Raw genomic sequence first — 144,179 nt, 5'->3', positions numbered from 1 at the left:
AGATGAAAAGTGAGAGTAAAACCAAGAAAACGGTACAAAAAAAGGAAAAACTAGGACTAGGAAAGAGAAAAAAGAAAAGAAGTAAAATGTGTGAGAGAGTAACATAAACATGTCAATCCTAATTTTAAGTAAAACTTCATGTCTACATTCGTGTCCATGTCCAAATTCAAGTCTAAGGCTTGTTCGCGGACGGAAATTTGGACACCCCTAAACACACACAGCTTCGGAAATACATTAACAATGAGTGAAATATTTTGCAGAGTGGTAGACGTATGTCTGTTCTTTCTGAAAATATAACACTTGTTTATATTAAAAGCAATGGCGTCGAAAGAAGAGCAGGAGCGAAAAGCAATTGTGTGCGGTCGCAATCAAAATCCGGATCTCTCGTTAAGAAAACTTTCCAAAAAGCTTGGATTTCCTCCAAGCACTGTTCACAGTGTTGCAAAATCGTTCGATTCTCACTTAACAACAGCTAGGAAGAAGCGAAGTGGAACAAAAACGGATCTGAGGAACCACCACAAGGATGCGAAGATAAAACAAATGTTACGGAGGAGACCAGATCTTTCTGTACGTACCATTGCTCGTAAAATAAAAATGTCGCCAACATTCGTGCACACTTCTAAGCAACGACTAAGCATGAAGTCTTTCAAGGTGAGGACATGTGCTCGTAAGCTTTATCTCGAATATTTAACGAAATTTCCATGCGTTATAATGGACGATGAAACGTATGTTCTAGAAGACTTTAAACAGCTTCCTGGTATGTCTTTTTACCATGATGTCTTTTGCCATGAAACGGAATGGCGTTGCAGAGCATTTTAGGACAAAGAAGAAAGCCAAGTTCCCCAAAAAATATTTAGTATAGCAAGCCATATGCAGCTGTGGTCGAGCAACCAAAAGTTACATCATTACGGGAACGATTCACAAGGAAATATACCGTGAAGAATGCCTGCAGAAACGATTGTTACCGTTCCTACACAGCCATGATGTATTCTCGCTGTTTTGGCCTGATTTGGCATCCTGTCACTACGCCAAAGATGTTTTGGAATGGTATGATGCTAATGGAGTCCATATTGTACCGAAGGAGGCGAATCCACCTAACTGTCCAGAGTTACGCCCCATCGAACGGTATTGGGCTTTGGTGAAGAGAGAGAACTGTCCCAGCACAAACAACAAACAACAACTATAGATAAATTTCGAAAATCTTGGACAAACGCAGCTAAATTGGTAGCCAACAAGTCTGCACTGACCCTCATGGCAAGGGTAAAGTCCAAAGTTCGCCAATTTTTCATGCAGACCAAATAAGTAATGTTAATTTGTTTGATAATTATTAACGATACACACATAAATGATTTAAAATTGTTTCATGGATTAAACTTCTAGCAAATTTGTTTTATTACAAAATTGAGGTGTCCAGATTTTGTCGCGAACAAGCCTTATGAGGCAGTAGAGTCCAATGAGCGTAAGTGAGTGTAACTGAGCACAGCAACCCTGAATAAGAAAAATAGCAAACAGCTGTCAGATAAAAAGACAAACGAAAGAGAAAAGGAGGGAACACGAAACAAAAAAGGGTAGACGGAAGAGAAAACAAGAAAACCAAAAAGAAAAGAAGACTAGCGAAAGAGGACAAACGAAAACGTTAGAGGAAACGAAGAAAACGGCAAATAAGGTCAAACGCAATATTAAACGAGAAAGGCGGGACAAAATGTGAATGGACGTTGAGAATGGGATTGCAAAATGGGACAGAAAAAGAAATGGGAGAAAAAGAAATAGAGTACAAACGGACCAACGGAATAGAGAGTGAAAAAAAGACGAAAAAACGGGACATAAAAAAGTCAACCAGAGTGCAAATGGAAAGATGGGAGCTAAAAACAATTTAAACGCGACAGGAAAAAAGAGCATCTAAAAGTTGAAAAACGAAAAGGAATGGAGATAATATGAGCTAGAAAAAGGCGACAACTGGAAACGAAAAAAGAAAAACACGCGAATAAAAAAGGCGGAAAGAAAATTACCAAAAATGAGTGAAACAAATCGCGAAAACCGTACTGGAAATAAGAAAATGTGATAGTAAACGATGATACGCAACAGTGAAACAGAAAACATAGACAGAAAAAAGAAATACGAGAGAAAAAGAAGAAAAATGTAAGGAAAAACTACAAGGTAAACAGCCCTAAGGGTTCTATGAAAGGGTGACGTAGGACTATATCAGGTCATTAGATCAAAGACTAATGTAAACTGCATTTCAGGCATATGTATGTTTATGAGAATCTGTGAGTGCCATTAAGAGCAAAAGTGAAATATTCAGATTCAATTCTTCATTGAATGCAATGGTGGCTTTGACAATACGTGGACGGGGGTTCATAAGTATAACGCTTGCAACCATTGAGATATAGAAATTTCTTTTAAAAATCACTTGTTTACATCATAAAGGTTGAACCTCCTCCTAAACAGAGGAGGGGTCATAATTCATCATAGAAAAAATTCTTGCCTTCTGAAACCTCCACATGCTAAATTTGGTTCCATTTGCTCAATAAGTTCTAGACCAGACCAAACTCGTTTTTGACATTTTTGAGACTGATCAAGCCGAAGGAAAAAAATCCGAGCATTAAGTTCTAGAGTTATGAGGAAATTTGTATTTCATTTGTATGGGAGCCCCCCTCCCCTCTTAGAAGGGGAAGCGGTCTCAGTACGCCATAGAAAAAAATCCTGTCTTCGGAAACCTCCACATGCCAAATTTGGTTCCATTTGCTTGATTAGTTCTCGAGTTTTGAGGAAATTTTTGTTTCATTTGTATAAGAGACCCCCTTCTTACGCCCTCCTTAAAATTGCTCTCTTAAAATTGATCCCCCATAAAATTTCTGGTCATTTTATCTATCCAACGACATATAAATTGTTCAGTTTCATACAGTAGTTCAGAAGTTATTACAATTAGAAATCTTTCATACAAACGTTACACTTCTATTTTCGTTTTCACATAGTCCCAGTATAGTAAACTTTTTCACTTAGTCCCAGTATAGTAAACAAAAACGTAGTCCTACGTCAAAAAAAGGAAAGAGAGACCAAAACCCAAGAAAACGGTACATAAAAAGGAGAAAAAGGCGTAAGACGTAAGACGGAGCAAGTCAGGCATAATTTCAAGTAAAACTTCGTGTCTAATTTCGTCTTCATGTCAAAATTCAAGTTAAATTTAATGTCAATGTAACTTGATATTTTAAGTCCAATTCCATGATCGAATTTCATTCTAATTTCCAGTCTAATTTAATTCCAATTTTACGTTCATTTTAAGCTCTGAAACAAGTCCAATTTTTAGTACACTTTGAATTGGAATTTTAAGTCTTATTTTAAATGTAATTTAATATCTAATCTAGTTCAAGAATCAAGTCCAATTTAAATCCAATTTACGCCCAATTTCAACTAATATTTTAAATTCATTTGCTTAATTTAAAATCCAATTTCAAGTCCTAGTCAAATACAATTCCAATTGCAAGCAAAAATTTAAATAATAAATAAATTTTTTATAAAAACTTTAAATTCGGACTTAAAAGTATAAATATTAATAGTAGAATTTAAATACTAAAAAGTTTTCTTCTTTTCTTCAATTTAAGGCTTAAAAGTACAATTTCATGTCTAATACCAAGTAAAACTTCCAGTCCTCTTTATTCCAAATCCAAATTAGGCCAAATTCAAATATAATTAAATCTCCTATATTAAATACAATTTCATGTCTAATTCCAAGTTTAATTTTTAGTCTAGTTCCAAGTCTAAATTGGACTATTTCCACTTTGATTTTTAATTCGATTGCACCGAAAGTCCGAATTTTTCAATCAAAAAAACTTGTTCTATTGAAATTAGGATTTATTTTGACGATTTCGAATGCGAGAATACCTACACGATTGTCTGAATTTTAGCCGCGTCGATCATAATTTCGAAGTCATAAAACATAGTCTGTCATAGCATCCAGACCTCTCTGGATGCGACCCGCGTACGAGATTATTGCCACCTCTCGAGAGGGGCAAAATGCTTAATGATATAGGTAGTAGGGCGGGACATAAGTGCGACGTTTAAAGTAGCCATCAATTTTCATGAGATATGGAGAAGCACAACAATAAAATATATGCTATATTGATGCAATAACTCAATATCTTCACATTCAACTATAAATCATCTGGAGTAACAGTGTTATGCAAAACGAATTCTTCATTTTTCTGATTAAGTGCCGAATCGCACTTTTACCCCACTAGCGGGGCAAAAGTGTGAATACCTTGGGGCAAAAGTGCGAAGCTCGAATCCATGAAATTAGCACAGCAGTAGCTAACAAAACCATTATATGTTCAATCTGCGATATGTTTCGGAAAGAAATATTCTCAATTTGCACCTTTCCTGTCCAAAGTGGAACTTTTTTCCTAGTGTCTTTTGTTTTTATTTTATTATTTATGGTTTTCAGCACTTTTGTTCGTATGAATTTCCCCCTTAATCTAAAACTGTCAAAAGTTAGTTATCGCTTACTATAATGAAAATAAAAAAATAACTTTTTTGTGTTAGGAAATATAGACATAGTTTTTTCGGCAAAGTTGTAAATATAGTAAAAAGAAACAACTTTGATGAAGAAATAAAATTTCTATCTTTATTAAGTGTTGAACTATAGGGCATATTCTTTAAAACTATTCTTGAAAATTGGTTTTTCATACTTATCTTTTCTTAGTTGCATTTTACAAGAACACAATGTTCTAGGCAATTATCGAAGCTACACGTTTTTGCAGAAGAGCGCAACTCTCTTGGACCTTTACTTGCTGAGTCATCGCATATTCAAGCTTCAAATTTCCATAGCTTCATGAGCCCATGGGGTAAAATGGAGCAAGCGGATTTATGAAATTAGCGCTTCATCTTAAAGCTTAAGTCAAGTACTATAAACTACTATGTGTTTCGCTTGTCCCTAACCACCCAAATGAGAATACGGCAAGCATACGTTTTGTGTGTTTCGCGTTCGCTAAAGGCTCGATGCACGTCCATTTTTTTGTGTTCGTAGATAGACACATAGTTTCTTCGGCAAAGTTATAGGAAATACAAAAGTAAACAATTCTGATGAAGAAACGACTTTTCGATCTCTACCGAGTGCACAGCTATAGAGCATTTTCTTTGGAAATTATTTAAAAAGAGGTTTTTCATTTTTAACGTATGTTGGTTGCATTCTACAAGAATATATGTTTCTAGGCGATTATTGAAAGACTCAAAACACATGTTTTTGCAGAAGGTAGCAAATCTCTAGGACCTTTCCCTACAAAGTTATTGCTAATGTAAGCTTTCTTTTTCCTCAACTTCAGAAGCCAAAAGCGATAACTTTGTAAGGAAAGGTCTTAGAGATTTACAATCTTCTGTAAAAACGTGTATTTTGAGTCCTTGAATAATCACCTATCACCAGGAGCGTAGCCAGAAATTATTCTTAGGGGATATTTTACAAAAAAAATTTACATAGCTTAACCTTAAAGGGTTTATTCAGGAAATGGGGAATTTTTTTCAATCATCATAAGCTTTTTTGGTTAATACTCCGGGTTCTTCATTTGACTTAAAAGAAAACAAATTGAAATAAAAGAAGGTAAATGTTGAAATTGCATCTCCCAGTTGACTTGGAGGTACGTTGTATATTCAAATCTTGGCTGGGAGAGACTATTAGAGTCAATAGGATCGAGTCCCTCCAAGCGCAGCAAAAGTCGAGACAAGCTGACAGCTTAACCTGCATGCTGTTCAACATCGTCCTTGAGAAGATGATCCGGCGAGCAAAATCGACACGAGAGACTCAATTTTCAGTGAAAGTAGCAAACTTCTTGGCTACGCAGGTGACTTTGATATTGTAGGCCGAAACTTCGCAACGGCGGAGGCCATCTGCGGTAGACTGAAAGCGGAGGCTAGTAGGATTGGGCTAAAAGTAAATGCGTCGCAGACCAAATACATGATTGGTAGAGGCTCAAAAAGACGAACGTGCACTTTTCGTGGACGGTAATCGTTGGGATCACTGGTGGCCGCGTTTAACACAAATGAGGAGATCTCGCGACGCATTTAAGCAGAAAATCGAGTCTACTTTGCCCTTCGCCAAACGCTTCCATCCGCCAGCAAACGATAGCCACCGTACGATGCCGATAAAGTACTTAGCCCTTATTAGACCGGTAGTTTTTATGGATTTGACGATACTCAGGAAGGACAGCCCGCACTTGCGGACGATATTTCACGGAGCAAAAGCTGGAAGCGAAGAGCGGCGGAGGTACACTAGTATCTCTTTTTACGTCCATTTATTGTACGTGATTTCCTTTTGCGTCAAGATTTTTACATACGGAATTTGAACTAATGTCGTCTTATTTTACATCTAAAATTTGAATAAATGTCCACCCTGTTTTCGACCGATTGTTCTTACGTCCCATAATAGCGGACGTAACACAAAATTTGCGTGTATATAAATCACGAGCAGCAGACACAACTTGGGGAGATTACCATCGGACATCTGGTGAAGCAAACGGTAAACTACGGTGAACCGGACAGTCATAAGGAAAACGTTTCTATTTAACAACCTCACGGGCACCCAGAATAGAGGGACCCTACGTGCGAGATGGCTCAACTTGGTCTTGCGATTTGCGCCTTCTGAAACGCGTGAAAAATCGGCGACGAGTCACCCAAGATTTAGTTGCATGCAGTCGACTAGTTGAAACAGCACGAGGTCCTATGCTACTGACGACGACAACGAGAATCGTGCAACTAGTCCTGTAAATTTTCCTGTGCTTTAAGCAATTGGTAGCAGAAATTTCAAGCTTCAAAATGTAGAACAAATTTTCGTCTGAGGGGGGGGGGGGGGGGTTTGAACCCCCAAAATCCCCCCCGTCGCTACGCCCATGCCTTGCACCATATATTCCTGTAAAATGCAACCAACATAAGCTAGGTATAAAAACTAATTTTTAAAGAATTTCCAAGGAAAATGCTCTACAGCTCTGCACTCGATAGAAGTAGAAATGTCATTTCTTCAGCAAAGTTGTTTACCTTTATATTTTCCATAACGTAAGCTTGCCATACTCTCATTTGGATGGTTGGGGACAAGCGGAACCCATACAAATTTATTGTACTCGACTTAAGCTTTAAGATGAAGCATTACCCCATAGGCTCCTTTCCTACGGAAATTTAAAGTTTGAATATATGAAACCTCTGCAAAAACGTGTGTTTCGATAGCTTCGATAATTGTCTAGAACATTGTACTCTTGTAAAATGCAACTAACAAAAGCTAAGAAAGTAAAACTTATTTTTTAAGAAATTCCAAAGAATATACCTTACAGTTTAGCGCTCTATAAAGATGGAAATTTTATTTTTTCAGCAAAGTTGCTTGTTTTTACAATATTAACAACTTTGCCGAAGAAAATATGTCTATATTTCCTAATACAAAAAAGTCATTTTTTTATTTTCACTATAGTAAGCGATGACTAACTTTTGACAGTTTGAGAATAAGGGGGATATTTATACGAAGAAAATTGCTGAAGACCATAAATGATAAAATGAAAGCAAAAGACACTAGGAAAAAAGGTCCGCTTTTCGCCCTTTTGGACCACTGTGCGGTGGGGTACTGCAGCCAGTCCGTCAGATCGAAGCTTTACCACGCACTTTTCTTTGTTTCACCAGCGGAAAGACACAGTTTTCCTTCGGCCAGCATCCGTATAGAGCACACAGTTTTCAGCTGAGCTTTCACTTCTAGTATCTGTAATACAGTGCTTAAAACTGTATAAAATCACCTATGCATATCTGCCTCGTCCATGAATCGCACTCTTGCCCCGTCCGTGAATCGCACTTTTGCCCCTCTAGGCGCTTGTCGGGGTTTGATATCATATTATCATATTATGTATATTTACATCATCTGACACGAAGGTCTACATGAACAAAACTAAAACTTAACATCAGTCAAAATTGGTAAAAACTATACACACGATTTCTAAAACAATCACAAGTTATAAAAAAATCAAACAAATGGTAAACATTATTAAATATAACACACATTGCTCGAATCGGTTCATTTTGGCCATAGGACGTCCGATGGAAGGCTGGGCGTAAAAAGCTGCTTGATCGTAGAGACCTCGAAGCGGCGTTTATGTTCACTTGCGCCAAAATGTTGGGTGCGTCTATTTCGCCATAGAGCAATTTTGCGATAAATACTGCACGCATACAATTTCTTCTTTTCTCCAAGGAATCCATGCCTAATAATCTGCAGCGACTTTCATATGGTGGGAGCTCGACCGGATTAGCCCACGGAAGGAACCGCAATGCTGATCTAATAAATCTTCTTTGAACAGCTTCAATCCTTGTAGACCACGATGTCGAATATGGACTCCAAACTACTGCTGCTGTTTCAAGGATAGACCGAACTAGCGAGCAGTAGAGAGATTTCAAACAGTAAGGGTCACGAAAATCCCTTCCAGTTCTCATGATGAATCCTAAGTTTTTGTTTGCTTTTGCAACGATGTGGCTATAGTGGCATTGGAAGGTCAATTCGGTGTCCAACAAAACTCCAAGATCCTTCACTACTGTTTCACGTTGAATAGGCTGGCAATTAATGGTGTAGCAGTAGTCTAGAGGCGATTTTTTTCTGCTAAACGAAATTGCTATGCACTTTGCTACACTGATAGTAAGTCGGTTGCACGAGCACCATTTAAAAAACAAATCGGCTAACTGTTGAAGCCGCCAGCAGTCCTCCTTCGACCGTACGACGCGAAAGATTTTTAAATCATCAGCATACATTATCCGACAACCAGGTGGCAGTGCTAAGGAGACGTCGTTGAAGAAAAGCGAAAATAACAGCGGTCCCAAATTACTACCTTGCGGCACGCCTGACTTAATCTGAAACTCTTGGGACTTGTAGTCTCCCAATTTTACTGATAGGAAGCGGTTGGATAGAAACGATGTTAGCCAAAGCACGAATGAATCAGAAGCTCCTAGGCGCTTCAATTTCGCTAAAAGCAGACGATGGTTGACACGCTCGAACGCAGCTTTAATATCGGTATAGATTGTGTCCACCTGGGCTCCATTCTCGATATGCTGGATACAAAATGAAGTAAATTCAACCAGGTTTGTGTTAACTGAGTAAATATTTCAAATACTTTAGATCCCGCACAAAGTGAAGTGATACCTCGGTAGTTTGAAACATCGCTTTTATTTCCTTTTTTATATACGGGGAAAACAAAAGACGACTTCCAAATTGATGGAAACTTTTCCTCGCGAAGAGATCGGTTGATTATCTTGCAAAATGGATGTACGAGAGGGACTGCACATCTTTTCAATATGAGAGCAGGAATACCATCCGGCCCAGGATTTGCAGACGATTTCAACTTATTAAAAGCATTCATAACTTCGTTCTCGGAGAAACTAACAATCCTGATATGGCAGAGGTTCTCTGGATCGAGCTTAATTGCATCCTCGATATCTTCAGTAGTTACATCACAATCGCCGAAAACACTCGAAAATTGATGAGCAAATAAGACGCAGGTATCTTCGAGCCTGCTAGATGATTGCTCACCAAGAAACGTTTTAGCTGGAAGACCGCACTCCTTGCGTTTTTCGTTTACAAACGACCAGAACTTTTTGGGGTTTCGTCTCAAGTCGTATTGCTTCCGCTTAACGTAAATTAAATACAATTCGCGGTTGTAGTTTCTGTACCGCGAACTTGCACTAGTAAAATCTAGTTTAGTGCTTACATTGCGAGACCGAGAGTACCTTTTTAATGCAGTAGCTCTTTTGCGCTTGAGGACACGGAGACGGTGGTTTGACCACGGAGGTTTATATTTCACTTTAGGTTTGGGAACATATGTACAAAACAGCGAGGTCAAAGTTTGGTTGAACAAATGTACTGCTACATCTACGTCATCAACATCCAGGATTGACCAGTCAATTTTTTGCAGAGCCAGATTCAGCCCAGGAAAATCAGCACGATAAAAATCGAGAGCTCTTCCATCTACCAGATCGTTGAATTTGACAAGCGAAGGACACCGCAGATTAGCAAGTAACGGAGGATGATGTTTGTCGGCATTTGTTAGCGGTTCAGCTGCTTCAGTTATAACGCAGTATCCGATTGCGTTGCCGTTGGCAAAAACGAGATCCAGTGTTCGACCGTAGACATTGGAGACGGGGTTTATTTGTTCCATATTCAACACCGTCATTCCATCCACCAGTGCTGAACCGGCCGTAGTGCTCGTTGAGTATACAGGATCGACATACAATTTTCCACTGGGTGAACATTTCCACGATAGGCCCGGTTGATTGAAGTCACCAAAAATGAGGTGAAAATCGGGAGGTTGTAGGTTTTTAGACACAGCTAATGCAGAATCGATATGCTTTTCGATAGCACTAATGGAGCTCGAGACATCAGGAGGAAGATATACGGTGCCAAGGCAAATGGTTCGACAGCCGCCATCAATATTAACCCACAATTGTTCTACCTCACACTGCACTTCGACAGATATTCTTGAAGAGCTTAGACGGTTAGAGACGGCAATCAGTACACCACCACCTCTCTTTTTTCCAGTGCTTTCCAGATCACGATCGTTGCGATAGACGGTGTAGTTGGTTCCAAACAGCTGCGGTGAGCAAATCTGGTCGTTCAGCCAAGTTTCGGTTAGGATAATAATGTCAAATTCCGTGTCACAAACCGAAACATAAAAGTCATCGATTTTCGTGCGAAGACCTCTGGTGTTTTGATAGACAATACTAATTTCAGCGGTGTCAGTGTTCTGCAATACGGGGCTATATGAGTGTGGTGCAGCATCAGATGCTTCGGTAGAACATATACTAAAGTTTTTACCTGACAGAGCAGGGTACGCATCTGCTTCAATGATCCTACAGGTCGCTGAATGATCTCCGATTGGACCGCTGGAGAACGTCGATGTTGATTACTATGTAGAGTAGTCAATCCTTTGCCGGGCACGTTTCAAATGCTGCATGTTGAGCGGGCAATCAGGACTCCAAGCAGCGTGGCAGATGTCCACTTGGTTTTCGTCAAGTGCATTCCGTCGTATGTTATATTGGTCGTAGTTAAAGCATTTCACAAAATCAGCCGAACATTCCTTTGCCTCGTGGGGTCCAGCACACCTGGGACAGCATGGTGGTTTGGTACAAGTGGATGCTTTATGACCGTATTCGGAGCATTTAAAATATCGAAAGGCTGTTATTGCTTCGACAACCTTGCAAAACTCCCAGTCAATGAGAACACGCTTCATATCCATAAGCATGTTAAAAGTACGCGGATCGGTTTCTAAAATTATGGACACAGGACCAGAAGAATTGCGCGAGTTTTTTGAGAATCGTACAAGTTTCAAATTTGCAGAGTCAGGAATCTTGTTCTGTTTTCGCAGTTTGTCGAGAAGTTCAGTTTCATTTAAACTATCACCGAAACCAGAAATCTTCACACGCGGCTTAAGTGCTTTTTGCATTTCAATTCCGTATTTGTCTGCAAGTTTTTCGTTGGCAATACTTCGCATTTTTTCTGCATCTTCGAATGTGTCACATCTAATAACTACCTCCCCATTATCACGGCACCGTACATCTTTAACGGCAAACAGAGCAGGGTCTAGTGTCTGGCGAATATCTTGCTTGGTGATCACGGCAGTTTGTGCTACTTTCGGTTTGAAGAACACGGTTTGCTCAATCCGTTTTGCGGTGTTAGATTTTGGTCTTGGAGATTTATTTAAGTTGATCGACTGCACGTCATCGTTTGACATTTCTCCCCTAGGTGAGATTTTCCTGCGTTTACCTGACCTTAGAAGACCACCTTCATTCATGTCTACTGGTATATTCACATTTTGGCTAGCAGGGTTTTTACGCTTACCACTTGACGCAGCAACACTAGCGTAAGTAACATTCGTCGTTTTCGATTGAGAAGTATCGGTAGAAGGTATAGCAGCTAAAACCACGTCGTTGATCGCTTTTATGATCACTGGCACTGGTTTGATCAAATTATGGAAAAGAGAATTACCATGCTGCATCAAAATCCGGACGGTACCAATATCCGGACTCCTTAACTAATTTATCCTTATTAAGTAATAATATATGCAATTTATGAGGTGTAGCTATGTGGATTACTTTGCAAATATATTTAAGATCGTTAAAACATAATCGGTGATTAAGTAGGCTGCGCGATATAACCTAAATAAATCCAAACGTAACGTTGTTGTCGAACAGTGTCTTTTTTCTGTGATTTTTCTCAGATTACTAAACAGTTGTGTTTTTGCGATTTAAGGTTTTGGGAGCTCATTATTACAAAGAAACCAACTTTTTTGGATTAGTATCAACAAAGAAGGCTAGTTTTAATTAATTGAGACGGTGTCATTCATTAATTTGTTGAAATAAAGTGTATTTTTATAACTAATTACGCTGTCCGGATTTAATACCATGTTTTTAAATCCGGACATGTTTGACTATTGATGGTAACTACCTAACGTTTTTCTTAGTAAATGCGAAGGGACACGTTGAACCAGGCAGAAGGTGTGGTAAGAGAAAGAGTCTCGATCCATGGAACCGTCAAAATATACGGAAATCCAAAATACTTTAAGACATTTAATGTAGAAGCACTTAATCACTTTCGCTTTCTGGTTAGGTAAGTGAGTCTGTGTAGCACTTGACTAAAATCGTACCGTTAATTACACCAAAGCGGCATTAAAAGTTAAAAGAATGTATAGAGAGATGATTATTTAATACTACATTTTAGAGGTGATAAGCTGTATGCTTATAGGCATACATTTCCTAGACAAAATACGAGAAAGTTTTGCCTGTCCGGAAAACGATTCAAAAGTGTCCGGATATTGATTCACAGAGATGTGAGGTGTCCGGATTTATGAACAAGACAAGCCTGCTTATTTCTTTTATTTTAATGTATTTTATTGAGTTTTCATTGTAAAATTGATGCGTTATTGTAAATTTAAGCTTCATATGTGATTATAGTACAAAGCAATTACTAGAATGTTGCGAAATTATTGTTTACGAAGCATATTAAACATATGACCTGCTTAAGTGTCCGGATATTGATGCAGCATGGTATATTTTGTAAATTCTTCTCACCGCCTTTTCAAAAGAGATAGGTCAGTGATGTAAAACGCTGCTACAATTTTTCAACAAGTAATATCCTCCTGTTGATATCGTATTTGCCGTAATAAAATATTGCATCAAAACCACTCTAAAATAACATTTACACATTTACAACTCAGCAGCCATGCTTCGTAAACAATAAATGTTTACGGTAGATACAAGCTGTCAAAGTAGTTACCCATCCATGCCAATGTAGTCAAATTACTCGAAATCTGTACTTATAAATCATTGAATCGTACTTTTACCCCCATCGCACTTTTGCCCCTGCTTACTATATATGTCATACAGAATGAGTCCCAGAGTACTGCCTTAGGGCACACCTGCCGGAATATTGACAGTTTCCAACAGACATTGTTCAGTGTTGGCATAGGATATAGACATCTATATCAAATCTTTATCAGTTACATCGGAAAATTGTATCAATGAAGCTTGAAGACTGTGGCCCTCGTGCCACACACTGTTAAAAGCCGAAAGCCTTTTCAATATCCGAGAGTGCCATTGCACAAAAATCTTCGGGACAACGGTGATTGATAATCACGATCGTCAGGAAGACTTCTAGAATAGTGGAGATCCTGTTCAGACGGTCCGGTGCCAAGATGTAGTATTGGTCCACCTCGCAGTTCTCGACTCGACCTCGGTCAGTCATTCCGTGGTTTTTTGCTACATTGCAGTCCCGAATTAAAGATTGTTCTAAGCGTTCAATTTAACTTTTAGGCTGCTTTATTGATAGTAGAAGGCCAGTAGACGTTACGAAAGTCAACGCGTAATCATTTCACCGCAAAAACTCTACACAGTGTCTTCAAAAAGTCATAAAGCAGTTGACATTCGATACAAAAGACAACTTTATTGCATAATTCCTTCCGAGGCAACACCGTGGAAAGGACAAACCGTTGCACTTTAAATTTTCCGTTCCTGTTTCGTAAGCCACCGACCGGAACCTCCACAATGAGCTGTCAACTGTCAACATTGCTGTTATTGTACTACATTATGACTATAACTACTGCTGCTGCTGTTGTTGCCCATTTCGCAGTGTGTCATTATGGTAAAATTAACGATCCTCGCACTCATTTCGGGCATTAAGCCCACAGAAGTAGGTATGCATCTATTTAGATACACAGAAGCAGACGCCGCGCAACAAGAGGGAAGACGCAGACGCAGATAGTGTGCACACTTCACGGCGATCGCTCGCATTCGTGACTTATGCTGGAGTGCTCGCGTGCTCGCTTGCACCGCCTGCATAGACGTTGCGTTGGCGTACTCTTGAGGGGGCGCTCGCCGTGCCACCCGCACGTTGATACTACGCACGAAACTTTAAATTTGACTTAAATTAGCAAAACTGTAAATAAGTCAAGCAGTGCTGCGCAGCAGCTTATGTCGATGCTCTACTAAAACGTAACATTTACTGACAGCAAAAGTCAGTGAAACAAACTGCAAACGCTGCTGCATGGTATGTACAGTTCACCGGCTCGTTTTTTTTGTTTTGTCTGTTGATGTGTTTTGTTTATGCTGGTTGTAATTGAAATTCCGCTGTGTTTTGCATCAGTTCTTTAATGAGTAAATAATGTACGTTTGAGTGGTGGAGAAGAGAAAAAAAACACAAAACAATGGATAAGTGAGAGACGACAGGGTAGTCGCGTGAAAACAAAATTGGAAAACTCGTACGGAAAAGTATGTTTTGCGGGGTGATCTTATTACAGTGGTCGGTGAAATCGATGTTTGGGTTTCTCTTGGGATTGAACCGAACTCTTGGTGACATGAAGGACTTAAATTTTTAACATGTTTGACACAGCAAGCTACGACCTTAATAGATGTGTTCAATCGCAGTCGCTGATATATAAGAAGCCTCCATTAAATCTAAAGATAATGGAAGCGCGTGGTTGATTTTCACCTTGTAGAAGCTTCAGTAAAGCAAACTCAACCACAGAAAAGTACCTAATAAACGTTGAAAATGTATGAAACGTTGAAAATTGGGGGAACCCTTGTTGACCAGTGTTATTCGGGCTTGCGTCTCTTCGTGTTTATTGTGCGAAAGCGAAACAAGTAATTATTTTGAAATCGGGATTAAAGATTGATGAATCGACACGCAAGTTGTGTAGCTTTCAGTTTATGGTTCACAGCTTAATAGGTTGTTTCTTTGATAAACGAGGCACATTACTGTATTAATCGAGTAATAGGCAGGGCTGTAACGCTGCACACGATTTAATGGAGAAATATTGAGCGATTGTCATCTGGCTGGGTTTGAAATGCAGACATAATTTTCTGATAATAGTTTTCACTTTCAACTACTTTCAATGCTTACGAAACTTACATTATGATTAATTTTCTTTAGATTCGTTTTTCGTTATAAATATAGTCTTTCGAGTACGTCATGATGAATCAATTGTACCAGTTACTATCTGACTGTTTTCCCCAGTTTAATATGTTTGTATTTTTTTCCATTCAGGCCTGTTTATGCGACCGGACGAGGCCAACCTGTACACCACCTTGGAGCAGACGATGAGCAGCAATCCGAACGTGTACTTCCAGCGAGGTGGCGGCGTCCACCCGGGCATGATGTACTGAGGCACGTGACCGAAGAACGGAGTCCAGCGGAAGGTTTAAAGATTCCTACAACAGGCAGACGAAGAAGAAATGAATAGAAAAAAATTAAGCGAACACTACTAGCAAACTACTAGCGATTTCATAAATCCAAGTTCCGGGTTCCCAACGTTTCGCGCAGTTCGAGCTCGCAGCAGTTGCCTGCTCCTCCGGAACCGCGGAACCGGTTCGAATGAAAATATAATTTAGTTTTGAATCGCTGCCTGCTTGGATTCGGAGAGACCATTACCAACTGCGTAGAAACAGATTGAAACAAGTGATTTTAGATGGTAAGATTAGAGCACGGTAGCTGCTAGCAAAGCGGCTGCGTTTCGTAACGTAGGTAGATTAATTACGTAAGAAAGGATGAGATGCAGCGAAAAAAAAACACACGAGAATGAGCGAACGAGAGTTTCATGATTTATTCACGTTGAAAAAAAAAGGATCACGCATAAGATAAAAATCATCGGACGACTCCCCTAGGACTAGTTTTCTCACTTCATTAGATAGTAACTAGTAAGTAACGATCCCAAACTGTTTGGAAGAAGTTCTTGGATGGTCAGTATGTTTAATGTATGTTTCATTTTTAATTTTAGAGCAATCGAGAAAAAGTGATCTCTCAACGCAGTACATTAGCAAGAAGTAGAAGACAAACAACACACGAAAACGTTTTGGTGTTAACCAATTTAGCTAATAATGGTGAGACCTACCACGAGGCACATTCATCATCCAGCATTCATCGTCCCCTCCGAACAGTGCGGAAGTAAAAACGTAAGCTAAGGAAGGTTTTTTTTTAAATTGCAAAACAAATTGTCAGCACAAGCCGGGCCACAATCTTTAGCTAATAGGTTGCTAGAAACTTCACGATTCATATTACGCGAAAGAGTTTTTCCTTGAATGGTAGTTCTGAGGTGATTCGTTATTTGACTCGAAATTTATTATAATTCCAACGTGTTTTTTATAAACAACATAAACGTTTGTTTTCGTTTCGGTGGTCTTACAATCGTAAGTATGGTTCTGAAGATGTGAAAAAGCAACAGCAACAATATCATTACCCAATTACGAATATTACCACCGCACCATAAACTTAAAAGCATAATACTTGACACAGCTCGAAATCAACTTTCAAAAGAACTCAAGTTGACATCCTTCACGAAATTCATTCCGGCCTTCAAGACTATAAACAACACCGAAACGAGTGTATGTGTAATTACAGTTTTATAATTCCAATTATAATTACTGCTCATCTTTAATTTAATTTTTGTGAAATTCAACACTGAACAAGTTTTAGTCGTTGATCTTGAGCGGCCGTTCGTCCAATGCTTTTCTTGTCGTCGTTACTTTTCTTATATGCTGGATTATTTTGAACCAAGAAACCAATCAGCAACAATCAAAAATACGTAATTCTTAGCTATGAACAAAAAAGAATAACTGAAAATAGTGCAAATTTCTACTCAAAAACTGAGTTTGTACACTACAGGAGATTTCTAAGCAGTTTTAACCATGTTTAGGGAGGATAAAACCAATTTTTAGATGAAAATATTTAAAGGTCTGTAGCGGGACCTACCTCGGAGTCTGCCATTTTTCCTGGTTCCTGGTTGATAGATGTATGAATTCCTCGGCTATTGCAAATACTGGCTCGAGATTTGCTTTCTGAATCGTTTGAGTTTTCTGCCAGTTACCATGTACTCACGAAAGCTTCACCGCCGCTTGATGGCAGTGTTGAAATCAGTTTTATCAGTTTCGTCGGAAAATCATGCGGAAACATCATCTATCACAGCTCATTTCGCTTGACCGTATCGTACGCCGCCTTAAAATCTACCAATAAATTACACGTCTGAGTCATACTTTCGATACAAGACTCCACCGAGGATCTCAAAATAAAGAACATGAGAGCATGACATGGGTGCAATGGTAGTTTCTATAATCGAGTCGGAATCAAGAGCAATTCGCTTAAAATATTCTATTCACACTTATCGTGATAATTTCGTTCATTATGTGCCACCCTGTACTGGCGAGGTGCCGATCGTATCAAACTTTTACTTACATAAACCCGTTGTGTGTTGCCATCTATACCTCCCGATGCCTCTCTTTTCTAGACATTGACATATGAGGCCATGCAATCCTTCGTTCGGTATTTGTTCATGCGCCTAGATCTTATGAACGACCCGGTAGATCGTCCGGTACAGCCGCATGTTCCCCACTTTCAGTAGTTCGGCAGAGAAATTTTTTAACCTTAACTGTCACTCGCAGTTCGCATCATGTTTCAGTTACTCTCTGCAATCTCTTTCCATTCCATAACGTCTGGAAGTGCTCCTCCCATTTGTCCTGCCGTTCCTATCATCACACTTCACCAGCATGAGAAAATTCCTACTTCTGAACTAAGGCTTTTGAGCTTTTGCTAAAATAGGGTGACCACATGTTGTGATTTGCCAAGATATGTCCTGTTTCTGTATGGCTTGTCTTCGTGTCCTGGTTTACAGTGACAAATGCTGATTTTCAAAACTAGTAGTCCTGCACTAGTAGATCTTTTCTCCATTACCGAATGCACGCACCTTGCCCTCTCTAATACTTTTACCCACAGCTTTTTCTCCAACAATTTAGTTGTTGAAGTTAGTTTTACAGAGTATGGACTTTATGATGGACTATAATTTTTCCATCGGCCGAAGTTTGGTACAAAAATAACATTATTTGCTTTGTTCCAATCTCACATTGGCCGCGGGTTTTGCTAGCATGCCAAATTCGATCAAAACAGCGTCTCGCCGCCGTGAGACTACAAAACAGGCAGCAGATAAACATCTGCTAGATCTGGTTGGCGGTACGCAGTGTGATCCAACCGCACCAAAAACTTTTTTACGAATTTGTCTACTTCCTCTTACTTACCTCACCGACGAACGGTCAATGTTCAACGTAAAACTTCTGCTCCGGCAACTACTATATGTCCGTCTTGATGTAAGTCTCGGAGACCATCACGACGCACGTCAGTTTCGTGAACCACTCGTGGCACAATTTCTTGGCCCGCGTCAAGCCACCGTGTTTTGTTTGTCGTTTCGGTTCGGTGCCTTCCGGGCCTTGACGATGTAGAAGCCGCCACTGCCGTTTAATCGTTTTTCGCACAGACTAGAGGCTTCTTCACCACATCGCGAATCAAATTTTTCGGCCGACGCGACGCTTGAATAAGACTCAATACATTTCTGGTCTTGTGCAGCAGGTCTGCTGTCCTCGGTTTTCAGCCGCTGCCTGACCGCCGCTGCAGGGTCGTTTGGGTCTCCTTGAATGACTCTACAATCCAAGATGCTGTCTAATGATGAATTCTCAGGAGCTTCCGATCCACGATGACCCTTTGATTATCTAAAGGGTTGGACAGCTATTTCATCATGATCTTCGTATTTGCCTAGAGTAGTATGGCTAGTATCTTCTGTTAGGCCAAACAGAGGGGACCGGTGGTGGTGGGGGGAGGTAGGATGGTTAATTTGTCTAAATGTTTAATTGCACATTCGGAAAGTGTCCTGATTCATTCGACGATGAAGTCTTTTTTCTTCAGTTCTAGCCTCCCAACCCCACAAATCGTTTCGTTTAAGGGTACCGTACTTTGCCTTGAAGTCCATAAACAGATGATGACTGTACAGCTTGTACTCCCAGATTTTTTGGGATCTACTATATTACTGTAATTACCGGGGCATTACACGGATTAACGCCGTCTCTAAAGTGCTTTCCCAGATCTTATTACGTCGTCTATCCCCAATAGAAAGAGATTTCGTAAGGCGGGCTTTATGAGGGTTCGTGCAAATTTTTACACTCCGACAGATCCTGCAGAAATCTTTTTTTGGGGAGTGAGGAAGTGTCTGGTGCGAAGAATGATAAACTGGATGAACATAGAAAATTTCCATATAAAGGCCAAAAAAAGACTTGCCGTATCGACGTCGGGCAGCAGAGACGGGCCTGTTTCTATCGCACCGACCGAGTAGACAACAGTCTATCTTCTCGGCGGTAGAAACATAGCGCAATCATACAAAAAAACAATTATCGTTGAGACGATCGTTGTGTGGTGCGTGGAATGATAAAACTAGTAGAATAAAACGAAATTGGATATTGGACTGGCTACCTAATATATGGGTGCGGCAGTAGTTTATTTAGTGAAACATTTGGATACCAACTGAAAGAGCGTGGGTGCGAGGCAGTCCATCCAGTCTGTCGTTCTTCGCACCAGACCAGACATCTCACTTCAAAAAAGAGTTTACGTCAAGACCGCGTATAGAATCATATACAAGTACAATAGAAAAAAGTCCTCCAGAAATGTTTAGAACAAACCTTTCCCACACATTACATGCTCATGGATTTCAAAACAACATACGGTACAGTCGAGCGCTATCATCTAAAGCAAAAGGATAACATTTCATATTGGTTGGATGCTACTTAGAATTATCGATTTGTCATTGCGCAGGTCGCCGTCCTTTCGCCGCCGTTTTTTCGCCGTTGTTGCGCCATTCCTACTGAGCTGCCGTCCGGCATACTCACGACGTTTCCAGCCCACCTCATCCGACCCATTCTTACAGTACGCTGATTCTCCCAGCAGCTGGTACCATTTAAGATTTGAAGAACGCTGTGGTTCTCCGCGAACAGAGCCCTTCTCTTGTAATCGTTGAGGACTACCAGTCTTACCAGTGTTTTGTTGTAGGACAATTTTATGGTGCAGCAAAGTTTACCGGACCGTTTTGTCTTCCGGAGTCCAAAGTAGACCCGATTTGCTGCCACGATGCTGCGTCTTTGTACTTCTTCTGTCGGCTTAGGCAGTCACCAATGAGCCCAAATATACGAACTCGTCTATCACTTCGGATTTGTCACCGTTGAACCGAAATTTTTGGTAGAAGGCTAATTTTTGTTTTCTTCAACTTGAAATTGATGATACTTTTTCGAATTTCGGCAACTTCTGGAAAATCGTCTCGTCTTTCGTGTCTCCGCGCTGTTCTGATCATACCTTCAAGTGCGTTAGTAAACAACAGGCACGAAGCCCCGTTACCTTGTCGTAACCCCTATCGAGATTCGAGGAGACTCGAGAGTGTCCCTATTTACGCCCTACGCATATCACTCGGTTTATTGTTACCTTGATCAATAGCATACCGCGAAAATCTGGTCTGTGATTTTCTGGATCAGCATAGAGAACCCAAACTGCACTAGTTTAGCACTTATTTATGAACGGAATTCGTTGTAAATACTTTGTAATAACTATGTTAGGAGGAAAATAAGCTCTCACTCAAGATTGCCAGCAGATTTTTACGAAAATCTGGCAACAAGAGAATAAAATTGTCTAGGATAAATCTGACAGTCATTTGGTCTGATGGAGAGCAGTTTTTAGGAAGCACCTCACTGATTTTGTTCATCGCAAATGTAAAATTTTACTTGGAATGAGAGTTGGTAACCGATGAGAGTTGATTCGAGGCGCAGGAACGGAAGTCTGAAGTCGGAAATCTGGGAAAATCTGAACCATTGCCAAAGATCCGGCGGAGTTTGTTTGGAAAATTAGACAAATTTGAAAGGCAATGCTGTTCCCACTCGCTCTGTTTACGTTTTCACATGCACTTTTTTGTTGATTACACTCTTATAATCTCACTTGACTTTAGTGCCGATGTATTAGCTGGATTCCACGCCTTGGGAATCACCGTAACGCCATTGTCGTTGTACCACTCTGTTTGGTCGCGCCGGAAAACGAACACAACGTTATGCTACTCCATAAAACTCCAACTCTAAAGCGTCAATTTTTAGTCCGAAGCGACAAATTGCTAGCCAAAAGAGGCGCTGTTTCGGCAATTTCTGCATAATACACAGCGAGGCATAACGACGCGATCGTATTTACGTTAGTAGTGGTCATGGAGCTTCACTGAGCGTTACTTTGCCTCCACATTTCGCTTCGTATTATGGTCCTGTGGAACTTGCACCTTCCAGCCTTCTGGACAATGAATCGTGAAGCTCTTGTCATTTTCGTCGCGTCTCACGCTGACAACTTTGGCCAACACTTTTAAATGAGTATTAGGAGTAGCTCAGCTGCCTTTGGTTCTCTGCCATTTCCGGGTTTCTTATCGATGTTTAGACGTTCTTCAAATCGTTTTAAAATACCGCACATCGTGGAAAAAGCAAAGTTAAGGAGCTGCATTTCCTATTCGAAACTTGACCTTTTCAATAACAATTTAACAGCCTCTAGCTTTTACACTGCAGAATAGCCTCAGTGCTACGATACTATTGATCATAACAACCTCTCCCAGTCGAGATGTGCACATCCCACGACTGGCTTGTTAGACCAGCGCCCTACCTCGAGGCCAATTGTGAGGCTCGCTCTTCGCACATCATTCATTGGTTTATCGTGGCATTGATCAATCGCGTTAGTTTATTCGGAAATCATTTGTCATTTGTTCCGATATAGCAGTTTTTTGGAAACGCTATGCGGGGTTTGGGGAGCAGTAAAATTTGGTTTGAACTGAGAGTTAATGGAAGGCAGGATCAGAACGATTTGGCTTAAATCTGGAAGATTTTGAGCTTTATCTGATGATCTGGCTAGGCATCAAAAAGTTTGAATGATTCGTTATGTGCACGTTTGCAAGTTCCCTTGTTGATTAAATCTCAATCTCAATCAAGTTTAGTCACGTGGGGTGAGTTGGATTCTACGCCTTGGGAACCACCGTCACGCCATTGTCATTGTACTACTCTGTTTGGTCAAATTGGAATGTCGATCCAGAACGGGCAACAATGTCTTCTGAAGGCATTCCTTCTGATAGATTTCCGGTTTTGTGGTTATACAAGTTACGAAAGCGTCACTTTTCATTTCGCAGTTAAACATTGTTTGCAGATCTTCAAGATCGTTTAGAGGAGCTAACAAACATTTTTGTTTAAGAGTAGCTTATTAGACTATTGTATGGATAACGCCTATTGAACACATGCTTGATAAGTTATTATACTACAAAAATACTATTTTTATAGATAGAACGAACAATTCTTTCCATCCTTCCACCGATAGCTTTTCCTTCTTCCAGAAAAAAATAACTTAGTGGGGAACCGTTGTCAGCGGTTCTCGGACCTGTTTTTGAAACGTTACAAAGTGGGACCTTTTTCTCGGTTTCTCTAAATGCCGCTGAATCAGATTTAATCTTGTCTAGGTCTGTGATAGATTCAATGATATCAAAAGAAAGACTTTTTGTTTGCAAGGAGTCCAAATGTGTGGTATTTATTCACGACACGCGTCTTTTTTCTAGCAGTTTTGACCAAATGAAGCGATTCTCCGGAATTATCAACATCGTAACGCCGATTTTCTATTGAAGTAGTTCAAACTTTTAGCAAAGAATCACACTCAGTATGTTGCAGGGTGAAGTTTTCTAGCTTTCTTTTGGATTTTTTAAATTTCAAAATCCATTTAACAAAACAACTAAACGGCCAACGGAATGAATGCTAACGACAGTAGGTAGTACATTTTTATTTAGTCACAGCTTCAGCGCGTCAGTTCAAGTTTGATCTATCGTTGAACAATGTTCTACAATTTAGGAAAAACAAGAATCCGCCTACTGACAGAGAGTGTGTATTATTTCAAAGCAAATAGTCTATACAACAATTTAGATAAATCATAATTTAGTGACGTTGCACTTCATCCACACATCGAAACTAACTTTTCATTATCACCTAGCAATTAGTAGATAGTAGCCAGCAGCCTGTACGAGTTACATTTAGTGTTCATCGACAAGACGGTTCGACTTGTTCATAGACAATCTACAATACAATACAACCTACATTATAGAAAACATTCCTAGATTAAGGTAAGCGTACTGCGTAGTGTTAAAGAAAAAAAACTAGCGAAGCAACTGAGAAGATAACAAAACCTGTTCAAATGATCAGCGTAATAAAATAAGCTCTCTGTGAAAGAATTTACTACAAAAAAATACCTAGACGCACTTTACGCGCAGGGTACCTTTAATTGCCAAAACGGTTCAAAGGTTTTTAACTTTAGAAGGAAGCGTTTGCGCTGTATTTTCGAATCTTATTATTCTATTTACAGAACAAAAAAAATTTGTTTATAAAACATTTCGCTGCTACCTACTACTTATAAGCTATTTTTAAACGTAGTCTTCACCGAATAACTAACCGTGCGAGAGCTGTCCTCGAGAGTTACGAAAGCCTTAGTTCGTAAATTAATCATATCTGTACTGCTAGCAATATATAGTTAAAAATGAAACACCGATTGAACGAGCGCTACATTGTAAGGGTGCATATTTTCTGTACATAATAGAACTAAATCGCTGAGATGAGTTGTCAGTTGAAGCTATCTTTAAGGTAAATAAATAGGAAAATAATAACTAATTGTGTGTCGATCGAAAGAAATGTCCCGATTGATTGCGTTTGTGAATTTGAAATATGTCCAAACTAAGTATTTTGATCAAACGGTTAATCCAAGATGTCTTATTTAATCGAACCACACTTACTTACGTTACTTACTTACGACATTAGGAGTTGTCTCCACGTTTCTCGGTCTTGGGCTATCATTCTCAGTCGTACCTAACACTCGTTGCTCTAGCATCCTCGTCACCAGCGCTCATTAAAAAAATACGGGGTCTTCCTCGAAGTCATGAGCATCTGTCGGGTTCTGTGCTAAATATTGTTTTCGCTGGACTCTCATCCAACGTCCTTGCTACGTGGCCATCCCATTGTAGCCTGCCGTATTTTAGTCGCTTCACAATATCCGCATTTTTGTATATTTGGTATAGTTTATGGTTCGTGCATCTGCACCACACTCCATCTTTACCAAGCGGTCGTCGGTCGCTCTCTTAGAGTACCACCGGGAGAACCAGCGTTTTATTGAGCGCGAGTTTTGTACGGAGTTGCAGTTAAACAATATCGTCGACCACTTCAAAAGTATCACCATCGCAGTTCCAACACCCGAAGGGCTACCACGTTCTCTACCAGTAATCATGTACCTCATTTTGAAAGAGTTTATCACAAACTCAATCCTCACAGCTTCCTTAAGATGCGTATACGCCTCTTTCATAGCTCTACGGTTGACACCACCGTCGTTGTCCACAAACTCTAGGAGCATGTGAAATTTCATGGTGATGGAATCGCTTCTCTGCACAATCGCCCTACGAATACAATTCCAATACAATGTTAAATATCAAATTCGATAACCCATCACCTTGCTTCAAACCATCTAACCTAACAAACGAGTCCGAAGTCTCGAGTCTCGACCGCTATTCAGACGCTTCATTTTGAGTCATCAAGGGTAGCACGCATCAGCCTCGTCAGTCTTGTTAAAAAGCCCTGTTCAAGCATAATTCGCTACAGCTCATTTCGTTTAACTGAATAGAATGTCGCCATGAGGTCTATAAACAAATGAGCATCCCACCCCAACTAGCGCTGTTAAACGCGTTTTTGACATCGATTGTGACTATGGCACAATACCTGTCACCTCGTCTTTTCCGTCTCGTAGGCTTCTCGGCCCTCTCTACCACGGACTTTATGGCATCTACAGTGGACTTTCCCTTACGGAAGTCAAATTGCGTGCTTGCCAGCCCGACATCACTCTCCACCACAAGCGTCAGCCTGTTTAGGATTACTCGCTCTATCAATTTGCCAAACGTGTCCAATAGGCAAATTGGCCTGTACGACGAGGGATCACCAGGTGGTTTCTCCGGCTTCGGCAGCAGTACCAATCTTTGGACTTTCGATTTGTCTGGAAATTCGCATACCTCTTGGCATAGTCCTGAAGCGTCTCTCTAATCATACCGGGATATGCTTGGATCGCCACTTTGAGTGCCTCGTTTGGATTCCCTTTAGGACCGGGCGCTTTCTTCGTTTTTAAACCCCTGGCAATTACGATGAGTTCTTCATTCGTGACCGGAATGAGGACATCATTCGATTGACTGTACGGGGTCGGACCCCGCGAACCAAACTGGATCGTGTTTCCGTGGAAGAGCCCTTCCACGATGACTTTCAGCTTTTGGAGGCAGGTTTCCTGCGGAGCGGATGCACCCATCATCTTTTTCATCACCACCTGGTATGCACCATCCCAGGGGTTCGAATCCGCATCGCGGCATTGTTCCTAAAACAGGATTTCTTGCCTAACCTCCTTATTGAGCGCCAGCCTGGCCGAGCTCTAAGTTAGACCCCCGAGCTTCAGCATCTGCATCGGTCCGGGCCCTCTGCGCTTGCCTTCTCGCTCTGTGGCATCTGGAGCGGAGCTGAGCAATGGTCTCGCTCCACCAGTATACCGAGCGACGACCGTTCGTTAGCTGCCCCGTCCTGGACATAGTGGTATCCCATGCCCGTATTAGGACATTGGTCAGCTCACGGGCACTCAGGTTCGAGCGGTTGCTCTCCGCGCTGAGTGCTTCAACGAACAGGTTTTTATCGAAGGCCTTCACTTTCCGTCTCCTCCCAGTCGACCTCAACCCGCGTGACCGTGGCAGCCGTCGTTCAATCGTGTACCGTATAGTTTGGTGGTCGCTTTGCGTGTACGCATCGGACACCCTCCAACCCATGTTGGCTAGCAACGTTGGGCTTCATAAAATGATATCGATGATCGATTTTTGTACTCCCCTACGAAAGATGCTAAAGGATCCCACGTTTGCCAGGCTTACGACCAGCTTGGACAGAGCTTCCAGTAAGCTTTGTCCCCTAGAGGTAGTGCACCTGCTACCCCATTCGACAGCCCAAGCATTGAAGTCTGCTCCAACGACAACCGGCTTGCGGCCCGTGAGCTCGTCGGTAAGCAAAGCACGTCTAGCATCCGGTCAAACTGTTTGCATATCGCCATATGCCTGCCGCAACCGGATGTCTGCGGGTGCCACATCAACATTAAGCTGATCCCGCAGAGCATCCTTCAGGTCAACTGCCGTCTTAATCTCGTCCAGGTTTTTACATTCGACAAGAACACGCTGCGACAGCGCCTTGACCTGACCCGCTCCGCCCAAGGACTGCTCAACCAATTCCCTGTAGTTCGAGCTTTGGACTGTTGGGTCCTTTTTGAGCTCGAAGGGCATATCCCCGGCCTGGGTTCGGCGGATCTTTACCACGTTGGCCCCAAGCTCCTGCAGCTTGGGGTCCACCTTAACCTTGCGAAGTACGTCAGCATACGAAAGTTTACCTGTCAGCTTCACTACCATCCGCACCATCCGGGACCGCCTCCGCGTGTTCGCTGGTAGAGGCGCGGTCCGAAGTCCGCTGCCTCTTGGCCACCAGCGTTGGTCCATGGTCAGGCGTAGCCGCTTTACGCTTGGCATAGCTGCAGAAGCTCATGCCATTCAACCTCGGCAGCTATAACGGTAGAGCGGAGACTCACCGCCAGCTTTTTAATGTCGAAATGAACATTAGACCGTGAGTTGATGAGCGAGTACAACTCGTCCACCAACCTTTTGGCTACCTCCAGCTCGCTACTGGCTGGAGGAAGCCCAACTCCCGCCTTCAGAGGGTGCACCACGTCCTCAGTTGACTTTTTCCTACCGCTGTCGCCCGCTTTTTTGGCTGAGCTAGCAGCGGTAGCCACCGGCGTTCTAACTGGGGTGTTAGACTTTGGTGGAGTCAACTTTTTCTTCGGTATCGCCCCCGTTTTTGGGGGTTCCCTGTTTGGGCTGTGCCCCCGATTTCGGCGAGCTTCCCTTCTTGGGTTGCGTCCCTGGTAACGGGGGGCTACCTGTCTTCGCCAATTTGCTGCTCTTGGCGAAGATATCTTCTTTGCCTTTAACAGCACTCGCGTTCGATTCCCCGGTCAATTTTAAAAATTTGTCCATGCATTATATGGGTCGCAACTCTAAGTCGCTATCTCCACTCGTATTGTGTAGTCGCCTTAACGATCCCATTGATCTATGCAAGCAGGGAGGCCATGGCTAGAGACACTCCTCCCTACCCTTCATGGGGGTAGGGATGTCAGCATCCGATAGGCGTTAGTCAGGAATGTATCATCTAAGCCTACGCCACCGCACTTTGACGTGAGTGACGAGCTTTGAACGTACCTAGAGAGCAGCCACGGTTTTAATGGGACGGAAGGCAGCTGTACCATTAGCCTACTCGCCGTCTCGGGAAGGTACCACCCTTCCATACCTAAGGTAGTAGAATAGCACAGCCGTCAGCCCTATAGCGTCAACTCCAAACGTTTTTTTTCGCCTGTCCTGTATACCATAATTAGGATCTTCCTGGAACCGATCCTGATGTGCCCACGGCTCTCCCGGCTCGGCTTTTTGTTTAAAGTCCTGAGCTCTAACCGGACACTACGACGCTCGTAACATTGATCTGGCTGGCGTGTCGCAAATGAAACAACTAAGTCGAAATTTAATAGTTGATTCCTTCACTTTAAGTCCATTTTTAAGTACATCGTTCAATTCTGCAACAAATGGTTCAACAAATGCATTAACGTCTCTCGGTTTGTCTGAAACAGATCCACTTTTTAACAGATCGCAGAACAAAATTAAGTGAGCCTACAGTTTCCGCAAAAAATCCCTACCACAAAAGGTGGATTTTGAGATCTTAATTCCTGGATTTCTACTAGAATTGGTCAAAAAGATTTTGAAGAACTTTTAAATGTAGGTAGACCATCAATGTTCACATTTAGTGCTAGTTCATCGGGAATGTCGTTGAATATGGCTAATATTTCATTTAAAATGTTAACTAATCCTTAGTGCTAGTATTGTCCTCCGAGGTCGGTAGTCCGATGGGTATGTGTTTTACGTGGAGTTTGGACCAATGTTCCAGCATCTTTGGGCAAGCTGTTATTATAAATGTGACTTTTCAAAACACTTAAGAGGGAATTCATGGCCGTATGTTTTATTTGATGATCAACAGCCCAAATCCTTAAATCGTCACATAATGTTTCTGGGTCAGCAGATCGTTCCAATTGATTTACATCATTATCACTCTCACTGTTGTCTTTATCTCTCGAAAGTAACCATTAGCATTTTCTTGTGATGGAACAAATACTAGGTTTTGAAATGATTCATACGGTAGCCAATTCTCGGAGAAGCTTCCGGTTAATTGCACTTGAGACGATTTTCCTTTTGAGGCAGAAATAGATGCTATGAGGCATCTTTTCTGTTTGCAAAAATGACCGTTTCTTTTTATTATGTGCCCCAATTTTCTGTCACTTTGTAGACGATAGTTCTTCGGCGCCATTTTAGAATCTGCATTTGTGATGTGTTAAATAGGTGTGCTGTCAAACGCATTTATAACATAATTGGCCCGTTTCATTTTCAAAGAAAAAATCGGTTTTATGACGTAAATGTAACATTAGATTGTATTTTTAAATTAAAACATCGACAATATCAACACAACTAAATTAACACTTTATGTTTTTAGAAAAACATGTATACAACTGAAATATAGCTTTTTCATTATTTTTTACTGTAGAAAGTGGTCTCATCTCATAATTGACGACAAAAACTACTTAACACTGCATGGCTACCCAAGCAACACTGTGAGTTTTAGTGTTATTGTATTCAATGCCATCTTAAGAGCATGATAAAACCCAAATTGTTACTTGGGAACGAATGGTAAAGGACCGAGTACTTTACGTTCCCCATCAAGATGGTACCCGAGTAACAATTTGGGTTTTATTACACTCTTATGATGGCATTTAAGGCCAAAATTGGTCATGAAAACCGCCATAAGAGTACAATAAAACTCACATTGTTGCTTGGGTAAGTATATATTCCGCACCAAGTTTCCGAAGAAGATCCTTATATAGCTGATGATCAGCGAGATGAGAATGTTCAAGCCGCTGTTATTTCGTTCGGGGTTTACGATTTAAGTTGAATTAGATATTAGAATTTGGAGTAATTTAATTTGAAATTTCACTTTAAACCGGACCGGACTCTCACACTTTTTACCACTGTTCTGTTTCACGTTTCCTCTTTTCTTTTCCCGTTTTTCCATATTTTGTGCCGTTTCCCCTGGTCTGTACCATTTTCTTGGTGGTTTTTGCTCTCACTTTCGTTTTCTATTTTTTCTGTCCCGTGTTTCCTGCTTTATTGTTCCGTTTTTCTTCGTTTCCTGTTCCACTTTTTCGTTCTTAATCCATTTTCGGACCGGATATGTTTTTCACACCTTTTTTGTTAGTTTCTTTCTCATTTTCAGTATTTTCTTCTCGGCGTCGTTTTATTGGTCAACTTTCAACATATTGAAGCAGTAGAAATTGCACAATAAGAATGTCATGCTACACTCAAGCACCATTCAATTGGTTCTTGGTGCAATCTTACTGTTTCGGCCAATCACGGATTGCAACCGCGGACGGTCTACCTGAGCTAGCTAGCTAGCTGAGCTAAACTTCCCATTTTCAGCCTTTTCTATTCACTTTTTCCCTTTTTCGTTTTCTGGTTTCGTATTTGTAGACTCTTTTCACCCCCTTCCCTATCTTTCCTCGTCTTCGTCTGTGCCGTTTTCCCTCCTTTTCTGCCCATTTATATTATTTCTTGCTCCCCTTTTTCCCTTTCCTCTCAAGTTATCCAATTTTATCTGCTAATTTTCGTCTTCTTCTCTGCAGTTTTACCTTTTTCTTTAATTTGTTATTCTTCTTCTTTTCTTTCTTTTCTCGTTTGCGGTCCCATTTTTCTCCATTTTTATTCCGTTTGAGCTTCTTGCTCCGGTTTTTTCTAACTTCCTCTATCGGTCTTCTTTTTCTCTCAAGCTATTCTTGTTTTCTCTTTTGGTTTCTCCTGTTGCTTGTTCCGTATTGCCTTTCTTGTCTCGTTTTTCGTTTTTTTCCGTGTGCTATTTCCCCTTTCTCTGCTCCTTTCTGCTCCTTTTCTGCTTTTCTAGTTCCGATATCTGAACTTCCTATGTTTCGTTTTTCATTTTTCTTCTTCGGTTTTCCCCGCTTTCAGGCTCATTTCTTTTCTCTTTTTTTCGAACCCAATTTTCATCTTTTTCGCTTTTTAGCACTTTTTATATTCCGTTTTTCGTTCGTTTGTCTTTCACTTTTTTACTTTTTGCTCCGTTCTTCCTCTTATTATGTCCTGCTAGCCTCTTTTTTGATCATGTTCTGTTTTTCTTTTCCGTTTTATCCCTTTTGTCTTCCGTTTTTTTTTCTTCCCACTTAATTTTCTTTTCTGTTTTATTTTTTCTCTTCAGTTCATCCAAAGGTTCAAGTAGATTTTCCAGGAAATTATTTTTTAACGAAAATACAGCTTATTTATAACGTAAAAACTTTTTATTTAAATTATGCGAAAATAAAGCCAAAGTTGTAGATTTGTAAAGCGATTTGAACTTTTAAAATAAGCGAAAGCGACCATTCCATTGAAATCATCCTATATCTATGCATCATGTGACATTGTTTCGAAGAGTAACCATAGTAACTGTAAAAGTTTCCACCGGGCGCTATCGCAGAGCATCAGCAACGTTTGCGAAACTGGAGCTGCACTCTGTACGGGTACGCCTTCAAGCTCAAATCTAAACAAACACCATATAACACCCATAACACCTAGTCGAGCTCTAAAGTAACACACAACTGTCAAATTCCTTCATTCGTTACATGGTTCAATAACGCACATAACGTTCCATTGAGCATTTGTTTACATTGGAAGCGCTCTCGCACAAACAAGCATCCGCTACTCGCGCGCATCTACGCTGCGAGAGAACAGAAAGAGAGAATGATTCAACTTTGTGTTTTTTTTTTGTCAAAACAGAATGTCAACTTGACGTCCCATCCTGTCGGTCGGGTCGGGAGGCAACAACACAGTAGAGTTTTAGTCGTGTCGGAGAACAGTGTCGCGAGCTGCAGTCGCTGTCGCTCGCTATAGTGCCGCTGGCTGGTGCGGGGTTGTCATCGTCAATCGACTTGCGTCCTTCGAGGTTTGAGCGATTCGCGAAAATAGTACATAATCTGCTTCGGTGAAAAAAGTCAAGGTATCCGAGCGTTGTGGTTGTGGCCCGTGTTAGTACTTGTTGTGTTTACTACTGCAACTGGCCATTGGTTGGTAGAGTAAGAGATTTACGATGAATGGATGATTAATTATTAATGACTAGTACTTTTTGTTCGCTTGTGTTGTGTTTGCGGTGCAAGTGTAAACTATGTTCTAAAATTAGCGCATTTCGGAAGAGTGTAGAATGTTTTGTTTATTCGAATGCAATTCTAGGAAGAAACTAACGAATGTAATTACGGTGAGATCGTGCGAAATTGTTAGTAGGTATTAGAAAATATAAATAAAAGTTGTACCCGGTGATAAAAACTGGCTGGCTGAGAGAGCAGCAGCGGTCAAAAATAAAATATTTTGTTGAAAGTGTTGAAGTGCGGGCAGGCGCTGGGCGTAAATCATGTGCTAACCATAGTGATGTTTCAAGTGCGGAGCAGCAGCATGCGATACGTAGGGACCACAGACGGCGCTATTTCGGAAGAAAATGTTTTCTAGCGTAATTCCGGACGGGAGTGTCGCAGCAGCAGTGGCCGAGCCGACGATGAATGGCTAGGGTTGCCAGCAAAGTGCAACTATCATTTTGTGCGTAAATGTTGCACACGCTTCAAGGATTTTATTGATGCAATCCTTTTCATGTGTGTCTTGCAAGATATATCAATTGCTAAAATGTAGAAAAGTGAAAGAACACCGTCTCAGTTTTACTTATTCTAAGTCTTAGACGGTTTGTCTATATTTTAAGGCTAGATCATTTTGTTCAGATATTTTTTTTATTTTCTCTGTGATTTATTACCCCAAACTGGGCAAGTATTTCATAACCAAAACTGTTTGCACATAAAACAATGTGCCAATGTGGTATCACTCGGTGTAACTCGTACATCAGCTGTTTCGGCAACAATTTATTTAAATAATCTAAGTTTGAGAAAGCCCTTTCTTTAACTGGCAATTTTAAAGCCTAATAATTTGGAAATCTAGAGAAGCGCTTGTCAAAGTTCTCAAAAAAGTTCGATCGATTGCATTGCAATGGCTATATCTTGGTCGTTTATTTGGGAATGACGATCATAGATGATACTTTTTGTAGGATTTTCTTCTAACTGGCCGTTTATTTTTAATAAATGGTGTTCAGAGGAAAAAATATCACTGACGCTATCCGATTGAGGAATCGAGAAAATCGGGAATTAATTAAATCCGTTGCTCATACTGCGATAAGGTTTACATTGATCAGATAAGTATAAATCTGGAAACTAGCACAAAAGAACACTTGACAGAGGTGGAAAAAGCAGCCAGGGATTTGTTAGAGTAACATCACCTAGCCGAGATTCGAACATGAGACGACTGGCTTGTTAGATCAGCGTCATACCTCGAAATTAACTAGGTGGTTGAAATAACAACGCAAAAGTCAATTTCTCCATTCAGCACCTTAGCATTAAATAGAGATTGCTGAATTTTCCTAAGACGTTCTAAGGTGTCAAGACCAATTAGTCGATACCGTTCAGGATATGAAGGCAGGTTCAAAGGATCACGCCAGTAACCCTGGACGAATGAACCTCTTCTGCACTCGTTCAATTCTCAAATTCCAGACTAGTCGGTAGGGAGTCCAACAAATCAAACACGCATTGTCCAATAATGGAAAATCTCGTCCAATTTTCGAGATAAAACCGAGCTGCCGAGTTGCTTTGGAAATGATTGTCGAGCGATTCAAATTGAAATTAAGCTTGACGTCGAGAATAAACTCCAAGATCGTTGACATGTTCAACCCTTTTGAGCACTTGATCATCCATTTTGTATTCGAATAAAATTGGGCTTACAATGCGATGAAATGTCATGATCTGACACCTTGCTGTACTAACGATCAACCAATTCTTGCGGCACCAGTTTACGAAAATATTCAACAGCTTTCGAAGATTATTTTTCGTTGCAGTCCGAGCTGCTGATACCGATTATTAGCGAGGGCTCGCACTCCCGCCCGTGAGTAGAATCGAGGGCGAAGATAAAGAAGAAAAGAAAATGTAATGCAAAATCTGTATCCCAGTTCACCACTAGCCCGTATGGGTAGCTGACTGCTCACGAGTTATATGACTCGCGATTAAGCTATGAAGGAAGACGATACGATGCTGGGAGTTGGCGAGTGTGTAGGTAGCAGAATGTCTGCACACAGCAACGGCGGCTGTATGTCCTCCGAATGTCCTCCGTGACCAGCATCACGGCTGAAGTCTATAAAGAACTACTGGTCTAATGAAGGGTTCGTACATTGTCGGTTCCGTACGGCGGTATATGCTTCTCGGGCATAACGTTTTGCGATGGGCAAAGTAGACCCGATTTCCCGCTTGAATGCGCTGCTGGATCCACTTACTAGTGTTGTGGTTCGCGGTCACCAGCGATTCCAAATACACGAAGTCATCTACTACTTCGAGTTCGTCGCTGTCAACGGTTACCGTTCGTGAGAGGCGCGCGTTTGTTTCCTTTGAGCATCTACGTTTCATGTATTTGCTCTTCGGATTTATTTTTAGTCCATTTCTCCTAGACTCTGCTTTCAGTCTGGTATAGATTTCCTCCGTCGTCGCAAAGTTACTAGCTATGATATCAAAGTTACCTGCTAAGCTTAGGATTAGGGGTTGGCTACCTTTGGTGGAAATCGTGCATCTCGTTTCGATGCCCGCTCGTCGGATCACCCCCTCGAGAGCGATGTTGAACAGCATACAGGATAAGCCGTCACCTTGTCTTAAACCTTGCCGCATCTCAAGGGGGCTCGAAAGTATTCCCTAGATGCGCAATGAAACACATCATTTGATCCAATTTTTTCCGATTTTTTTGTTGGGTACTCTTACCGTTTACCACTTACTCTTACCACTTTACTCTTACCACTTATTGAGGAAGTGATAATTGGCAGCTGGAGCGAGACAGGTGCCAACAAGCATGACTTGGTTTATGAAACTTGTTACTGTGATCGGCGACGCAAACCAAATCTCCCTAGGCTCTAGTAGGCCCTTTTTGGAATACTGCAGTCTGCGTCCTATTAGTGCTCCATAATTGCAGAGCAAGTGTTCTGAGGTTAAATATCATGTTGTACGAAACCGAGCCTCCGAAGATGGTATTTACTCGGACAATGTTCTGTCACAAGACCGGTAAGCGTGCTGAGATCTCTTATTGAGACTCAGCGACTCTTGGGTAACCTTGATACTCGGCGTTATGAATATTTTGATTGATTCAGCCCACCCTTTAGCACACAGTCAGAGATTCGACAGAGTGAATCTGGACCCGTGAATGGAGAGTAGCAGCCACATCTTCGTCGGTCGACTCGACGAGGGACAGGACTGAACTTCTGCTAGCGCATCATTCAGGTCCTGTTTCTCCCCTATTCGAATCTCCGCCTCCTTCGTTTCTTTGTTTTCCGGCAGAGAGAGGCTGTTCGGTAGGAAATGGTCCACTGCATCAGTGGCCGGCTTAATGCAGCAAAGGCAAATTACTGTGGCGGGCGCCCTGGTACTCCACAGGCTCCATTACTGCTGAGTATTTATAGAATCCCAGCTGTTAAAACCATTCTCTTTTTAGGGGCTATGAACCGTCTGCTCGGGTTCTCAGTAGCTTCAGGTTCGTTCGAACATGCCTCTATCCGTCATTTGCAGCTTTGATCAGTCGCATCAGTTTATCCGGAAAGCCATGTTCGTGCAATATCTCCCACAGCTGGTCTCGACCGATTGTATCGTACGCTGCTTCGTAATCACTAAAGATGTGAAGCGTGGGTACGTTGTTCTACCGACATTTCTGCAAGATCTGACGGATGATAAAAGGCTGGTCTGTAGTTGCGCGAGCCCCCATGAAGCTCGGCTGGTAATTTCCCTACGAAACTCAGTGCTATCGCAGACAGTCGGTGTAACAGAATCTGGACGAGTACCTTGTAGGCGGCGTTTACCAGCGTTATGCCGCGATGGTTGCAACAGTTGAGCTGATCATCCGTTTTGTGGATGGGACAAACCACTCCTTCCGTCCATTCCTCCGGTAATTTCATCTCCTCCCAAATCTTGGAAATAGCCCAGTAGAGTAGAGTCGTTGCTAGTGTTTGTTGGCCATGTTTAAGAAGACCATATTCTGCCTGTCTCTCTATACCCCTCATGACAAGTATTGTTCGCAAGATCTTACATGCCAAAAACACTTAAAGCTGACCAGTTAAAGGGGCAAAAGAACCTTATGGCATTTATGTTCCTCATGACGCGCTATATATTGTGCCCTGGGCACTCTCCATATGTCTTCTCAAGTATGTTGTCTGGAACGTAGCCGATGATCATGTTGTAGTTGCAAATTTTGCACTCAATTTTCAACGCGCATGGACGACCAACGATGGACCCCTACCCACGAACAAAATTTATTGTGTTTTCGAAGTATGAAGAATGAAACCGACGTTTCGATCACGAAGCGAATCGGTTTAGAAATTTGCGAGGCTAAACCGGACAGAAACTGCACTTTATTTTTATGTACTGGGTGTTAGGTAGCTTAATGCAAGTATTTCAGAGGGTGATTGAGGACCACATTTGATGAAAAAATCCTTCTACGCATATGATCAAATCTCAGTGATTACAGAGTTATTAAACATTTTTAGTTTACGGTTCTGTTTGCCTTAAAGTAGCTCCGATACAAAAACTATGCTTGCTAGCTCAATCCTGTTACTATCATTCAAAAGCTGAGACAATTTTGTACTGACAATTGGTCTTAAACCTCCTACTTCATGAAATTTAGTAACTTTTTAGAACCAAAAAGTTTTGAAATAAGTGTTTCTTAGAGTGCGTTTATCAAATTTCTCCTGAAAAGATGAGATCAGTAATCAGTTTATTACTTTTATCTATCAATTTGAAGCTCTGGTACCGTTCAACAATTCGTTCTTTAACGCGAAACGCCTATCTCCTTTAGTTTAGTTGCAATTGAAATTTAAACATATCATGTTGGGTGTTGAATAAGTATCTGAAAACTGCACGAATTGATACATCACGCATAGCACACTAGATTACGGCGTGCGACGAACACAGCACAGAGAGAGCACACACAGAGGAAGTTAAGGGGACTTAAACGACTAAAACTTTTCGAAATTTCGTTATTTTAGACGTAAGACTACGTCTTACTTTAATAGGGTGCCATGCTGCGAAAACAAAAATGATCGCGACACGAAAAAGTGATAGATTTTGAACGACAATAACTCAGTCAGTTCTGTATGGATTCTGCTGGTTTGTATACGAATCGATTCACAAAACGTATGCCTATTCTGTGGCTTCTACAAAAAGATAGAGTTTTAAAGCCAACTCCTAAAAGTTTTACCATAAAGTTGAACAATTTTAGAAAATTTACATGAGTTTCCACGTTTGAGCATTTTCGGGTATGAAATCAATACATCCATTGCATTTATCAGATAGATGTGAGAGTGACATCCATCGTTTATATAACCTTTTAGTCTAATTATTGCCATTTTATTGAGTAATTGATATTAAACATCTCAATTCCTCAGATTTTTCTTTTATGTTGAGTTCCTCCAGACAACCTAAAATGCAACAGAAAACACTATCAGTTTTCGTTGCTACGTGTTGCAAAAACAGTAACAGTTTCGTGGCCTGCTAGTAGTGTATCGATAAGCCACGCCCTCTAGTTACGTACATGATGGAAAGATAGAATTTGAAAAAAGGACGGACTTTGAATCCCCGTTCTACTGAAACGAGACTACTTGATCACATAATTAGTTTCTGCGAAACGTTCAAATGTATACTTATGTACGTGAATTTTGCCGGTTAGTTCCAAAAATTGATGGCAAAAGTCGCGCAAGCTGGAAAAACATGGTAAGAAGATACAATGTACATATATAAGATTCTGAAGCAGGTCCACTCTTACACTGATAATTCTTCAAACGAAATCAGTATCTTCGAACAAATTCCTGTCAAGACTTCTACTCTGACTCACTACAATAAGTGCTCTACACAGACAAGCTCGTCACCTCTAATCGTGTGTGTGGTAGCTGTTACTTTTGTACTTGGTAATTCTAAGTAAATGTTGCAAAAGTTTTATAAGTCTCTTTAAGAGCCACCAATTAATGGTTGAAGAAGTCATAGAACGAATTAACTTTTCAATGAAATATATTTATCAAGTTCTAAAGGTATCACCGAAACCAATTAAAAATGTTCATTTATGTTTGTGTTCCAAGCTTAATTTAGAAGCCAAGTTTCAAGTTTCAAGTTATTCAATTCGAGTTTCTTTAAATTTGTTAAATATTTTTTGAGACTTGATCCGTTCCGTAAAATTTTCAATACCATTATAGTGTTTTGTAAAACAAGTTCAGCAAACCCTTTTATTATAAAGAAATATTTCATCAAGTGAGAATTAGTTGAATCAACCGTTTTTTACTAAATTAATTTTGAAGGAGCTGAATTCCCTGTTGATAACCCAAAATATCTATTATTTTCTGTATTTTTCTTAATGCGTTGACTTTTTTGATCGATTGATGCAAGTATTTCTAAAGAGAAAACATATTGCCAAGACTTTCATATAACCAATGGTTAATTGATCTCTAAGGTCTTTTAGAAAATGGCTAAGCTACGAGCGTATAAAATGTATCCACTTTCCCCAGAACGTGACAGAATAAATAACAGCTCTGCGTGGTCCTACGTCAAAAGGCGGTAGTGTCTCTGATCCTACCTTCCATTTTTTTATTTCAGATTTTGATTCTGATTCTGTCTTTTCCGCTTATTTTGATACTAATTTTGAAATGATCCGACCACGGAAAGTGGCCGAAAGACGATAATACACACAAGCATTCCAGTGCGGCGTGGAACAACCTCGGCGGAATAAAACGCCGCTCCTGAAAAACCACGATTTTCAAACTTTATGTACCTTTTTCTCAGAAACTGCACAACATATTGGAACAAACTTTTTTTTGTTTTGTTGGTAGTAGCTTGACGAAGACTTTTATAACTTTTGAGCTTTGTAAACGAAATACAGTTTGAGAAAAACGGAAAAAGAAGAAAAGATGGCTGAAAAAGTAAAATTTTGTCTTCTTTTTCTTTTTTCTCTGGTTGTGTTTCGTTTACAAAGCTCAAAAGTAAGAAAAGTCTTTATCAAGCTACTACCAAAAACCACAAAAAAAAGTTTATTTCAATACGTTGTGTAGTTTCTGAGAAAAAGGTAGGTACATGAAGTTTGAAAATCGTGGTTTTTCAGGAGCGACGTTTTATTCCGTCGAGGTTGTTCCACGCCGCACTGGAATGCTTGTGTGTATGATCGTCTTTCGGCCACTTCCCGTGGTCGGATCATTTCAAAATTAATATCAAAATAAGCAGAAAAGACTGCATAATCAAAATCTGAAATAAAAAATAATCAAATTTTCAAAAGCTTAGGTCGTTTATGTCCCCTTAAAATAAATTGGCTCTAATCATTTGAAGCAAGTCCCAGTCAACGTTTCCACTGTAGTCAGTCTTACTGTCAAGTGTTCCGGACTTTTAAAGGAATACCCGGTCCGGTAAAAATGGGACTCGAAAATTTTGTTCCGATCGGACTTCGGACCGGACTTTCCGGTCCGATGTTGAACACTAACTATGGTTTTATCTTTCTTGTTTGGAAGTGGTCCAGAATGTTCACGGTGTAGACCCAACTGATTTGATTGACCTGCACCCATTACAACAAATCGGATACACCTGAAACAAGCACCGGAAATCGAAACTCGCCTGGAAAAGAATGTAGCCGGCAATAACCTTTCAATATCTCGAACAATCTAAGACACGATCTTTTGAACAGCTCGTTACTACCATGGATAACGACGGATATCAAGATCATCAGTGCTATGGCTTGAGCGGCACGCAATTTTAGTGCATATTGGAGCTATAGTTAATGTTTATTTTTAATAATGATTTCTGTACCGTGTTTTCTTAATTACTTGCTGGCGATTATCAAAACAAACCCTTCGCTGGCAACCCTACAATGGAGCCATTCAACATGCTCCAAACCAATCTCGTCCAACGACGACGATGCACGATGATCAGTTTCGCTCTTTGAAGCTCTGCGGTTAAGTGTACAGGACGTGGCCTACAACGACGCTACCGACCGTCGTCGTCGTCGCCATCGTCGTTGTCAGTGAACTTGATCGTTTCAAGGTGGTCTTGTTGTCACACAACACTAGAAGACGCTGTCACGCAAGTGGCACATCGCTGGTTCGATTGCTCGCAGTAGGTCGTGGCGTTGTGGGTCTGTGGTTTACGCTTAAATCCGCAAATTGTTCGTTCGTGTGAGAATACAATAATGTCCGATAAGAAATAAAAGTGACCTAAACCGAGATAGCGATAAGATAGAGTCGTTTGCGGATTACGGTTTTTTTGTCCCGATAATAAAATAACGCCAAATCATTTACAGTCTGCAGTTCGGCTGGGTAAAATTTGCGGTCACTTTTGTGAACTAAAGTGCGCCAAAAGCTGTACCGACGACGAATCAGTGAAAATATCAAACGGTTTTCTGCTTCCAAATAGGGTTGACCAGACCAGTTAGTTAGATAGAACGGTGTCCAACGCGTTGTGGGAAATAGTGCATCAAGATCCGTGGAGGCGGTCGCGTGGAAGACCGCTAAATATAGAACTTTCCGAGCGTCTGCAGTAGCAGCACGTCGGGAATCAACACACATACATTGCACCCTTGGCTTGGTCGCGCATTTAAAATACCAGACAGCTGCATCAGCCGCGAACGAAATTGCGACCAAGGCAAGGCGAGATGAGTCGCTGCGACAACAACTGGAATGTGAAGTAAGTATTAGTTGTATTATACCAACCTTGCTTTGTCAGTTAGATAAAAATATTTGTTTTCGAATGTTTCAAATTATGCTGGAATGATGTTCTCGTGACATCATCGACTTAGCGAGAACAACAACAACGGTCAAACCTGTTGTTCGTTGTGTATTCTAACATGTACCTAATCAGTACGATCGTTCCAAGTCATGATGACGATGACGTGATCATTGTTTGATTCCGCGTGATTAATCAACAGCACAAGCCAATCATAATATAAATATCTCGCTTCGTGTTCTGCTGGTAAACACCTGCATTCAAATAATTACATTTATTGATATTATCAGTTGAACGGAATCTAGCTCGGGGTGACTCGGCTAGTAGTAGTGGTAGGTTCCGGGTCAAGGCACCGCCTGCAAATGTGAACTACGGGATGGGAGCAGTCGGCAAAAAATGCGCATATTTAGTCATAATTCAACTGCGGTTGCACACACAAACCCGGGCGAATGACATACCTGACAAAGTACCCGAAAAAACTGCTACATTTAGCTAAATTACTACTGATAAAACTGGGAACATATGGCTTTCGTACGAGTATATCTTTACTATTATCATCGTTGCGATAATTACCGTCGCGTCGCAAGCTGTAAAATCAAAATTTACGGACGCGAGATTTGGCTAACAGGTATAGGCTCTGTTGAATTGAGGCCATATTCTGACGCTCTTAGATTACTTAGCTATAGCATATCTTTTACGCAACCAAGTCATTTGCGTCACTAGGTGCTGGTAGCAAAACACACGGAACGTTAATATGTATTGTGATGTGATCGTCAACCATCGAGAGCGGTGGGAATTCGGACGTTTAATTTATTTATGAGAGATTATCTGACAATAACTTAGCTAGTAACGCTTTACAATAAATACTTAACTGCAGCGTGGGGTGAATTTATTGTTTTCGTTAATTAAATGCGGAGTTTGGATCTCAAAAAATTAATTGCTATTGTTCCATATAAAGAACCTAAAGGGCGTAGAGGGAATTGTTGCAATACAGTAGATCTACTTTCAAATCTCATGATATTGGATAAAAATCATGTTTGGATAGCAGTTCTACCCATACTAAGTATGCAAATATTGGATCAATTATACTATACAGGGTGTTAGGTAACTCGGTGCAAATATTTCAGGGGGTGAAAGAGGATCACATTTGACGAAAAAAATCCTAGGCATATGGTCCAATCCCAATCATTGCAATTATTAAAAAAAATTAATTTTCGGTTTTGTTTTCCTTAAATTAACTCTAGTTTCTGTTGCTTTCCTTGGAAAGTTGATAAAACTTTCCACTGAAAATTGTCCTTAAACTTCCTTCCTTCAAGAAATTTAGTAACTTTTCGGAAGCAAAGAGCTTTGGCATAAGAGTTTCTTAAGGCATTTTCATCAAATTTCTCCTAAAAAAGCGTGATAAAGTTGATTGCTTTTGTCTGCCAATTTAAAGCTCTGCTACCGTTCTACAATTTGTTCTTTGACGTGAAACGGCTATCGCTTCTAGTTTCGTTACTATTTAATTTTAAACGTTTTGGGTGTAGAATTAGTATCTAAAAACTGCACAAATTCATACATCACGCATAGCACACTAGATCACCGTGTGCGATGGACACGGTCTGATGGAAAACAATAACGAAACAGATTGCCCGGGTCTCTCCAGGACATTTCTGAAAACGATTGTAGCGTCAAAATGTATTCTCCGAAAGAACTCGCGGGCATCCACATTTGCTATGGCGTCACTAATTAATTGTTGAGCAACGACAGTCCAGCAGGAGTATGGTTGTGGACTTTTCGACCGTCGACCACCCAATGCAAGTGTGTAAATCCCCAAATAATTCAGGAATTTTTACTGCATCGCACGGTCGTTGCCGCGAAGGAACGTTATTTTCAACGAGTTGAAATTTGGCCGATTATGGGAAATGATCCCAAAACAAGCATCAGTCAAGTTGTGTAACAGCCCCGTGTCACACTGGAAGATGTGGAGACCATGCTGAACCGGTTAAAAATGCATTCTTTTCACACTACAGGGTCAAGAGCTGTCACCTGCGAGTAAACCTAAGTAAGCTTGAGGTTTGCAGGATTATGCAAGCAGAAGAGGATGCTAGCACTCAATTTATGAAAAACTTTATTGTTGCTGTGGTTTTTCTGCCATACATACGAGTCAAACCGTGTCGGTCGCACGCGATAATTTAGTTTGCTATGCGTGATGCGTGAATTCGTGCAGTTTTCAGATACCATTACAACACTCATCATTCTATCAGGTGTAAAGTGTCGCTAATAAAACAGTAAGGCTGCTGGGAAGAACAGTGTACCGGATGAACTTTTAAAAGCGGAGAGCCAGCGGCTGTACGAAGCTATCCACTGGATCATTACCAGGATTACCTGGGCGGAAGAACAAATTCCGGAAGAGAGGTTGGATGGCCTATTTTTTAAAAAGGACTTCGACGCGAGTGCAAAAATTATCGAGGCACAACAATTCAATTCGGCCTGTAAGGTGCTCTCCCCTCTCCCGTATCCTGTTTTGTAGACTTAGACCTTTAGCGGAGTCTTTCGTCGGTGAGGACCAAGCTGGTTGTCGTGACCACGACGGATCAGACGTTTACCCTCCGTCAGTTACTCCGTCAGTCAGTCGCTCTAGTTGCGTTGAATGGATTGAAGCAAATGGATACACCCTCTAACCTGCTATTCAACGTTACCTTAGAAGGTGCAAATGTGGAAAGGAACGCTACTATCATCTCGAAATCTCTTATCTCACCCTTTTTGGTTTTGTGGATGACGTTTATATCATCAGAAAACAACCGTAGAGCAGTGGAAGAGGCCTTTAGGCCTTTTAAACGGGAAGCAGCGGTATTAGGACTTATCATTACCACCGCCAAAATAAAGTAGCGGGTTGCTGACAGGGAACGCGGGAGTCCAATTGGTGTTGATGCCGAAGTGGAGGTGGATGGAGAACGATTTACGATTAAATTTAGACCAATTGAATGTCTCCGCTTGAAAAGTGCGCCAGATTAACATTCTGTTGGGTAAATTTGTATTAACTTTTTCAACCAGTAGCGCGAATCTTGTTTGTAAACTAACATATACTGCCGCTACTCACATAACAGTCCCATTTGCTATTGAGTTTCCTATATAAATGGGATTGTTATGCGAGTAACGGCAGTATAGCTCTGTGTTATTTATTGAACTAGTAAAGTTCCAGCCAACCGCTGGAAGCTTCACAGATCTAAATCGTTATTTCAAGACTAGTTACTTCGGCAACTGTGTCTATGAATTTATTTAATTTATCACCTACCTATTTCTTGAAACTTCACTTTACGATCGTGCATAACAATTTTCATAATGTTTAAATACTTTCAAATGTAAGTCACACTTTCCGTCTTTGGTGTTTGTTCAATCTTGTTTAAATCCGCGTATCACCAGCTAACTGGAGTAATCACCAAGATATTATTGCACATTTATGACTACTTTCATCATAAAAACTCTTATGAGCGTATAATTAAACTCGAGTTGTTACCTAGCAGTAATTATTTTAAATTGATATGCCTCTCTATAATGCTTTTCAAACCTTTGTTGACTTTGTTTGCCTAAACTAAACGATTGTTTTACCAATGAAAATCTATGTTTGATTAACCTAGTTGATTAACAAACTTTAAATATGAGTGAAAAAAAATCCATTTAATTCTACAGGGTGCGTGACGAATTTTTGTAGTAAATGACATTTTTTAGAAAATGAACACTAGTTAGTCATATATGCGAGGAATGTTTTATGATTTATTTTCTTTCGTAACATATGGGAATTGTAAATTATTTCATTCAAAAAAGTCGCCTTTTTTCAATGATTGTTGATAGACGCTTCCGGAAACTGCCGCATGCACGTTTTACCATGTTTCGATCTACAGACGTCGCCACCTCCAATGCGTGGTGTGATGCGTCCTATTGGTATCCCGTTCGACGACGCCCCGCACAAAATAATCCAAAGAATTGATATCGGGACTGCTAGGGGGCCAAATGTCCTTCTCCCAAAACTCCGGAACATTTTCAGCAAGCAATTTGTGTTTTGTTGGCATTACGTGCAGGTGCTCGTTGGGGGAGAGTTGTAGGGAGATGAAATGACGACCAGCACCCAAGTAACACACAAAACAAGTTAGAAAATAATATTCGTGGGAAGTAGTCTCTTAAGAGTACTATAAACGTACTTTGAAAACATATGTCGTTATTATTAAGGTTTTGAGATGTTTTGGAATAACATGAATTTATTTGACAGCTCATATCAAATGTATAATGTTTGCTTTGTCAACATGCCAACACGAAGTTTTTATTATGTCTCAATTACTAAATTTAAACTACTGGAAGAACAAGTTGTAGCTAATGCTATAATAACGTTTTAAATTGGTATGAAATAACCTGATGCATACTTCTTTCAATTCTTGTTTCATTAGACTTCAATTTTTTGCGCTTTTCAGGTAGTAGAGAAGTTCTGATATATGTAATATTATACTGTTCTATAACAAGCTGTGTTGCTTGGGCAACAACCTCCTCCATCCATGAGACAACAGAACCTTCAAGTATACATCGGCTGTTACCTTTAGTCCTTGTTCTAAGACATACGGAGGCATTACATCCCCCTCGCTGGAGACTACGCCTAGAACCATCACATGAGTCGGAAAGTTTGTTGACAGGACGATAGGAACCTGACTACGATCTGGTGCAAGCTACATGTCATTCTTTCGATTCTTCTTTTGATCCTGATTAAAGATTTTTTTATCAGAGAAATGATGAGGATGCTTCAACCAACTTGAAGTTTTTTAGCTTTCTCCAATCGCCGTGATTTGGTCGCAGCATTCATAAATTGACCTCTCCGTAGCGCATTCGGCTTATAACCAAGGTTTTTGGCCACTACTCGCCGGATTGAGAAGTCCGAACACCCGATTTTCAGAGCCATGGACCTCACTGACCTTGCTGGGTTCTTTTTAATCATTTTTTCCACTTACTTGACCCTGTTCCGTTAAGCGGTAATGGATCGGCACTTGTATACCTGCCGGGTAGGAGTTTAGCATAGCTTATCAGTTTCCTAAGCCTTCTTTATATAGGGTACCGGAGGGTATTTTCTGCAGGTTTCTAAATTCAGCCTATTTGCCTCTTCTTTCGCCAATAAAAATACTTTGCCGACATACAATTTTAATATCTTATAACTATTTTCTCAAGACTAAGTAATCTACTATTTTTTATTCAAAGAACGTCAAAACCACCTGTTCTTCCACTAGAAGTAGACCATAAGCCGAAAAAATAGATGCAATCGCTTAATGAGCCGAAAATACCCTCCCGTGCCCTGGTACACTGTTCTTTCCGACACTTTTACCGACCGAACTAACTCCTTTACGCTTGCTCCGGCGCACAATAAAATGACAACGGCTGCTTGAATATTTCCTTGTTTCGACATCTTTCAGTTTACTCAACACTGTTTGTACTCAACACACCCAACGGTATAAGCTATCCAGTGCTGCCAGATATATTTGTATATTGTTTCGCAAGCCTGAAAAATTGCTCTTTGAAATTTAGACACATGCCAGCGTTACGGGAAACAATTAGTACTCATTGTTATCGTGCAAATCGCCTCCTGTTTCACCAATTTCTTGACAAACACCTTGTAAAATAATTGTTTAAGGAGTACTTTATTTTCCACTAGAATGCTAGGGATTTGATAAAACAGAAACCGATCTGCATAGTAGGGGTAGTGTCCCGTAACGCTGGAATGGGTCTTTACTGCAAAAATTCATCACGCACACTGTATTATTTCTACATAATAATAGTAGAATTCGAAGGAAAAAATTCTTTTGCTGACATGGGAACAGACGCTCAAGACTTATCCCAAGTAACAATTTGGGTTTTATTACACTCTTATGATGGCATTTAAGACTAAAATTCGTCTTGAAGACCACCATAAGAGTACAATAAAACTACATTGTTGCTTGGGATAGGAATGGTTCTTGTGCTGACACTCAGCATTCGAATGAATGCCTCCTTCCCTATTAACATACGACATTATTTGTCATCGGAGTTGGTTACTCGATCTCCATAAGATTGCATTTATTCCAACTAATACCACGAGATGGTAGGGATAGGAGTTGATGGATAAAAGGCTGAGGACCACTGTTCTCATCGTGGGTTCTATTTTATTCCCACAGATACGCGAGACGCATCTAACGACAAATCGGCTAATTGTAATTGAATTTGAGTAAGAATCGGATTTAAAATTAAAGTTGAATTTGAAATTAAGCTCGAAAATGAGTTGGACTTGAGATTAGATTTGGAATTGCCTTTGAAATAGGACTTGAAATTGGAATTAAATTAAACTTGGGTTGAGCTAATATGAACTTGGAATTTCACCAGACATTGACACGAGATATGGCATACAAGTGCCGACCCATTCCGCTGAATGGAACAGGGTCAAAAAAGTAAAAAAAATGATTAAATAGAATCCAGCGAGGTCAATGAGGCTCGGAAAATCGGGTGTTTCGATTTCTTAATACGGCGAGTAATGGCCGTAACGAAGTTTTACTTGAAATTAAACGGAAAATATCGTCACACGTTTTACCTGTTTTCTGTTCTGTTTTTTCTATTTACTAGTTCCGTGTTTCCGCTTTTTGTTCTGCTGTTTCTCCTTTTCTGTACCGTTTCTTGAATTTTGTTTACACTTTCCTCTCGTTTTTTCTTTTTCTCTCGTTTTTCGCCATCATCTGCTCCGTTTTTTCTACTTCTGATGCTCCATGTTTTCGTCTTTTCTGTCACGTTTATTATGTTTTAGCTCCCTTTTTTATTTTTTCTCTGCGGTTGGCCTTTTCTATCTCCCGTTTTTCATTTCTCTTCGTTTCTCTTACTTTTCCCCTTATTCTTTAGTCTATTTTTCCTATATTTTTTTTCTTCTTTTTCTGTTCCATTTTCCCAAGTTCAGTTTCTATTGGTTTCTGTCTCGTATTCTTTTTTTTTTTCTTTTTCCTCTCGTGTTGCCTATTTTCTGCCCGCAAGAGAAAACACTTTTTATTTATTCCTGGGTCCTCCGCTTTTCGTCTTATTTCTTTCGTTTGTCTCCGTTGTACTCTTTTCCTGTCCCATTTATTCTCATGCTTCGATTTTTTTCGTTTTTTGGCTCCGGTTTGCGTCTTTTTACGTTTTATAACTCACCGTTTATTATCCCACTTTTCGTTTTCATTCTTCCTGTTATTATGTCCTGTTTTTCCACCTTTTATATCACGTTTTGTTTTTCTTTTTCGTTTTGTTACTTTTGTCTTACGGTTTCTTCTTTTTTCTTTTTCTGTCCCGTTTTCCTCTTGTTTTGCTAGCTAATTTTCTACTTTTCTTTTCCTCCTTTTTATCCCATTCTTTCTCCGTCTACGGCAGTCTACCTAAGCTAAGGTCTACTGACCAGTTTATCTTCGTTTTTCTTTTTGTTTTTTCTTTATTGTTGTTCCTGTCATTTTTCTCCTTTTCTTCGTTCGTCATTTTTTCTGTCCAGTCTCTACATTTTCACTCATTTTATCTCCCGTTTTCTATTTTTCCACTTTTTTTTTATGTCCCGTTTTCCCTCCCGTTTTATAACATTTTATCTTCCGTATTTTTTTCATGCCAGTTCTTATACTTTTTTCCCTTGGGGTTTTCTGTTTTCTTTATTCTAACCCGTTGGCTCCGTTTTTATTACGATTTCCTTTGTGTTCTTATCTGTTTATTCTTTTGCTGTCTCATTGTTCCTTTCTTGCTTCTTTTCCTGGTGAACAGCAGGAGACCAACTACCTCTAGATCCATCGGTAGCCATCTGTGGGGATTCCTAAGAATATTTACTTAGAGTACGGGAGGGTATTTCCAGCACGCTACTAAATTCGGCATACATTACCTTTTTTGCCGCGCTTTCCCAAATAAAAACTTTGCCGCTATATTATAATACTGAAACGAATGTAGCACTCATAAGCTTTAATGTGTTATAAAAAAATGTAAGTAATTTGCTAAATTTTATTCAATGAACATCAAAACCACTGTTTTTCCACTAGCATGTAATCAGGATGAAAAAACCAGCAGCAATCGCTTACGCGTATCCGCTCTTGATGATGGTTTGGAAAACACACAGTTATGATAACGTTTACTTATTCTGGCAACTAAACACCTGTGAGTATGTCACAGAACAATTCTACTTCTTTTCATCACGGAAGAACACTAAAATTCCCCTCTGATATGAAAATATAAATCAATTTTCATTCATTAGCAATCTGCAGCATTTTGCTTTTAATTTCAGCATATGGTGCTTTATTTACACTACTATGATGCAGTTACCCCTGAAACTCTTCTATCGTGTCGACATAGCTAGTTTTTGAGTGACAACCACTTGCTTCTGGTGCTAATGTATATGTACGATTCAATGATACACTAACGCTAGCAGCAAGCTGTTGTCACTGCAAAACTAGTTAGGGGAAATGTGTATAATGTGCCCCGCCTAAGAGTAAATGGTTATATCTCCGTTATACTTCCCCAAATTAACGTTACAACTGCGTGTATATGTTGGTGTTTAAGCTGACAACCAATTGCAATTGTTTATTTCATTTAGTATTGTGGAATAAACATGCTTGGAATTATTTAATAAAAGCACCTAAATGTTGTGTTTCTCGTCTGCGCGGGGTAAAATGCCCCACCTGCGGTATAATATGCCCAATACGGTAATTTGAGTATTTCTACCAGTGACAGACCAACTCTATTTTGTAGAAAGTAAAACTATTTCCTTTGTTTTGCAAAATATCGTTATTTTATGTAAAATAAACCTAGTTTCGGCCTTCTGGTGCACTTTTTCTTTTCTGCACGGGGCACATTATACTGCAGCTGTGGCGTTTTGTACCGGGTAGTTGAATTACCTAGAATTTGGACGTTGGTAACAAATTATTCCCACCACGGTTGCTCTACAATACTAATTGAATTAAATAATGGCAATTGGCTTCAACTTAGATCTGTTTACCTATGTTTATAGCCACATTTGCATGGGGGCAAATTGCACCACCGCAAGTGGGGCATTTTGGCCTGCTTTTACTTATTTGAAAAAATATTAAATGCTAAAGCAAATCAAGCGTTTCATACCGTTATTTTTGGCAGGGATGTCTTTTTGAAGTTCACTTTACGCAATCGAATCACAACAACCGGTTATTTACAGATTTTGACAAGAAAATAGCTTATGGAAATGACGCCAAAAGTTACATCGGAAGCTGCCCAAAAACAAATTTATTTTTGTTTTGTTTTTACAGCATGTGACAACTGTCATACTTGCATAGTAGGCTAGTTCCATCAAATACTATGGTTTCTGGGTGGTTTTGCATTTTGATTTCGCTTGTTTAGCGAAAAACGAAGGGGGGGCACATTGGCCAGGGGGGCACGTTATACACAATTCCCCTATCTTCAATGAGCCGGTATCTAGACAATACCGACACGTTATCCATCGCCATCGGTCTCTCTTTTGATTTGTTTTTGAAAAGTATCTAATCCCTATGCAGGCTATTTCGGCCAGTCGGATTCAAAAAACACATACACCACTATAGAAAATGGGCCCAATTTAGCCGCAGCGACTTCATCATTTCCCACGACTTTAACTCAAATTCAGTAGCGTTTCATTAAGACCAAAATACACGCCGATATTCAGTAAATACTGTTGCAATATGTAATATTATAGGTCGTAGATCAGGAACGCTCCCCAGATACGTAGGTTATGACTATTCCCTTCAAGAGTACAATCCGTATATTTTATCTCTCTACCCGCAGTCTGAGAATTCTAGCTGAGTAAACAAGACGTGTTAATAAACTGCTATACGTAAATAAATCTCTTCTCAATACTTCCTACAACAAATATTATTCTATCAAATGGTATAAAAATCTTGTCTCGAATGAATATAGTTTCAACGTAATTCCTGAATATTGGTCAGGTACCGCTTAATGGGCTGAAAATACCCTCCCGTACCCCACATTTTTATAAGAAAATGTTTAGCTCAACGTTGTTTGGTTCATAAGAGCAAGCATTCGTAGATTTAGGTAACTATTCAAAAAAGTTGAGTTTTTTAGCTATAACTCAGGAATAACAAAAAATCATCAAATTTTTGTCAGATTTGATTTTATTATTTTAGTTTTATAAATCAACAAACTAGAAGATGGGACACGTGACTCAGTGCGGGTCTCAGCCTGGGCACGCCAGTGTTGGGAAATACTCCGTTTTCGTAAACTTTTCACGAAACAATATCGAACAAAAGATTCTCTTCACACCTGCAACGACGCTTGACCTGAAATGGCAGTGGGACAAGTTATTCTTCGTCGTAATGCAGGGATTTCTGTTGCAGATAAGGATGTAGGTCAACAGTCGTGGTGGTTGGTTACGTGCGCAAGATGTCGATTCCCGGTGGTGTGATACATCACAAACTTGATGACGTTGCTTGGAGCCGTGACGTATTGGTTTCTGACAATTGAAGGATTGTTTGATATTTATGACACATCTGCTTTATTGTGAAGACTTTGTCAGACAAAAATTACAGAAATGCTACCGTTGATTACTGTGCTGTCAGGTAATATATTTAATAATTTGACACATAACAAATTTTGATTATCTTGCAATTTGGCCGATCGTCACTCAGGTCACTTTGGCATTATAAATAAGTGATTTTGCCTCCGATACCGGAATGCCACAATAATAATAAATTCTACCATAAGCACTGGCAGTACGTGCCACCGAGACCAAAACAGGACAAAAGTTACATTATGTAACCAGTCAGATTGGTCGTAAACAACGTCCGCGTTCTGACCAGCAGATGAGTGCTGCAATCTAATGATGGTCAGCAATATGACGTCAACGGCCTTGACCTTGTGTGCTATTGCATGAGGTGATTCCGAAATTATGCTCTTATCTGTAATAAAAAATTCGAAAGTAATTGAAAACAATTGTCATGTTTAAGGTACAACTGCCCCGAAGAAATGTATGTTTGAATCAACTACGATTATTATCAGACGATTCCACTGATTGAGCATTGAACTTTGCTCGGTGTGAAAGAGTCAGAGATGGTCCAGCACAAAGGCTAACTATTTATGTACCAATATGTAACAGCATGTAAACGAAAGGTTGTGGATTGCATCACCTATTGGACGGAAGCCCCACACAACCGGCTACGTCTAGCATATGGTGCCGGCAGCCAAATCCAATCGATATTTCGACTTTCTAATAGCCCTATATTTAGCCTTTCAACCCGTACCGTTATTTGTGGCGGTACTTCTGTATTTTTATTCTATTCGAAGACGCTTGCGGATGTCAAAAACCAGACGGGATAAGTTGAGTTTTAATTACACGGCAACTTAGGATAAGTGCTTTTACACTTAACTTCTTTAATTAAAATCCAGATGTTTCCTTTTGCTTGAAACATAAATTATTTTAAATGAAAAACAATTTTCCTTTGATCCGCTAGTTCCGTGAGGAAATTTTATTGTACACCGGAATCAACAAATTGTAAAATTTCACTTGATGTGAAGCGTAAAATATCGATTAGTGCTGATGTAGTAAATATTAATTGAAGTCAAGCACAATATAGTTAACAATTAAGGCAGATAACGGCTGTATAATATAAAAGTCTAATTGTAATTACAAATCCAACAGCTTACATAACACTAAAAAGCATATGAGTACACGTAGGGCAAATCTGAGTTATTTTTTCGACACCAACCAACCATGATAAGAAGCATCGAGTTGACATTTTGCTAATTGGCAAATCGGCTAAAGAGATGGATGCACGTTGTCGGGCTGTCAGTGCGAATCAACAGGAACATGATCAATTCTCCTTTTGTTAGGTGAGGTGCGTTACGTAGAATTCGCGACTAATTATTTATGATTTCAGCAGGGCGGCATTCACGAATAGGACATCACTCAAAGAGTTGTTGAACCGAATCTAAATTTAGAAATGTTTGCGACCTGCTCTCGTACAATATTTTACGCCTGTCAGTAGCGAATGAATGTTATAATTTTTATCGTTGGCGAAAGACATTGGCCAGAAGCAATACAAAAAGCTGAGCAAGAGTTGACAATAAAATAAAAATGTTGAAGTGGTTAAGAACAGTTACTATCACTCATTTCTGAAATCAAAGTAAATGAAATCTATAGGGTGTATAAAACTGTCGTCACGGGCCAGGAAAGCAAAGAGAAAAATTACTTTTCGATCGATTCTGACTACCAAAACATGCAAATGTGCCAATAACCGATGTAGTTAACATTGTTGATTGAAACCGTAATAGACCCTCGGCATGATATTGTATTTTGGCGTTGTTTTTATGATCCGTCCACGATTGTTAATAGAACACGAATCTAATCTTAACCGACAATCATAATTTAATTCAACCAAATTGCGTTTTGTACATTTCTTACACAACTCTGTTTTCTAATCTCATTTAAGACCAGTCCCTTCCTTTTAACTCTTTGACTAATGGCTTATAATTTGCGGCTGCAAAAGCTTTCCGCAGCACACATGTAGGTAAGACGCGATGCATTCTAGCTGAACCTATTTCACCACCGCCCGCCCGGAGTCGCCCACACGACTGACCGGTGCGGTGCGGTGCGGTGGTACACTACCAGGATTGCATTACTGGCCAAGTTGAATTATTTACACATTCCGTCAAAGCCACTTTGATTACGTTGCACAGCCCAAGACGAGCGCGGCGAGTCATTATTTTGAGTTAGCTCTCCAACAATAAGCTACCGCGGCGGTGGTGGTGCCGCCAATGGATCCTTCGCGGCGCGACCGGCGGCGGCTTCGTTAGACGCAGCTTACCTCCTGCGCAATGTAACATCACAAATGAAAATCAATTGTATGTAGTCTGTATCGGTAATTAACTTGCACCTTGCACTACTAACCAGCCAAGCTACGTAGCTAGCTTTTATACGTTAGGTATATGCGTTGATAGGTGTGTCTATTCGCTCTTGCCGGTTGGTCGCGCGATTCGAAACTCTTCGCCGGGTGTCGTCATACTAGTCACTAGGTTTCACCATCTGTTTATCATTTTGTTGCCATTTTCTATTTATAGGTACTTACCTATCAAACGCCGAAAAAGAGTAACTAGGTGTTAGTACTTCCTGAGAAGCCACGATAATGGATGGCGCGCACTAGCGTGCCCAGACCTTGGTTAGAAGGTGGGGAATCAAACTTTTGCAATACGCTGCTGTAGACCCGTTTTGATAATTGATGCCCTTATTTCATGCTTTGTTATTTTTTATTCACTTAGTTTTAACATTTCAATATGAAATCGACTTATTTAAACGCTAACAGCTGGAAACGAAATTGAGTCAAACTTAGGTACAATTTATCACGTTATTGAAAACGCATTTTTCTTAGCCTAAAATGAACCATAATTTGGTCAAGATCAAGTGCAAATTGACAAAAAAAAAGTCAACATCATCGAATCAACGGAGTAATAACTAATGCAAAGCCAAATTGTTATTAACCCAAGAAACGTTTTGCGCTGAATAAACATTTTAGCAGCCAAAATTAGTCAGCCATAGCTGAATATCCAACGAATAAAATTTATATAAACAACTGCACAATACTTATTCAGCCAAAATTGGAGAACTTATACAACCTATTTTATTCGAGTCGGAAAAACACTTGTTAAGCAGTTATATCGCCTCTGTGCGCCTTGTTTTCAGCTTTGCGCAAATTGGTTATTTAAAAACGCGCAAAAGCCTCTATTGAGCTACACTACAGCTTCAAAGCAGCCATTAGCAAGCACGAAGCTTGACTTAGATGTTTAAGAGTTGAAAAAAGGTTTTTATTTCTAATACTAAACCATAGTTCAGCCACAAGTTAAATAAATTCAGCTAAAAAACGTTTGATCAGCCTGGAATTGTTACTTGGGTAGCTGCTTTCAAAGCTGCAATGGAGCTTAATAGTGGCTTTTGCGTATTTTTAAATAATCAATTTGCGCAATTCTGTCAATTCTATTTTTAGAACGAGAAATAGTTTTGCAATATTTTTTCAGTCTCTTAATCAACGTCTTATCAACCTTTATGCAGCCAAAAAATAATATATTTTTAAATTTAAAAAAGAATAGAACGCGTCATATTTATTTTGCTTTGGCGTCGTATGCTACGCTTTAAATTTTGAATAACTTGAATTCGTATGTACAAGCTAATTAAAATTGCATGTCGTCATCTTTCGAGAATTGAACCGCCATTCTTCTGATCCATAAGCACTCATCGTATGAGCCGCCCTATCTGCATCTGCAGAACAGACAGTGAAATATCTTTACACTTGAAGCAGTCGATAACTGGCATATATTTTTGCTGCCAGTCGAATTGCTAAACTCTATGATCTGACAGTATGTGTGCTGTGAACCGAATGAAAGCTTAGTATTAGTTTGTTAAGCCACTTAAACACCCTTAAGCAGCTTTAAAGTAGTTTGAAAGCTGTGAGCCTAATGAAAGCACCTACTGGTTTATAAAGCCACCTTAACACCTTCAAGCAACCGTAAAACGGTTCTATGTTTATGGCTGTTTAGCAGAAAAATGCGCTATTAAGCTTGTTTATCAGCTTTGGAGGAAAGCTGGTTTGGAAAAACTTAAAGTAGCCTAAAAATCGCCTGGTCAAACACCATTTCAGTGCTTACTTTATGCAGCTTGGATCGCCTTAAACCAATTCGTAAACAGCAATTACTCCTGCTGTTCCCGAAAGATGACGACATGCATTTTTAATTAACTTGCATATACGAATTCAAGTTATTCGAAATTTAAAATATAGCTTATGACGCCAAAGCAAAATAAATATGATGCGTTCCATTTTTGAAATTCAAAAATAGATTATTTTTTGGCTGCATAAAGGTTGATGAGACGTTGATTAAGCGACTGAAAGAGCATTGCAAAACTATTTCTCGTTCTAAAAATAGAATTGATAGCATTGCGCAAATTGGTTATTTAAAAACACGCAAAAGCCTCTATTAAGCTCCATTGCAGCTTTAAAAGCCGCTACCCAAGTAACAATTTCAGGCTGATCAAACGCTTTTATAGCTGAATTTATTCTACCTATGGTTTAGTTTTAGAAATAAAAACCTTTTTTTCAGCTCTTCAACATGTAAATTTGGTGATTTTATCAAGCATCGGACTTGCTAATAGCTGCTTTCGAAGCTGCCATGGAACTTAATAGAGGTTTTGCGCGTTTTTAAATAACCAATTTACGCAAAGCTGGAAACAAGGCGCTCCGAGGTTATATAAAGGGCAATATAATTGCTTAACAAGTGTTTTTTATACCTCAAGCGAAATCGGTTGTATAAGTTCTCAAATTTCAGCTGAATAAGTATTGTAGAATTGTTTACATAAATTTTAAAATATTTAAAATATTTAATCAGCGCATAAATGTTTCGTGGGAGGGCTGTTTATTAAGATGACAAATCGCTTATTCAGCTAGTATAGCACAATTATTGAGAATATTGACGGGTTGTGGTGAGGTTGAAGATGCGCTCGATTTGCTTGTGACACTATTATGTGAATCAGCTGATTTACAACGCATTCGTTGGCTGCTCAATCACTTATAGAATACAGAGATCTTTGCTTAAATTTATTCAGCGTCTACCACGTGTATTCAGAGTTAAATCAGCTGTAACCAAATCAGTAGCATTTTAATTCAGCTTCGGTGTTTGTTGGGAAAGGACGAGTAATACACTTTCGTGTCATTTTTGTGATATTTTTACAATATGTTTGTCATCTCTGCATTCATTTTGTGATATTTTTTGTGCCATTTTGGTATTATTTTTTATCTCTGTGTTCTCTGTGGCACTCAAAATTTATATCTTTGGAACCAAGCTATAATCGGAGTCAATTATAACCGGATTCGAATCCATATGATTATTCGTTGGCGAAAGTGCAATTTTTCTGATTTCTAATTTATTTTTAACTAGTTGTGTACCCGATCTCACTCGGGGCGACTTCGTCTCACAGCCACTTGTACATCAATTATTGTAACCGAAATGCTTATATTGGGTGCTTTACCCAAAGTTAAACGCGGTCTAAAGGAAACACCGCGCTAGAACTGTTGCCAGAATGCTGTAAACAGGCATGTTTTTCAGTTAACTGGGTCTTTAAAACTAACTAAAACTTTATGATTTCTGTGTATTTTCTTCCAGTAATATCAAAATCGACCCGGCAACTAAGAAAGAGCATTTCATTTATGAGTTGCGCAGTGGATAATTTTCAATGAAACTCACTATAATGCAAAAATATAACGCTTGTTACTCTTTTGGACGTTCCTCCCCATTTGTCAGCTCCCCCTCTTTTGTCTACCTGGCCACTTACACATTTGTTTTCTTTACGGAAATCCCTATAAAACCCTATAAAGAAAGAGAAACAAATATATTTATTCTATTTGTTATTTGTTGTTATTGTTACTTGTTATTTGTTATTTATGTTTTGTCATTGTACTTTACAGCTGCGAGCATTGCCGTTTAGTGTTTCGTGTTTTGATTTTTTCTGTTGTACGGATAAATTGTTACAGTCATGTGGGCGTTAATACCCCCTTCCTGTCAGCAACCTCTGGTCATCAGCTCCCTCTTTTGTCCCACCGTGACTTAAGGAAGAACCGTCCAAACATTTCGGAGTCTTCCCCTGTTACCCCTTCTTTTATCAACCCCTTCAGTTCTGATTCCCTTATATCAAGGAACATGTATGAGAAGTTGATAAAGAACAGTCAAGGTGTTTCGGAGTTATCGTCTCCCCCCACCCTCTATTAGTCCCATCCCACTTTGTCAACCCCCGGTGCTGAATCCCTCATGTTAAGGGACATGTGTGCCAAGTTTGATAAAGAACGGTCAAGGCGTTTCGGAGTTCTGCCTCCCCCCCTATTAGGGATCCTCCCCCCTATCAGGGAACCTCCCTCCCTCATTTTTGTTAACGCCCCAGTGCTTACGTCAAGGAACAATTGTGCCAAGTTTGATGAATAACCGTCCGGCCATCTCGGAGTTATGGCCTCCCCCCTGTTACGAACCCCTTCCCACTTTTATTTCGGGGTTATGGTCCCCCCTGTATTAGTTCCCCTCCCTCCTATGTCAACCCCCGTGCTAATTCCCTGATGTCAAGGAACATGTGTGCCAAGTTTGATAAAGAACGGTCAAGGCGTGTCGGAGTGATGCCCGCCCACCCTATTAGGGACCATACCCCCTATCAGGGAACCTGCTTTCCTCGTTTTTGTTAACTCTCGATTCTTTTTCTCCAAGTCAGAAACGGATCGATCATCCCTTCGCCAGACTGAATCGACTTATCAAGAAACATTAAAAACAACTTACGACAACTACATCTCAAGCATCCAGTCCAGAGTCAAACAAAACCCTGCACGTTTCTGGGATTATATCAGGAAGCTGAAAAAGAGCGACTGCATTCCTAATCTCGTACACTACGATGGCACCGACGCTTGCACAAGCAGGGACGCTGCTGAACTCTTCGCATCGTTCTTCGAAACCGTGTATAGCGCCAGTGCAGAATGTCAACTGTTTTGCCCATATACAAGCATACGACTTCAATCTCCCCACTTTTCAAATATCCAGAAACAATGTCATCGCCTTTGCAAAAGCTTTTGATACTGTTCCACACATCTGGTTATCGCCAAGTAGAAGCAAATGGGTCTACCGGATTGGATTACAGAATGGCTCAGGTCATATCTGACGGACCGCACGGCATACGTGGTAGTGAATTCTGCTCGCTCTCGAACGTTTCTCATTCCCTCCGGCGTACCCCAAGGAAGCGTACTTGGGCCACTACTGTTCGTCATTTTCGTAAACGACCTGGGTACATCTATGTCATCTCCTGTACTTTCGTTCGCCGATGATTTGAAAATTTTTCGAACAATACTGTCGGTTTCGGACTGCGTGGCACTGCAAGAGGACTTAAACAAACTATTAATTTGGTGCGACAGCGATGGCATGCGCGTCAACTACAAGAAATGCAAAGTAGTAACCTTTATTCGAAGCAATAATGCTCTACAACTACACCATCAATACTCCTTGGGGTTAGACATTGTAGATCGCATTTATTCAATATGCGACTTAGGCGTCACAATTGACTCGAAAGTCAGATTCAACGAGCACATCGGAATTATCACCGCGAAGGCATTCACCCCACTTGGATTCATTCGTCGTCATGCTTCCAGCTTTAGCGACATTTACGCACTCAAAACGTTGTATTGCGCGTTGGTGCGTAGCATCTTGGAGTACGCGTCTGTCGTTTGGTGCCCGCATCAGGTTACGCAAACCCTTGTAATCGAACGAGTACAGAAAAAAAATTACGTTTTGCACTGCGCAATTTGGCCTGGAACGATACGATCAATCTTCCTCATTATCAAGCTCGGTGTCAGTTGATCAAACACGATCTACTGTCGGGTAGGCGAACCAATCAACAAAGAATATTCGTTTCTGACCTAATGCAGGGAAACATTGACTGTCCAGCATTATTAGAACAGGTGCCAATCAACGTATCTCCTCGTCGGTTTCGTGATACGCAGTTACTTGCAATACCTTTCCACCGGACGCACTTTGGCCAGAACAACGCATTAAACTCATGTCTTCAAGCCTTCAAGCGGTGTTAAATAAAATTAAAATTAAAACTCCTCAGTGCTGAATCTCTTATGTCAAGGAACATGTGTGCCAAGTTTGGTAGAGATCAGTCAAGGCGTTCTGGAGTTATGGTAGAACATACAAACAAACATACTCACGCTCACTTTTATATATATAGATTTTGATTTATTTTTAATTGTTGCCCTCAATTTTACCAATTCGTCAAATAATTTCTTTTAAGTCTACCAAAAATATTCGACAAAATCAATCATGCTACTGCAGTTGCTAAATTGGAAAGACTCGGTATCACAGGTCGTAAACTGATTGTGACGGTTGAAGGTTTTCAATCGAATGCGCTTCTGGCCTCTTCTGGGATCTCACGAGGCAGCCATTTGGGACCGCTAATCTTCCCTCTGTACTTCAATCATGTCAAATACGTTTTTGAGTCCCCTCGTTTATCCTACGCCGACGATCTCGTGGGATTCGCCCCACGGTCGTTGCAATCAAACTTAAACGAGAGCTTGATACTTCATGAATTGGTGCAACTTGCACTCATGCTCCTGAATCCTGAAAAATGCTCCGATAGTCCTTTCGCACAAATTCGTCAACCTGCGATTTTTAGCCACAAGCTCCATATGGTACTGAAACTATCGTGACGACCAGTCAGCTATCATTTAGGCGGCATATTTTCAACATTGTGGACAAAACATCCATAACTTCAGGTTTAGTCTCCCGCATCGCTAAAGCCTTCGCCAACGTATATTGTCGCAAGGCATTGTACTGCTCACTCATTCGATTGACTCTCGAATACGGTTCCATTGTCTGGCATCCGAATAAATTACACGAGATCCGTTCCGATTGCTGAGTTACGAGAGTCGATGCCGATCCATCCATTTGGCTGTTAGGCTGTTAGAGACAATAAGAATCGTAGCACTAGCGCCGCCATTGTTCTGTACTTTAACAACTCGCTGCGAAGTCTGCCATACAAAAAATAGAAGATCACGTTTCGATAACGGAATGTAGCATCTAGGCTTTGCGTTGCTTTAAGTGCTGACCGGAAAGCTTGATTTTCCTGAATATTTTATTTCCTTCAAAATATCATATCTCCTTCATATCTCAGGCACCAAGCATCGCAGAGTAAATATTCATATTTCAAACATTTGACGTGGTTATCGACTGTATTCAATAATCTTTTGGACTTAGGTTTTATCCTAAGTCTAACACATATTTTAAACTTTACTAGCTGATTGCCCGATCTGCGGGACCTGATGGGATTCCAGCTGTAGTTTTGAGCCGTTGCATAGCGGTGTTGGCCAATCCTTTATGCTTCATATTCAATAAGTCATTCGCACAAGGAAGATTTCCCGAAGTTTGGAAGGAATCGTTTATGTTTCCAGTATTTAAAACCGGCGACCGTCTCAACGTAAGGAATTATCGAGGAATCACTAGCCTTTCTGCAGCTTCTAAACTGTTTGAGATAATTGTGAGTGGTGTAATACTGTCCCGCACTAAGAACTATATTTCAACGGTGCAGCACGGTTTCATGCCTGGTAGATCTGTTTGCACTAATTTGCTGGAGTTTACATCGATGTGTATCTCGCATTTGGAGGACAAGAAGCAGGTTGATGTTATCTACACTGACTTGAAAGCAGCTTTCGATCGAATTGACCATGCAATACTATTACGAAAACTGTCTCGACTTGGTGCCTCTCAACAGATGGTTGAATGGCTGAACTCATACCTCAGTGGTAGGGTACTTCGTGTGAAACTGGGTAGTAGTGTTTCATCGGTGTTTACCAATAAGTCTGGAGTCCCTCAAGGAAGTAACATGGGACCTCTACTTTTCTTGCTATTCTTCAACGATATTGCGTTGTTGCTGGGAGTTGGCTGCAAGTTAGTGTACGCCGATGACCTGAAATTGTTTGCATCGATAGGAAATATAGACGACTGCCGCCGCTTGCAAGATTTGCTTGATTTATTCACTGACTGGTGTAAACGGAACTGGCTCATTGTAAGCATAGCTAAATGTGAAGTGATGAGTTTTTACCGCATCAAAAACCCGATCACCTTTGGTTACACTATCGATGGTGTTGAGTTACGCAGAGTGGACCGAGTTAGTGACCTCGGCGTCTTGCTGGACACCAAACTGACGTTTAATCTACATCGTGAGTTGATTATCTCCAAAGCATCTCGACAGCTTGGTTTCATCTTTAAAATTGGTCGGAACTTTAAGGATCCACACTGTCTTAAATCATTGTACTGCGCCCTAGTACGTCCACTACTGGAGAATTGTAGTCTTGTTTGGTTTCCTAAACAGCTAACATGGAATCTTCGGATTGAACGTGTGCAACGGAGATTTATCCGACTAGCATTGCGACACTTGCCCTGGGAACATCCGGATATCTTACCTGCTTACGTAGATAGGTGCCGTTTACTCGACTTGGACACCCTTGAACACCGACGCAAGATGCAACAAGCAATATTCGTAGCAAAAACTATCAATGGCGAAATCGACTCTCCAAACTTGCTTTCCATGATTAATTTTCGCGCATCACAACGACCGTTGCGATCAACTGGACTAGTTCAAACGCAGTTTCATCGGACGGCGTTCGGATATAGCGAACCGATAACTGAATGTATCAGGACCTTTTCTAATGTAGAGGAACTTTTTGACTTTGGTTTACCGTCACACTTGTTTGCACAGAGATTGCGTAGAGCTTATTTAGAATAAGATTTTATTCATGTAGACAATTTTAAGGTCAGATGAATTATATATAATAAATAATAATAATAATAATCTCACTCGGGCCCCTTTGTCACTCAGTCACTTGTACATTTGTTATTGTAACGAAAACTCTCATAATGCAAGAAACAAAACCCTTTTTTTATTTGAATATGTCTACTCCGTTTGTCAGTTCCTCTCACATTATCCCCCAAACACTTGTAAATCTGTCTTCTTCTCGGTAATCCCTACAAATCGACACAAAGCCTTTTTTACGGCTTTGAACCTCCCCCTTTTTAATGACTACCCTATTCCCCTTTCAGAAATAATACAACTTGTACAACTGCTATCGTTCCAAATGCAAGAGAAACGCACTTCTTTACGGATTTGAACATTTATCTCCCCTTGTAAGAGCCCGTCTCCCTCTTTTGTCAACCCCCCGGCATAAAAGAATCATGCCAAAAAATATGTGTTATGTAAATATGACAAATGACGTTTGATGAAGAACAGTCCAGAAGTGTCGGAGCTATGGCGGAACATACATTCATACTCTCGTTCCTCGTCCACCTACATGTCAGTTCCTTCCCAGTGTCAGCTCTCCCTTTTGTCACGTAGTTAAATATGCATCGGTTTGCTCAATGAAAATCACTATAATGCAAACGAAACTTTACCAAATATTCCTCCTCGGTGGAACCCCCCTCTTTTCTCAAAGTCAGTTGCACAACTGCAATCGGTTTAAATGCAAGAGAAACGTAACCCCTTTTACTTATTTAGATTGCTCCCCCTTGTTAAGGATTCCTTCCTTTCGGTGCTTCCCAGTGCTGATTCCCTAATGTCAAGGAACATTTGTGCCAAGTTTGATGAAGAATTGTCCAGGTATTTCGGAGTTGTGGCTCCCCCTGTTACGAACCCCCCTCCTGTTATGACCTACCCCCTCTTTTGTCAATCCCCTGAGTTCTGATTCCCTTATGCCAAGGAACATGTGTGCCAAGTTTGACGAAGAACCGTCTCCCGGTTTCACAGTTATGGCCTCCCCCCTGTTATGAACCCCCATCATCCCTTCTCTTCGTGTCATCCCTTCAGTGCTGATTCTCTTATGTCAAGGAATATGTATGCCCCTGTTAAACCCCCCCCCCTCTTATTAGACCCCCCCGGATTAGATCTTTGCAACGATATATTTAGATTTCCAAAATTCCTTTTGAAACGAAAGTTATGGGTAAATTCCAAAGCGTGGCCCAACCACGACGACACTCCCCTACATTTTATTAGCTATCCTGAAAATATCTGGAAAAAGTTATATTCTAAATTTCTCATGGGGGTGCAAAATTCCAAAGAAAGTTTGGAAAAAATTCTTTGATTCTTTCGCTTTCTTTCTTAAATATTTTTTTGGATTGCTAATAAATTTCTTACAGTTGTTGACCAAAAGCCCAAATTTTTGACCAAATCAAACGCATAGACTCTCCCACTGTATACTATGTACCATCGGTATGTGCCTCATACGTTCGATCCGCACTGTATTGGCCTTGCCAGCGTTGCTGATATTGTTCAGGGTTTTGCGTGAGAAAAAAAGAAAGGGAAGTATTTTTGCTTTTGTCAACACTCACGCGTTGACAGTTCGGCACGAGATTTCCTGTAAGTGCGAGCAGCCTACGAAATCTCTTTCAACGCTGGCAAGGCCAATTTCATGATCAACCGGTGCAGCGAGTGTTTGTTTTGGCACTCGCATTCGGTATACTGCTCTAGCGTGTTGTGGACCGTAAGCAAGTCCATTGCAAGACACACGCACATGGTGGCTTTCGGCGGCTGCTTCACACATAGTACCGCAATGTTGCATTGGTTTGGATTTGGTTCATCGCAACAACCAACAACGCTTGGAACAAACACGTGATCGCGTTTCCGCACTCCGCTCCGATCGGCCGATTGCACGTTGCGAGTTTTCACAACAACACTAGCAAATAGGTTTTTATGTATAAGTTTGGCATTTTCGCTTTGCTTATTTCTTCGAAGCAGCTGATCGACTTGGTACCTGCCTGATGGTCAGTGCCATGGGTTTGCTTGCGGTCAGCCAGACAGCGACGCCTTCAGTGTCAGTTTAGCTTGAAAACGTGCAAGAGGTTTAGGTTGCTGGGATCTGCCCACAGTTCATCAATCAGCGCAGCAAAAAGTTCCCTTTGTCTGGGACCAAAAGAAAGCAAGTCGTCGATTTTCTGTAACCAAGGCCACTGCTGTTTACATCATGTTTCAGCGGAAATCATCTTCCAAGCGGAGGCGAAAATCCGTGCGCCATGACAATCAACCCAAGGCGGTTCCACCGAAATCGATAACGAAAAGGTATGGAAGCGAAGAACTGTGTGTGTCGTTCGTTGTTAAACGAAATTTCGAATACCAAGGTGTGGTACGGAAGAAGTGCTCCGTGGATCGGATTGAGGAGAAATCGAAAACACCGCGTTACTGCTGTGCCAATGTTGATTACATAGAGACAGAGTTGAAAAGTGAGATTTTGTTTTTGCAATGTAATTAAAACACTGTAGCCGACGTACACCGTGCAGGTCATTATTTGAATTTTTGCTTCCCGCCCCATTGCGATGGTTTGCTGCTTTCTTTTTGAAATGTTTCATTAGGTACTGGCGTGATGTACTTTAGTATGACTAGGCAACATTGTCGCGCCGCCCTAAAGCGGTAATTAGGAAATGTCGTGTGCAAAAAAAAACAACTGCCCTGAATCTCTAGCCTTGCATGTAAGAAAACACACGGTTGAAACGCCTGCCGGGATACCAGCAATAATAGCATGTGTAGGGTTTCATGCCGCGGCAATATGAACAACACTCTACCTGCTTAAGGTCAGATCCTCCTCGGTAAAGTGCTGCGTTAAAATAAGTAGAAACAGTTTCGCAATGGTTTTCATGTAACGCGTGCTCGCTGGCTGGAACAATCGTTTAAGTTCGTTTTTGTGTTCTTGAAGAATGTGGCATTCGCTGTGGAAACCGAGAAACGGTTGTTGCAATTGTTTTTGTTTGGTTTTTACGTTGTTTCTGTCCAGGGCAGCAGTAGCTGCAATGGCACAAATCCTCGGTCCGGAATGGGTGCAAATACTTTATGGTTAGTTAAGTCGTTTTAAAATTTATGGCGAGAGACCAACAAGTGGCGTGGATCAGTGTTTCTTGTACAGTCAATGATAAGAAATCGATGAGATAATTGCGAAAAGTGTACATAAACGATAAAGCCGCTGAAAGGAATCATGGCGTGTCCGCGAAACATGTCTATTAAGTTGCTTTGTGAATGTCAGAACTAATGTTAAAAAGTATTTTACGTATCGCATGCTATCGTTGTGCTCGTGGTGCACGTCAATATAACTTCACTGTGAAGGCTGCAGTAAAATTTGAAATGGTTATGAAAATGCACTTCACTCTTAGACCAACTTTCAAAATTATAATACCTGAAGGGCCTGAAGGGTTTCAGACTTTTATAAAGATTTGTTCACGGGCATGGAAAAATAACGTGAATCATTTAAGTCACACTTACGTTATTTAGGTACATAAATATAGGGATTATTTTGCTACGCACTTCTATCAATCCTGGCATAGAGAATCACCCACAAATTCTCGATGGGCTTGTGATCCGGATTTTTTGGAGGCCATACTAGCGGTTTGATCCGACAAGACTGGGGAAAAGACTCGGTCTTCTTGGTAGTATATTTCACATCGTTGTCCTGCTCAAATACGAACTTCAAGGCCCGTCTGGGTCAACGAAACCTCCAGATTTTCTCTCAGGATGTTGATATAGTAAAAGGTATCCCACATCAAATTGCACCATGGAAGAAACGCAATAGAAAATTACCTAATTGACCTTTTCAAACTTTTAGACAATAAACCATAACCTTTTAGTAAGCTTCTGGCATATTTATTTTCATTCAACTTCAATACCATTACCGTTTGCTTACACCATACGCTTAACTCCACTCATAAGGTTCTGCACATCCGGCTTTGGGATGCTTCCGTAGTCCCTGCTTCAGAATAGCCCAGTATTTTTCGATGGGCCTTAGTTCCGGTGCGTTGGGGGTCCTTGTCCTTAGTTACGAAACCCCGTTGGTTTCGTACCACTCCAGGACATCTTTTGAACAGTGGCACGAAGCTAGATCCGATCAGAAGATCCTAGGGCTCTCGTGTTGCCTCAACAGAGGAAGGTAGATCGACCCGTTTACAGTCCCGGTAGTCACGAACGGCGCATTCCGATTGTCATTGATTGTGTTTCTGCTTCCTTATTTCCTCTGGAACATGAAACTGACGCTGGGCGATGAAGAACAGTAGCTCTAAAAGCTGCCGGAAGTCCGCTTTGATGTTTAGTCTCATCAGCCACGATGAGACAATGAAGCTTCGTCACCATCTGGGCGTACAGTTTCTGGGCCCGTGAATTTCCCACCGTATTTTACCGTTCGTCACGATTTTGAGCCTTCTGCACTTTGTACGTATGCAGTCCCTCCCGTTCATTGACTCTCTGAACGAAAGACTTGGACAGATTCAACTTTTTGCTCACATACCTGACCAAAGGCATTGGGATTCTCCTTAAACGTTTCCACGACACGCTTATGATCCTGATCACTAATAGAACATCCATTCTGACCGCGTTTCTCCTTCCATTGGATGCACAGAGTTTCGTAGTAACTCACCGTTGACTGCCCGATTCCGATTTGTCTTCCGATGTCCCGATTAGAATTTTCCAGGTGCTTGCCCAAAATCAATTCGCCATGTTCCAATTTTCGAAAAACCGACAACCATAAAAATACAGAGTTAACAATACACTCTAAACTACTTCTGCCAAAAATTTCACGAGAAAATACCCATTGGGTACTTTTCAACAGCGTTTCTTCCGTAGTGCAATTTGTTCTTATTAATGGGAAACCATTCTGAAAGCCATGCTATCCTCGCAAGTCAACTAAGCACATGATATCTATCAGGCTTACGACGTCTGCGATTATTTCAACCTGTACGGAACGAGAAAATGTACAATTTATTTAGTTATTCACTATTTTAATGGGGCTTTCAATCGGTAGTTGGTTCGCCCCAAAGAAAATGTACAGAGCCGAAACAAAAGCACACAAAATAATAGTTATGAAATTGTACGAGAATTCCTCACATTGAAATTCACTAGACATCCTATTGGTAACCGTGTCTGAAAGTGATTTTTAGGGGAACTCCGTCTATACAACTCATCTAGCAGGTAAAGCCGTCTGTAGACGGTCTTCGCTTTTCAGGCTTCAGAGACACACACAATTTTTTTTAAATTGACCATGAAAAACCAACCATCAACTGCCAACTTTTAAAAACAAGAATTCAGGAAAATTGCGATAAAAATTATTGCGCGAATATTCCTTGATTAGAGCGTTAGATATGAAAAACCAAAAAGAGACACTAGACTTTTTCTTAGATTTTCTTCAGATAATTTTTTTGCATGAAAATCAAAACCGGAGTTTTATTTGAGTGTAGTTTACTTTATAGGAGACGGTCCGTCATCGATCCTGCGCCGAGCGAATTATGGTTCTCCAGTACTGTCGGTCCTGTGCAGCCATTCTCCAATCCCCTCGAACACCAGCTGATCGTGCCTCGTTCTCGACAGCGCACATCCATCGGGTGCGGAGTCTGCCCCAAACTCTTCGCTCTCTTCCTGATTCTCAGATGAAAATAGTTTTGGCTACTCTCGTCGGGACTTATGGCCATGTGTACAAGATTGTACGTTGGTTCATGCGTGTGCGCCACACTCCGCTTTTCATTTTGTTCATTTTCTATTCCCTGCCTGCAACCAATCTCGCTGCTTCTCGTTTAAAAGGCTTAAAGGCCTTTTCCACTACTCTACGGTTAATTCCAATGATATCGACATCATCCGCAAAACCATTTCATGATGACTGTAACGTTTCCCTCCACGTTTGCTTTTCGCATTGCCTCTTCCAAGGTATTACTGTAGGAATTCGAATTTGGCAACAAATGCGTGTCGCGTATGTTGCCAAAATCGAGACCCTTTTTCAATTTGAAAAAATTTAATGTAAAGGTTTTAGAAATTGACTACATATCATTAATCAACGATTGCAACCATTTTATGTTTAAAAAGTCCGCCAAGAGCTATCCGTCCCGTGCAAATAAGTTATTGACACCCTGCGGAAAGACGTAGTCCTACGGCAATAAAAATATTATTGTTCTAAATCACTTAATTTTTTTTCATGAACATATGGAGGGCATCATTTTTTCGTCATTTAAAGTATGTATGCAGAAACTGATTGATATTTAAGCATATTTTTGGAAGTGAAATATCTTGTGTTGCCAAAAACCAATACTTTTGTTGCCAAAATCGAGGCATGCCAAAATCGAACCATGCCAAATTCGAAATCCAACTGTATTGAATAGTAGATGTATCACCCTGCTTCAGTCCATCCGACGTCACGAAAGCGGCGGACGTCTCACTTGCTATTCTGGCGCATGAAATTTAGTCCATCCAGCGTCGCACGAATCAACGTAATTAGTTTCGACGGAAAACCATATTCCGCTACAGATCATTTTGTTCGACTGAATCGTATGCCGCCTTAAAGTCTACAAACAGATGATGAGTTTGCAAGTTGTGCTCCCGGAACTTGTCTAGTAACCGACGCAGGGTAAACATTTGAACCGTCGTGGAACAACCCTCACGCAAACCAGCTTGGTACTCGGACCGTTTTAGTCTCTTCATACCTTTCTCTGTTCTGACATGTAGCCGCAGTGAGCATTAGAGATGGTCAGGTTTCATATTTTCCAAGCCCGAACCCGACCCGGGCCCGAAAATTTTTTTTGCTGTCAAACCCGGACCCAACCCGAACCCGAATTTTGATTTTCTGTCAAACCCGAGCCCGACCCGAACCCGAAATTTTATTTTCAGTCAAACCCGAACCCGACCCGATCCCGGATTTATTTTTTTCGCTAAGCCCGATCACGACCCGAACCCGATTTTTTTTTCGGCCAAATCAAAGCCCGATCCGAACCCGAATTTTTATATTATGTTAAATTTGATCCCGCCCTGAACTTCAATTTTATATTAATTTTCATAAAACTCACACCTCGATTTAAATTTCGGCAGTTTTTTTCTCGTATTCTCTATAACGTTCGAGCTCTAAAATTCATTTGAATTTTTAGGTTTTTTTCACCCTTCTATTTCTTTTGGAACTGAATTGAAAATTCTAAAAAGTATACACTAGAATCGTTTCTTTTACTTTTCGCGGGAATATCTTTTCTATGAAACCTGTAAAAAGCGAAAAGAAAAATTTACATGAAAAATTATTTTGAAATTCTTGGATCTTGTTTCATTATGTTATACCGGTATCTAATAGCCGAAAGCTAGTTCTTAGTCTAAAGCACTAGGACCTAAGTTTAAAGGTAGCAAACATAAAAGGGATTGATTTTAACACTAAACATACCGACTTCACTCTACGAACATTTTTCGCGAGAAGACCGGAAATCCCGCGATTATCAATAGATTAGCGTTAATATTTTACTCGATAATAAAAGAAATAGTAGAGGACCAAACTTTGCATTATGTTTTAAATTTATTTTCTAATAAAAGTAGCTAAATGAAAAAATAACTTTTTTGTGTTAGGAAATATAGACATAGTTTCTTCGGCAAAGTTGTAAATATTGTAAAAACAAGCAACTTTGATGAAGAAATAAAATTTCTTTATCTTTATCGAGTGCTGAACTATAGGCCATATTCTTTGAAACTTCTTTAAAAACTGGTATCAGCTAAGTATCAAAAAGCTTTTACAAGAATGCAATTATCGAAGCTCTCGAAATACACGTTTGTGCAGAAGATCGCAAATCTCTTGGACCTTTACTTGCCGAGTTAGCGCGTGTTCAAGCTTTAAATTTTCAAAGCTTCACGAGCCCATGGGGTAAAATGGGGCAAGCGGATTTATGAAATCAGCACTTCATCTTAAAGCTTAAGTCGAGTACTATAAACTTGTACGGGTTCCGCTTGTCCCCAATCACCCAAATTAGAGTACGACAACCATACGTTTTATGTGTTTCGCGTTCGCGTAAGGCTCGATACACGTCCACTTTTTTTGTGTTCGTAGATAGACATTTCTTCGGCAATGTTATAGAAAATAGAAAGATAAACAATTTTGCAAAGAAATGACATTTCTATCTCTATCGAATGCAGAATTATAGAGCATTTTCTTGAAATTCTACATAACTTTGCCGAAGAAACCATGTGTCTACCTACGGACATAAAAAAACTGGACGTGTATCGAGCATTTAACGAACTCGAAGCACATAAAACGTATGCTTGCCGTACTCTCATATGGGTGGTTGGGGACAAACGGAGGCCATACAAGTTTATAGACTTAATCGACTTAAGCTTTAAGATGAAGCGCTAATTTCATAAATCCGCTTGCCCCATTTTACCCCATGGGCTCGTGAAGCTCTGGAAATTTGATGCTTGAATATGCGATAACTCGGCAAGTAAAGGTCTAAGAGATTTGCGGACTTTTGCAAAAACGTGTATTTACGATGAGATCCGACTCAACATGATTAGTTGCAAAATGCTATACAATTCTGTGATGAAAGTCGTATGTGAACCAGTTGTCATCATTTTGTACGATTGAATATAATCTAGGGTGCGGTTTAATAAGCTTCCATACATTAATATACGATTTATGGTTTATTGGGTAGTTCAAGAATTTGTCATTAATTCTCAAAACAATCTATGAGCCATCTATGAGTCATCTATGAGCCTCCACCGGATGACTCCTTGCTTTTGCCGCCATATTCTGCCTTTCTACCACTACTGTAATAGATGTGGTACTTGAAAGAAGTGTCTGCAATAGGGTCTACTGCGCGGAACTCGCTTTCGCCGGCATTTGGCCATCGAACTTCCTAAATAGCAGCGATCTCCACTCCGAGTCGGTGTAGCTCTCGAGCAAGCAAGCCAGTTCTTATCGGTTCATGGAGAGCTCTGGTACCAATTTTCCAATCGTTATCCATTATTCGTTTCCTTGTTCTTTGCTGTGTCCTATGCCGATTTATCCGTCGCCTATTTCCATTTTCGTTGTTCGTAGTAAATGAAGGTTTCGATATACTACCGTACCGGGTTCGCGATACCAACATCCCGCTGATGGGTCTGCCATCTCAGGTGTAACTTGCGGGATACAGCGTTTCATGTTCAACCGCTCGTCCCGAGACAGACGCTTTTTGAGCCGCCCATCGCCTAAAGGGAACCAACGCTCAGGTTCGCACCTCCTAGCTTAGCTGCTCCAGTAAGTACATGAAGCATTTTCTGGTACGGCCATCTTATCATCACCATTGACTTAGATGTTCGAGGAGGCGCTAGGTAGGGACTTGAGAGAGCCAAAGCTATAGCTGACGCTCCTTCCCGGTAACTCTCGCCATTTCATACCCTCTTTTGAGTGTATTTTCATGAAAAAATAGTCATTAGCTTGATCGCATTGTTAAAAGATTACAAACTCAACAATTAGTGATGTAAAATGTCACAAAATTTTTTTGGACTCACCAATATTCTTATGTAGATCATTGCAGGCGACAAAATAACGTCACATACGTCACACATTGATATTGCCAACTCTACCTTGTTTATTGGCAACCAGTTGCCGCGTTTGCTAATCAACTTGACTTAACGAGAATCGTCTACTAACCGGTAATATATCGATCAATGTATAATGCGTAATGTACCGTTTTAAATCTATATTAATTATTCAATCGCCGGCAGTTATATTCATTTTACCGTTGTCCGGACTGTGGCAATAAAGTTGAAATTGCTAGGCAACTTTTCTTATATTCCTCTTTTTTGAGTGAGTTTTTTTTCTATAAAAATATAATTCGAAAACCTCAATATTCTTCTATTTACAAGTATCATTTGACGCTGTTCCCTAAAAATGAAAATGGTGGGAAAGGGGGGGGGGGGGTGAAAATGCCCACGCTTGTCCACGGAAGAGAAGAGGGGGTATGTAAAATGTCCACGTGGACAAGTTTTTTTTTCATACAAAAGTAGAAATTAGAAAGAGAGATATTTAATTAATTAATTATACATATTAGTATAAACCATTGATCAGAGTTTGCTTTTGAACTCACATAAAGTCTTATCTTCGGAGGCATATGTTTACGTAAACACATGCACCGAGCATTACGGGAGCGTATAATTGGCATAATTCTTGTTGAAAAGATTAAGCCTGCATTAGTACACAGGAATGTTGATTGCCCAGCATGAATGTCGAAGTAATTCAATCTATTTTTATTATTTCCGCAACTCTTTGCATCCTTTGGTACATGACAGAGCGTCACAGAATTAAAGCGACGATTATTCACCAGTCACGTGACTTATTTATGATTACGCTTGCACCGAATGTGAATTGCATTTTGCCTCAAAATCAAATACAGCTCACCACAAAACGGACATCCATGGGCAACACATTTCCAAAAGGATTCGCCCTCAGAAAATTTCTCGAACCACTTCGGAAATGTCTTTTGTTATGTTACAGTTATAACGGCCAACAGTCTCTTGACGGAGATGAAAAGTCAAGCGGAAATCACGTTGAAACGGGTTTTTTTGTAGTCGATAGTGCTTCATAGTAAATAAGATCACTATGGACAGAAGAATTGGGCAACATGCCTAATACAACATCTTTTTACGTAAGTATTTTCCTTAATTTTTTAGTACCATGCATTTATGTTTGTTGAATTTTACGTAAGAAAAAATTATCCACGTGGACAAACAAGGTAAGGGGATGGGGGTTGACTCAATGTCCTTGGTTGTCCACGGAGGGGGATGGAGGGGTTGAAAATTGGTATTTTTCTGGCCACGTGATATCTAAAAGATCCCTAGAGTCGATAGCAAAGATCTCAAAACTTATAAATCTGTGTCAAATAAAAGTTTTGACAAGCATTAGCTCATAGTACGCTCAGTGATCACATTCATAGGTTGCTAATTTATGACTGCCTGTCTCCAGTGCCTGCTTGGAAGGCAGACAATCTACATCGCCTTGTTAGTCGACACAATTCCGTTCGGCGATTCAGTAACAAAAATCTTAGTTAAAGAACAAACGCCTATTACGATGATGCTTCTGTCAGTATATGTATCTACCAAAGAAAAGCTTGATTATGTGCTTTTATTTGTGGCAAACAGTTACAAAATTTTTCAACAGCTTTCTCTTACCGCATCTTTTCAGACTGTACATCCTAACGTGGAATGTTAGCACAAAGTTTCCGGAAAACCTGTCACTCAACAAACTGCTGGGTTTGGAAAACGCCCACCAGGACGCGGACCTGCCGGATTTTTTCGTCATTGGGTAATGCGCTTGATGTTCATTGATGTATCACTTTTGCCAACTTATAAACATTGAATTTACCTCATTTCTGCAGTCTACAAGAAGTCAATGCCCAACCGCAGAACACGCTGTACAATCTCTTCAAGGACGACTTGTGGACCCAGCGGTTCAAGGAGCTGCTGAAAGAGCGCGATTATGTTGTGATAAAGACGGAACAGATGCAGGGACTGCTGCTGTCGGTGTTTGCGCGGCGGAAACACTTGCTCCACCTGCGGCAGGTTGAAACGGAATACACGCGGACGGGGCTAGGGGGGATATGGGTGAGTTTTTGATCGCTTGCGTTTACCATGTTCCATTCAAGCAAATAGATTTCTGTAATTCATGACAGGGCAACAAAGGTGCTGTTAGTATAAGGCTGAACGTGTACGGCTGTTCGATTTGTTTGGTGAATGCACATCTGGCTGCACACGATCATATGCTGGAGGAGAGGATCAACGATTATGAAAAAATTGTCCAGGAACACAAGTTTCACGTCAAAACGAAAGAAGCCATTTTCGATCATGAGTAAGCAAAACTAACGGTGAGTTTAGAGTCAAAAATCCTGAAAATTTTGTTTTGCAGCTACGTATTCTGGTTTGGTGATCTTAATTTCCGGTTGACGGGGGAAGCCACAACATCGGCGGAAGACATTCGCGCAATGGTTGCGAAAGACGAGATCAAGAAACTGATTGAGAAGGATCAACTGCTGCTGGTTCGGCGAGAGGGTCGCGCATTCGAGAAACTTAACGAAAAATTACCACAATTCCCCCCAACCTTCAAGTTTGAACACGGCACCAATGATTATGACATGAAGTAAAACGACGGTCGTTTTTAATTTAATTTTAAATTGGTTTGATGGAAGTTTTATTTTAGACGACGACCCGCCTGGACAGATCGGATACTGTACGCTGTTAAGGAGAACCACTACCGAAACGTGAAACTTACAGTCGAACAGACGTCCTACAAAAGTCATCCCAGCTACAATATCAGTGATCACAAACCGGTAACGAGTGAATTTACCATCAAGGTATGAATCTTTATTTTCAAGTAATGACATATTCTTATCAATGGCGCCATCCTTGCGGAAGGATTATGCTATATGAACATGAAGTTAGGCTCCATCAATCCGCCCGTCAATCGTTTCGCGTAAATTGCTTCCAACCGACAACGTATGTGGCCTGATTTCATTTCCTCGCAATCATTGGCGTCTTCACCAGCCGTGTGCCATTAGATCGGAATAGGGGGCAAATCACCACTGTACTCTCTTTGTGTAATGTCATCCATTTTCACTCAGCGTGCGGTTGACGCCATCGCAATCATTGCTTTGTTGTATTGCATGCTAGTTGCTCGGGACACGCGATAACCATCAAAACATGCTCCTACAAAATTACATCACGTCATGATAACAGATTCGTAATATTCACGTAGGGAGTTTTCACTCCTGGCACCCGATAAGTTTTTATTTTTTCCGGAAAAGCTTTATTTTTATGAAACTGTCCCTCGACACCCCTAGTCCCTCGACACCCCTAGAACTGAGTACATTTTGTAGAGCTTTTAGCATAGTGATGCCCTGCTGCAAGCAATTTCATATTCCACTTTTAATGAGCTTGTTGTATAAATAAAAGCTTTTACCGGATGGAGGTTTTCCGGTTTCACTTTATGCAGGCTAACAGAGCCACACTAAGTCTGTGGTCTGTGGTTGGTTCCGGAAATAGCTTCCATTTAGCTACCAGACACACGGGGGTTACTAACCTTCATCATGCACCAACCTGTATATCTCTCACACTCACATATATTGTTCTTCTGAGGATTAAAGTTCGTACTAATCTGTGATAATTTGGGGGACTGGACTGGTTATGACTTTTTACCTATTAGTGAAGAAAATGTGCAAGAGAAAAACCTTGATTTTATATTTGTTGAATGATTTTTTTTGTATAAGGTTTGTCATTTATTATCTTCGGTTTTTAATGCCTTCCTACAAATTTATGAATGAATGAGTTTGAAAGTCTTTGATATATGTGAATTTTGGATTTGGATGTTAGATATCAACACAGTATTAATGTTAGAACTTATTGTAATGTAAAACCGATTATAATCTAATTTTGATTTCTTTCTGGGCAATAACATGAAAACATTTTTATTGATTCTTATGATGTCCAATTCAAACCATAAATTTCTAACATTTGAAATATCGTAGTTTGAACACTTACAGCACCGCGGCACCTCTAATTACGGCAAGACATCACCACCTAGTAGCATTCTTGAGAAAAGCAAACGAATAGTACAGAAGATACTAAAAAATATAAGCAAATTTTTATAGAAGATAAAGATTCTTTTGTACCAGTTTTTCGACACAAATTTAGAGATAAACAAAACGTGTAAGCAATTTCAATAAACTACCATGTGTCAAACTTTACTCTCCACTAGACTTTATTCGAATGGATGTGAGGTCGAATATGTATACCTGACTTCGAACGTGAGGCTCACTGGTATTGAACTACTGACTTATTACTTCTTGCTATCCACTAAGCACTTCTGCCAGTTATAAATCTGCCTTCGGTAATCTTCGATAATCCCTATAAACTGAAACAAAGCCTTTTTGCTTTTCTGAACCTCCCCTTGTCCCTTTGGCCACCCTAGCTACCACTTTCAGAAACCTCCTAGTGTCATCCAGCCACTTGTACGACTACTATCGGTCCAAATGCAAGAGCAACGCACCCCTTATTTCATTTTGACCTTCTTTCCACCTTGTGAGAGACCGCCCGCTCCTTTTTTCCAACCTCCCAGTGCTAATTGTTTTATGCCGGAGAACATGTTTGCCAAGTTTGATGAAGCACTATCTGGGCTTTACGGCGGAGTTACGGCGGACTACACATTCATAATCACGTTCTTTCTTCGTCCCCCATCCTTGTTGGCTCCTTCTCAGTCAGCTCCCCTTTTATCACGTAGCCAACTATACAACCGCTTGCTCTGTAAAAATCCCTATAAAGGAAGAGAAACGAAGCCTTTTTTCCATATATGTACTGGTCTTCCACCACCTCAAATCTTCTGCCGACAGAATCCACGTCATTCTCAAACTGGAAACTCTCTCATAGCACTGGATCTCATCCATCGAAGCCATGAACGGTCTAGTCAGCTTCTCCGGACAGCCGTTTTCGTCCAAGATTTTTCATAGCTCCGATCGGTATACACTATCATATGCGGCGTTGAAATCAGTGATCGAATGATGCGCGGGAACTCGGAATTCGTGGTATTTTTGGAGGATCTACCGCAGGGTGAAGATTTGGTCCATTGTAGACCGACCCTCCTTGAAGCCGGCCCAATAACTTGCCACGAATTTATTGACTATTATTGGCGACAATCGGTGACTTGAGAAGATAATTTGTAAGCTTGAGGATAGTGATCGCTCACAATCCAGTTTATCGGCTTTGTTGTAGATAAGGCGGATAATCTTTTCACTCCTTCGGTAGTTGTTCCGTATCCCACATTTTAACAATAAATTGATGCAAACATCTAGCCAGTCTGTGCAGCTCCATTTTGATTTGGAGTTCCGCACAAATGCCATCCTTTCCTTCTGTTTTGTTGATCTATGACTTCTTTAACTCCACTTATCATTAAGAGTGGCGCATTTCTATTGCTTTCTGCACCAAAGAAGTCGTCATCGAACCAATTAATGCCCCCATCGATTCGGTATCACACGGTCTAAGACGTTTTCCGCTATAGTGTTAAGGGGCCATGACGACGAATAATTTTGAAAAAATGAGAAAAACGTAATCAGTATCAGTGCCAAGTATTGACCATAAAATTTTTCGTTCAAATACACCGAATATACGCCGATCTGCTTCTCTCAACGTCAATATTAATGTTTTAACGGCAATACATAGGGGAATTGTGTTGTGTGTATAATTGTGTGTGCCCCCCCCTTCGTTTTTCCCTAAACAAGCCTAATTAAAATGCAAAACCTCCCAGAAACCATAGTATTTGATGGAACTAGCCTACTATGCAGGTATAACAGTGGTCACATGCTGTAAAAACAAAACAAAAATAAATTTTTTTTAAGCGGCTTCCGATGTAATTTTTGGCGTCGTTTCCATAAGCTAATAGTCAAAATCAGTAAATAACCGGTTGTTGCAATTCGATTGCGTGAAGTGAGCTTTAAAAAGACATCCCTGCCATAAATAACGGTAAGAAACGCTTGATTTGCTTTGGCATTTAATATTTTTTCAAATAAGTAAAAGCAGGCCAATCTGCCCCACTTGCGGTGGTGCAATTTGCCCCCTTACAAATGTGGCTATAAACATAGGTAAACAGATCTAAGTTGAAGTCAATTGCCATTATTTAATCTAATTAGTATTGTAGAGTAACCGTGGTGGGAATGATTTATTTGCAACGTCCAAATTTCATGTAACTCAACTAAGCACCACGTACCACAGTTGCAGTATAATGTGCCCCATGCAGAAAAGAAAGAGTGCACCAGAAGGCCGAAACTAGGTTTATTTTATATAAAAATACGATATTTTGAAAACAACGGAAATAGGTTTACTTTCTTCAAAATAGAGTTGGTCTGTCACTGGTAGTAATACTCAAATTACCGCATTGGACATATTATACTGCAGGTGGGGCATTTTACACCGCGCAAACGAGAAACACAACATTTAGATGCTTTTATTAATAAATTCCTAGCATATTTATTCCACAATATTAAATGAAATAAACAATTGCAATTGGTTTTCAGCTCAAATACCAACATATGCTCGTAGTTGTAACGCTAATTTGGGGAAGCATAGCGGAGATATAATCATTTATTCTAAGGGGGGCACATTATACACATTTCCCCTATTAATGTTTTGTGCATAGCTAATTTTGTACGCGTCCGCAAATTTCGTCGCTCGTACGGAGTGCGCAAAAAACCCTATTTGCAGCAGCAATACGTCCCTTCACATCTCGAGTGACATGATTGTCGCTTATGCCAGAGTTCCCAGATAAGTGAATTCCTCGACAATCTCGTACCGTACCGTACCCCATCTATTTCCACCTCAGATCCAACATCATTCAGACTTCTACGTTCTCTGCCTACGACCATGTACTTCGTTTTGGCACTGTTTATGATCAGTCCGATTCTCGCAGATTCTTTTTTGAAAGGGACAAATACCTCTACAATAACCCTATGATCAACACCAACAATGGCGATGTCATTCGCAAAGCCTAGGAGCATGTGCAATTTAGCAATGATGATTCCATTCTTTTGCATTTTTTTTGTGAATCGCCTTGTTTCAATCCGTCTAACGTCACGAATGCATCTCATATGTATTTCACCAGCTATTTTGACGGTTGATTTGGATTTGTCTAGTGTTGCATGACACAGTTTTATTTGCTTGGTCGGAAAGCCGTGTTCGAGTATTATCTGCCATAATTCATTTCTTTTCACTGAATCGTACGCTGCCTCAAACCCCACAAACAGACGGTAAGTTCGCAAGTTGTATTTCCAAAATTTGTCAAGGATTTGACGCAAGGTGAACATTTGATCCGTAGTTGAGCTTCCTTCTCGAAAACCACACTGGTAATCGCCGATAAAGAATTTTGATAACGGTCTCAATCTGTTGAACAGAATACAAGAGAGTACCATATAGGCGGAATTTAGAAGTGTTATGCCCCGATATTTACTACAATCGGGTCGGTGTCCCTTCTTGTTTATCGGGGAAATGAGACCATCAAGCCAGTCTGAAGACATTTCTTCTTCCATCCAAATTTTTTCGATCGTTGCATGGATTGCGTTGTGCAGCTGCTCACTCTCCACTTTCCGAAGTTCTGCCGGAATTTCGCTCTTCCCAGTAGCCTTTTCGTTATGAGCTGTTTTATCACCTTTTTAACTTTAACTAGCGTAGGTGACTCCACAGCTTGACGATCTTCGTCAATTCGAATTCTGTGTCTGACGCTTTCTTTATTACCTGTACTGCCCATAAATGCATAACAGTCCCATTTGACTTTTCACCACTTTTGAGATAAACCTGGGAATCATCTTTAAATTAACTCTTCTTTCAATATTTCAAACAAAAAAGTTATGTTTGTTCCCAAGATGTTGAAAAAAATATCAAACTCTGTCAGTCCCATATTACAAATAAACGCATAACAGTCACAGTAGTGAAAATACATCAATAAGCATCTATTTTTGGGAAATGCCTGGACCGATTCGCCTGCAGCAACTACCAAACGGAAGATTTTATGGCCTAGAAGAACACTATTGAGGAGAATTTGGATCGGATGTACGATTTTGAAGTTACAGTAGGAACAAGTTCCGGAATATATGGGACTTGAACATAGAAGCACCTTGAATCACAACAAACCCACCATGTGACACCTATAAATACACGGATTTGCAAATCTAGACTATTGGTAGTCGTATAAAGTGTTCAAGATGTCATTGGCCACATCTAAACATGTCCGTGAATGTTCCAGATGCTTCTACGGGGATCAGTTTCTGAATTTAACTAAAATACAACATGTGACATCTCTAAGTCGGTACTCGAAATTGCAAAACTAGTTTGAAATAGTTCATTTGTTGTCACATATAGTGTCCAAGATCACATTGGTCGTACTCGGACACGTTCTGGGAGTGTTCCGGACACACAGGAAAGCGACCAGCTTCTGAGTCAAACAAATCCCATCATGCGACTTCACTATAAACTCAAGATAACAAATTACAATAAAAAGGAGAAAAGGTCAGGAAGATATTTGAGTCAAAAAGGACATTTTGAATAATTGAATTGAATGAGCACGTGAATTATCAAAACAACCACGACACGTGGTGTTGAAAATACTGCCGACGCCGAGTCACCGACAAAGCAAGGATCAAGGCTTGCTGTGCCTGTGACTGTTATGCGTATATTCTTGCTTATTCAAGCACAAATAAACGCATATCAGTAACTTTGGCAGTTTTTCTAAGTTTTGGAACAAATTTTAGGTCACTTGTGAACAAATTGCTTGTAAAAGTATTCTGTTATGTACATTCAAGTGATTTTATGACGATTTGGACGATTTGTTTCCAAAATCGATTCAATATTAAAGAAAAATTGTCGTGGCTTCAACAGCGTTTTTCGTAGTTGCACGTTTTTGCAGGTGTGACTGTCTTCCATTTATGGGCAGACTGTACCATTTAGAAGCTCTTCAAAATGCTCTTTCCACCTGGTAGGTTTCCATCTTTGCCTTTGCACATCACTGGCATCGGCATGCTCTTATTCGCCGTACTGTTGACTATTTTATAAAAACTCCTCGCGTCGTTCCTGGCAAAACAACCTTCAGCCTTACGCTTACGACGCCGAAGGGTTCTTTTCTCTGCTGCCCGTAGCTCTTTATATCGTTCCCTGTTTTGACGTGTAGCCGCAGTGAGCATGCGACTCCTAGCCGCGTTCTTCTCATCTGTCGCTCTTTGGCACTCTTCATTAAACCAGCCATTTCTTGGTCGGCTTATTCCGGTACCCAGTACCTCAGTGGCTGTGCTTTTGAACACATCATGGACCCGCCGCCACCTCGCATCCAAATTGTCTTCACTCATTTGTTGTTCAATTCTCTCATCAAGTTCTGGGCATATTCTGTGGCCACGCCCTGCGCCGATAATCGCCGGATGTTCAGCCGCATAGTTCTCTGTCTTGTGGAACTTGTTACGTATGACAGCCTAGCGCGAATCTTACATACCACTAGGTAATGATCACAGTCGATATTGAGCCCTCTGAAGGACCTCCCAAGCAACAATTTGAGTTTTATTGCACTCTTATGATGGTTTTTATAACCAAAATTGGTCATAAAACCCGCAAGAAGAGTGCAATAAAACTCTTATTGTTACTTGGGCAAAGCTTTGACATCTATGCCGTCAGAGAAGCGTCGGTTATCACATGGTCGATTTGGGAGCACGTTTCACCATTCGGGTGTCTTCAGGTGTGCTTCCGAATATTTCGGCGCACAAAGAAGGTGCAACAAATTGGCGTACCTCTGGGTGCAGCGAAGTTTATCAACCTCAGGCCGTTATCATTGATCATCGAATGAAGGCTCTCTTTTCCAATGATTGGGCGGAAAAACTCTTCCCTTCCAGCCTGTGCATTCGTATCCACGATGATAATTTCGACGTCATGTTTTGGGCACTCTCCATATGTTTTATCAAGGGATTCATAAAGCGATTCCTACACATCATAGGGTTTGTCGTTCGTTAGAGCGTATGTTCTGATCAAGCTATAGTTGAAGAACTTGCCCTTGATCCTCAACAGGCAGATACGGTCACTTACCGGCTTCCATCGAATGACTCGTTTCTTCTGCTTGCCCAGTACCATAAACTTAATTCCTGCCTCTGCTCTTTCGCCGCCACTGCTCCTCTGCTTCTCTACGCCGTTCTTCTGGAGTACAGACGCTGTTTGAGCCACTCCTTCTGCCACCGGTGCTAAGGCGCCTCCTATGGCGCCTACTCGCCTTCAAGAAGCCGTTAGAGGAGACTTACAGAGCCCACTACGCATTTCCCGGCTGCTTGTCCGGGGGTGCATATTCAGTATATTCGCCCCTAACCGCCGTTCACTATCTGCATCCTGCGACCCGTGCGGTGCCTTGCAGCAAGGCCGTGCATTGCAAAATCTAAATTGAACAATGTGAAAATCATAATGAACCCTGTGAGAATCACTATAACATAGAATCACTACGTCACCCGCATCTGTAGTAGTACATGAAAAATTCCATCCCTGTCCGGTGATTTGAAGGGTTCAAAATTGTCAGTCGCCCATTCAACCCTGCTTCTCGTAAAAAAAATCAGAGGGGTTGTGCACAAGACACGACTGCATAGGTGACGTAGGACCACGTAAGTCTCTTTGTAGCGATAGTAGAATGTATCCATATATGTAATAATACGAATCTTCATGTATACAACCTACATACTTAACGTTTATCAAAGTAGCAACATTGTATAGGTTCAATCCTCAACCGATTTTGGAGTTATATCCATGAATTGATTGAATCTATTTTATTAAAACGAAACCAAGTCAGTAACTAAACCAAACAGTAAATAAATTTTTATGATCTGTTTATACGTTGAATAGTGCTTTTCCTCAGTTAATCGGTAGACGGTACACGAGAGTTTTCAAAAAGTTGAAAATTTTGCGCAACTTTTCTGCGGTTTACGAAAGAACACTGATAATAAAGCATTGACAAGCTGCAGACGTTTTGGAAGTCGCAGAAAATGTCGCCCGTTCAACCCTCGTTGACTATAATAGAAAAGACAAGAAAGGCAAGAAAATATAATAAACTCTTCAATCATTGTGTGGCCCTTAAAAAGACCGATTGTTTGATTATCATAACTCCTGCTTGCAATAAACTTGCACTAACGCACTTCACGTAATTCTCTGTTCGGTAAATTGGAGTACCGATAACCGTTAACCTGGCACGGCTTATTGCAACGGACCAACCGGAAAGCCTCAGCAGCTATGCGATCAACGAAGCCGTTCGTGTATGGTCTTGAATCACGATGAAATACCACTCCAAGTGGCCAGCTGCAAGTGACGTGGGATGCTTCTGGTCGTTTTGTTGTCGCGAGCAGCATATTTCCTGCCAATTCCAGAACTTCAGCAGCCAGATATTCCATCACGGTAGCGAAATGAGTGCTTCAGCTCCAACGCACGGTCAGCCGCAGTCGATGAACACGCTCGACCGGGAACTGCAAACGTGCATGAGTCGAACGTGACTTCCGTTTGCTCTGGCAAACGATGTTGGCAGTAGCTCAGCTAGCGTTTGAATAATGCTGTTCGCCGGCTTACCACGTGTTATGTACCAGAGCAAGCGACAAGAATCGGCCACACCTATTTTTCATGGTCCTTCATTCTATCATCTACGTTAAATAAAATAGAGCATTTCAATTTCAGTCTGAACAAAAGAGCAAAGTTACCAGTGAGCCGTTCGCCTTTTGCTGCAAAAGAAAAATTACGCTACGTATTATTACTGTAGCATTGGTGATGGATAAATTTGTGTTGCTAAGATGTTAAGCTGCAAAAGATGTTACTAAAACTCTTTCATGTTATTAAACCCATGGTTTCATTCATTTTGACGCTTGACCGAACTTGGAGCTAGTATATTTGTTGGCTGCTTCTTACCTTCCGAGACGGCCAACTCAACCAGCGTCCAGCAGCAACACGCGAACAGAAGAAGAAGGTGATCGGTTAAAATTATTTGATAAGAAGCAAACAATGAGATCAATCTAAACTAAATAGAATTAAAAACAGTGAGTGAAAATTCCTTAAATCTTCATGAACATATGTTTCGTTCTTAAAAGAACGGTTTTTCGACGTGATATGCTGGAAATTTAAGCCTTCTTTTCCATCTTCTTGGGCAGCAATAAATCAGCTGGGATGTTCCCAAAGACACTTCTCTGAGCAGCGGTGACACCGGACAGCAATTTGTTCAACTCTTCGTTGTTGCGGATAGCCAGCTGCAAGTGACGATAATTCTGATCGTTTAGCTGTCGCGAGTAGCATATTTCCTGCCAATTCCGGAACTTCAACAGCCAGATATTTCTTCACGGCAGCGAAACGAGTGCTCTAGCTATAACACACGCTCAGCATCTGCTCAACAATTTTCGATCAGATTCTATAGCGCGTAAATTAAATACAATCATAAGGCTTAACAATGGCTTAACCCACAGTTTATATCGTATATATTTCTGCCATCCGTGCACTGACAAGGGAAGGCAAAAATATGAAAAAAATTCAATTTTTCAATTACGCGCATTGAAAATCAATAGTTTTCTGTATTTTCAATATTTTACAAATCCATTTTCCGATCAATTGGTGTAAATATGTCGGAAATCTATTGAAAATTGACTGAATTATAAGCGGAAGCGTGAAAACGCGTTTCTACTTTGATGACGTCATTTCCAACAACCAATCACGAAGCAAGAATTCTGGTAAAACATAGGTTCATTATTTTTCATTTTTCAATAGTTCAACATCAAGAATCCACACTTTTCTTCATTTGGGTCAATTCTTAGAAGCTTTTCCAATTGATTGGTGTAAGGATATTGAAAATCGATCGGAAAACCGTTGAGCTATTAGCGCTCAAAACCTATCATTTTTCGTGACGCTCGCATTTTTCGATTTTTTGGAATGACACCCTATCTCAAAACTTGCCGTAAGACGTAGTCTTACGTCAAAAAATTTTGCTGAAGACAGTAACCTTCTATCGCTTCAGCAAAGATAGAAAAATCCTATTTCTCATAAACGTTAATATCGTTAATAAAATCGTTAAAATCAGTTTTTCTATTTTAGCTGGTTTTGTAGTTGTTGTATGACTTTTTCCTGTTTTACGATGTTGTGCAAATAGTAAAAATACACATCATTTCTGAATATAGTATACCTCTATCTTTGCTTGTTTAGGAACTATAGAACTTTTACTATAAAAATACCCTAATTTTGACCCCGAATAACTCGCTAGAAGGCATCATTTTATTCAAAAACCCTTCCCAGAGAACCAGAATAGTTTTAAGCAGACTGAACATCATTATAAATCGTGTTTAAAAGCACAAAAGTTAGGTAAAATTTATAGGTTGACAAAATCGGGATGAAAAGCTGATAAAATCGGGGGTTGACAAAATTGGGGATAGACAAAATCGGGAGCTGACAAAATCGGAACATTACTGTATTCTAAATTCTGAAAATTAATTAATTTCCATGCGGAAAAGAAGCATTTTAAAAACTAAATATCGTTTCTCTATAATAGGCCATCGAAGAAATTGATGAAATTTATTTTCAAACATAGTTATTTATGTGGCCTACAAGTCCTCCATACATCGCAAAATGCACATATTTAATTTGCCATGTTTTTGAAATTGGCCTGATATAGATTCTATTTCAGTGAATCATTGAATGACCACATTCAATTAGTTAGTTTGCTGAATTTACAAACAATGGTAACGTGCCATGCCGAACAGTGGAGACACTAGGAATCGGGAATTGGTTCCCATATCGAATATTTTTATTACAACAGTCATATATGTCATGTCGCACATAAAAAAATCAACTTGACAGAAAAGCTTTCGTCGATCATCTCGTGTCTCTTTGAGATCATATAGTCGTTTTCGTTACCTGGGCAATTTCCTGTAAAATCCGATAATCTCAAAAAATGCCTGTTTGTCATTTTTAATCTGCTATTTTCATGTCAAGTCACTTTTAGTAATAAATTTTAGTTCATTAAACTTTTAGAATCAATTTTTACGAGCACATTTCAATCGTTCGATCTGCTTACGTTTATGCATCTATTTTCTATTTTTTGGTTCACTCATGCAATTAATGAAGGTCCTAATGCTGCACCATCTCTGTACATTATTTGCAAAATAAAATTTGTACTCCAAATGGTATCGTTTACCCTCTTGCACGTTTCTACAAAATATATCCTTTAGACCGCTTCTGTAATCATTAATTCAACCATTTTCGGCCGCTTATGACAGTGCACATGTACATGTTATTCTACTTATTCGTTCCATCCGGATCCATTAGTGTCATGCAAAACCCAAGGATGATTTCCAGCGGACCTACTCTGTGAAAGAACGAAGCAAAAAACGCACTGCGACGTTGAAAACCACTAACAATCGAGTGAGTTTGGTCATCACCCTACTACTAATGGCTGTCTTCTCTTTACATCCTATTGCTACGCTATGACTTTTACTGTTTATCACTTTCCGACTTCGTCCTACAAACTCTCACCTCATCTTTGGTCATCGCTTCTTAATCAGCAACGTAGATTAGTTTTAGTAAGCTTTTAGTGTATTTTTTTACAAAAAAATATTTGTTTTATTTTTTCTCCTCTTTTGTTTATGTGTACAAACTATACTAACACATTGTGTGGTCGACGTCCGTCACAACAAACACTCACGCGCGCGCGCACCCATAATGCACAAAAACACGCAAATGTAATAATAATCCGCACCCCGGGGGCAAATCGCTCGCCGATGATGGCCGGTTTTGGTGGTATTCGACTAACCTCGAAAAAAAAAACAATAAATTGGGATGCCGGTGTACACACGCACAGGTGGTTCGTAAACCGCAGTACAGTGGTGAACGTTTCAAGACCCAGCATTATCAACGGCTTAGCTACCGGATGGCGATCGCCAACGGTACCGAGTCGAGTCCACAGTTAAACTCATTCGATGACCTCGTTTCCGATTTGACTGATGGCGCACAGGTGTACGAGGATACGACCGAGCGGACGATTGTCTTCAAGCCGATCGAGCTGTGGCTGGTGGGAGAACCGAACAAGATCGAGTACACGATTCCGGCTGGTTTCGAGGAAGGTAGCGCTGACTGGATCGGCATCTATCGGGTTTGTTTCGAACTATTGTATAAAAACTTTGATAATTAAATTTGATTATGTTTTAGGAGGATTTCACAAGCCTGAGTGAGTACTTGGCGTACGAGTACACCGAAGGGTTCAAGGAGAAGCAGCACCAGCTTAACGCACAGCAGAAGCAGCATTTGAAGAACACCCGAACGGTCGAGCTGAACTTTTCCGAAAACGTCAACCTTCCGCTGGGTGTACGGTATCAGCTGCTGTACTTCCAGAGTACCGGCTCCCGGGGGGTTACGGGTTTGGTGGGTATTAGTAACACTTTTGCGGTGGAAAAACGATGCCCGTCGCCCTCGTTCGACGACATCGATTGATCCGTAGAGGGTTCCATCGTTGAGCGAACTGTTCCGTTGGTTCAAAATATTGTCATGATGAAACGCTGGCAGAAAACACCCGACAGTGGCACTTGAGTGTGATAAATGATAGTCACTAAATTTAATTGTTATTAAACGTGACATAATCGGTAACAGATTGGGTCATTTTAGTGCATAGTTCCTGACGAGAGAGCTTATATATTTATTGTAGAGGCCTTCAATTTTGCTGTGCTTGGAAACTGGAAGCGATGTCTGATGGAAGGATAAAACCTCTAAAAATCGGAAATCAACAAAAATATTTTCAAATTTGAATACACCATTCCAAAGAATCCAAAAATTTTATTCGGAGACGCTGGGATGAATTACATACCAAATGAGAGTTACTCAGTCAGTCCCGGATTTCAATAAATAGTTAACAGACGTTGCAAACCTTCTTCGCTTCCAGTTCCAGGCGGTGCGATTGGCTTACTATAGGGTTACCTAGTTTTACCGCAGAAACAGAATTCCCTGCCCTCCTAAAGTTAAACGAATGCCTTTCGGTAGTAAACGGAGCGGTGATTTGGTGGTGCCAGCCAATGCTATGCCAGTGCACGCCTAGAAAGAACAGTAGAAACAATACCGAAAGCCATAACGAATATATTTTAGTCAGGTTTTGCAGTTTGGCTACGCGGCAGATAGCTATAATTATAGTAGACTAGACAAAGATGGCTTTTGCGCTTGAGCACTATATATTTTCAATTGAACACCTGTGGATTCAACCAAAAATTGTATTAAACGGTCTAGGTATATTACAGATAGTACAGGTACACGAAGGTTTCTGTGCGAAAGATAAAGTTGATCAATTCTAGCTTTTAAACAAATCCGATAGGAATTCATATTCGAGAGGAATAGTAGTTGTAATTTGTTAACGGACGCAACGGCTTCGTTATTCTAATCGGTTAAGTAACAAATTGCCAAACTGGACTACGTACAGGTTTACGCATAAGTTGACAATTTTAGATACCTAAGCTAGTATATTTCTTGTTCTAAGAAACACCGGAAGTTATCATTCTGCACCCGCCCCCCCCCCCCCCTAGTGTATATTTGTTCGCCCAAAATTGTGACTATGTTAGTAGTGAAAATTGCTGTTGTTTTGTTTTTGGTTTAAGATAATTTGTCACTTCAACTTCAGTTGACACCGACACAGTACCACAAAACTCCAACCAAATTAAAGCTAACGAATTCGCACCAGGTGAATCGCCTACATACCATTACGTAACTGGTAGTTTCCAAAAATAGATAATCGGCGCTTGTTTCACACTTGGAAATTTCATTAGAAACATGCCAGCCGGCAATACATTGCATTTGAAGTCATTCAGCAAGGGTAAATGGAATGTGTATGTTATTTATGATGAGAAAAGAATTTCCTTATCCGTTTGCTTATTAGTTGTTTCGTGAAATAGCGCTAACATCCAGTCATCTGGTCACACAGAATTTTTTTTCGGAAATGAGAAGGAGGGAGCCAAAACCTGGAAGGGAGGGTGCGGAAAACCTAGCTGGCCAGAATTGCTAAGCACTAAGTCAAAGATGTCATTTCGTTGTTCTTCGTTTCCTATCCCAGTCAGTCCTGGTTTTTTTTCTAGTTTTTCACGCATTTTTTTCCATAATTTTCTGTCCAGTTTTCCATTTTTTCTTCCGTTTTGCTCCTCGTTTTGTTTGAAGCTTACGTCATTTTCTAACCCTTTTTATCTCCTTCTAGTTGTTTGTCTTCGTCTGTTTCGTTCCTCTTTTAGATGCCTCGTTTCTTTCCTTTCTGGCACGTTCAGTCTCCATTTTTTTCCTTTTGTTCTCCGGTTTTCTTAATCGTTTGTTAGACCCATTTATCGTTAGTTTCCCAGTGGGCCCAGGTACGATGCTGGTCTAACAAGCAATGTGGCAAATTGCACGAGAAGCAAACGATGTATACTCTCACGTGAAAGAGTATGAGATGCATATCATTCAATGCAGATGCCGCTCACACAAGCGTGAAACAACCAGCCGCCGTTACTGCGTGTAGACATTCTGCTACCTACACACTCGCGACAGCACAATCTCCTATCGTCTTTCGCTTACTCGCGTGTAAAATTAGTCGTGAGCAATCACGGCCTAGTGGCGCACTGGGATACAGATTGTGCATCACTTTTTCTTTTCTTCTTCATCTTCGCCCTCGATTCTACTCACGAACGGGAGTGCAAAGCCTCGCGAGTAATCGGTATCAGGAACTCGGGCTGCAATGGCAAACGAGTGCGACGACTGTAGCTGTCAGCTAAATACACACTGGCAAAAACTCGTCGCATATTTCGTATATGCATATTTATTCCTGCGAGAGTCCGAAAGGGATGCTTATGCAGGCGTGTTCGTTACAATGAGTACTTCTATGTGAGAAAATTAGACCACACGAGTGTGGGCTTCGCATCACTGCTAACAAACCAGTTGTCGTATATTCGAATCTCGGCAGGGGGAGGCTGTTAGAATCAGAAGGATCGTCACTCTAGCTCCGCAGTTGTCCTGTACTCTAACAGCTGGCTGTGCAGTCTGTCCTATAGAAACCAGAAGGTCAAGTGTCGATAACGGAATGTAGCACCTAGGCTTTGTTTTACTTTACAATTCGTCTTTTTCTCTCCATTTTTACATATTTTTTTGGTCCGTTCTTCCTGTTTTTCTTTTCTTCTTTTAATGTACCATTTTCCCATTCCCATTTTGTCCCACCTTTTTCTTATCTCGTTTTCTTTCTCTTCTTTCCCGTTTTCTCACCTTTTCTGGCACGTTTTTTTCTGTCTAATCTTCCCTCCATTTGTCGCGTTTTTCTTCCTTTTCCATTTGTTTTTCTGCCCACTATTTCCTCTATCACCTCTTTGCCAGTCCCGTTTTACGCCTTTTCAGCCCTCTTGTTTTTCGTCTTTTTTCTTCCGTTTTTCTTCATTTTTAGTTCGTTTTTTCTCTTTTCGGATCTCCTCCAGACTCCTTTTCTATTTTTTTTGCTTTCTGTTCTGCGTCTGTTCCTTACTTCCTTTTATTATGTCCTGCTGTTCTTCATTTTCTGTGAAGTACCGGTTGTCGGTTTATCTCGTTTCTTTTCCGTTTTAATTTTTTTCTCCCTTCCTCTTCTTCTGTTTCTGTTTTTGTTTATAAATTTTTCTGCTCCCGTGTTTTCCCCTTTTCTATTCCTCATTTTCAATCCCGGTTTTGCACTTTTTGTTCAGTTTTTGCTCATTTTCTTTCTTTTTCCTTGGTTTACTTTATCGTTTTTCATTCATTTCTCATCCGATCTCTTTCGTTCATCCTCTTCCTCGTACAGTCTCCTCTTTTCTTGCTTTGTTTTCCCCTTTTTCTTCCATTTGCTTCTTTCTCAGTTTTTTTTTCTCATTTTACGTTTTTGCTCTCATTCGGTCACGGTTTTTCTTTCGATATTTTTTCATGACCCAACCTCCATCTGTGAATATGTCAAGAGAATTTATCTACATTTTCCTAATGAAACAGTTGCTCATACAGCATAGGGTAGATGTACCAGTACTAGTGGGTATACTAGTAATGGTGGAAATACGAAAAATTTCATTATTTTGGGATCCCGACGTGAAGTTTTCTTCATTTCAAACATTACTGAGATCCACCATTACTTGTACACCCACTACTGGTACCTCAACTCTACTGTTGAACCAGGATATGAATTGAATTAGATAAATATTCAGGAAAACTGCGTTTATCAACAATAACCCAGGAACAACAAAAAATGTTTTTAAAATATTTAATTATTAAAGGAGTAGAAATTGACAAATAAATATTTGGTATAAATATATTTGGGTGATATGGACTGAATTGTTTACATGTTTCTAAGTAACACAACAAATATATTGTAGCCACACCAACCACGTTTATTGATGTGTTAAGGTGTTGATAGTGTCCAAACAAAATGGGACAAGGCGACGCCTTGAAGGCGTGAAGGAGGAAAGAACGGAAAATTAGGTAAGGCAAGGTCTTTGAAGCAACGCTTAAGAAGTTATGTGCTGGGGGATCCGCGGATCGATATTTGGCTTCGATTACAGCTTGTTTCGATCCGCGAATCCCCGTTGGGTACAACAAAGAAAAACGAATGTTTACGGCGTCATCTTGGCAAACTAAGTTACCGACGATACATTTTCAAAGCGTGTTAGTGCAAAATTTGGCTCTTCATGTCGGTCCTTCCTATGCCAGTGCCGGTGGATTATTTTTTATGACTCGTCGGACAAATACTTTCAAGCATTGATGGAAATTTTCGGCTCCTGATTTTTGTTACCGTCCGAATTTTTTGCCCCATAAAACCCTGTGAGAGCATACAGAGCCGGAGATGAGAAAAATAAATATACTGGAGATCATGATGAATGCAATTGAAATTCATGATATATTATTGCTACAACTATTGATTTTGCTATAATTTTAGGGTATGATATTTTGCCACAATGTATAATTAAAACATTAAATAAATAAATACTAGAATATGTAGGATACAGGATTAAAGATAAGGGAAATTGTTTAGTAATACGATGGCGGCTAACGGTCAATTTAAACACATTTATAAATAACGCTCACAATTAGGGTTTTCACAAAACACACATAAAATCTGCCGGAAAATGGGGATAATGGAAAGAGGAATAAGGATCATGCAGGAAGGGAAAAAAGGAAATTGGTTTAAGATAAGGGGTTATGCTGGTTGAGCTAAGATAGGCTCGATCATTTAAACCTGAACAAGTGATCACGAAGTATGAAAAGTTGATTAAGTGACAATAAGTAAAACAATGTGCACCATTTAACACCCTAATAAATCGCAGCAGACTGTGAGCAATTATTCGAAATCAGGTAACTAAGAAACAAATTTATCACTGTGACCGAATCTCAAAGTAGTCTGCTAGCTCTAAAACCAGCTACTTTTGCCGGTAACTGACCCAGCAAATTTGGGGCATAGATTGTGGCCGGAAAAAGCCACTGTGATCGAGAAGTGCACCACCTTCATGTGGTAGGATCGAATCCGATCAGTAGCAGAACCCTTTCTGGTCGACGTATTTCCAGAATTAATCAGCACACTTTAGGCCAGCAACGGCATATTCACCCGTGCAGCACACATCGCCTTCCCCGAAAGCATCATCTGCATCTGCTTCCCCGTTAAACATCGCCCCGCAGGGGAACAGAAAGAGGCACCGCGACTAGCAGGAGAGACTCTCCACCGTTCATCATTTCCATCGGCAGCTTCCACAGCCGGCCGGCACCCCACACAGAGAGAGATTTTTTGAAATAGGTAACTAAATAACTGGAGAATGAGCAGCAGCTTCTTAAGCCGACTTGGGTCTTTGATCGAGTCAAGGAGCCGACCTCGAGAAGGAGAGTTTTCCTCTAGGTCGAGCTAGTCGTAAAAAGAGACCGTGAGTGTCCACCCCGGAAGTCCCCAGTGGTTCGACCAGAGACTTGGGGTAGTAGCGGGAGACCCTTCCGGTCCACGAATAACATTTTATTGACCATGGTGCAGATAACAACATAGTGCGCACTTAAAAGGGTTTTATTTCGTGGCAAAATAATGCATAATGCATACAGTCGGTGTCTCGTGTATCTCTAGAGGTTCTCAGCCTCTTTTTCCAACAACGTTGGTAGAGATCGGGTTACCAATCCTGGTGGAAACTAAGGAGGCACCTATGCGAATACAGAGTGTTGTTACGCGGTCAACCCAGAGCTTTTATTGCAGAGGCAGCTCTTAAAGGGTTGACGTTTCTTTAACGTAGTCAGCACCTACACTGCAGGTTAGGAACGGCTCTCAACAGCTTTCGTTTTGGGGCCAGCTTCCGAATTAAGAAGCGTGTTTTCTTGTCACTAAAGCTATTTTGGTAGCCTCATCACGAGACTAGCTAGCTATGATGGTAGTTCCATTAGGAGGGCACGTAATGGACGCTTGGTACCTTGAACTGCTTATCGCTGAGTTTCGTGAGGGGCGACAGGGGGTTGCTAGAACCCAGTAAGGTTGGCATCGTGACACTGCAGGAAGGCCAGGCCAGAAAGTGTGGAGAATCCGTGATGGCAAGGACCAACTAATGGACCTTTCACTGTACCATCATAAACGTGTAGTAGATACAAAAGTAGAGGACAAGGAGGTGAAAGTATTCTAAGTGCAGTGGGAGACGTCGTACAATAACCCGACACGAACGATAGCGGTACGATAGCTTTCGGAGGCCTGACGATCATGAGCTCTCTCTTTCCTCACAAAAATATCCACAAGGCCATTGGAGATCTTTTGAACATCACCCCGGTCGGCTTTTCTCGAACATCACCATCATACGCTCCAAAACTATCGACGGAATGCACCTCGCGTTGTCCTCCTTGGACTATACCTGGCTTTGAGAGCCTAAGTGCTTCGTCCCGCAAAGACGGGCTCCCTTACAAATCTATGCCTATAAAAATGAATTTATGTCTGCCTATGTTCCTTATAGAATCGAAAACTACTGAACCGATCGGCGTGACAATTTGTATACAGGGGTTTTTGGGGCCAGGGAAGGTTCTTATGATGGTTAGACTAAGAGGGGGTGGGGGGCTCCCATACAAATGAAACACAAATTTCTGCATAACTCGAGAACTAATCTTGCAAATGGAACAAAATTTGACATGTGGGTATTTTTGGAGACAAGACTTTTTTCTATGGTGAATTGAGATCCCTCCCATCTTTAGGAGGGGAATAATGACCCCTCTCCGTTTTAAGAGGGGGGACTTCCATACAAATAAAATACAAATTTGCTCATAACACGAGAACTAATCAAGCAAATGGAACAAAATTTGACATGTGAGTGTTTTTGGAGACCAGAATTTTTTCTACGGTGAATTGAAACCTCTCCCCGCTTCAAGAGGGGGGGCTCCTAAACAAATGAAATACAAGTTTCCTCAATGGTATTCGGCGAAATGGTTTGTTATGATGGCGAATATTTAAATGCTAACCGCTTTATTTTATCAGGCTAAGCAGTGGGGGGAATTGTTTTCTACTTTACTGTGTGGAAAATTTGTATATTAAAATACCCATGAACTCCCCAGATCAAACTCAAGGTTGTGACAAAGGTCATCCGAGATTCACGATTTATGTACAACACAGTTTAATTTGTGGTAATACGTAGTTTGTCGGGTCAGCTAGTATTTAATAAATTTTAAGCAATTTCGTTGGTTTGCAACATGTGCGCATTTAATTTTATCGTGCATATTGATATGAAAGGTAAATAAAATCAACGCGTCACTGATATTTTGTCATTTTCGAAAACCGGTTGTTTTAACAAAATAAATATGACGGTGACAGTAAAACCAATTGATAATAACTTTCTTTCTGTAAAACTCTTTGTTTTGGTGTATTTTTGTTTGCGAGCTAAAACGAAATACTAGAATGGCAATATGGCTTCGCATAAGCAAATTATGTTGGTGTTGAACGTTAGTATTCTTCATAATAGCAGCAATAAAAACTGTTTGGTCAGGGTGTTTCTGTTGTAATAGCTCTATAAAACTAACAGATTTATTGCTGTTTGACATGCAACCGCGATAAGATCAATTTCGATTAGTACACCATTTTGTATTGCACTTGTAGTAAATTTATAAGAGACATGGTGCTGTCAAAGGCTGGCAAAGAATAAACATGTGCATTCCATAACCTCTGTTCATTAGCTCCTATTCCTACCTCCACGAGGTGCCCGCTGGGGTACGCAACTTCGGTTGTCGTATGCTAACAGGAAAGGGGGCACAGTGGCTCCCGCCCACATTAAGATGGCAGCCCCATCAGCGGGATAAGGACCTTAGGTTAACAGCCTACTGTACCAGAACATACAAAAAGTTACCGAAAATGAAAGAAGAAATCTCTCCGGATTATTGGCAACGACCTTTAGCATGAAAACATGGACACGGAATCGGAACATGGAATATACTGACCCTTGCCCAGCAGGGCAAGCTGGCTCAACTTGCAAGGGAAGCTAGCCGCCTGAAGCTTGAAATCCTGGGGCTGAGCGAGGTCCGCTGGCCGGGTACTGGCGAACACAGGACATCATCCGGGCAAGTCTTGCTCTACTCTGGCATACGAGGTGAAAATGCTACTCGTGAAAGAGGAGTTGGATTCCTACTGAGCCCAGCGGCACGTGCGGCCCTGATGAAGTGGGAACCAATAAATGAGCGAATAATCGTTGCCAGATTCAGAACACAGGTTAGGAACCTTACGGCAATCCAGTGCTATGCGCCAACAGATGCTGCCGACCTGCAGGAGAAAGAGAGCTTTTACAGCCAGCTGAACAGCGTGGTTGAGAAAATCCCGAAGGGGGACATCCAAATTCACATGGGCGACTTCAACGCGAAGATTGACTCAAGCAACGCGAACCTTGAACGCGTCATGGGACGCCATGGCCTAGGAGAGATGAGCGAAAACGGGGAGCTGTTTCCAGAATTCTGTGGTAATAACGACATGGTCATTGGTGGCTCGCTCTTCCCCCATAGACCAGTACATGAAGTCACGTGGGTTTCCCGCGACGGCCGAACAGAAAATCAAATCGACCACATCTGCATCAGCCGGAAATGGAGAAGGAGCCTTCTTGATGTACGCAACAAACTCAGCGCTGATATTGAATCCGACCATTATCTTGTTATCGCTGAGATACGTCTCAGTGTAGGAGAAATTTGGGTGCCGCTGCGACGTCCGACGATTGGAGAATCCTGAAAAGGGCTTTTGTCGAACAACTTGAATCTCGACCCTCGGAGTTGCCACCTGGTGGAACCGTCGAAGAACAATGGACCGGCATCAAGAACGCTTTCATCACGACTAGTGATGAAACCCTCGGCAAAGCGCGCAGTGGGCGGAGGGAGTGGATTTCGGATGAAACTTGGAGGAAGATTGACGAGCGGAGAGAGGCGAAAGCCGGCATTGAGCGAGCGCGGACCAGATCGGCTAAGACAGCTGCCCGTCAACGATACGCCGAACTGGAGAGGGCTGTTAAACGTGCTTGTAGGCGGGACAAGAGAGCCTGGACTAACTCCCTAGCCGAACAAGGAGAAACCGCCGCCGCCAATGGTGATATCCGTTTGTTGTACGATATTTCTCGCCGCCTTAGTGGTGCCAGGATGAATACAAAGATGCCGCTAAAGGACAGAGCTGGTCAGCTACTGACTGACCGTACAGAACAGCTTAAGCGATGGACTGAACATTTTGAACAGCTCTTCCAAGTTTCAAATGTCAGAGACCAACAAAACCAGCAGCGTATGACGCCTACAGTTCGTCGAACTAATCGCGTCAACTTGGAAGCGCCATCACTGGATGAAGCTGTAGCAGCCATCAAAAGTATGAAATCCAATAGAGCGCCAGGGATAGACTGTATTTCAGCCGAAATGCTCAAAGCTGACCCATCTTTGTCAGCCCAGATGATGCATTAGCTTTTCAGCAATATATGGGAAACCGCAACTTTTCCGGTGGACTGGATGCACGGCATATTGGTCAAAGTCCCTAAGAAAGGAGACCTAACTGAATGCGGTAACTGGTTTGGCATCACGTTGCTCTGTATTAGTCTCAAAGTACTCTGTAAGGTAATCCTCAACCGGATCCAGGAGAAGATCGACGCTACTCTCCGGCGGCAGCAAGCAGGATTCCGTGCTGGCCGATCATGTGTAGACCATATCACAACGCTCCGCATTATTTTGGAGCAGATCAACGAATTCCAGGACTGTCTTCTGCTGGTGTTCGTTGACTTCGAAAAGGCGTTCGACCGACTCAATCACGAAAACATCTGGGGCGCACTTAGGCATAGAGGAGTTCCAAATAAGCTAGTCCATCTCATCGAGCCTTAGTACGAGGCGCTCTCGTACAAGGTTTTGCACGACGGCGTCTTGTCTGACCCAAATAGGGGTACTGCTGGCGTGAGGCAGGGCTGCATTTTATCACCTACATACATCATTCATGCCTGGTGGCCTGATAACTGGATATCCAATGAGGAACTCCATCGTCGGTGTCATCAACGGCCGATAGCCACAAAAATTCGTGAACGTAGGTGGAAGTGGATCGGACACACCTTGAGGAAAGGAGCGAACGAGGTTTGCAGAGAAGCACTCGACTCGTATCCACAAGGACAGCGTAGAAGAGGCAGAGCCAGAGGCTCACGGCGACGCAGCCTAGCCAACGACATTCGGGCTGTAGAAGCGAACCTGTCCTGGCGACAGGTAAAATCCAGGGCGGGTAGCCCTGCCGGACCGGCGGACATGAACACAAAAGTAAGTAAGTAAATTTACCACGATAAAGTAAAATGAAAATACGTAACGGATTAATCGTCATAGAATACAGTAAAGAATAAGGAAACGATTAATGGATAACAGTTGGAGACTTGGTACCTGGAATATCCAAACTCTCTATGAACCGGCATAAGCTAGCTTGCTTACTCTAGAGCAACATCAACTCGGAATCCACTGCCATTCAGGAAAGTCGGTGGCCAAATTCCGGAGTAAAGGAGTTCCGCGCAGTAGACCCTATTGCAGGCACTTGTTTCAAGTACCACATCTACTGCAGTGGAGGTAGAAAAGCAGAACATAGAGTCGGTTTCGTAGTGCTGGGAGAGCAAAAGCAAAAGTAAGTTATCCGGTGGAGGCCTGTAGATGACCGTAGATGTGGGTTGAGAATTATGGGCAAATTTTTCAACTACAGCCTAATCAACATATACGTACCGACAAATCCGATAAATCCGATGATGCTAAGGACGAGTTCTACGTCAGACTCGAGAGGACCTATGACGAGTGCCCAAAATATGTCGCGAAAATCATCATCGGAGATGCAAATGTGCAGTTCAGGAGGGAAAAATTCTTGCGTCCTGTCATTGGAAGACATAGGCAATCTGTGAGCTGGAAAACGGTAAGGTTGCAGGGAAAAATGGTAAATATTCCTGCTGAACTTCTTAAACGGGGAGCGAGCGGCAGTACACAGTCCGCCAGATCACTGTCAGGATCTGGGAGGAAGAACAAATGCCGGAGAAGTGGTTGAATGGCCTCATTTGCGCAATTTTCAAAAAACGGATATGGACTCAATTCTGCCTAAGGTGCTTGGCCGTATCCTGTTTTGTAGACTGAGATAGTTAGCGCAATCCTTCGTCGGCGAGTACCTAGCTGGTTTTCGCTCCACGACGAATCGGATGTTTACTCTGCGTCAGTTGCTAGACAAGTTCCGGGAGTACAACTTGCAGACTCATCATCTCTTGGTAGACTTTAAGACGGCGTACGATTCAGTCAAACGAAATAGGCTGTGGCAGATAATGCTAGAATATGGTTTTCCGACAAAACTAATTACGCTGATTCGTGCGACGTTGGATTGGTCAAAATCATGGTCAGAATAGCATGTTAGACCTCAGCCGCTTTCCTGACGTTGGATAGACTGAAGCAGGGAGATGCACTCTCTATCCTGCTAACCCGACGAAAGAGACGAAGACCGTAGTCTTCGGGGCAGATCCCTTACCCGATGCATGTGCACTGTTGAGGACGACGTACGGTCAGCTGGTGTTCAGGAGGATTGGAGGACCAAAGTTCTTTCATCACAGAACCGATAACGGACCATCGCCAATAACGTAAAGTAAGTAAGCCAGTCATTAGAGCAAAGTGTATGTCGATATTAAATATATATATATGCTTGAAAAATTAAAATAAACCTTAACAACTCTTTTCAAAACACTTCCTTGATGGTGAATGACCCTTTGGGTTAAAACCACTCTAAAAAAAACTCTTTTGAAAACACTTCCTTATTTAATATAAAAGTTAAATTCATGCGACACTCATTTTTCACTGAAAAAGCCAGAAACTTAAAACTAAAAGCAGGCATTTCCTTTTTCAATGTTTGTACGTAGTTTCTTAACCTAAAATATTGTTAACCCTGCAGCAGTTTTACAAATATAAATAGTGAAATTCGAACATAAGAGACCAAACACGATACATCCACCAGAGGGCATCGCTTACGAGGACACAACATTGTTCAACGGAACGCTTTCCTTGTTTCCGTTGCTACTGCTTGCCCGGTACGAAGCGTTATGCCGTCTCAAGCTGACGGTGTTTTCGCTTTCCCGGCAGCCACAGTACTGCTTGCGCTGGAACCACGCTTTCACCGTTCGGAATGGTCTCGGCAGGCAGATGAAAATTATGAAAATAAGAATACCCTGCAACCCGAACAGGATATCGTACAGGATCGGAATGGTCCGCGTCGTGTAGTAGGTGGCGATCGTGATGCTCCAGACGCCGGCCATCACCACGAACAGCATGGCAGTGTATTTTGTCCTGCAACATTAGATATTCCTCATATATTTCAAGTTATCATCGACTGGCACAGAATGTACTTACATATATTTAACCCGTTCTACATCCGTCGTTCGGATTATCGGCACCTGTGACAGGGCAGCTCCGGCTGCCTCACCTCCAGTACTAAGACGCCCTCGAAGAATATAATTCTGAATCAAAATGTCACTAACTCGATGGAAACCCCAGAATGTGATGACAAAACTGAGCATGTTGAGAACGATTACGACCATGATTGGAATGAAGAAATAGTGTTTGAGGATCTGTGGATCTGTGGGCAGATAAAGAGAACGTCCGTTAAGTTTCCTAGCTAAATTAAATTGATTCTTTGAGTAAGTTACCTCCATGTGGGGGATTCAGTAATATTATAGCCAGTGGAACCAATTGAGCAAAGGCAGCATACAACGCAAAAGTTCGTTTTTCACCGCCCATACATATCTGAATTCCTTTTGGTAAAAAGTACCTGTTGATGTACAAATTATATCATTTCATGCAATTTTTTTAGAATTTGTTTTAAATCTTACCAAGCATGAATACAGTTATTCATACAATTCACCAACAGCCAGAAGAACGTCGCCAAAATGAAATATTCCGCATAGTTTGCCAACACGATTGTGTCTACAAAGAAACCAAAAACTTTAGAAATAAAATTGATCCATCAAACTGAAAACTTTCTTACCGTCCGTAGATCCATGACCTCTGGTCTTGTGTTGAAAAATACTCTCCAGCAACAAAGCGATAGCAAAATTGATACAATTCAACGAAAGTGCCTTTCCGTGAATGTTATCAAACTCCGGTATCTCCACGTAGAAGAACGCGGTCGCCAGCAGCAGTGGAATGGCGAAGATCAAACACAGCGCTAGTGCCACCATCTGGCCCTTGAATATATCCCTTCCGATGCGTATCTCCGAAGGGCACACGTACGCATTCAGCGCTCCGCTGTCCCTACCGACATCCAGACAATAGCTGTCGAAAATGTCAAACTCCTCAACCAACTCGTTGATCACCAGCAGTGATCCGTTCTGCAGCACAAACAGACCGTCCTTGGTGTCCGGTCCGAATCGCACCAAGCCGCCCTCCACCGGGCAGGGATTACCAAACATCAGTCCCAACCGGGGTGGATCCAGTTCCAAATCTTCGATACAATCGTGATAGAACTGGGCGATAATTGCCTGCACCTGAAAGGGTCCCCACGGTTCGCCGGTTCCGCACATCGCGGCATGCTTGTGGTTCTTATCGCCCGTCTGGAAGCTTTCCCCACGTGGGCAGCACTTTCTGATAACGTTGTAGCTGGAATTCACGAAGCGCGGTTGGACTGATAATTTCTGCGCGCGTGAGAAAACGAAACAGAGAAGCAACATTAGGAAATTTTTTCGCAATGTGTTTTGTTCGTTTTTTTTTGCGGGTGATAAGTATCAGTTAGCTAGTTGTCACATTAGTCAGTACGTAAATGTTTTTTTTTTGCTTTTTTTCGAAAGTGAAAGAAGTTATCTACTTAATGAGAATATTGAGTCATGAGTTGCCAAAATTTGATAATAAAAGTGTCACTGAATTCAATTTGTCATTTTCGGATTAAAAATTTTTAAGGCGATTAATCATTAGTAAAAAGACGATAAACACTATAGCAAATTTGCGATGAATTACGTTCCTTTGCTTGGGACCAAAGTTGTTTGAAAGCTGCAGATCAACTGCTACAAATTTAGCAGAGTGTACTTCACACTGCGTTAGGGCTATGGGAAAAGGAGCTCATACGTTATTGGTCGCAGCTCGCAGCTTATCTCCTAATATAGGCGGTCATTAATCACAATCCTTCATAAACTTTACGGGCGTAACGGCGTTACGGAGTAGCTTGGAACCTTTGGTTTTTCTTTATTATTATTTTTCAACGACGTCTATAAGGTCGATCTGGCCGATATTTATTTCATGCTAACGATCAAAAGCTTTATCTTGTATGTTCGGCAGCTGCCTAAGTAGCACACTTTCATCACATTGGGTTACAGCAACTTATTTATAACTAACATTAGTCGTAAATGAGTTGCTGCAACCTAATGTAATGCAAGAGCGCTACCCCAATAACTTTAGCGATTGGTGTGCTCGAAATTTGCTTATCCTGAGTGTGTCCAAGTGCTCTGTGATCTTTATCTCACGCAAAAGAACCCAACTCAGTTAAATTATTTTACATCTGGAGAAACACTCAGCAGTAGCTACTGATACGCAAAATTGATTATCCTTTCATTTTCTCCCAAATTGTCATCAACATTCCACCGAGAGACCTCAGATCATAGGATTTTTTTAAGACTACAATATCAACGCAAAAACGAACCCATAAGGGCGATGTGTGACGTCTTTAATGTATATCAGGGTGATTTATCTATTTCGGACAAAATCAAATGGAAGTGTAAGGGTCAATTTCGGCGAAGTGGTTAGTATTCACGCCTCTTACGTCTACACACTTAAAAAAAAGCGCCGAAGTCGGCTAAATTTTGCCGAGATTTGGACAGCCGAGCGTTCGGTAAAATTTGCGTTTATTAAATTATTGAATTAACCCCTCTAAGATCTATTTCATTTTTAGCGCCGAAAAATTCTCTAAAATGGTAAAATGGTTTATTTTTCAATATTTTTTCACCAAATTTGAGAACTTTCACGAGATTTTTTTCTATTTTCATAACTCCTACAGAAGGTGGTCATATGTCACATTGTCCCGGAGTTACTCCTGTGTTTCTTTGGGTACATCTACATGACTTTTTTAGATAATTTTGTCAACTGTTCAAAATCTGTTTGAAATATGTGAGAGCGTGTAGGGTGCTATATTCTCTATATATTTGCGTTGGTAGGGGGAAATGATTATCAACTTAGGGACTCTTCGCTTTATTGGCAAAGCTTTATTGGTTTCACTGTTCCTGGTTTTTGTTGTCAGGTGTTGTGAGCCAATTAGCAATGTGATGATTATCTACATCCTCATAAAAATCGCCGGGAATTTGAAATTGTTGCGCAATGAACATTGTTTTTAATTTAATTTTGTTCTAATCATTCGTGAAGCACATTGTTATTCCCAGTTTTCGTTAATGGTCCTGAGGTTCTAAGTATTTTTTGCAAGCGATCGGCATCGCTTGATTTCGTGCCTCGTTCGTTGCAACAACTTTGACAACCAAATTTATCCGAAACTGTGACAAATACGCAAATTTAAATTCGAATCTAGCAGCTTTGAATAGTAGTTTGTATTGTAACTTACAAAAATAATACAGAACACGTTATTTGTATGTTCTTTGTTATGAAACGATATATTCCTATAGCAGCAAAGTTTTTAAAGTAATGATTCGTAAACGAATTAGAACGCGTGATTGATGACCACCATAATATCTTTATTTTAAATTTACGAGAAAATAATAAATCAAGTCAACATTATCTATAAGACGGATGCAAGATTTTCCGTCCATACAGTGGATTCGCGCGGGACTTGTTTATATTATACTTACGGAAATAACTGTATTTCTTTGGATAATATCATCTACCAAGATGAAACCTGATGTACCTTGCCCTGCTATCTGCTAAAACAAATCCTATCCCGTGATACTTATGGAGATGCAGCAGTACCCGCGGTCTCTAGCAGCAACAAGTATCGGACTAATATTCCTTCCTTTTCCCATTTAGTACTGCCTTTTGGTCGTGGCCGGCGTCGGTATTGGTCTGGTCAATTTTCAAAGTATTGAATCAGTAGAAGGTGCACAATGAGAATGTCATGCTACTCCCAAGCGCCATTTAATTGGTTCTTTGTGCAATCTTACTGGTTTGGTCAATCACGGAGTGAAACTACGGGCAGTCTACCTAAGCTAAGCTAAGCAATTTTTTAAACAAATCATCTCCAGTGGCTATATTAGTTACTGTACAGCAGTTATAAACCATCATCACCGTCGCATATCAACATTGTCAACCATACCATGTCTCTCAGGAGTCAGCGATTATATTCAAAAATAATCACAGGAATTGGGATTTGAACTCAAGTCCTCGGTATCAGAGGCGTGTATGCTAACTACTACGGCGGGATTGACTCCTCAAATTTTGTGAAATATTTTTAGCTTTTTGCTATTGATTAAAAGTAATTTTTAGTTACTCTTCGAGAATACTTACTGGCTATGCCCCTAGTTCAAAATCTGAAATAAAAGTGTTCGAAGTTTGAGTGAAAAGGACCTAACTTATTTAAGGAGATATCATGAAACCATCTTCGAACATGCTGCTTTGAGCAAAGATGCAGCATAAGTGTCCAAAGTTGGAACCATACCATACCAGAGCGGTACGTTATGAGAAAAAGTGTCTTTACAAGCACTTATTTACTTATCCTAGTGCGACGTCCATTGGAATTTCATCTGCATAAGAATGTTCCACCAACATATTCGATCCTTGGTTGTTCGTCACCAGATAACACAACATCGTAATAGAAAGTTCACATTAAATCGTATGCATGTCAATTTCACATTGGGATTGTATAATGATTAGAGTATATCAAAACAAAGTGACCATTAAGTTGTTTTGCAGTCGTGCGTGTCCTCATATACAACTCATGACTGTGAATTATAAAGCAGTATAGATAATTGCAATATTTAGTTAGACCTTAATCATATATTCAGGAGTATTAAGTTGCGTGTTTTTCTCTAACATCACGAACGTACGCTCCCGACGGGGGGCGGATATTGATTCTGACCATTACCTAGTAGCAGTACATGTGCGCTCAAACCTGTCCACCGTATACCGGACACGTTAAAGCTGCCCTCCTCGGCTGAACATCCGGCAGCTAGATAACCCGTAAGTTGCCGTTTCGCGCGAATACTGAATGAGGCACTTCCTTCTACCGAGGAGTTAGGTGCTTCAAACCTCGAAGACGGTTGGGGCACAATACGCTCGGCCAACGGAAAGGCCGCTAACGCGGCACTGGGTATTAAGCTTCGGAGTACACAAAATGGTTTGTTTGATGGGAAATGCCAACAAGCGGTGGGAGGAGAAAATCTGCTTGGAAAAATTATCTAAGTATTGCCACTAGAGAACCTGGCCAAATACCGACGAGATAGTCCGAGCTAATGACACGGGCAAGTTTTATGAGAAGGTGAACCAAACTCGAAAGGGCTACGCACCGAAACCTGACATGTGTAGGGACGAGGGAGGGAATCTAATCACAAACAAGCGCGAGGTGGTCGACAGATGGAAGCAGTTCTTCGATGAACGTCTCAATGGCGAAGTCGCAGAAGGAGGCGGAACGGAAATTAACATAGGAGCGCCCATAGAAGATAGTAATGTCCTAGCACCTGATCTCCAAGAAGTTAAACGAGAAATCGGGCCACTGAAGACCAATAAACCCGCTGGGAAGGGCCGTCTACCGGCAGAGCTTTATAAACGTGGCGGAGAAACGCTAGCAAAGGCTCTACACTGGGTTATTTGGAGGATTTGTGAGGAGGAAAAGCTCCGGAGGAATGGATGGAAAGAGTGGTTTGTCCCATCTACAAAAAGGGTGATCGGCTAGACTGCTGCAACTATCGCGGTATTACGCTGGTAAACGCCACCTACAAGGTACTCTTCCAGATTCTGTTACGCCGGTTGTCACCGATAGCACAAGGTTTCGTAGGGAATTAACAGGTGGGTTTCATGGGGGTTCGCACAACGTGCCCACGCATCGTGCCCACGCATCACATCTTTATTGATTTCAAAGCAGCATACGATACAGCCGATCGAGACAAGCTATGGCAGATAATGCACGAATACGGTTCTCCGGACAAACTGAAGCGACTGATCAGAGCTACATTGGATCGAGTGATGTGTTTCGTACGCATCTCTGGGACACTCTCGAGTCCCTTCGAGACGCGTCGAGGGTTGAGACAAGGTGAAGGTTTATCCTGCATGCTGTTCAACATCGCTTTTGAGGGGGTGATCCGACGAGCGGGCATCGAAACGAGAGGCACGACTTTTACCAAGGGTAGCCAACTTCTAGGCTTTGCAGATGACTTCATAGCCATCATATCATATCGTAGCCAGGAACGGCGGAGGCAATCTACGCCAGTCTGAAAGCGGAGTCTAGGAGAATTGGGCTAAAAATAAATGCGTCGAAAACCAAAACCATGAAAGGAAGAGGCTCAAAGGAAACAAACGCGCATCTCCCACGAACGGTAACCATTGACGGCGACAAACTAGAATTGGTAGAGGAGTTCGTGTATTTGGGATCGCTGGTGACCGCGCACAACAACGCATCCAAGCGGGAAGTCGGACCTAGTTCGCCTTTCGTAAAACGCTACAATCAGGAAAAATACGCCGCCGCACGAAGCTAACAATGTACAAAACCCTTATTAGATCGGTAGTTCTTTATGGACTTGAAGCCTTGACGCTGCTCACGGAGGACATACGCGCCCTTGCCGTGTTCGAGCGGAAAGTGCTGCGGATGATATTTGACGGAGTACAAACTGAAAGCGGAGAGTGGCGGAGGCGTATGAATCACGAGCTACAGGCACTGCTTGGAGAGACTCCAACCGAACATCTAGCGAAAGTTAGCAGGCTACGGTGGGCCGGACATGTCGTAAGGATGCCGGACGACATTGCGACGAAAATAGTCCTCTTCAACAACCCCACCGGCACTAGGAACGGGGGGCCCGACGTGCACGATGGCTCGACCAGGTCGAAAGCGATTTGCGATTTCTGAGACGACTAGGAAATTCGCGACGAGTCACCCCGGCTCTATGCTGAAGAAGAAGAAGTTGCGTGTTATAAAAACCGTTGTATAAAATGCAAGATGGAATTACAACATAGACAAAACGCTACCACACTGCAACCAGAGAGAAACAATGTTGAAAGGATCAGTATGCCGTTCTGCCCCAAAATCACAAATCCGATCAAAAATGCTCTTAGTAGACATGGTTTTCACGTCGTGCACAAAAGCAACCACACACTACGTGAGCTTCTATGCAACGCGAAAGATAAGATTCCTACAAACGAAATGTCCGGAATCTATCAAATACCATGCAAAGACTGCCCGGCGGTATATATTGGGCAGACGCGACGAAAATTCAAGGTACGCTTAAAAGAGCACAAAAAGGCAGTGGAAAACAACCGAACCAACGATTCCAGTGTGGCAGTACATACAGCAAACTTTCACCATGAAATCGACTGGGATAACGCAAAAGTGATTAAGGGAATCAGGAAGGCCTCACAACTAAATGCGTGGGAGTCGATGTTCATCACAACAGCTGATCAATTGATGAACGAAGATGAGGCTCCCATCATGTCACCTCTCTTCAAATTAACAGGCTTAAAAATATAACTCTCTCTTCAACGCAATCAGTTGGGCATTACCCCGTCGATAGGCTAGTTGCCCGAAACCGGTCGGTAAAAGGTAAATATACTTTTTATGTTTGTAAGAACGATAAGTGTTATGCCTTGTGTTAATAGTGTCGTCAGTTCTTACGTTAGTGCAAAAAGTGAAGTTAAAAGCTTATGGAATTACAAATAATTGTCAAAATTTTCGCACGTATATTGCCTCCACTTTGGTACTTATATGTTAACTTTTTCGTTCTCATCTACCGTCAAAGATAGTCCTAAACATCCGACGTTCGAAAACAGCCAGTGCTTGCAAGTGCTTGCTTCCTGTCGAGCATAGTCCACGTTTCGTAACCGTAGAGGGCTCTTATTAGCATTATGTACACGATACATTTGGCACGGCAGTGTAGTTTCCCAGACCTTCGAGTCTTGTAGAATACGTACTAAGTATGACTTTCGGCAGTATGACAGACGTCTGTGACGGTAGTTGTTACCCGAGCGCGATCAACTTTATATGTATAAAAGTAGCTGCGATCATGTAGCCTACTGATCTTCGTCAATTTGGAGCTAACAGAGAGAATCGACGCACTGACACAGTGAAGCGTTAAGGCGTTACACTTAGGGTAAAGTGGTGCAGAATGCACCGCTTAAGCAAAACATCATATTGCAGAGTAACGGCGTATTTGTTCCACGTTTTTCAACTTCTAGAAGACTTTGGGATCTTTTTTACACTTACTCCTGGTGAAATTTCCTAGCAAAAACCAGTATTTTTTGTTATTTTTGACGATTTTTGGCAAGAGTCAAAATCATTATGTGAGGCAGAACGCCAAAGCCCGTGGACAAAACGCACCAAGTTTGCCCAGCTGGGCGTTAAACGCAACCAAAAATTTACATTTAATCACGTGTTGTATAAACTCCTAGAACTAGGCTGCCGAAATGGCGGAAGCGTTCGTTATAGCGTTTGTTACATACGCTTCTTTGCTGGGATATAATGGGTTCATATCTCAACATAATTGCCACTAAAATTTAATCATCTACTTTTCTCCAACTGATGTGTGATGAAATATTGTACGTTAAACAATGTACAATTAGGTTTAAGGCAAATTCTAAGCCCTATACAATACATAATATTGCCACATTTTTAATAAATAATTCGAAACAAGAGATGTACTGCAAATTAAAAATATTTTATAACTGTTCGATCCCGCTGTGAGGCATTCTACCTCTGTTTTGTATTTTGAAGTTTTTTGCAATATATGTGAAAAACATGCCTAGTTAATGCCGTTTTTGTGATGAATCATCGAGTATGACAGTATATCAATTAGATAGACTGTATTTATTATGAAATTTGCATACCGACTAGCGGTAAAAGCTTAAGAGAAAACTGTGATTTCTTACATGTGGAATGAGGTCGCGGATAACCGCTTGATTTTATTGTATGTGGCTATGTTTGATGCTTTTACATTCTACACAATTATGAATTAGCTTGTTTTACACCAAAATAAAATACGCATTTATAATTTTACCAAATAGTTTCCGCGTTTTTAAACAATTAATAGCATGGGCCATTCTGCCCCCACGGTGCCTTCTGGACAGTCTTCCCCTACTCTGCAAATCGCTCTCCATGAACTGCTTTGATAGCGAGAAACCAGAGATAGAGATTACAGAGATAGTCTACCGAAGATTAGAGCAATAAAAATTTTTTGGGCTAAATGGGAGAACCAAGTACAACATTGCGACGAGCAATTGTGACTAAAGCTAGAGAAGGAAACTTGTGGTGGCATCGTCATAATGTTAGCTTCGAACCCTCTTACCAAAATACCTAACAGAAACGATCATAGCTATAAGATTAAGTATGTCGATGGCGAGCATGAAAATGTGACCCATACCTTTGATAATCTCTATGTGATAGCTATCAAACTAAGCACAGATATCAGCATGAAATTGAGGTTTGTCAAATGCCGATACGAGGTCTACGACGGGGAGATGATTATGGACATAGTTCGTGGCGTTTCGTACGAATAACTGTGCGAGTTCATGGTTCATCCTCAGCCTCCCTTCTGTACGCCGCCGAAGATCGTTCTTTGTATTCATTTTTCTAAAACTCCGAGCACTTACAGGTCCTCCTTGAGCATTGTCCATGTTTTATGCCCGAACAACCAGTGTAATAAGCGTCTTGTAAAGGGTGCACTTTGGACGGGGACTTAGTCTGCTCGACTGCAATTGCTTTTTTTATTAAAGGTGGAGCAGCGTTTGGTGAGGAAGGATGGTTGACTGAATGATATTGCGAAACTTTGATGTGGAGTCAAAAATATATTGCGTAGTTCAATTACTGAACGCTCTCTCGGTTTGCGCCCAAGTGTTTTGATAATTCAACTATCAGCACACCCATATCACCCCATATTGACAAAGCAGACGAATTGACCAAATTTGTTGAAGATCGTGCCCTGCGTATTGATATCCGCTCGGTTCATAACACCTTGGAGCGCTATGTTGAACAGCAGGCATGAGAGACCATCACCTTGACGAAGCCATCGGTGTGATTCGAATGAACTTGACAAACCACCTGAAATCCGAACACAGCACTGTGTACTATCCATCGTAGATTTAATCAGTTTGATGAGCTTCCTCGTCCATGATATATAAATTACAAAAAAATATTGCTTCTTCAATACCCTAAGTTGAACTGCAGAGCAATGTCCAAACTGCAAACTCAATTGCCACACAGCTATGATTCGGCCTTATTTGATCACTGCAATTTGTGTGAATTTGATTACTGTACACTGCATATCGCGTAATTGTGAATGAATTGTGATGTAATGAATCATAGAGGACTAAAATAGTAAGCATTCATGCATAAGTTTAAAACTAATTTTGTTATGTAATATTTTGGGCTAAAAGTTTTCATGCCAGTTTATTTAGCCCAACTTTATAGCCAGGTAATAATGATAAAAAGAGAATAGCAAAACGCTAATCTCTTGATCTCTAAATTGCTGCTTTTGAGCTACAATTTTATTGATATCCGATGAAGAAGCGGTAGCATCTCTCGTGTGTTCAATGCTAAACAGTATGGCATGCAATAAAATTCAGTAAATATTAACAGTAAAGTTGCATGGAATTTTCAATTTAACAACTTGCAAACTTTTGGGTAAATATTGATAAAAGTCTTCAAGTTTATCACTAAATACACAATTAACAATATTCGATAATTTGGAGTTTTTATTTTTCAGCAATTAAATACGGCAGGGAGAGGTTTACGGATAACTTAATGTCTGTTAAACTATTCAAAACTAATCGCTCTAATCAAGCGGTGCAGGTTTCAAGAAAATCAAACTGCCAGTCCGATTGATTCCATAATCCAGCAACGCAATATTATGTTTCGCCGGCTTTAATACAGTCAATTCTATAATGTTTTATCTAATCTAACAACAAAAGCGCTGTAAGCACCCACTCCCGACGCAATCGGTGACAATGTTGAGTGTTTGCACAGCCTTCGTACGCAATTGAGAATACACATGTAGTAAGACCGTACCGAGAACCGGTGTCTTATCATGTGACGACTAAGAAGTAAACAGCGTGGAATGCTACGCCAAACACGCCAAAAAATCGCTCGCTTTTTGCACCCCATGAATCAGAAACCCTGCGAACCTCATCGAACTCAATAATTGCGCAAGCCACATACCTTGTAATCACTGCAATTCGTTGGCGCCTCCTCTAGCGCAATCTTCCGCAAGCCGGCTTCCACCAGTTTGGGTTCGATTGTTTCATTCGCTTCCGCCGAGCTTTCCTGGCTAAAGTCAACACCTTCCAGCAAATCCAATTGAAAGGTTCCCTCAGTGCTGTTAACTTCTTCATTTACTCCTTGACTAGAGATCGTACTATTGGCAGGTGCGTCTTCAGTCGGCCATTCAGAGTGCCTACCGACGGTATGGTTTGCTTCCTTCGAGTTGACATTATAATCGTCATCGTCTTCTGAGTAAAAATAATCATCCAATATTATTGGATCTAACACTTCATCATCCGACGGAATCGGGTGTGAGGGCTTCTGATCGACAACTTCAACCGCATCGTAATCACCGCTCCCTTCGTGGAGTTCCGGAATCGCTAAGCTTCCCTTAACCAGCAGCACAGCAATGATCAGTGGCGACATATCAAGTAACACTGCTTGAAAAATTGCAGGCAACCAAATCCCAATACAGTCACTTCACTTCGCACCTCTCGCCGTTTGCATATGATAATCAATTTTCAGTATCACCGTCTCCGTCAGTCCGTCCCGTCCCGCTGACCGTATTATCAAAAGCACGTCTCTTCCTTGTACTCGCTCTTAGATAACGGCCAGAACACAGTAATCAAATATCAATTAGGTCACGAAGGTAAATACACCGACTGATGTGAACTCCGGTCGCTGTCTACGTATCCAGAATTTATGAAACTTTCCGCAAGAAATGTTATGAAATTGGCAGTCCGTTTTCGTCACACATATTTCACCAGATGATGAGTAAATCGGCCGGCACTGGACACCGAATGATGTAATTCGGATGCGCTCATTCGCACGGGAATGAGATTTTCGGTTTAAGCGAATCCGGTTGATTGACCGTTGATCGACCGAGCTAAGCGGCAAGGCGCGCACACAGTACAACACTTGCTACCGCTTCGACACGTACACGCTATCTGCCCGGGAAAAGGCATTCCTTTCCAGCCGACAACGACCACTAGGTGAAACTCATCGAAGGTATCACGCTTATCAATAGCTTGGACAAACTGAAATCTTATCATTGCCGCTAAAATCCGATAACGTTGCGAACGGACGGGCTCAGAACGGTACTGGACGAACACGTCGAATGGAATGGAGTTGAACCCGGTCGTGCCCAGTTGGCCTTTTGAAACTGAAAACAAACTTGAAAACTACAGAAGCAAAAGATGCCATTTTTCTGCTTAGCTCATAGTGAGAATTAACTTTATAACCGGATTGACTATGATTGTATGAATAAGAAATTAGTTTAAAGTGTTCGACTAACCATTTGGTTGGATGTGCAAAAAAAATTGATTTATTTTATCTTGGTTATTTGGTTTAGCAAAGTACAATAAATAATGTCATGTAACAGCATTAAGCACATCGACTTAAAAAATCTTTTTTCGTTAAACCAACAGCGCATGAGTAGATAAAAATATATCAATTTTTTGCACATCCAACCTCAATGCAGCACTGCACTGTTATCATCAACTAAATACTCACAAGTTGATTACAGCAACTTAAAGTAAGCTTATTCTTATTAATAACGTTATAATCGTTTGGCGTGAGAAATAGTTTTGACCTGAGGGAGACTATGATTCATTGCATTCCAGAAGCATTGGAAACATTCTAAGGTTTGTAAGATTTAATATATTCGAAAATACTCAATATGGAACTAACTATTTCCCATTTGCGTGTGTTGAGAATACTTAAGCATTTTCAGATAAATTACCAACTTCAATGTTCAACAATTCAGTAGCTACGTCTGCTCCATATTTTACCGGATAACTACAGCTAAGTATTACTGTGCTTTTGAATCACTACTTGAATTATGTCCATATCGTACTTGAAAATTATCTGCATCTTGGATGCAAGTGAAACCTAAAAAAACATTAAAATGAAAATGAAATCCACTCAAAAAGCAGACACACGTGAAACACTAGATAAAATTGATAAAAAATATATTATCAATAAATCAACAAATAAATCAAACCCGAAAAAAATGCAGGCAAGATTGCGACTATATGAAACCAAACCAGTGTCACTTTTTGGATATTATTTATAAAAAAAAAGTAAACTCGAATCCATCTTCATTAGGTTAAAATTCAATAAAACCAAGATGCTATAATTACATCATTCAGATGAAATTAGCTTAGGTAGAGCACCCGTAGTTGCACTCCATGATTGGCCGAACCAGTAAGGTTACCAGGTATTTGGATGAAATTGATAAAAAATAGGATAGTCAAAAAAAATGATCAAAACATTGTGACTGAATTTTGACTAACCTTATTATTAAGACCTACAGTGGCTGTATCTCCCTTTTCTTCTTTACAATCTAGTTCCTGTTTAATTGCAATTGTGCGTTTTGTTTTTGCAATTGTGAGAACTAACATAGTTACCTAATTATATGGCCTGGTTAATTTGAACGCATAGCACAACCTATAATTTGGGACCGGAATGTTGCAACAAGCCTATAGAGTAGTTGATCCAATAGTTGTGGTAGTACCAATAGTTGCGCTACTATTCATTATTAATGCATATTTTCGTCACCGTTGCATTTTAGATAAAACAATTACGTTCATTATATAAAGCAGGTTCTTAGAAGTATTGGTAGTTAGACTATACCATTTAAAATTAAAGCATTATTTGCTAAAATGCCAATTTTCCAAATTCTAACGCAACTATACGCGCAGTTTGAACGCACATCTATAGGCCCTTATCTATAGTTTTGCTACGATGTTTTTCCACTTAGCAACCTAGCAATGCATATGGAATAACACAATTAAAGGAACACCAAACTTAATTAAGGAAACATTAGCGCAACTGTTGGTACAATATAATTGAATCGGAAAATTCATTTTTTCTTTATAAAGCTTCTCGTACAACGAAGGCAATTGTCTTGCTTTGTGACAAATACCTTGTACTTGATAAATTTATATCCCACAAGCATTAATTGAAGCGTATACCTCAATAAACAAGAAAAATGAAGTTATATTGTGCTTAGTGGCGGAACTAATGGAGCATCTACCCTAAATGGTTTGCAATATTTTTATGCAGTTTTAAGTTTCACAGTATTACATCACTGCACTCCTCTGGTTCTGATAAAATCTCGAACTTTTTTCTTGCTATAACTTGCTAACAACATGTTTCTTCCACTTTGAACACATTTCTTTAGCACTGCTAACTGTCTCCCCGCTTCGGCGAAGTCGTTTTTTGCTTTTTTGACAATTACCCAAAATTTTTCAATGGGTCGAAACTCCGCTGATTTGGCGGTTCATATCTTTTGACATGAGACCGACATTGTTAGCTGCATACCACTCTGGCACCACTTTAGGGTAGTGACAACTAGCTAGATTAATCTGAATTATAACGCTACATTTACCAATGAATGGCAAAATCCGTTTCTTCAAGCATTCTTCCATGTACACACTTGATGTCATTGTTGAGAATGTTATGAAAGGCAAATCTTTGCAAATTTCCAACAAATACGAACATCGTCATGCCCAGTTGCAAAATGTTTGACCTGGAAGTTGCTCGAAATCCATTTTCACGTAGATTTAATCGTCTATCAAAAAACTTGCTCGTACAAACGCGTAGCACGCTTCTTGGCAACCAAATGCTGCTTCAAGTGTCAATTCGGATGTTTACTAGCACTGTAAGACCTGTACGAACCTTCTCGATCGAGAATATTCCGCCTGGTTTGATAGTTGGCATCGTGCCTTCTAGGAAAGTTCTTTGCATACTTTCCACTTTTATGTTCTCCTTATAATTCTTCAGAACATTACACACTGTTGATTTTGGCTCTTTTAGCACATTAGCCAACTTTGATCCAGATCACTCTCACATTTTGACAAACTTGTACCAGTTGTTTTTCATGAACATCCATGTAATAACAGTTTTGTCAAATGGTTTCAGTTGCTACCACAAGAGGCGTGCCGGTGACTCACGAAGGGCATCCAGGTCAGACTTTGAATGTTTTATGTTACTAGTAATTCCAGCTGAGTCCCATTTCATGTCTGCCACAGCGTTACAGATAATACCGTAAGTGATGTGCATGTGAGACTGTGCAATGACAGTGCCGATTCTCTACATAAAAAGCCGTGGACTTAAACCGTCATTAGACATTACCCTTCTTTAACGACAGACTTCGCAGCCAGCTGTTAGAGTACAGAAAATCACGGGGCCAGTGTAACGATCCTACTGACTCTATCTAGCAAGCACAGCCTAGCCGAAAATCGAACATACGACGACTGGCTTGTTAGACCAGCATCGCACCTCGAAGCTAACTGAGCGGTTCGATTCTCTACATATCTGCTATTTAACCGTTAACCTGAATCAGCCCATTGATGCCATACGGCATTACTTGACACTTTTTACGTTTCTCACTATAAAATAAAAACAAATTGATACTGCCATCATTTACCGCAACCGATACCGCATTTAATATTTGAGCTTTATAAGTTGATGCATGAATATGAATAGCATCTCAAGGTTGAAGATTGCACTAAATGTACGGGGTCTTCTGATGAATCCTGAATTGAACCGTCTAACATAATTCTGTAACTAACTCGTACGCTGCTTTGAAATCTATGAAGTTTATGATGGTACGTTAAATTCTGAGAGTTTATCAAAGATCCATAGCAAGATAAAAATTTGGTCTATTGTAACGTATGATTTGAAAAAATGGACTAATTTCGGATGACGATGAAAAAAAGTTGCAAAAGATAATGCAATGGAACCAATTTTTCTTAAGGGGGCATAGTACTTTTTACACCATATTTTTTGCCTTATTTCAAATATGTTTTTCTCGATAACGCGAAAAGCGAATCGATTCGGGATTTTTGCATTCTAAACATTGTACTTTATACTAATATTTACAATTTTGTTTGCATATGTGAACCTCTTCCCCTCTCCCCTACGGCTCTTTGAACATGATCATTCGAAAAAAACATGATTTGCGGTACCATGGATTAGCGCTGGGGGGCTTATCCAAATTTAAAAATTCCAAAACGACATGAAAGTATATTAAATTATCTCGTGTTTGACCCATCCTTTTTTTAAAATTCGAACGCATAACAAAATGGCGGACATTCAGACATAAAAGTAAGGTTTTTAGTCGAAAAAATTGACTTTAAACTTTTCTAAAAAATACAAAAATTGTAATATCGAAAAAAGGATGGGTCAAACACTAGATAATTTTGTTGGCTTTGAAACAAAAAAAGAATCATAGGATTGCTTGAGCCGTTCTTGAGATATTTATGGTAACGACTTTCAAAACCTGGTTTCGAGAAAAACGACGTTGATGTTTTTATTCGCTGTGTAATCGCTCCAGACATGCGCGGTACAAATAGCTGTAACTTTGTCAGTTTTTGGAATTCATCGATATGACTTGAAACACATATGGTCAAAATGTTAATCTTTCGAAATAATCAATAAAAAAATTTTCGATTTTTTTCAGATGAAAAAGTACTATGCCCCCTTAAATCCTACATTTATTGAGCCCTCAACCAACCCTCAACAGTTGGCCAAAACCTTAACCATGACCAATGAACAGATGGATGTCGGCATGTTCTTTAGCTCTATTGTAGCCTTGGCGGCCAGCCCATTTTTTGCTTTTCTGTTTTGATTTCGAAATTATTGCAGTAAACGGCGAACATGAAATTATTGCAACACTATTGCATCTGGCTGTAACTTACATTTTTACTGGGTAGAAATTAACCAATTTGGCAGTTTCCCTTTAATGTATTGCTTACGTCCTGTGAACTTTGTAGTTGTGCCTTTTGTTTCGGACAAGATGGAAGCTAGAAAAGACACGTGAAAAAAGTTCGTACGCTCATATAGAAAATGTTGAGCTATCGCATCGTGCTTTGGATAAAGAAGCTGACGATTTGTAATCCAATCATCTCAAGATCGTCGGAAAATATTTAAGGATCGACTGACATTGGTTCACAAACCAGGAACATGAAGAAAACCAGGAACAGTTTGTAGAAGGACGGAGGGAAAGATCGAAGCTGATTTACCAAGGGACTGGCAACCCTATCCCAACTCAATGTGTTTGACAGTAGCCAACATCTACTGCCGGCGTGGGTATTATTTACAAAAATCTGGCTAAGATTTGAAAACACTACCCGTCTGCCAGCATACCGGCTTTGCAGATTGAAACGAACAGAACGTATAGCGGTGTCATGCTGTTTCATTTACGCATATGGTTAGATCTTGACTCCAAAAACATGGCTGCCTAGCAGGACCGTGGATTTCACTCAATACCACGAAGTAATGTCCAAAAAGTCAAGACTTTCTAAACTACGATGAACGCCAGTAAAATTAATGTCAAAACCCGCGCCAGAAAGTTGTATACGAAAATGTCCAGATAGGGGAACAAGGGGTAAGAAGGCCCGGCGGGATAAAAGGGACCACATCGATTTCGTCAAGAAATCCTTAAATTTTCTACAAATGCCCCATTATGTTTTGTTTATTAGCCTATCTAAACACTTTCGAGACAACCTGTGGCACTCGGCCGTATCCAACGTCAAAATTAGAATCAAAACAAACTTTTTGTTCGCAGTGTCTTCATGCGATATAATTTCAGCAGCAACAAATTTAAGGGTTTTCAGCAAAAAAAGCTATGTATTTTATCGTTTCTCTTACCACTGACTTTAATTGGGCAATTCTTGTTTTTCGTGTGGCGGAAAATGTATATAGTATGGATTGAGAGATAAAAGCAAAATAATGTAAATTGTTAGCTAGGGGTAAGACGGGCCATTTTTCACGGGGTAAAAGGGCCATACGTCATAGTGCTCATAATTGCCTAAAGTTCTTCTGTTTAATGTCTTAATAGTTTTCAAAAATATTGAATGAAAAAACCAACTTTTTTCCTGTTAAATTTGACTAACTATTCTATTATTCTGACAGATACGCATTTCGTTTACGACTTGCAGGCTTCATCAGTGTCTTTTTCGAAATAGAGTACACCTGTAATAAAAATTATCCCTGAATCTGAGATCATCCTGTCTAACACAGAGCCTCCCACGTCAAAAGAAGCCAACAAGTGCCGTTCGAATAACACAATCAATGTAAATTTGGATCTAACGGAATCAAAACTCGATGATTCCAATTTACTTAACGTTGTCTTCTTTGCCTTCACCTAAAGTTAAGGGTATTCGAAGAGTAAACTTCTCGCTGACAAATCAACAAAAATAACGCCAAGAAAAGAGTAAATAAAAACCAGTGGAGTAAAATAACGTCTACTCTTATTTTCAAAATTTTACTAAAATTCCTTCTTTTAGCAGGTGTCTAAATTAAACTATACCTTCTTTTAGCATGTACCTAAAAACTTCTTAAGAACTTGTTCTTACTTAGTTAATAATATTGAAATTATGTTTACAACTCAAAGAAACCTTCAAATCTGCCACAATCCGCCTTACTCCGCCATGGTCCGTCTTACCCCTTTGGTGGTCCTTCTTAGCCTGGTTGTGAACGAGTAATTTTTAGACGTTTCAAAAATTGATGAAAAATCACGGAAAAATAGACTAATTAATTCTTTATATAATTTTTAATGGTAGATAAATGAATGCTTTTCCATGTGTGGAAGAAGAAAAGGTGAATTTTCGTACACATTTTATGCTAGCAATTTATTCGCTTAGGGGGCCCGTCTTACCCCGTCTTCCCCTACAGCATACAGATACAGCAGCTGTGTGATGGATGACGGAAGATACGTCAAAGCTGACTTCCCGTAATTTTCCTGTATTCTAAACAGCCGGCTGTGAAGTCTGTCGATAAAGAAGGGCAATGTCTAATGACGGTTTAAGCCCACGGCTTTGCTTTGACTTCCAACAAATGCCGGGATATGAGTTTTACACCGGAACAGATAGGTTCAAATTGGATGATTGTTTCAATAAGACCAAAATGTCGTAATTTGCATCAAAAAATCTCATTTGGCAAGCTACCTGTACCTGTGACAAGCGAAGTGAAATTGTCGTCACAATAGAGTAGGGCGGGGCATAGGTGCGATGTTTGAAGTAACATAATATACGTTATAGTGAAGCAGTAACTCAATGTCTTCACATTCAACTATAAATCATCTGCGGTAATAGTCTTTTGTAAAATAAATTCTTCTTTCTTCTGATCAAGTGCAGATTCGCACTTTTACCCCACTAGCGGGACAAAAGTGCGAATACCGCGGGGCAAAAGTTCGAAGCTAGAATCCACGAAATTAGCCCAGCAGTAGCTAACAAAATCATATTATCTTCAATCTGCGGTACGTTTCGGTAAGGAATATTCTCAATTTGCACCTTTTCTATTTTGCGCTGGTGTATTGCAGCCTCCGTTAGATCGAAACTTTTGCAAACGTTTGTTTTTTGTTTCATCAGCGGAAACACATTGTTTTTCTTCGGCCAACATATGTAGAGCACACAGTTTTCTGCAGATCTTTCATTTCTAGTATCTGTAATATAGTGCCTAAAGCTGTATATAATTAGCTAAACATTTTTGCCTCGTCCATGAATCGCACTTTTGCCCCGTCCGTGAATCGAACTTTTACCCCGCTAGGCGCTTGACGGGGTTTGATTAAATTACGGAAAAGCGAAATATATTTCGTAAATTATTTTCGCCGTATTTTCAAAACAGATATGTGAGTGATGTAAAACGCTACTACAAATATTCAACAACTAATATCCTCCTGTTGATATCGTATTTGCCGCATAACGAAAAATTACATCAAAACCGCCCTAAAATAACATTTGCACATAACTCAGCAACTATGCTTCGTAAGCAACCAAAGTTTACGTTAGATTCAAGCTGTCAAAGTAGTCATCCATCCAAGCCAATGTAGAAAATTTACTCGGAATCTGCACCGATAAATCATTGAATCGCACTTTTACCCGCATCGTACTTTTACCCGCATCGCACTTTTACCCGCATCGCACTTTTACCCCTCCTTACTGTACTTAGCTTCGTGAAAAGAAACACTACGCATTCCAGGATATATACGCGATTAAATCGTTTTATTGTGCACTTGTCGACAGCATTGTGGAATACACAGTTGTGTGGACACCATATTATGCTGTTGCTTTCAACAGGGTAGAGGCCATCAAAAAGTATTGATTGAGATATGCTCTGCGTCTTCTGCCCTGGAACGATGCAGCAAATCTACTAGTCTACGAGGAACGTTGCAAGCTTATTGATCTGCATTTGTTATCTGCCAGAAGAAAATTACTACAAAGGCCAGTTTGTCTTCGGATTACTGAGTGGAGATGTCGATTGCAGTTCTCTCTTATGGCAGGTAGACATTCATTTTTCTCAAAGGCAGCTCCGAAATCGTGCCCTACTGCGGCAGCCCTTCCCATCCCACAAACTACGAATACAACGGACCTTGGGCCATGTGCTTCAGTGTTTTCAATATAAGTTGGTGGAACCTATGATTTTCAAAAAAGTTAAACTGTCCATAAACATAGAATCTAATCATTAGATTTGTATATTGTCTGTGCAACTATGTTGAATATATAATAAATAAGTTAAATTAAAGGGAGGTCCATCAATAATGAAATTTACAAGACTGACTCCAAAAACGCTTTTCCATTTCTGGAGCAGCCCAATTCGTCGTCGTCAACAGCATAGAGCCGGATTGGTTCGCTCTGCTTCTTGGGCCACTCGATGCCAATTTCCCGGTCGTCTCAGAAATCGCAAAGCACTGTGGTCGATCTGGTTGAACCATCTTGTACGTTAAGCCCCCGTCTTCTTGATGCCGGTAGGGTTGTTGAAGAGTACTGTTTTCGTTGCACTGTCATCCGGCATCCTTATGACGTACCCGGCCCACCGTAAACTATCGGCTTTCGCCAGATTCACAATAGAATCTTCCCAAGCAGTGCCTGTAGTTTGTGATTCATAAGCCTTGCTTACTCTCCGCTTTCAGTTTGTACTCCACCAAATATCGTTCGCAGCACCTTCCGCACGAACACGGCAAGGGTATGTCTTCCGTGAGCAGCGTTAGGTTTCAAGTCCACTATTGAACTATTGGTCTAATAAGGGTTCAGTACATTGTTATCTTTGCGGCATATTCTTCTTGGTCGTAGCGTTTTGCGAAAGGCAAAGTAGGCTCGATTTCCCGCTTGAGTCAGTCAAACCCTCTCACTGAGAACGTTATAATTTGAACACCGCAGACTAACGTAGTCCTACTTGAACCAGGCGATCGTGTCTTGTTTAAATCTCAACTAATTTTTATCTGCTAATCGGTCTTTAGTTTTAGACAGTTTTCTTCAGTCTTTTTTAAAAACTGCGCTACCTTAAAATGCTTCCGCTAGTATGCTCTTGTCAGAGCCCAAAACAGTTTCCTTCGCCCTAGCATCTGGCTGGTAAACGGCTGAATAAAGGCCCAAACCGAATGCTGCGTCAACGCGTCCGTCAGCGTTATTCTGACAGTCTTCCTACACTCTTAAATGATTCTACCCGTAAATAAGTCTGATTAAGCTAAAGCTAGATTGGAACTACTCAAGATGCCCTTAAAGTGTACAAACTCAGATTTTGAGTAGTTTTTCAACCAAAAAATAGCTAGTAGGAACTTAAAAGTGAATTATTTGTCACAGAGAATAATTCAATTATCGGTAACAAGAAGCCAAACTTGGTTGAATTTTTTACCTAAAATTTGAGTTTGTACACTTTAAGGACATTTTGAGTAGTTTCAACGTAGCTTTAGCTAAGTCCGACCTATTTACGGGTAGAATCATTTAAGAGTGTATGGGCTTAGTGTCAAATTGACTCTGACGGATGCGTTGACGCAGCATTCGGTTTGGGCCTCAATGCGTACCGTCGCACAGTGGGACGGATTCGAAAATAGTGAGACATAAGTAATAAGGCATGTTCGCGACAAAATCTGGACACCTCAATTTTACAATAAAACAAATTTACTAGAAGTTTAATTCGTGAAACAATTTTATATCATTTATGTGTGTATCGTTATAATTATCAAAAAATTACATTACTTATTTGCTCTGCATGAAAAATTAGCGAACTTTGGAGTTTACCCAATACCGCTCGATGAGGCGTAACTCTGGACAGTTAGGCGGATTCGCCTCCTTCGGTACAATATAGACTCCATTAGCATCATACCATTCCAAAACATCTTTAGCGTAGTGACAGGAGGCCAAATCAGGCCAAAACAGCGAGGGTACATCATGGCTGTGTAGGAACGGTAACAATCGTTTCTGCAGGCATTCTTCACGGAATATTTCCTTGTTAACCGTTCCCGTAGTGATGTAACTTTTGCTTGCCTATCATACTTCTTTTTTGGGGAACCTGGCTTTCTTCTTTGTCCAGGAAGCTGTTTAAAGTCTTCTAGGGCATACGTTTTATCGTTCATTAGAACGCATGGAACCTTCGTTAAATATTCGCGATAAAGCTTACGAGCGCGTGTCTTGTCCGTCGTATTTTGCTTATCATTACGGTTTGGCACAGTTCTCACCTTGAAAGACTTCATGCCTTGTCGTTGCTTAGAAGTGTGCACGAATGTTGGCGACATTTTTATTTTACGAGCAATGGTACGTACAGAAAAATCTGGTCTCCTCCGTAATATTTGTTTTACCTTTGCATCCTTGTGGTGGTTCCTCAGATCCGTTTTTGTTCCACTTCCCTTTTTCCTAGCTGTTGTCAAGCGAGTATCGAATGATTTTAAAACACTGTGAACTTGGTGCTTGGAGGAAATCCAAGCTTTTTGGCAAGTTTTCTTAACGAGAGATCCGGATTTTCATTGCCAATGCACACAATTGCTTTTCGCACCTGCTCTTCTGCTCTTCTCTTGTTAATGTATTTCCGAACCTGTGTGTGTTTAGGGGTGTCCAAATTTTGTCGCGAACAAGCCTTAGCATCGAAACCTTAAGATATAGCATAATAGTTGCTTCAGAAAAGTTTCTTTATTCAAAAAGCACTTTCTAGTGGTGAAAAATATTTGGAAATTAAGGTGTCCCTAAGGAGATAGAAAAAATATTTTTAAGATTTTATGTTAAAAATGATTGCTACCTTAAGAAAATTTGTAGCTAAACTATTTTAAAGAAACTTTGTTATATATTGCAGATTTCCATATCTTACATGAAAGAAATTATAGAGCCAAACTCTTAGGGACACCCTCAAAAACAGTTTTTTCGATCTTGCTCTTTAACAGTACTTCGTACGCCTTTCTAATGTTCTAAGAAATTGTTAATCAAATTAAATTGCATATTTTCGTCATAGATAGTAGATCTCTATCTTTTTCCCTTAAGAAGCTATCACGGGTTTTTTTTTATTTTTACATGTAATCTTTAAGGGGGTGTATCTCGGGGGAGAGCGGCTATGGGTAGCTAATCTCACCTGTTTTTTGTGAATCAATTAACGCTGTATCTCACCATGTATACAACTTAGTGTGGAATACTGTGGAACATCTGAAAAAAGTTATCATGATGGCATCCGTTTTTAAAGCCTGAAGTTATGCCGGCATGCGCCGGCTAATTGATAGAATTTGGGATACGGAACAGCTACTAAAGGAGTGGAAAGATGGAATTATCTGTCCGATATACATAGAGGGCTACAAGTTGGACTGTGAGAACTATCGAGCGATCACCGTTCTCAATGCCGCCGTAGTGCTGTCCCAAACCATTTTCCGCCGACTATCACCAATTACGAACAGATTTGTTGGAACTCATCAAGCCGGCTTCGTCGAAGGACGGTCTACAACGGATCAAATATTTACACTGCGGCAAATCCTCCAAAAGGGCCGTGAATACAGGGTTACCACGTACCATTTGTTCGTTGACTTCAAAGCCGCATATGATACCATCGACGGGAAAGAGCTATGGAAAATCGTGGACGAGAATAGCTCCCCTTCCCCAGGAAGCTCATCAAGCTCATTAAACTGATTCGATGGATGGTACACAGTGCTGTGCTCGGATTTCAGGTGGATTGTTAAGCTCATTCGAATCACACAGAGGGCTTCGCCATCGTGATGTTTTGAACCGAGCGGATTTCAACACGCTGGGTACGATTTTCAATGACACCAACCGTGAAATTCGGTGGCGTATTATTAGCGGAAGTTGTGATGGACTTCACAAGCAATTGCGGTCGAGCAGACGAAGCCCCCGTACAAAGTGTACCTTGTACAAGACACTAATTAGACCGATTGTTCTCTACGAGCATGAAACATGGACAATGCTGGAGGAGGACTTGCGAATGCTCGGAATTTTCGCTCGGAAAAGTTGTCTTAGGATGGCAAGCCAATAGTTAGACATCTCAATATGTATTTCGCAATCGCCTATTCAGCTGACACTATTCTTGATACTATCGGGCACCGTACTTTCACTGAACTGACCATATTCAGCGTTCAATGTTTTATTTTTGAACGAATAACGAGGTTCATCATCAGCTTGGTTCATGGTGAAACTAAAGGTGATAGATGCATTATCAAGTGAAGGTGACTAATATGTTATGTTCAGTATGAACATATTCATGTTTTCGTAAATTTTCCAACCACTGTAAATAAAATTTCAACTTGACTCATCACTTTCGTTTGGGCCTTAAACTCACACTGGTGATTGATTTGGAACATGGGAAATGGCAAAGGATATTAACTTTTGTATGTGAGCCCAAAAAGATGCAATTATCGTAACTTTTTTTCAATCAATTCAAACACGGTTTAAATTTTTAAAGTATTCATTTAATGAGATGAGGGTATGAGAAACGATTATTCTGCAGATTTTGATACTGATTTTTGACTAAATAGATACCAGCAAGTAAATGCAATACGTTTGAAAAGTCATTGAACGAAAGATTGGGTCTAAAATGATTATGTTACTTTGTTATTGGCATTGGTTCAGTCGCTTAAGTTAGTACTTACTTAAGAATATTCAACATTTTTCTGTAATCCTAGCAGCTTATCTTAACATTTTGGTTTATAATTGCTTTGCATTCAAAGTTTTTTTCTTGACATTTGCGCTGGATGGATCATGTTATTTAAATTTAAATTAACATAAAATTGTAATCGCTTAACTCATCACATTTCTTACGTTTAGTACCGGTATAAGAACTGCGAACTAAATCCTTAACGCAACAACATGCAGTCATTCGATGACCTACAAGTCCTGAAACAGAAGCAGTCCTTGGTTTATCACAGCGGCGGTGCCTTTCGGTCCAGCGTCAGCATCTCCCGTTCCATCTCGAGAGCACGCAAATCGATCGACCCGGAATAGTTCCAACATTCGCGAATGATGGTCCACTTTTTGCGGCCACCCACGAACAGCACACCGATCAGCAGCCCCTGGAAGATCACCGCATAGGCAGCTCCGATGCGAAAGATGTCATGCTGGCTGTCGATATTGCGCTGGAGTGAACTGAAGCAGATCCAGCAGACTAGCGAAAAAATTGCTTCGATCGTGCAGAGGCGGTTTCTGTGAAAAAAAAAATGATTGAATGTTACTATTTTGATTGAAGTGACGGAATGATATTGGTCCAACACATACAACGATCGCACATCCTTCAGTCGATCCCCGTTTATCCGAGGTTGAGCATTGACGGCTTCCATGTACGTCAACTCAGGATGGTTCTGTGAAGCGGTGAACCGAACGAATTTGCTGTTCGCCAGCGTTCGAATCGCCCGGTGACTTAAATACAGCACCACTGCTGTTGCCAGGTAATAAATATACAAGACCAGATGAAATATTAGAGAGTCTAGAAAGGAAATGGAAATACTTTTATATTAAATTATGGGTTATTGATGATGCACGGTCTTACGTTTCCACGGCAGGAATAGAGGTATGATTGTTATTAAATAAAGCACGCCTAACGAGATAAACATGTCTCGTTTGTTGCTGGTATCGAACTCCAGTCCATTGGGAAGATAGTATGCACCGTAGGCATAGTTGTGCACGTTCATGAGCAAAAATATGAAGACTGCGGATACCAGAAATATTTGGGCGAATATTTGTAGTGGAACTGTAAATTAAATAATAAAATTAAAAACCAAAGGAAATTTGGGAGGAAAATGCCAAAAACTCACCGACATCATTTCCATCAATGCAACGATCGCCACAAACTGCCAAAGTCATCATAATGAGACCCAACAGGAAGCTGGCGGAATGTCCGGCCAGCAGATAACCGAAGGTGTCGTTCAACCTGGGAACCAGGGCATGGACCAAACAGGTGAAGAGTAACGTAGCCGTTGCCACTACCATCCCAGCGTAAATCAAAGCTGCCGTCGATCTCAGAACTATCGGTGGTACTTCGTCGCAAGCCTTGGCCAGCAGTCTCGATCCGGTATCGACCTCCAGACAGTACCAATCGAATACCGACATAAATCCGCCCGGCTCAAGCACCAGCAGCGACCCATTTTGTATTACGAACAATTCATCGCCCTGCTCCTTACTGTACTGAAAGGTCAGGTTGTTCCCCAGACAGGAATCGTTCGGTTCGTAGTTGAAGTGCAGTTCGTTTTCTTTATCCTCGATGCACTCGGAGTCACCGTAGAAAACCGCGTAGATTGTTTCTACGTCCAGCTTTCGCTCGCCGGGAACGCACCGGAAGTGACCGCTTCCGAGGGGTGCAAAAATCTCCCCAAACGGGCAGCATTTCTTGATATGGGAATTTTTGTCGTAGACCGGTTGTTGGGGCGAGAGCTGGAAAAGAAATGCAATTGATGATTAGTCATTGATTGCAGTAAGTTCTTTAAGCAGAATTTTGATATAAAATTTACAGCATTCAGACACGCATGTGCAGATTAAAAGAACTAACAAACTAAAATGCCATAATTTCAGTACAAATAACAATGAAATCTCCAATTATAATGTGCTTCAAAAATTTATCTAAAGTCAATTTGATCACTGCTAATTAGGTTGGCGCAGGCTTGAATTCCTTTTTTCGCTCAAATTATTGCACGTCGTGCGTTTCTGATTACCGAATCGTGATTCACTCTTAAAATATTTTTTCTCTTTACTGCACTGCCTTTCTATCCTTTTCTCTCATAAGCTTTATATCCTCTTTCATTGATAAAAAAAAAGCAAACATACGCTTATCACATTGGCTAACCTGCAGTTGAGTTCTTGTGTTCGATTTGTAGTCTCAACTTACCGGGAAATGGGAGCAGTTTGGCGTTTTATTGTCACCTGCTGCGACGCCGTCCAAACCCATTGAAGGGTCTGAATTCCCACCGGTTACACCGACGGTGGTGGTCGTAGTAATCGACGCTGTCGTTGTTGTCACTGGAATCGTTGACGTAGTTCCAGCGGTAACTTTTAGCATCGGTTGCTCCGCACCACTGCTGGTGGTCGTCAATGGCGCCTCCGTCGCAATCGCTTCTGACGTCGCTGACGTCGTCTCGTTTAAGCTAGGCGGCACAACTTGTTTGGGTGATTCTATGCTATTCTCTACCTCACCACCAACAACCGTACCATTTTGGGAATCACCGTTAGCCGATGCAAGCACAGCTGCAAATTTCACCAGCAGCAACAACCAGTTGATCCAAACACGTGAACGCATTTTTAAATCACTACCAACAACCGACCGACGGATGACCACTCCACTTGAGGCGTAGCACGCCCTCACTACTGCCCCGGCGATAGCCGACTGCTGCCCGACTGCCAATGTTCGATTGTCAACAAGCGGGCCCGATTCCGTGCAATTAAGTCACAAACACACTTATTGTTCCACCTATAACCGCCCCGTTTTCATCGATAAATTAATGTTAAGCCGGTTGGGTTGACCGGTGCGCCTAGGCTGCTGTCTGCTGTGTAAGGTTGGTATAGCTTAGCCTTTCCCAGCTGTCTGTGACGACGACGACGACGACGGCAGCGACGACGCCGGACGATGAGGAGAAACGTACAACACAACCACGCTTAGTCTGTATAATGACTACTCAAGTTCAGATCTAAAGGCTAGCAGCCATCAGCCGTCATCGTCGTCGTCGTCGTTGCAATGCTGGTAGTCGTTGTAATCATGCTGTCATTCATAACGGGCTCATACAATCGCTACGCCAGGCAGAAGGGTTACCTTCCGAAACAAAATAAAAATACATACTATCAAACAGGTAGATACAATCGCAGTAGGTTGGTTCAAAGGAATTATTTATTGCTTTAGCGTACAGCGTACATAGGATATGTTGCTGCTTCGTCGTAATTGCCTATTCCCGTCCTATCCAACACAAATTATTAAAAATATCAGAATTTTTATGACACACAATGCAAAACTAGGTATTCCATAATATTTTAGTTTGTTGTCTATCATACGCGAACAATCAAAGTGAGTTCAGATCTATTTAAATGATTTTTATCATTAAAGAAGTCCTACCTGTCAAATTTCCTACGTTTTTTCGTGCGATGAAGAAGAAAATGTCGACTAATCGTTTTAATTTCCGTCATTCATAGATGAAAATAACTCACGCAAGGCATTGTCGTTATTCTACAGCCAGGAAAACTTGCCTGACCTGCAGAAATTATGCAGAATAACATTTGTCATGCCGCCCTACACAAACACATGCGCGTTAGCTTCGTAAACGTGGTTGTGATTTTTAGTTCGGATGATGAAAAATTTTGATGAACGGATTTTGAAACGGTACGACGAATTTCAGTAACTTTGGCTCGAGCAGCACGTTCCTCACAATCATGTGGAAGATTTGTGCCTTTAACGACGAATTTAAGAACTAAAGTAAAGTTCACGGATCGGAAGGTAAGTGTGCTTTATTCACATCAGCACAAGAACTTTTGGAGTATTCATTAAATCCATCCAACAAATGATGCAAATTAGAATGGTTTTACTTACTACGACGGGAATTAGAAACAAACCCTAGGTACCGTGACCGCTCCTAATTCTGCGCAGCTCCTAATTCTGCGCATTTTTTTGTATTTATGTATTTTTTTAACATTGTGCATAACTGTGTGCGTTATTTTTTTATAAATGTCTGTTGAATATTACGCCATTATTGACAAACGGGCCATAATATTTGAGAGCGAAATAATTTAACGTGAAATTGAAAATATTTTATATGGCAGAAAACATCGTCTTTAGCACCAACGCCAGGATTGTCCGTCTAGAAAATTAACAAATTTATGATCGAAATTCTTTGCAATGATCAAATTACCCAGCATAATTAGAAAGAATAATTAGTTTTCGTCATGTTTTAGTCAAAAAGAGTGATTGCATGCATTGCTTTCCTTAGAAAAATGCGATGCAATAATGCGCAGATTTAGGCACAGATTTTTTATTCATGTTCCAAATTCTGCGCAGTAATGTATCCTACGAAGAAATCGCGAAAGAATACGCAACCTCACCCAAATGACTGAGGCATAGAGGTATGAAAATTCAAGTAGAATCTTTAACTTGCATTGATTGGAACCCTGTGCTGTGTCTCGAGGTCCGAACCTACGAGCGCCAATTCATGAAACCATGGCTATTATTTTTTTTAATGTCCAACCTCATGGGGCTTTCAGAGAGCGGGGAAGTGGTTTCTATATGAAAATACAATTTTTAGTGTTAGTCTAAAGAGTAATTTTCAGTATGCAGAAAACCCGAATCAATTCGCCCTTCACGTTATCGAGAAAAAAATATTTAAAAAGAGACAATCAAAATGATAACAATATTCCTTTGCCACCCGGATAGCACGAAAAGGCCGGATTATGAATTAAATTATGGTAATGGCTAATGCCGGATTTTTAGGTGTGCTTTCAGCGTTTGAAGACATAAACAGCATGGCAGGAGTATTTATTTTCACTTTTTGGGCGCGCAGAATTAGGAGCAAACATGCGCAGAATTAAGAACATGGACAAGAAAGTGCGCAGAATTAGGCGCCATGGATAAGTTTACAAGACGAAAAATATACTCAATTGTTGGTCGACTTATAATTCCCATATTTTTTTACCAGATATTATAGACCGTAGCACTATACGTTGCTGCTATCCACGTTGTTAGTTTAAATCTAGAATACTTAGAATAGCGGAAGAATCATAAAAATGTCTTAACTGCGCAGAATATGGTACGTTCACGGTACTAACATTTCTCATGTTAACTAAATCTCAAGTTTTGAGGACAATTTTAAACATTGTCTTACAAATTGTCGTAAGTTTTTGGTATAATTTTTTCATGTTTAGTCCTGGCTTTTTGATAAAAAGAACTTTATGATAGTATTTTTTGATGTGCCTTGGTTCTGGCCTGCTAAATGGCTGGATAATGCAGAATATAGACCCCATAGTGGTCGTTAGCCTCTTATCCAGCAACTCCGATGCCGACCTCCTCGTGGTACCAGGCGGAATACGAGCAACCTTAGCGGAGATTGGGTAACCAACCCCGGTGGAAACTAAGGTCGAATACTAACCGGGAAGGAGGTATAGTGAGTCTCGGCACTATAAGATGGCGGCCCCATCGCGAGACTCGGTAGTGTTGCCCCAGTACGGCTGCACACCTAAATTAAAAAAACTTACAAAATTCAAGCAAATTCGGGCGGAATATTCGGCATCGAACTAGGCGACGGAACAAGGACGACGAATGGAGACTGCAGATCGCTAAATTTCGCAGGTTGCGTGCGGGTGCTGATTGAACAGTTGGAACCCCGCATATCAATGTACGAAAGCTATCGTAAATATCTCCTAACAAACTCGAAATCGTAGCTAAAGCTGCATAAAGTGGGATCAAGTTGATTTTCTGTCGTATATAATGATAATGACTGACATACATACGATTTTCATCACAAAATCGTAGAGTAGTACGAAGCGACTCGCGCTTAATCGGATATTATCGTATATAAATACTTATATAGTCGTAACGCTCAAAATTATTCGTAATCACGTATATCGCCTCCAAAATAGTACGGATATGCCAATTTTGCGCATGAAATACGATTTATTTAGAATGTATCTGTACGTAGTGCTGATTTTAACCTTTTTTAGACATATGAAAATGCTAGCTGGGGAAAAAATGTATAGACCGATGGTAGGACCCCATAGCCTGCACACCGACACGAACGATAACGGCCAACGATGTATAAACTTCGCAGCTTCCCGAGGCCTGGGGATCCGAAACACCTTTTTCCCGCGCAAGGATATCCACAAAGCCACCTGGAGTTCGCCTGGCCAACGTACAATGAACCAAATTGACCACGTTCTCATAGAGGGCCGGTTTTTCTCTAACATCACGAACGTACGCTCCCGCCGGGGTGCGGATATTGATTCTGACCACTACCTAGTAGCAGTACATGTGCACTCAAAACTGTCCACCGTATACCGGACACGTCAAAGCCGCCCTCCTCGGCTGAACATCAGGCAGCTAGATAACCCGCAAGCTGCCGAAAACTACGCGCGAGTACTGAACGAGGCACTGCCTTCTTCTGAGGAGTTGTCCGTGAATGCGCCGCTACCGCGGCACTAGGTATTGAGCCTCGGAGTACACAAAATGATTGGCTTGATGGGGAATGCCAACAAGCGGTGGAGGGAAAAGAACTGCTTGAAAAAATTATCTAAGTATTGCCACTAGAGAGAACCTGGCCAAATACCGACGAGCTAGGAACCAGTTGACCACGATCCTGAGGAAGAAAAAGCGCCAAAAGGAGGACAGAGATCGTGAAGAATTAGAACAACCATTCCGACTTAATGACACGCGCAATTTTCATGAGAAGATGAACCAAACTCGGAAGGGCTACACACCGAAACCTGACATGTGTAGGGATGAGAGAGGGAAATTAATCACAAACGAGCGTGAGGTGGTCGACAGATCGAAGCAGTTCTTCGATGAACACCTCAATGGCGAACTCGCAGTCGAAGATAGTAATGTCCTAGCACCTGATCTCCAAGCAGTTAAACGAGAAATCGGGCTGCTGAAAACCAATAAAGCCGCTGGGAAGGACCGCCTACCGGCAGAGCTTTATAAACATGGCGGAGAAACGCTAGCAAATGCTCTACACTGGGTTATTTCGAGGATTTGGGAGGAGGAAAAGCTACCGGAGGAATGGATGGAAGGAGCGGTTTGTCGCATCTACAAAAAGGGTGATCGGTTAGACTACTGCAACTATCGCGGTATTACGCTGGTAAACGCCGCCTACAAGGTACTCTCTCACGCCGGTTGTCACCGATAGCACAAGGTTTCGTAGGGAATTATCAGGCGGGTTTCATGGGGGCTCGCGCAACTACGGACCAAATTTTTACTATCCGACAGATCTTGCAGAAATGTCGGGAGTACAACGTGCCCTCGCATCACATCTTTATTGATTTCAAAGCAGCATACGACACAGTCGATCGAGACTAGCTATGGCAGACAATGCACGAACACGGTTTTCCGGACAAACTGACGCGACTGATCAGAGCTACATTGGATCGAGTGATGTGTTTCGTGCGCATCTCTGGGACACTCTCGAGTCCCTTCGAGATGCAGCGAGGGTTGAGACAAGATGACGGTTTATCCTGCATGCTGTTCAACATCGCTCTTGAGGGGGTGATCCGACGAGCGGGCATCGAAACAAAAGGCACGATTCTTACCAAGAGTATCCAACTTCTAGGCTTTGCAGATGACCTCCATATCATAGCCAGGAACTTTGCGACGGCGGAGGCAATCTACGCCAGACTGAAAGCGGAGTCTAGGAGAATTGGGCTAAAAATAAATGCGTCTAAGACCAAATACATGAAAGGAAGAGGCTCAAAGGAAACAAATGCGTGGTTCCCACGCTCGATAACCATTAACGGCGACGAACTAGAAGTGGTAGATGAGTTCGTGTATTTGGGATCGCTTGTGACCGCGGACAACAACACTAGTAAGGAGATCCAGCGGCGCATCCAAGCGGGAAATCGGGCCTACTTTGCCCTTCGTAAAACGCTACGATCAGGCATACGCCGCCGCACGAAGCTAACAATGTACAAAACCCTTATTAGACCAGTAGTTCTTTATGGACTTGAAGCCGTGACGCTGCTTACGGAGGACATACGCACCCTTGCCGTGTTCGAGCGGAAAGTGCTGCGGACGATTTTTGGCGGAGTACAAACTGAAAGCGGAGAGTGACGGAGGCGTATGAATCACGAGCTACAGGCACTGCTTGGGGAGACTCCCATCGTACATTTAGCGAAAGTTAGCAGGCTACGGTGGGCCAGACACGTCGTAAGGATGCCGGACGACAGTGCGACGAAAATAGTCCTTTTCAACAACCCCACCGGCACCAGGAACAGGGGGGCCCAACGTGCACGATGGCTCGACCAGGTCGAAAGCGATTTGCGACTTCTGAGACGACCAGAAAATTGGCGACGAGTGGTCCAAGACCGAGTTGAATGGAGACGAGTGCTTGAAACAGCACGAGCCACCCCGGCTCTATGTTGCTGAAGAAGAAGAAGAAGAAGAAGAAACGGAAATTTAAATTGAAATTTACAGGAAACTCACGAACACTAAACGAGTTATACCTAGCTCATCTAACCACTCCTACCAACACAAAATGGCAGCTTTCCATCACATGATACTTAGGATGGAAACATTACCGTTAAGTGAGCTAGGGAAATAAAAAAATGGCATACATTTTGGAAATTGCAAAACTGAACGGATACAAAGAAAGGACAGTCCAGAACATTATTACCAAGGAAACAAGAGAAGCATACAAAAAATCACTCACAACGCTAACACCAAAACTTAATAAATAAACAAATAAACAACGAATATATAGCACGCCCCCTCCGTCGAAAAATGAGGAATTTTGGAATTGACCTAGTCTATACCAGCCGTAACAACCAGCTCAAAAGTAAGTTGGAATCAACTAAAGACCCGTTTCAAGAACATAGAAAATCCGGGATTTATGAAATCAGTTGCCCACATTGCGAAATGGTTTACACCGGCCAGACTAGAAGGAATCTGAAAACACGTACTAAAGAACACTTGGCAGAGGTAACAAAAGTATCAAGAGATGCCGAGAAAGGTCTGACACACCATTTTAGATCAAAAGTGGCAGAGCATATCTTCAGCGACAACCATCCGCTGACCATTGACAACGCAAAAGTAATAAACTACTGCTCTGCGTGGAAGATGGATGTAACGGAGAGCTTAGAGATTTACAAGAAGTGCTCCTCCACTTTACTAAATAAAGACCCTGGAAACGGTTACTCTTGGCTTTTTAAATATGTGCCAAAACACAGACATACAGAGACACACACAGACGTAACAACTTCTGGTTAAAAAACTTCGCTCTCTCTCCTAGGAGGTAAACTGAGGCTCAGCGAACAACAAGAAAAAAACATCGCCGATTGAAATCACTTACGTGCTTTGTCGGGTTATCCTAAAACTACTAAAGAAATACTGACAGCTGCTGTTGGTTCTCTAGAAGGAAAGATTTTCAAGACTGGTCTGCCAACAACAGGATGGTTGACCGCTTCCCAAGTAGCACTTGTAACTAATCATAAAAATAAAAAAATACAAAAAGGTTGCACAGCAGTTACATTTAGGATACTTGTAACGAGTTAGGTTACATAAAATTAAAAATAGTTACTTTTTAGTTTTCTAGTGACAAAAATCTCAAAAAGTTACCAGGTAGTTACCAAATGACCAAATTGAAACCTTTTTTTTGAACTGTCAACAACTTGGTCGTCGCAAAACAGTCACCTTTCAGTTACGAGTTACCAAATAGTTACCAAGTGACACAAATGAAACCTTTTTCCAAACTGTCATCAACTTGCTGGTCGCAAAACAGTTAATTTTCCGTTACGAGCAGTTACGAAGTCAAAAAAAGTCGGCTAGTAACATTTTCGCAACAATTTGTTCACTGTTCCTTGTAAACACAACGGATTAAGGAAAAACTAGACCTGAAGAATATTGCTAATGGTAAAGATAAACAATTGGTACACGGGTTGTGAAATGCTCTTGTAAATGCGTTTATTTACTTAATTGATAGTACTTGGAATCTTCTCCGCCCAGACATTGGTATTAAGTAAACAAATGATGATTATTCTCAAACGTCAAAACGATCAAGTTACATCGAAACGAAACCGGCAATGAAAATAGGTTACAGTGTAACTTAGAAATGACGACATAAGAAATAAGTGACTACAACAGATTTAATATTGGTTACCGTATAACCGATACCGTAACCAGGTCGAAGGCTAAGGTTACGTACAACTAGAATGTAACTGAAATGTAACCTTCTATGATTAACACTGGTGGTAACTGTTTTATTCAAACTGAAACTATTCTTTGATATTAAATTAACACTTTCTTTTCACAACAATCACTAAAAATACCTTTTCCCGATATCAACAATGTGAACAATGAACAATGGCTGCTTAAAATCATTTCATGCAATATGCCGAAAACGATACAAAACATCAAGGACGATGGTGTAGTAGTTAGAACCAAAGGCAAAATGGCTATGAATTTTACTGTGATAGAAGTGATAGCGAAAACACCTTGATTTTTAATGGTTTCTAGGTGAATGCTCCACTAATTCATTATTGCTAAGAATAAATTTAAAAAATCAAAAAATTAAAATTTAAATTTTTATATTTGATTTACAAAACATTAATTTTTCAAAGAAGTAAGTAACGAAAAGCTATATTAAATAAGAGCGCGTGAATTTTTCAAAGCTAGAATCATGCATTTCACCATAAATTTGAAACTGCATTAAAATTTGTGTTGAAATAATAATTTATACACTCTTCTATATTCAACAGTTAAATTTACTGCTTGACATTGACAGCCATAGATTGAAATAATAAACCTGCTACATTTTCGCTATGCAATAAAAGTTACAAGATAACTAATTTGCCACCAATTGAAAGTCAATTTACAGTTTATGTGTAACTTCAATAGTAACCATTTTGTAACTATACATGTTACATATTGGTTATTGAGTAACTGTTAATGCAACCAGATTTAGTTACATAAGTTGCGCTATTTCGGTTACACAACTGTTATATTTTAGGTTACTGTAACCGAAGTTTTACATTTAAATTTGTCGCATATCAGCCGCTGCGACTCAATTGTGACAACGTGTGCTACTTGGGTTATTTCATGCGACACCTTGGTATCTTGAAACGAGCACCGAAGGCTCTCAGAGCTAGATGAACCGCACGTCTAAATAATTATTTTGAGGATCGTTCTGATTCAAATCACGAACTTTTAATCTCTGCGGAAGCTTTGTTCAATGTAAAATGTTGGCCTTACGTCTTATAACAAAGCCTGCATAATGTAATTCTACCATCGAATTCGGTCCATGGCAACTAGTCTCCAATTCCGCGGGCACTCTGTCTGGCGACCTCGCTCCATCTTACCCACTAGCTTCCTGTGTCTCTCTTCACCTTGTTTCCTCCGGATTCGATGCAAAATCCAGTTTTGCAGGATAGTTGTTCGGCATTCCAGCCGGCAGACATGTCCAGCTTAATGTATCTGTCCTTTAGCTTTAGCCACTTTCTGAATACTGGGTTCATCGTAGAGACGCGCGAGTTCGTAGTTCGGCGTGTATTCTCATGCACGCCGCCAAAGATATTCCTTAGCATCCGCCGATCGAAAACTCCGTGTGCTCTTCTAGCAGTGTCGACGTTCCATGTACGTACAATGTGCAGTTAGTACGGAGGCACAGATAGTCATCCCCATCGATTAGCACGGTACTATCTAAGCGGGCCCTGTCCCATCCGGTCCCGCCCGCTAGCATATTCTTCGTTGTAGGCGTATTTATCTTCAACCCAATCTTCTCTGCTTCGCGTTTTAGTCTGGTGTACTGATCTTCCACCACCTCAAATGTTCTGCCGAAAGCATCCACATCGTCGGCAAACAGATAAATTGATTGGATTTATTAAAAATCGTGCCCCGCATTTCGATCGCCGTTCGTCTTATAACACCTTCAAGTGCAATGTTGAATAGCAGGAAGGAAAGACCATCACCTTGTCGAAGTCCTCTGCGAGATTCGAAGGGGTCCGATAATCCGAAACTCTCACACAGCACTGCATTCCATCCATCATAGCCATGATAAGACTAGTAAACTTACCTGGACAGTCGTTTTCGTCCAGAATTTTCTACAGCTCTTGTCGGATTACACTATCATACGCGGCTTTGGAATCAATGAACAGGCGATGCGTGGCGACCGATAATTCGCAGTACTTCTGCTGGATTCGCCGCAGGGTGAATATTTGGTCCGTTATAGACGGACCCTCCATGAAGCCGGCCTAGTGACTTTCCACAAATCTTTTGGCTACTGGCGATAGTCGATGGAAAAGGACTTCTCACAATCCAGTTTATCGCCTTTCTTGAGGTAGGGCAGATAACCCCGTCTTTCCACTCCTCCGGTAGTCGTTCCGTATCTTAAATCTTGACAAGCAGTTGATGCAGACAGCCGGCCAACTTGTCCGGGCCCATTTTAATAAGTTCCGCTCCAATGCCATCCTTTCCCGCTGCTTTGTTGTTCTTCAGCCGCTGGATGGCTTCTTTAACTACTCTTATCGATGGGGGTGGCACATCCTCGTTGCTTGCTACACCAATGTGGTCACTTCCTCCACTATCATGGTCTTCCGCCTGCACGCCATTCAGGTGTTCATCGTAGTGCTGCTTCCACCTTTCGATCACCTCACGGTCGTCAGTCAAGATACCTCCATCTTTATCTCTGCACATTTCGACCCGCGGCACAAAGCCTTTGCGAGATCCGTTAAGTCTTCGCACTCCTTCTCCTCTTGGTGGCGCTTCTTCTGCTTGAAGAGTCGGGGTTGCTTCCTCCGCTTCTGTATCTATCGCTCCACATTCTGACGGGTGGCTTTACGCAGCATTTGTACCCACGCTGCGTTCTTCTCAGCCAATATCTGCTGGCATTCCTCGTCAAACCATTCGTTACGTCGATTCGGTGCCATACGGCCTAGGACGTTCTCCGCTACGCTGTTAATGGCTGTTTTCACGGCATTCCAACAGCCCTCAAGAGGGGCTTCATCCAGCTCACCCTCTTCTGGCAGCGCGGTTTCGAGAGATAACGCGTAGTTTTCGGTGACCTCCTTGGTTGCTGTGGCGGGCGACGGTATCGTATGTTGTTCACAACAGATAGTTTTTGACGTATACGTAGGTAGTGATCTGAATCAATGTTAGCGCCTGGATAGGTTCTGACGTCGATAATGTCTGAAAAGTGCCGACCATCTATCAGAACGTGGTCGATTTGTGATTCTGTCTGGTTGGGTGATCTCCAGGTGTACCGATGGTAGAGGTTATGCTGGAAGAAGGTACTACGTACGGCCATGTTCTTGGAGGCGGCGAAGTCGACAAGTCTAAGGCCGTTTTCGTTCGTTTGCGGGTGAGCGCTGAACCGTCCAATCACCGGTTTGAATTCTTCCTTCTGACCAACCTGAGCATTACAGTCCCCGATGATAATTTTGACATAATGTCTTGGGCAGCGGTCACGCTCCAACTGCGCGTAGAATTCGTCTTGGTCATCATCGGTACTTCCGAGGTGAGAGCTGTGCACGTTGATTATGCTAGTATTAAAGAATCGGCCAGGACTGAATGACTATTTTCACAGTGCTTGTTTATTACCTTGCTTCCTTTCTTTTCTTTTTCCCTTGGTTCACATGATCAACATGGTTGATAAAGGGAAGATGCGACCATGGTTGGATGAAAAATGGTGCGGTACGACCATTAGTAAGTGAAATGATTCTGTATGGTTTAGAAGTTTAGAGTTTTACGGTGCGATTATTGCTCGACGAAATATGTGATTCGGTACTGCCGTAATTGAGTGAGAGGATACGAATGGGTGTTGCACGTGATCATTAGTAAATGAAGTGGTTCGGTACGATCACAAATATACAAAATGTGGCATTCAAGCAAAGTGGTTCGATGCGACCATTGGTAAATAAAATAGTTCTGTATGAATTAGAATTGAATGGTTCGGTACGACCATAGACAAATGAAATGATTCGGTACGATCATTGATCGATGAAGAACATGGTTTGGTACTACCATAGTTAAATGAGAAGATACGAGTAGGTGTTTGATATGATCATTAGTAAATGAAGTGGTCCGGTACGATCATTGTCAAGAAGATGGTCTAATATGACTATTATCCAGTAATAATCATTGGTTGGGTACATAAATAATAATGGTTTTAAACTAGAAGCAAAGCAAAGCCTAGGTGCTACATTCCGTTATCGAAACATGACTTTCTGTTTTTATACGACAGACCTTGCGGGACCAGTACTATGATCCTATCGACTCTAACAGCCTTCTCCCAGCCGAGATACGAACCTATTATATGGTTAACCGGCATGGTACCTCAAGGCCAACAGGAAACTTTTAAACCATTGATTTTAAATGAGAGCTTATGTGCTATTTATGATAAATAACATGGCGCAAAGTGTTTGTTTTTTCTCCCCTGTATAGCATTCAGTATGCCTGGAGACAAATATGTACGAGCCGCCATTAATATCGAAAATGATGGTGATTTTGAAAAGAGAGACTCAGAAGAAGAGTCTATTGTGTCAAGTGAGAGTAAAGAAGAAGTAGACAAATCGCGCGGTGAAATTATGGTAGCATCATCTCGGCAAAATGCTCAGACAAAGTAAGCGGCGCGTCCAATTGCAAGTCTAATTTAATTCTAATTTTAAATTCAACTTTAAGTCAAATTCTAACTCTGATTTCAAGTCTAAAGCCTGGCTAAAAGTAAATTTTGACGCCCCTCGTGCGTCACCGGCACGCCTTTTGTGGTAGGAACTGGAACAATTTGACATAACGTTGTTTACATGTTTATGAAGACCACCTGGTGCAGCAGGTTTCATCAAAATATTTCACCACGTTGCGGAGCCGTACAGAATGGAACTTGAACGAGGTAAAAAAATCTTATAAAAACACCTGCCAAATCTGATCTGAGTGATCTGGATGAAAGTTGGCTGAAGTGCTAAAAATGCCAAAATCAACTTTGTGTAATATGCTGAAGGATTATAAGGAGAATCTAGGTGTGAACAGGCGGCAAAGAACTTACAAGAAACTGGAACTAGGGACCGAGAGCTGAGAAGGAAGATATTGAGGTGCGTTATATCCAACTATGGCATCTCCATCCGGGATGTAACTAGAAGATACGAAGCCAGTTATCAAACCATATGGAATATCCTCGTTCGAGAAGGCTATAGGTCTTACGGTGCCAAAAAACATCCGATACGACACTTGAAACAGAATTTATTTACTAAAATGCGTGCTAGGCGTTTGCACGATTTTGATTTTGATGAAATTCAACGAATGTATTTTGATGGACGGTGGATTTCAAGTAACTTCCCGGTCAAAAATTTTACAATACAACTAGGCGTGGCGATGTGCCAGCACCAGGAAGTCTAGGTTCGTGTTTGCTCGTAAATTTGCAAAGAAGGCCATGATCTATTATGGATATATGTGTGGACTGAAGACTGTGGCTGGGTGGACTGAAGACTGCCTTAACCTTTCCATTGCAAAAATTTGGGCAATTGTCAACCAACAACTTCGACGAAGCGGAGGGATAGTGCTTCCTCATAACTCAGTGATTTCCTCATAACCAGAGAAATGAATAACTTGGTAGTCAGAGACTCATAGCGACGAAGATTTGCCAACGACATCCCGGTTGTAGACGAGAACCTGTCCAGGCGACAGATAAAAGTTATGGCGGTGAACCGTCAGCAGTGAAGATCTCTGATTTCATCCCTTTGTTCTGCCGGACCGGCGGACATGGACACATAAGTAAGTAAGTAAGAGAAATAAAATGGTGTAATCCTGTGAGACTTAAAGCTGAATAAAAATACTACAATCCAGTCATTTATGATGAGTTTTTGCGTAGATTTTGTAGATTGTTCTATGTGTCCACAATAATTATTAGCCAAACTTAGGTAAAGTTAGGGCATATCCCAGAAAAGAATTTCTGATAAAACGTCTGTGTAAGCTTAAAAAATTCTACGGGTGTTGTCAAAGTTTAATTTCGATTGTTTAACTGATTTATATATTTGGTAGCTTGGGGTGAACCAACCACCATCAACCCCCATCAAAAAGTAAATAAATAAATAAATATTTGGTAGCATTGTTGTTCAAAAATCAGTAGAATATGATACGAAACATACTGCACTCAAGTACACTTTTTTACACGGTTTGTTTTTACGATTTTTGCCAATCGGTCAAGTGAACCATTCTAAAACAAAACGGCCTCGGGCGTCGAGTTAAACGGAATCCTCCGGTGGCTTACATACACAGGTAGCTAAGCGCGCGCACATTAGTAGCGATAGCGACCTCAACAACGGCAAACGTTCGTTCGTCTGAACGTCGGTCGGCCGTACACAGCCGACGAACGTTAGAATAGGCCTTCAGCGGGAAGGTCAACGTTTGTCTTATACGAGCATAATCGCATTCCACAGTCCAAAGGTCCCAGAAGGTGCTTAAAATATGAATGATAGCTCAAAAGCAAGCCTAGAGACGTTGCGAATTGAATTCGATGGACAATGGAATTCGATGCTGCTGGTGGGTTGGTAGTGCACAACTACCCCGGGAACATAACTCCAGACGTCCGCGTTTGTCGTGATTCAACAATCTGCCCGAGTAAATATGTTTATCAACTTGAAGTTCATGCCAGAGATAACGATCATCAAAGCATGACTACGATATGTGGAACGCATGGATGGTTTCATTCTAATGGGTTTTGTTGATAAACGTGCTTTACTCATACTCTTGTGTTGATGTAGTAAATATGCACCGGCTAGGTATTGCAATAAATGAATTTTTATTTTATTTGCCAACCTTTTTACGATAATTTGAGTTACGCTAAATATGTTAACTGAAAGTTAATCATATGATCGAGAATGTTTAATTTTGAGTGTCAATTTCGTGTCTGATTTCGCTATGAAATTTGTAAATCGGTTCATTTCAAGCCGCTACAGTTCTAGGTGTTGACTAAAACGACTACCAATCGCCGTGAAATTGCTACGGTACACTATTTGACCTCACAACCCGGCTTATTTTCAGCATTGTCAATTATATAGTCGTCACTGCGCAACGCCAGATACATCATTTAACTCCGAACTGTTGTACATTGACAAACCGACGCAGTTTTAGGCACAGAACAAGGCACTTTTCGGTTGTCGTTGTTGTTGTTGTTGTTGTTTAATTGCTGCTGGTCACTGAGCTACAATTACACTTTTGTTCACTTATGTAATGCATGCAGTTTCGTAGTCTGCCACTGACTAAATGCAACGGACTGTGCAATGCATGCGTTCCGCACGTCCGTCGTCGTCGTGTTGACAATTTCTGTAGCGCGAATCTGAATATTCATGAACCACTCTGAAGATCGAAACCCGACTAACAAAGATGTGATTGCCGCCACCGCCGTGTCACCGCCAATAATATTCCGCTCAGAGGAAGCTCCACTTTGTTACTGTAGCGCGACGCGCAGCACGTTCTACCGTTCGTTCCCGGCTCGGGTGGGTGCAGCACACAAACTAAACCGGGGAACCTAAGTATAGATAAACCTCCAAAAAGAGCCACTCGCGAAGGTGTTGTTTTTGTGAATGAGTGTGCAATGATTAGCGAGCATTTGTGTGCCATGTGCCAAGACATATCAACGCAACCGAAAAGATAACACGAGTTGGAGATTCGATTCGGAAAGCCACTCTGTTTGTTGGTGAGAGTGCCGCTGTCGATAGTCCATTTCCCAACTGCCGATCTACGGATCGGATGTGTGGCTTTAGCGTTGATCGAAATCAAATTGTCAAATTATAAAATCATATTTGTTCACGTACCGTAACAACTATTAAATTATAACAAAAAGTTTGGAAAGATCTTTCTCCAGTTTGCAGCAGATCAAATTAATAAAATTTCATAGTAAAAATTTTCTGTCGGCAGTAGAACAATGGGACATAATGTCTCAATAATCGGACAAATTTACATATTAGATTTTTTTCAGTTTTCACCAACAATGCACTTTGTGAAATACAGTTTGAAATTTGCACTTCCAAAATTGTGTCTTAAAAATACAAATAATCTAACTTTATATTTCCCGTTGTGATGGAATGAAGTTTGCCATGGCTTTTAATACACACTCAGATAGCGTATGATTGTTTTGAAAAATACATCAGCTAAATGAGTCACATATCTCCGAAATTTCCGAAGAGTTTAATTTTAGATTTTGTTACTTCCTGACATCGTTACTTATCAGTTTACTGATTGCTTGGTAAACTTAAAAGTCATGAACTTCACATTGTGCTTAACCTTTACGTTCCCGACGTCAAATTTTAAGGTACATGGAGTTACATTCTGCATTAAAATTGACTCAATTTTTATGTAACTATTCCTAAAATAACCACATTAGATTGATCTTTAATATAAAAAGAAATTGATAAAATTTATTCCCATTTTTCATGTCATACATAGCCGACGAAATTAATATAGCAATCTGTTTAACTGACTGCTGATCGATTCTATCTAATTTGATACCCCATTTATCATGTTTCTAGAAAAAAAAAATAACTAGTTTTGTATCCCGGTAATATTGTCCACAGATGTTTCAGAGTGCGAAGTCAGCAAGTTGTTACCTATAATGTGAAAAATAATCCCACTGTCATCCGGGATATTTCCGGAGAGGAGATGGTAACCAAATTGTGGTAATATATTTTTATAATAAAGACTAAAATAAAATAATTTATCGCGAAAATACCGGACTAATAGGTTAAACATCTAGAACTATCGGATTTTATTATGAAATATTTGAATCTTTTTGCATTAAAATTTATAAAGAAGATGATTCCTCAAAAAATTTGCAGTTGGAACTTTTGTCCAAAATTTATAGATCACTGATAAAGCTATCGATCATATCAAATTTTGATTGAAAACTAAATTTCCAACCGGGGACAAAGTTGCTAAAACTGAAAAATAATGATCCTTTACATAAGGGCGACCATGCTCAGTCAATATATGGCGCAATAAAAGCAGTGTTTGTAGAGAAAATATGTATTCCGGAACACTAGCGTGCCCAGACGTTAACAAAAACTCCGGACTTTCGGATACAATTGGAAGAAAAATCATTAATTTAGCTAGAAATCAGACTGGGAATTGAACATGAAATTGTAATTAGAGACCAATTTTTTCTTATTAGAATTGACATTTTTTATCTTATTCTCTAACACGTTTTACCTATTTTCTGTTCCATAAATTCTCTTTGCCAGTTCCATTTTTCCACTTTTTGTTCCGTTTTTTCTCCTATTCAGTACCTTTATTGTTGTTCTCAGTTTCCTTCCATTTTTACTCGTTTTTGTTTTTTTCTGTTCCGTATTTCCTGTTTCATTGTTCCATTTTCATCGTTTTCCGTCCCATTTGCTCTTATTTTCAGTCCTGTTTTCCATTCGTTTTTGTGTTTTCTTTCTCGTGTTCCGTATTTTGTCTTCTCTATTTTTTGTTTTTCGTTTCCAGTTTTCGTCCTTTCCTTCTCGTTTTTCATCTCCGTCTGGTTCCTCTTTTTTATGCTCCATTTTCAGTCTTTTATAACACGTTTATTCTGTTTATGGCTCCCTTTTCAGTTTTTCTTTTTTAGATTTCGTTTTTCGTCACTTTATTTTTCGTTTTACCTTTTTCTTTAGTTCTAGGAAAGTTTTTCCACTGTTTTCTTTTTGCCTCATTTTCCCTTTAGGAACCGAATGAATGTTTTGCGTTTAAAAGGTCCTAATAAACGAATAACAACAATAGCCATTTTCCCGTTTTTTTTGTCCCATCTGTCTCCTAATATATCTCGTTTGACCTCTTTTTCACTCTCTCGCTATTCCTTTTTTACCGTTAGTTACGGAATAGAATTCCGTACTCCCTTTCTCGTTTTCCTTTTTTTTGTCTCTGGTTTTTTCTTTTTTCTGTCCGTGGTTTTCTCTTTCTCTATTTCTTTGATTTCTTTTTTCCGTTTTACTTCTTTTCCTGTCTCGTTTTCTGACGCTTTCTATCGCGTTTCGACTTTTAATTCGGTTCAAGCTTTCGTCTCTTTTTGCTTTTTCTATTCCTTTTTATGTATTTATCTGTTCCGTTCTCCCTCTTATCATGTCCTGCTTTCCCTCTTTTTGTATCATGTTCTGTTTTTTTCGTTCTATCCCTTTTATTTTCCATTTTATTTCTTCCTTGTCTGTACCGTTTTTCTCTTTTTATATTCTTGTTTCTCCGTGTCCCTGCTCCTGTGCTTTCTTTTCCTCCTGTTCATTTTTGTTCCATTTTTTATCCTTTCCCGTTCAGTCCAGGGTAACCTGATTTTGTCTCTCCTTTTCTTCGTTTTTTCTTCTTTTCTCTCATTTTTCTTT

At 40.8% G+C, this 144,179-nt stretch overlaps 3 protein-coding genes across 19 annotated transcripts; 1 reads left to right on the top strand and 2 right to left on the bottom strand.

Moving 5' to 3' along the window:
• Window positions 1–31,411: 31,411 nt before the first annotated feature.
• On the top strand, window positions 31,412–88,003 carry LOC128733451 (phosphatidylinositol 4,5-bisphosphate 5-phosphatase A-like). Of its 11 annotated transcripts, XM_053827041.1 has the most exons (10): window positions 31,413–31,536; window positions 31,767–31,813; window positions 40,034–40,303; window positions 72,829–72,948; window positions 73,022–73,247; window positions 73,316–73,491; window positions 73,549–73,779; window positions 73,840–73,993; window positions 86,017–86,307; window positions 86,364–88,003. In XM_053827041.1, exons 3-10 carry the CDS (start codon window positions 40,272–40,274, stop codon window positions 86,643–86,645), a joined length of 1,512 nt encoding a protein of 503 aa, XP_053683016.1. In that variant the 5' UTR covers window positions 31,413–31,536; window positions 31,767–31,813; window positions 40,034–40,271; the 3' UTR covers window positions 86,646–88,003. The 11 variants fall into 11 exon arrangements, with proteins under 11 accessions (XP_053683013.1, XP_053683016.1, XP_053683015.1 ...); XM_053827038.1 differs by lacking the exon at window positions 31,767–31,813 and having other exon boundaries at window positions 31,412–31,482; window positions 39,921–40,303; XM_053827040.1 differs by lacking the exon at window positions 31,767–31,813.
• A 10,360-nt stretch (window positions 88,004–98,363) lies between these two features.
• LOC128735353 (probable G-protein coupled receptor Mth-like 14) lies at window positions 98,364–110,778 on the bottom strand. Its single transcript, XM_053829842.1, has 6 exons — window positions 109,927–110,778; window positions 99,631–100,276; window positions 99,476–99,569; window positions 99,293–99,414; window positions 98,997–99,222; window positions 98,364–98,933 (listed from the first exon to the last, which is right to left on the bottom strand). The coding sequence occupies exons 1-6, from the start codon at window positions 110,392–110,394 to the stop codon at window positions 98,615–98,617; spliced, it is 1,875 nt and encodes a 624-aa protein (XP_053685817.1). The 5' UTR covers window positions 110,395–110,778; the 3' UTR covers window positions 98,364–98,614.
• A 12,892-nt stretch (window positions 110,779–123,670) lies between these two features.
• On the bottom strand, window positions 123,671–141,288 carry LOC128734398 (uncharacterized). Of its 7 annotated transcripts, none has more exons than XM_053828587.1 (6): window positions 140,816–141,288; window positions 126,058–126,712; window positions 124,991–125,606; window positions 124,726–124,926; window positions 124,455–124,662; window positions 123,671–124,382 (listed from the first exon to the last, which is right to left on the bottom strand). In XM_053828587.1, the coding sequence occupies exons 2-6, from the start codon at window positions 126,463–126,465 to the stop codon at window positions 124,103–124,105; spliced, it is 1,713 nt and encodes a 570-aa protein (XP_053684562.1). In that variant the 5' UTR covers window positions 126,466–126,712; window positions 140,816–141,288; the 3' UTR covers window positions 123,671–124,102. The 7 variants fall into 7 exon arrangements, with proteins under 7 accessions (XP_053684562.1, XP_053684560.1, XP_053684563.1 ...); XM_053828585.1 differs by having other exon boundaries at window positions 126,058–126,709; window positions 140,852–141,288; XM_053828588.1 differs by having other exon boundaries at window positions 126,058–126,636; window positions 140,852–141,288.
• Between the last annotated feature and the right edge of the window lie 2,891 nt (window positions 141,289–144,179).

This window comes from Sabethes cyaneus, chromosome 2 (assembly GCF_943734655.1).
Source record: "Sabethes cyaneus chromosome 2, idSabCyanKW18_F2, whole genome shotgun sequence".
Lineage (NCBI taxonomy): Eukaryota > Metazoa > Arthropoda > Insecta > Diptera > Culicidae > Sabethes > Sabethes cyaneus.
Note: the sequence above shows the minus strand (reverse complement) of the source record. Positions and strands in the feature narration are given on the sequence as shown.

What these genes read in the sequence shown, in the direction of transcription:
- LOC128733451 (XM_053827034.1), top strand. Translation starts at nt 63,868, where the DNA reads ATGTTTCAGCGGAAATCATCTTCCAAGCGGAGGCGAAAATCCGTGCGC. An exon ending in CGAGTGAATTTACCATCAAG is followed by an intron (nt 73,994 to 86,016) that starts GTATGAATCTTT and finishes ACACACGCACAG; the next exon opens with GTGGTTCGTAAACCGCAGTA. An exon ending in ACTGGATCGGCATCTATCGG is followed by an intron (nt 86,308 to 86,363) that starts GTTTGTTTCGAA and finishes ATTATGTTTTAG; the next exon opens with GAGGATTTCACAAGCCTGAG.
- LOC128735353 (XM_053829842.1), bottom strand. Translation starts at nt 110,394, where the DNA reads ATGTCGCCACTGATCATTGCTGTGCTGCTGGTTAAGGGAAGCTTAGCG. An exon ending in AGGTCATGGATCTACGGACG is followed by an intron (nt 99,570 to 99,630) that starts GTAAGAAAGTTT and finishes GTTTCTTTGTAG; the next exon opens with ACACAATCGTGTTGGCAAAC. An exon ending in GTAGAACGGGTTAAATATAT is followed by an intron (nt 98,934 to 98,996) that starts GTAAGTACATTC and finishes CTAATGTTGCAG; the next exon opens with GACAAAATACACTGCCATGC.
- LOC128734398 (XM_053828587.1), bottom strand. Translation starts at nt 126,465, where the DNA reads ATGCGTTCACGTGTTTGGATCAACTGGTTGTTGCTGCTGGTGAAATTT. An exon ending in CATTGATGGAAATGATGTCG is followed by an intron (nt 124,927 to 124,990) that starts GTGAGTTTTTGG and finishes TTTAATTTACAG; the next exon opens with TTCCACTACAAATATTCGCC. An exon ending in CTGAAGGATGTGCGATCGTT is followed by an intron (nt 124,383 to 124,454) that starts GTATGTGTTGGA and finishes TTTTTTTCACAG; the next exon opens with AAACCGCCTCTGCACGATCG.